The 144,179-nt window shown below is 38.0% G+C and overlaps 2 protein-coding genes and 1 pseudogene across 4 annotated transcripts in view; all 3 read left to right on the top strand.

Moving 5' to 3' along the window:
* Window positions 1-43,910, top strand: part of ABCA5 (ATP binding cassette subfamily A member 5) — a 66,535-nt gene extending 22,625 nt beyond the window's left edge. For 2 of the 3 annotated variants that reach the window (XM_039229791.1, XM_039229788.1), the window contains 31 exons: window positions 211-358; window positions 2,515-2,683; window positions 4,043-4,101; window positions 8,936-9,046; window positions 10,517-10,692; window positions 11,197-11,316; window positions 12,761-12,899; window positions 14,335-14,425; window positions 14,618-14,757; window positions 15,669-15,788; window positions 20,030-20,231; window positions 21,219-21,388; window positions 23,615-23,742; window positions 24,347-24,484; window positions 27,544-27,657; window positions 30,527-30,697; window positions 31,891-32,004; window positions 32,620-32,754; window positions 33,665-33,739; window positions 34,170-34,261; window positions 36,568-36,694; window positions 36,997-37,114; window positions 37,208-37,299; window positions 38,064-38,239; window positions 39,022-39,097; window positions 39,221-39,315; window positions 39,928-40,047; window positions 41,371-41,520; window positions 41,910-41,989; window positions 43,063-43,118; window positions 43,609-43,910. In XM_039229791.1, coding sequence (XP_039085722.1) covers window positions 211-358; window positions 2,515-2,683; window positions 4,043-4,101; window positions 8,936-9,046; window positions 10,517-10,692; window positions 11,197-11,316; window positions 12,761-12,899; window positions 14,335-14,425; window positions 14,618-14,757; window positions 15,669-15,788; window positions 20,030-20,231; window positions 21,219-21,388; window positions 23,615-23,742; window positions 24,347-24,484; window positions 27,544-27,657; window positions 30,527-30,697; window positions 31,891-32,004; window positions 32,620-32,754; window positions 33,665-33,739; window positions 34,170-34,261; window positions 36,568-36,694; window positions 36,997-37,114; window positions 37,208-37,299; window positions 38,064-38,239; window positions 39,022-39,097; window positions 39,221-39,315; window positions 39,928-40,047; window positions 41,371-41,520; window positions 41,910-41,989; window positions 43,063-43,118; window positions 43,609-43,716 — 3,810 coding nt within the window. In that variant the 3' untranslated portion in view covers window positions 43,717-43,910. The remainder of the gene's footprint in view (window positions 1-210; window positions 359-2,514; window positions 2,684-4,042; window positions 4,102-8,935; window positions 9,047-10,516; window positions 10,693-11,196; window positions 11,317-12,760; window positions 12,900-14,334; window positions 14,426-14,617; window positions 14,758-15,668; window positions 15,789-20,029; window positions 20,232-21,218; window positions 21,389-23,614; window positions 23,743-24,346; window positions 24,485-27,543; window positions 27,658-30,526; window positions 30,698-31,890; window positions 32,005-32,619; window positions 32,755-33,664; window positions 33,740-34,169; window positions 34,262-36,567; window positions 36,695-36,996; window positions 37,115-37,207; window positions 37,300-38,063; window positions 38,240-39,021; window positions 39,098-39,220; window positions 39,316-39,927; window positions 40,048-41,370; window positions 41,521-41,909; window positions 41,990-43,062; window positions 43,119-43,608) is intronic. The other variant, XM_039229790.1, reaches the window with a different exon arrangement.
* A 22,160-nt stretch (window positions 43,911-66,070) lies between these two features.
* On the top strand, window positions 66,071-131,916 carry ABCA10 (ATP binding cassette subfamily A member 10). The gene is made up of 38 exons (XM_039229795.1): window positions 66,071-66,119; window positions 68,608-68,772; window positions 69,121-69,224; window positions 71,502-71,728; window positions 79,699-79,840; window positions 80,058-80,243; window positions 81,182-81,329; window positions 87,529-87,697; window positions 92,544-92,602; window positions 94,657-94,767; window positions 95,295-95,470; window positions 95,666-95,785; window positions 96,027-96,165; window positions 97,476-97,566; window positions 98,934-99,073; window positions 100,647-100,766; window positions 102,092-102,290; window positions 104,363-104,529; window positions 105,250-105,383; window positions 106,819-106,956; window positions 110,524-110,631; window positions 111,454-111,624; window positions 111,818-111,935; window positions 116,562-116,591; window positions 117,941-118,026; window positions 119,529-119,615; window positions 122,235-122,326; window positions 123,014-123,134; window positions 123,962-124,079; window positions 124,458-124,549; window positions 125,939-126,117; window positions 126,421-126,496; window positions 126,576-126,670; window positions 127,325-127,444; window positions 127,624-127,764; window positions 130,196-130,275; window positions 131,334-131,389; window positions 131,510-131,916. Exons 1-38 carry the CDS (start codon window positions 66,071-66,073, stop codon window positions 131,606-131,608), a joined length of 4,653 nt encoding a protein of 1,550 aa, XP_039085726.1. The 3' UTR covers window positions 131,609-131,916.
* A 3,619-nt stretch (window positions 131,917-135,535) lies between these two features.
* LOC120230236 lies at window positions 135,536-136,291 on the top strand (annotated as a pseudogene).
* The last annotated feature ends 7,888 nt before the right edge of the window (window positions 136,292-144,179 follow it).

The following is a 144,179-nucleotide window of genomic DNA, read 5'->3' as shown; positions in this document are numbered from 1 at the left end:
TTAAAAAGGATTGTGATAAACTTATTATTTTGGTAAAGTTTCTGTTATTTTCCTTATAAATTCTTATGACTAGTATGGTAGTTTGTTGAATCTGTTAAAAGGCCACTCTGGTCACCATCCCTCTGGATACAATGAATAACTCTAAGTAGTGTTAGCTTTTGCTTATTTGTGTCATTTTTATATAATAAAGTTGGTGTTTCTGTTTTCCAGGTCATGCACTTAGAAGATTTTAATGAAGGTGCTTTATTTTCTAATTTGACTGAAGGCCCATATCCTCTAATTATTACCCTTGTCATGCTGGCACTTCATAGTGTATTCTATGTCCTCTTGGCTGTCTACCTTGATCAAGTCATTCCAGGTATGCAGGTACCTATTGGATTTTACTTAAAAGATTTTAATTTTTTTGCTCACGTAGGGTCAACTTAGTCTAAATGTTTTCTTCTAGCCGCAGCACCCTAGTCCTATTTGTTGTTTAAACTCTTAATTTAATTTTAAATAAGTACATTTTATACCTGTGCCTTAATGACTCATGAATGAAGGGAGATTTCTGTTAAAAAGAGCAGTTTGCTGGGGCGCCTGGGTGACTCAGTTGGTTAAGCATACGACTTCGGCTTAGGTCATGATCTCACTCTTCATGGGTTTGAGCCCCGTGCTGACAGCTCAGCTCAGAGGCTGGAGCCTGTTTCAGATTCTGTGTCTCCCTCTCTTTCTGACCCTCCCCCTGCTCATGCTGTCTCTCTCTCAGAAATAAATAAAACATTTAAAAATTTAAAGAAAAAAAAAAGAGCAGTTTGCTTTGAAAACTTAAGTTTCTAACTGAATTTATCTCTGTCGTCCCTATGTTAGTCTTTGCTGGCTAAAGTATTTCACTGTTTTACCCTCTAAGGGACAGAACTATGAGGTAATCTTGTAACTCCCACCATTCTTCTTACCCATCATGCATCTATATAGCCAACTCCTGTAGATTGAAAATAATTATTAAAATAATGTAATACCTCCTTGACTTTCCCCTTTGAGTTCCTCATTACCTTTGTGCTCCAGACTGGCACTATATATGGTAACTACTAGACAATGTGGGTTTTAAAATTTGAATTAATTAAATAAATGAACAGTCCATTTCCTCGGTAGCACACGTCACCTTCCAACTGTTTAGGAAGCCACATATGGCTGTCAGTTACCATATGGTACAGTACACATGCAGGAAATTTCCGTCGCTGCAGAAGGCGTGTGGGGCACAACTCTTCAGGGCCATAGCAGTGCCTCTCGTCTCGTTGCCCGCCTCAAGCCTGTCTAAAACTTTGCCCTTCCCTTTAATCAGATTAATTGCCTGCTCAAAAATCATCTTGCTGGGCATATCCTAGTGAATTAAATTGAAACTCTTTATGTATGAATGTCTTTCCCAATACTTTTACATATTTAATCTCTCCTTTTCACTCTCTACCTCCTTACCGTGTTTTATATTCATCCAAATAGCCCTATTTACCTATTTAAACCCAGCTTCAGTGAGTCCGTTAGATTGTTTTTAGTTATTCTAAATAGAAAATTGTTTTCATTGGCTTATACAAGAAGGAAACAGATTGTTGTACTTAAAAGGAAGTTCAGAGATAGGATGGGCTCTGAATTGGTTGATTTGTTCAACTGTGTCACCAGGGACCCACATTCTCTAAGCCTTTTGCCCCCTGTGTCGTGAGGCTGGTGGATCTGCTCTTCCTGGCTGCTGTGCTCTGCTTCTTTGTTCCTGTCCAACGGAGGAGGGAGGGCCAATCTTCCCCCACCTGAACCCTTTGCTTCTGATTGGTTACGTGCTGACAGCCGGAGCAATAACAGTCCCCAGAGAATGCCACATGCTGATCAGATCAGTGAGGATCCTCTCCGCAGTCGGGATCAGATCTAGATGTGGCTGTCTAGAAGAGGATGGATATTTTTTTAAAAAATGGGAAGTGTTGGCTTTTGGGGGGAAAGAGGAGAAAATGTGTGAGCAGCCATCACCGTCTACTGTGTCTCTTCTAAGTCTCCTTTGCCTGTCCTGTTGCTGTGTTACTCTCCTGATTTTAAAAAGTTCTTCTCCATGGGTTGTATCCACTTTTCTAAGTGCTAAGTGCTAGCTGTTTTCAAAGACACGATACGGTGATACTGATTCAGGTCTTCAGGACATGTTCCCTGTTCATTCCCTGTTCCTCTTTTGAACTCTTATTAGCGCCATGCACGACATGCTTCATGTCTGCAGTGTGATCTAGGCGTTTGCTGCATATGGGCGCCCATAACGATGGGAGTTCCTTTGAGACAGAAAATGCGCTTTATTCACCTTCACATTCTCAAGTACTCTGAGCATCTCATACTGTTTATAGACTAGAATTATTTGTCAGTAAAAACATTTTTCACACAATGCTGATTTTTAATACTTTTTATGTGAACTTTAGCTCTAGGTCATGTGTTTCACATATTGCCATTATGATTTAAAATCCAATTTTTAGAAATAATTTGTGAGGGTAATTCATTTTTTTTATTTTTCAGGGGAATTTGGCTTACGGAGATCATGTTTATATTTTCTAAAGCCATCCTATTGGTCAAAGAGCAAAAGAAATTATAAGGAGTTATCAGAGGGCAATGTTAATGGAAATATTAGTTTTAGTGAAATTGTTGAGCCTGTTTCTTCAGAATTTGTGGGAAAAGAAGCCATAAGGTATGATATATTCTTTGGCAACTTAGGTATAAGAAGTATATAAATACTGCTACATTTAAATCCTATTTAAAAAAAAATGTATGTAAGTATTGTATCTTAAGAGAGGTAGCACACATCTCATGACTTTTAAAACACAGAATTAATACGGACTGTTTCTCTTTTAAGTTCTTATTTTCTTTGCAACCATTTAGAGTAAGGTTATGTTAGGTTTGAAATTTTATGTTTCAGTGGAAATTTTTAAAAGTAATGAAACCTAGTATTTATATAATTAAGCTATTTTCACATTTCCATTATGTAGATTGAAACAATACAAATTAACTTTATAATTTCACCCAGGCTGCGTTGTCTAAGTTATATAACATACTGTCCTCTCTTAATTTCATGGACGTTTAGGTATTATGACTCAGAGTATCAGTTTAATTTCAATGAACCCAAGAAATTTACTACTATGCCTTTCTAGATCAGTGAAAACCAAATATAAAAAATAACAGGAAGAAGAAAGAGAAAAGAAATAAAAGAAAAAAATGAAAGAAAAAGTGAAGTATAATATAATAAGTGTTTTTCAAATTAAGAAAAATGAATAAAAGCCAGGGAGAGGTCATATGCTTAGGATGTAATAAGTGGGTTAATGGTCTGCCTTTTCAAGGGCAAAATTGAAAGTGGTTAACAAAACCATTCATTCTTTAAGAAGTTATTTGAGACATTTAAAGTGAGTGGAATGAGAGAACCACTTCACATTTATGGATGGTTTGAAATGTGTGCTGATGTGAAATATAGCATTTGGTTTTTAATCTCCCTTAACTGTTTGACAAGTATTTGATAAATTACAAATAGAAAAGTATTAAAGATGAAAAGACATCTATAAATTGCTTGAGCCAAATGCTTTATTTTCAGAAGTTGAATATGAATGAATGACACTTAAGGTGGAGAATAGTACTGAATGCTTTTGTGGTTTCTTTAAACCTTTTATGATTATTGTCACCTCTTTTAAGTTCATTGTTTTAGGGGCGCCTGGGTGGCTTAGTTGGTTAAGCATCCGACTTTCACTTGGGTCATGATCTCGCGGTTCGTGGGTTCGGGCCCCGCGTCAGGCTCTGTGCTGACTGCCAGCTCAGAGCCTGGAGCCTGTTTCAGTCTGTGACTCCCTCTCTCTCTGACCCTCCCCTGCTCATGCTGTCTCTCTCTCCTAGAAATAAAAAGAAAAAGAAAAAGAAAAAAAAAAAGTTCATTGTTTTAGTAGGAAGGTACTTTATTATTATTCCTATTAAATATGACAGCTTTGATAAAAATACTACATATGGAAACACACAGCCTTACAATTTGTTTTAAATACTTATAGTAGAAAATGGTGTTTTTCAGAATCAGTGGTATTCAGAAGACATACAGAAAGAAAGGTGAAAATGTGGAAGCTTTGAGAAGTAAGTAGCTTTCCTCGTATCCGGTCCATGATTATAAAGTACAGATTGGAGAACAATTTCATAGTTTACGCTAAATTGAAACTTCTTTACCACAGTTTTCTCTCTTTTAGGGATACTTTCATTTATTTGCATGATTAATATTCATAATAAAATTAACATTAAAATAGTAAAAGTAAAAAGTAGTATCTATTAAAGATGAAAAATATTCAATTATTTGAACAAGTGTCTGTCCTTTTTCATTCTTGTATTTTGCATGTGTCTACATGTTAGTCACCCTTTTTTTCCTTTTCACCTAGCACAGGGTTTCTCGACCTTGGCACTACTGACATTTTGACTCTGATTATTCCTTGCTGTGGGAACTATTCTGAGAATTGTAGAATGTTTGACAATGTGTAAAGATTCTTCAAAGTGAATAGAGTATTTATATATATATATATATATATATATGCACGCACACACACGTACACATTAATAGAGAATAGGGTGAGCTGGAGGGGTGGGAGAAGGAGGGAATAAGGAGATAATTTTTAAGAAATTGGTCCACATGATTATGGGGCCTGGCAAGTCTGAAATGTGTAGGGCAGTATGGCAGCCGGGAAACTCAGGTACGAATTGCAGTTGTAGGCTTCGTCCAAAATGCACAGGGCAGGCTGTCAGGCTGGGAACTCAGGACCTCTGTGCTACGGTCTTGGGGCAGAGTCCCTCCTTCTCAGGGAGAACTGTTTTTGCTCAGCAGGCCTTCAGCTGGATCCCCAGTCTTGTTGAGGGCATCCAGATTGGAAAGGAAGCAGTGAAGCTATTTGTTTGTAGTTGATAGGAGTATAAATTTAAAAAATCTGATTCGACCTACAAAAATGTTAGTGGAACTAAAAAGTGAATTTAGTAAGGGGACAGAAGATAAGATAAATATGGGAAAACCAGTTGTGTTTCTACATACTGCTAACAGATAATTAGAAATTAAAATTAATGGGGCACCTAAGTGGCTTAGTCAGTTAAGCACTGGACTCTTGATTTTGACTCAGATCATGATCTCACAGTTTGTGAGTTTGAGCCCTGTATAAAGTTACATGCTGACAGGGTGGGATTCTCTCTCTCTCTCCCTCCCCTGCTTGTGTACTCTCTCTCAAAAATAAACTTTTAAAAAGTCCATTTTATATTAAAAAAAGAAATTAAAATTAAAAATAGCCTGTAATTATCTAAAAATGTATTTATAGATAAATCTGACAAAAGAACTGCGGATTAAAAACCACAAGATAACACTACATAGTTACTGGAATGATTAAAATTATTATTTTCTGTACACTGTGCTGTGCTCACCACACGTGTAGCCACTGTCTGTCACCACGTGACACTGTAGAATGATGAAAACAGAAAAGGCTGATCATACCAGTGTTGGTGAAGGTGGAGACCTGGAGCTCACGCAGTGCCGGAGGGAATGTGAAATGGCACAGCTGCTTTGGAAAATAGCTTGATAATTTGTGAAACAGTGAAATATACACCTAATATGTGATTTAGCCATTTTACTTGTAGGTATTTGGCCAGGAGAGGTGAAAATAATTTTATACTAAGACTTATACATGAATATTCATTGTAAACTTACTTGTCACACAAAAACTGAAAACATTCTCAGGTGCCTGTTAATAGGTGAGTGCATAAACCGTCCACGATATATCCGTACACTAGAATGCTATTCAGCATAAAAAGGAGTGAATTCTTAATACATGCCACAACATGGATGAATCTCAAAATAATTATGTTAAGGAGCTAGCAATAAAACAGTACGTAGTGTAGGATTACATTTGTATAAAATCGAAGAGGATGAACTAATCTGTAGTGAAAAAGAGCAGATCACTGGTTACCTGGAGATGGGGGAAGGGGGTGGAATAGACCAGGGGAAGACATTTTAAAGCAGCATCATTTGTGGAGATGGATATGTTCATTATCTGGATAGTGATGATGCTTTTATGGTTGTATACACGTGTCAAACCTAGCAGATTGTTTAAATTGACAAATTATTACAGGTTATTCATAATAATCTCTTTTAAATGTCTGTAGAATCTGTAATGATGTTCCCTCTCTTCATTATATATTTAGTAATTTGTAATTATTGTTTTCATTTGTTTTGCAGTGGGTTTATCAATTTTATTGATCTTTTCAAGGAATCAACTTTGTTCATTTTCTTTATCATATATGTGTCTGCTTTGTAGTTAATTTGAGTTGTGTTATTCTGTTATTTCTGTATGGTGGCTTTCTTTGGGTTTAGTTAGTTTTTCTTTTCCTAGCTTCTCTTTTAAAAAAAAAATGTTTATTTTGAGAGAGACCGAGAGCATGAGCAGGAGAGGAGGAAGGGGGAGAGAGAATGAATGAATCCCAAGCAGTCTCCGTGCTGTCAGCACAGATCCTGACACAAGGCTCCATCTTAGGAGACGATCTGAGCCAAAATTAAAAGTCAGATATTTAAGTGACTGAGCCACCTAGGTGCCCCTTCCTAGTTTCTTGATATGGAATCAGTTATTATTTCTGCCCTAACCAGTAAGCTTTAGCCACTCTAATGCTCAGTGGCTTATGGCAGTTATTTAGCTATAGCTGAGGAATCTCTGGTTTGGCTCTTCAGTCAGTTTGTGGATTATCTGGGATTGGATGGTGGTCTGGTCACATGATTGACTAACAGTCTAGTGGACTGTAGGTGGGATAATTTACCTCTTTCATATGGCCTTGCAGCCTCCAGTAAGTTTGGACTGGAAGCAGTTGAGTATTTTTTATTATGCCATTTCCCATTTTCCCCCTGTTGGCTTAGTTACACATGCCTTTCTTAGATATCACTGTAGGTATTACAACATGCATCCTTGATTTATAAGTTAGTGGTTTTACTAGATTTATAGAATAGTAAAATAAGAAAAGGAAGTCCAGGAACTTACTTTCATCCCTAATTACCTCTTTATGCCTATTCCAAATTATATACTGTTGTTCTACATATATTTTAAACCAAAGTCAATGTTATTAACATTGTTTTTAAAAGACTGTTCCATTTAAATTTACTTGTGTATTTACCATATCATTTATCTTTGTTACTTCCTGCATTTCTGATTATCCATAGGATAATTTTCCTTGTGTGTGAAAAATAATTTTTGCTGTTTAGTTCAGGTCTGCTGATGTTACATTCTCTCAGTTTTCGTTTGCAAATATAATTTTTTCACCTTTAGTTTTAAAGGATATTTCTCTGAATATCCAATTTCAGTTTGATGGTAATTTATTTTTCAGCACTTTAAAATGTAACTTGTTGTCTCCCTTTTCCATTGTTTTGGTTGCAGAGGTAACTTTTGGGTTTATTATTTCTCTGTTGTTGATAAATACTGTTACCCTGCCTGTTTTTAAAGATCTGTTTTGAGGGGCACCTGGGTGGCTCACTGGTGGATTGAGTGTCCGACTTCAGCACAGGTCATGATCTCGCAATTGGCGGGTTTGAGCGCACATTGGGCTCACTGCTGTCAGTGCACAGCCCACTTAGGATCTTCAGTCCGCCTCTCTCTGCCCCTGCCTCACTTGTGCGCTCTCTTGCGCTCCTCGCTCGCTCTCTGTCAAAAAATAAACATCAAAAAAAAAAAATTAGAGGTCTCGTTTTGGTTTTCGGCAGTTTTACTGTCACATGCCTTGGTGTTGTTTGTTTTACATTTATTCCACTTTGGTTTTACAAGTGCTTCTTGAATCTGTGGCTTGATGTCTTTCTTCTGTTTCAAAAATTTTTCAGCCATGTCTTTTCTGGTATTTTCCAGTATTGCTTCTATCCTATTTTCTCATCCTTTAGGTTTATTATTATTATTACATGTTACAACTTTTCATCTCATCCCATTTATTTTTTATGCTCTTTCTGAAATTTTTATTGTTTTTTTCCTCTCTCTGTGCTTTAGTCTAGATATTTTCCTTTGACTTTTCTTGTCATTTACTAATTTTCTATAGTTGGGCCTAATTTGATTAAACTATCTTGCTGAAATATTTTTCACTTAACTTTTCCAGTTCTTGTCTTGCCACTTGGTTCTTTCATATGGTTTTTAGTTCTTTGCCAGTGTTCTCTTGAGAGCAGGATAGCATGGAGGTTTTAGAATTTTCTCTTATGGTGCCAGTATCCACATGTCCCCTAGGTCTGGTTCTGTCCCTGTCATTTCTGTTGGGTTTTTATCTTCTCTTGCTATTTCCTGCCTGGTTGTTTTTGACAAGAGTGCTGTGTGTTGCATATGAATATTGTAGAGATGATTCGATGCTCTGGATGATGTGATCTTCCTCCAGAGAGGGTTTATTTTTGCTTCTGGCCTGCAGATCACCTCCATCAGGTCAGGCTCTGCAGTGATTCAGTGTTAGGTTTTCAGATCCCTGTCTTTTGTCCTCCTTCAATCATTGACATATGCATCCAGTGATACTTCATTTCATTTTTCTTTTATTTAAATTGAATTTCTCAAGTATTTACTTAGCTATTTATGCTGTTGGCTAGTTTCTAAGTTTTTGTTAATATGCTTACCATGGGAGCTTTTTAATACCCTTGGGAACAAATTTTTCTTTGTCTCTATGTTTCAATTATCTTAGAAAGTCCCAAAAGTGGGTACACAGAAACCCTCCCCAATATTTTGTATATTCTCGAAATCTATTAATATAAGTTTATGTTTATTACTCTTTTGCTCATACCATTGACTGTAAATAAGAATTATGCTGTTAAATATGCTAATAACTTTAAATCTGCCATTAAACATTGATTTGTTTCAAGACTGCTCAAGTATTATGCATTATTTTGTATAGCTCAACAGAAATAAAAATCACAATTGCATCTTCTTTTCTTAACTAGATTTGTCATTTGACATATATGAAGGTCAGATTACTGCATTACTTGGTCACAGTGGAACAGGAAAGAGTACTTTGATGAATATTCTTTGTGGACTATGCCCGCCTTCTGATGGTGAGAGTTTTCTGACTTAAAAAAAGCAGTTCTCGGTTTATTAGTGTTATTAACTAAGGTATCACGATATAGTTATTTATCCTTGAAACATGTACTGATTGGTTTTTTTTTTTAAATGATTTGGAACCAAGCTCAGTGTCTATAAAGGTTTTTTGCTATTTTTCGATTACACATTTTTTTCAATAGAAAATGAAAACAATTCAGTTATGTTTAATAAAAATGATCTGATTTTGTACTTATTTTATCACATATTTTGTGTTTTTCATTTTCAAGGAAGAATAAATCATTAATTGAAATTAATTTTAGATTATAGATTTAGATATCTGTAGACATTTTAGATTATAGATATAGATTTCTAAATGTGCAACAGTAATTCAAAAGGAAAGAATTTTGATAAATGACAAAACCATCTCCCACAATACAATATAAAAGCAATTTAAGAGTAATAATACTTTAAATGTATCATTGTTATAAGGGATTGCCCTATAGGTGAGAGTTTAATATGGCTGCCCCGTATTCCCACAATAACCTAATCTAGTGGCAGTACAATAAATACTCTGCTTTAATAAAGGCTGACTTTCCATGTATGGAATCTGCATTTCTTAAACTGTAGTTTAACTTTTGAAATTGGATTAATTTTGTTGCTTATCCCTAATTGTATAATTTTTCTGATGATAGTAGTGATATCTTACATTTAATAAAAACTTGTGATTTTTCTTATAATTCTCCATGCATGATCACATTGATTTAATAGTTCTGAAATTAAGTGAGATATATTAATGTTTAATTTATAGAAGAGAAAAGCTGGAATTCAGATTGACTTTCTTTAAGACCACATACCTAGTTTGGGGAAAATTTTTAGTTTCTTGGTTCTCTCCCCTATTGATTAATGCCTGGAAATGAAGGAAAATTGCTGCTGGAATAGAAGTGTAAATAATGCACCAGTATATTTATGTTCAGCACTAAGCTCTGGTTCCTTGCTTTTATTTATTTATTTATTTATTTATTTATTTATTTATTTATTTATTTCTAGGAGAGAGAGAGAGACAGTGTGAGCAGGGGAGGGTCAGAGAGAGAGGGAGTCACAGACTGAAACAGGCTCCAGGCTCTGAGCTGGCAGTCAGCCCAGAGCCCGACGCGGGGCCCGAACCCACGAACCGTGAGATCATGACCCAAGTGAAAGTCGGACGCTTAACCAACTAAGCCACCCAGGCGCCCCTCTGGTTCCTTGCTTTTTTCACTATATAATATCAACTGAAAATGCAGGAAAATGAGGTTGGAATATAAGATGGAAGCAGATCACCAATAGTATGGAAACAAGAGTGTGTTATGCCTTTGCAGTTTATCTTAATTCATGCTTTACATATTTATTACATACAAGTAGCTAAGTTATTAGTATACATTAAAGCAGATAAACTTCTGAATACTTAATGTAGTTAATATAAATTTAAACATATATTTTGCTTTTAGGATTTGCATCTATATATGGACACAGAGTCTCAGAAATAGACGAAATGTTTGAAGCAAGAAAAATGATTGGCATTTGTCCACAGTTAGATATACACTTTGATGTGTTGACAGTAGAAGAAAACTTATCCATTTTGGCTTCAATCAAAGGAATCCCAGCCAATAATGTAATACAAGAAGTATGTCATTCATACAGAAATTTTTACTTTATTCCTTATAAATTAATAACCTTCTGTAATAACTGGTATAGAAATGCCTGAAAATTGAAATAAAAACCTGTTCTGAGCCCGTAAACAGAAATTCGTTATGAAGAATTAGATGGAATTTCAATTAAATGTTTTAGCACATATAAACTGTCCTTGTCTCAATTTGAGGATACGAGCCTCTTCTTATAGGTTTTTCTTTTCTTCCTTCCTTTTCTTTCACATCTGTCTTTCTTCTTCCACTACACACACGCACGCACGCACGCCTTCAAACTGATCTTTGCACCACTTCCAAGGTGATCACAAAAGTAAAACAGACCTTTCAGCCAGGGATCATTATATATGAATACAAGTCAAAATTAAATTCTGTACTAAAATAACAATATTAAAGTTGTTATTAAAATTAGGACGTTTAAAAATTAATATTGATAATTATATAAATGGTATAATTTTAAAAATAACATTGTCCTCACATTACAGGTACAGAAAGTTTTACTAGATTTAGACATGCAGGCTATCAAAGATAATCAAGCCAAAAAGTTAAGTGGTGGTCAGAAAAGAAAACTGTCTTTAGGAATTGCTGTTCTTGGGAATCCAAAGGTAAGTAAATATTAATGTATTAAACACAAATACAATATACTGTATGTTTATATATAATAACATACTATGTAAAGTGTCACCATACATGAAATATTATACATTTTTATAGATATAATTATAGTAATAAGGTTTCAAAACTAGAATCATAAAGATAAAATGTATTTACTATATTGGTTACTTCTAGGAAGGGGAATGGAAAGGATGGACTATATGCAATGTTTTACTTATTTATTTTTTTTTAAAGATCTATAGAGGGACACTTGGGTGGCTCAGTGGGTTAAAGCATCCAACTTCACCTCGGGTCATGATCTCAATGAGTCCATGGATTCGAGCCCCGCGGTGGGCTCTCATCCAACTTCACCTCGGGTCATGATCTCAGTGAGTCCATGGATTCAAGCCCCACGGTGGGCTCTGTGCTGACAGTTTGGAGCCTGGAGCCTGCTTTGGTTCTGTGTCTCCCTCTCTCTCTGCCCCTTCCCTGCTCACGCTCTATCTGTCTCTCTCAAAAATGAATAAACATTAAAAAAAAAAAAGGGAGGGAATCTGTAGAAAATATGGCCAAAAAAATGACATTGGTTAAATTTCACTGGTGGCTATCACAGTATTATTCTAATATTCTTTATAGTTTTCTATATGTTTATAATAGTTCCTAATAAAACTTTTTAAATAGAATAAAACCAAAGGAATTGTTCAGTTTTTCACTGTCCTGCTGATTTTATTTCTGTACGTGTTTGTTCTGTGCTGTTCTCTGTCCTGTAGAAACAGAACTTTCTGAAAGAGTGCTTTGCACAGTGGTGTTCTCAGCGAGCTGCAGCCAGGAGCCCCCCGTCCCCACTATCCTGCCGCTTTTCCCTTGGCTGCTGTAGAGCTCGGGGACACCTCTGGGCTCTGGTGTTAGGTTCCTTTATCTTTCTCCCAACCCCCACCAAGATTTTGTGTTTTTAGTTTATTTTCTTACTGTTATTACACTTATGTCTTGAATCTTGCTGATATTAGTCTTTTATATTGAAACAAGGAAAATGTTCACTTGCCAAACTGTGATAATTTAAAGATTTATGCTAACTTATATATGAATGAAAAACTCAGATCTAATATACTCCTGATTGGAAATAATAATTTGAAATGGGAAAGCTTCTCAATGTACACATAAATTTATGTATTTTACTTTTTCTGAGGATTCTCTGCCATTTCCTACTCTTTTTCTTTTTTTTTTTTTAATTTTTTTTTATAGTTTATTTTTGAGACAGAGAGAGACAGAGCATGAGCGGGGGAGGGGCAGAGAGAGAGGAAGACACAGAATCAGAAGCAGGCTCTAGGCTCCAAACTGTCAGCACAGAGCCTGATGCGGGGCTCGAACCCATGAACCATGAGATCTGACCTGAGCCGAAGTCAGACTCTTAACCGACTGAGCCACCCAGGTGCCCGCCTACTCTTTTTTACACAGATACTATTGCTAGATGAACCAACAGCTGGAATGGATCCCTGTTCTCGTCATATTGTTTGGAATCTTCTGAAATACAGAAAATCTAATCGAGTGACAGTGTTTAGTACTCATTTCATGGATGAAGCTGACATTCTTGCTGGTGAGATTTTCACTTTATTTTTGTAGCATAAGGTCATGGGGCCAAAATAGGAGATGGACACAGAGATACTAAATCCTGAGGAATAAGTAAAGAAGCTGTGTGTTCTTCATAGCTGTGTGTTTTAAAAAAATTTTTTTTAATGTTTTATTTATTTCTGAGAGAGAGAGAACGTGAGCAGGGGAGGGTCAGAGAGAGAGAGAGTCACAGACTCTGAAACAGGCTCCAGGCTCCGAGCTGGCAGTCAGCACAGAGCCCGACGCGGGGCTCGAACCCACAAACCACGAGATCATGACCTGAGCTGAAGCCGGACGCTCAATCGACTGAGCCCCTTAAACTTTTAGAAAATTACATATTTTTGTGTTGGGGAGTCCTGCAGACTCTCTGAGATTCAATAATTTGGTAGAAGAACTAACAGGACTCAGCATACAGTTATCCTTATGAGTTATTACCAGAAGACTTCAAGGACACAGAACAAAATCAGCAAAGTGAAATGGCACATTGGACAAGGAGGAAACCAGACACAAACTTCCAAAAATCTTTTCCCAGTGAAGTCACACAGAATATGCTTAATTTCTCTAGCAATAAGTTGTTAATGACGTGCATCAAGTATTGTCTACTAGGAAAGCTCATTAGAGACTCCGTGCTCAAGGTTTTTACTGGGTGCTGTTCATAGAGCCCCCCGTCAACTCCCATATTCCAAAATCCCCCTCTCCCAGAAGGAAGCAAAGTGTTCAGCACAATTTACACTGTAGATTTATGTTTTCAGTAGTATCTTTTGTTCTTTAAAAAGTGTTTCGGGGCGCCTGGGTGGCTTAGTCGGTTAAGCGTCCGACTTTCGCTTAGGTCATGATCTCGCGGTTCGTGGGTTCGGGCCCCGCGTCGGGCTCTGTGCTGACTGCCAGCTCAGAGCCTGGAGCCCGTTTCAGAGACTGTATCTCCCTCTCTCTCTGACCCTCCCCTGCTCACGGTGTCTCTCTGTCTCTCTCTCTCCCCTAGAAATAAATAAAAATATTTAAAAAAAAAAAGTGTTTAAAAACTCAACATAGTGACATTTTGTTTCTGTTGCTTTTTTGTTGTTTTTACATTTGATTGTAAAGGAAATTGTGAACACACTTGCCATAGTAAGGCTATTAGGAAGAGTCTGAGGTATTTGGAGCTGTAGTGGGAAAGTAGACTCCAGAGTCAGAACTGCCTGTGTACAGTTTCTGGCTTTGTTACTTACCGGCTCTGTGAAACAGAAGCAAACTATTTTCTCATTGCCTCAATGTTCTCATTTGAAAACCAGGTAATGATAATCCAGTACCTTTAGTAAGGTTGTGGTGATTGCTTAATGATACTAACTGATATTGGTGTCTCTTGGTAATTCATAAAATATAAATGTCAATTATTAATGCTGTTACTGACTTAAAATTGAAATGTAAATCTCTGTTTGCAGATAGGAAAGCTGTCATATCACAAGGAATGTTGAAATGTGTTGGTTCTTCAATTTTTCTCAAAAGTAAATGGGGGATTGGCTACCGTCTAAGGTATCATTTCTTCTTTATTGACTTTATTCTCTATAGTATTCTTTGTCTACTGTTAATTTATTTCAGGTTTGCCATAATATTAGTAGTTTGGCTATTTTTTATGGCACTAAATTTACTTAAACCATTCAGAATTTACTTTTGGTTGTTAATTGAGTAATTGTTTAAAAAATTATGATTTTTATTTTTTTCTAGCATGTACATAGACCGATACTGTGCTACAGAATCTCTTTCGTCTCTAGTTAAACAACATATACCTGGAGCTACGGTATTACAACAGAATGATCAACAACTTGTGTATAGCTTGCCTTTTAAGGACATGGACAAATTTGCAGGTATTACTTTCAGTTTCCTGGTTGTTGAATCAGGATCTTGCATTGGGAACCGATTTTCTTGATTTACTTAGTTGTATACTTCTCTGTGTAATAATATTTACATGTTCCCAGGTGTCTGAAGTTAATATTCCATTTCTGCTTTACTTTGCTTTTGAAAATGAGAAACTGCAAGCTAACGTGGGATGTTTTTTCATTTTTTTTGTTTTTTGGTTTCTTTTTTGAACAGACAGCATGCAAGAAACTGTAAGTAAATGTATTTGCTTTTTTGTCAAGAAATAGATCACCCTCTTTGCTTAGAGGCCTCCTGGGAATATGTAATTATACACAGACACACACGATTGTTTATATGTATTCTCAAGTTCTTTTCCAGTTTCATGATTCCATAATAAATTACATGATAATTTGGTAAACCCTTGAATATTTTGATTGTGGCATTACTTTTCCACTTTATAATGAGGGACTCAAACTCAGTTTCCTTAATCCGGTTAGGATCTCTTAATAATCAGAAGGATATTACTCATGCAGATTGTTGTGTAGAATTCCCATAACATTTACCTCATTTAGACAGAAATTTTCTATGTTAGTTTAAGTGATCCCCCCCGCCAGGGGAAAAATCATTAACTGAAATGAAGTACATATTGCCCCGTTAATGTACCCTACCTGTCATTCTGTCTATGAAATATTTCTTAGGTTTAATTTATAATATGATTAATACCTACTAGATATATCTCTATAAACATTCTTTTGAGTCCTTAGCAATTTTTAACCATGTTAAGGGAGTCCTGAGACGAGAAAGTTTAAGAACCTGTGCTAGTGAATTTAGTCATGTCTCGTTTTAAAGGATATTTTAGAATAATTCATAGTGACATGCCCAACTGCACAACCTTCTTTCATTTATTTTTTTCTTTTAGGTTTATTTTCTGCTCTAGATACTCACTCAAATTTGGGCGTTATTTCTTATGGTGTCTCCATGACAACTTTGGAAGATGTGTTCTTAAAGCTAGAAGTTGAGGCAGAAATTGATCAAGCAGGTAAAAACAAAATTGTAACAAAGGCTTTTTGGCAGTGAACCAGGCAGATTGTGAACAAGACAAATAATTATATACACATGTGAAATATGCATTTAGGGGAAGAAAGGGTAGAAGAATAAGGTAAATAAATAAGTGAGATATTTACTGATAGTAATAGGAGTTATGAAGGAAATAATTGGGTGGTCTTGGGAGGCAGATAAGTTAGTTCTTATCTTCAGGGAGGACTGTGTTGAGCTGATAACTTGGATGGTGAGAAAAACCCAAGAATTATTGCAGAGCTTTCCAGGTAGAGGGGACTTCTGCCACAACTGTTAATTAAGGAATGATTTAGATGATTTTGATGACAGCAAAAAGGCCATGTGGATGGAGTTTAGAGAGCCAAGCAGATTGTAGGGGAGGGCCAGATCACGTTTAGTCTTTGAATATCTGGAAAAGAAATTGGTTTGTTTCCTTATTACAGGGTGAAGCTATCGAGAGTTTAAAGCAAAGGAGTAACATCTGGTTTGCATGTTTAAAAAAGCATTTTAATTTTTAAATGAGTGGATTATAAAGCAAGTATGGAAGCAGGAGGACCAGTTTGGAAACTGTTGTCTCAGTTGAAGTAGGATGGTCATAAAAATAGGGAACCGTGAATAGACTTGGGCTGTATTTATGGTGTTGGTGATGCCTTGCTGATGGAGTAAGTGTCAGGGTTGGGGAAAGGGAGGAAGCAAGAATAATTCCTAAGCTTTTTGCTTGAGACCTGGGAATGGAATTGCCGTTTCCTGAGAGTGGGGGAGGAGCGACTTTGGGGGGGAGGAGGGATTTAGGCCTGGATTTTGGTTATATTGTTTGAGATGCTTATTAGACATCCAGGTGGTGGTGTATAGTGGGCAGTTGGATTAACACATTTGGAGCTGAGTGAAGGTGTGCTTGCTTCGGCAGCACATATACTAAAATTGGAGCTGAGTGAAGGTGTTAGGGCTGAAGATTTAAATTCTGCAGTTAGAAATTGATGGTGCCATAGATTTGGATGAAATCACTCTGGGAGAGAGTGCAGATAGAAAGTGGAGGGGGGTGGGCCCGAGGTTGGGCAGTGAAGGACCAGAGAGGGCTGACTAAGAAGGATCTGTCATTGCTCTTTCTCTCTTCACAAAAGTGATGTAAAAGCCCAGACAAAAATGGTGTTTTAGGAAGAGGAAGTGATCACTTATTTGCTGATTACTTTAAAGAATAAGATGAGAATAGAAACGATAGTTTTGGTAACAGAGAAGATAGTGAAGGATTTGATAGTAAGGAAGCCAGTGGTGACCTTGACTGTAGCCATTTCAGTGGGGGTAAAAGTCAAAGCCGGCTCTTTGCAGTTTAAGGTGAGGATGTGAGCTGAGGAAACTTTCTTAGAATTGAAAATGGTGGTGGTGGTGGGTCAGGAGGTTGAAGGAAACATGGAGAAAGGAGAAAAGGCACGTGTATGATGGGGACATGATATCAGATTGTAGTCAGAGAGAAAAAGTTCATGTAAAAGATTTAGATCTTACGTAGTTAGAGAAAGAACAAGGTCTCCAATTTGGGCATGTATCCAGTCTGGTGAAATTGAGTAGAGAGAAAGGTATTGTGGGAGTATAAGAAATACAAGAAGTTAGTGATCAGAATATAGAATGCATCGAGTGAGTATGTTTGTAATACCTTGGATGATATATGAGAATTAGATGGAGAAGATGCTTATACCTATGGTGCTAAATACTTTGAGGTACAGGAGGTGGTCTGTAGGAATGTTTGGGTCATGGGAATAAAGATGAGAAGGCTGTGCGCTATGTAGCTGTTATTGGCATTATTCTATAGCACCTTTAAGTCCACCATGCAGAAGAAATTTACTTCTAAAATTGACTTTCATTCAGTTTTGCCAGTTTTAATGGGTATATTTTTCAGAGGCTAAAAATGCCAAATTCTGGGGGTGCCTGGGTGGTTCATTCAGTTAAGTGTCCAACTATTGGTTTAGGTTCAGGTCATGATCTTGTGGTTTTGTGGGTTCGAGCTTCTATAACAGGCTCTGTGCTGGTAGTGTGGATCCTGCTTGGAATTCTCTCTTTCTCCCTCTCTCTGCCCCTCCCCAACTTGTACTAGGTCTCTCTCAAAACAAATAAACATTTATTTATTTACTTTCATTTTTAAAGTTTATTTACTAATTTTGAGAGATAGAGAGACAGAGAGAGTACAGGCAGGGGAGGAGGGCCAGCGAGAGAAGGAAAGAGAGAATTCCCAAGAAGGCTCCACACTGACAGCACTGTGGGGCCCACACTCACTAATCGTGAGATCATGTCCTGAGCGGAAACTAAGAGTCGGATGCTTAACTGGCAGAGCCACCCAGGGGCCCCTATTTTTGTTTTTAAATGTTTATTTATATTTGAGAGAAAGAGAGAGCACAAGCAGGGGAGTGGCAGAGAGAGAGGGAGACACAGAATGTAAAGCAGGCTCCAGGCTAAGCTGTCAGCACAGAGCCTGACACAGGGCTGGAAACCACGAACTGTGAGATAATGACCTGAGCCAAAGTCAGATGCTCAACCAACATAGCCACCCAGGTGCCCCAGAATAAATAAATAAACTTTTAAAGTATATGTATCAAATTCTAGGGGCACCTGGGGGGCTTAGTCACTTGGGCGTCCGACTTCAGCTCAGGTCATGATCTTGCAGTGCATGGGTTTGAGTCCCGCATCAGACTCTGCTGACATCTCAGAGCCTGGAGCCTGCTTCGGATCCTGAATCAATCTCTCTCTCTCTCCCCTTCCACCCCTCCCTCTCCCCCACCCCTGCTCTCCCTCTCTCTTCCTCCCCTGCTTGTGTGCTCTCTCTCAGAAAAGTAAATAAACATTAAAAAAAAATTATATATATCAAATTCTACAAAAGGTAAATTGGTGCTCACTGAATACCATAATTGTGATATATAGTATTTTAGTCCCCTTTTGTAGTTTGATTTAGTCCATTGTATCAGTGGAAGAGAGGGGTTAAACTGGTTTATCTTACTAAGTCTTTCATCTAAACTGGTGAGTTGCTAAGGTCCCAGGATAACCAGGCTTGCTCGGTTCAAAATTAGTTTGTGGATTATTCCCTTCTACTCTTAAGGTGGAATGTTTTTACTCATTTTTGTATTTAACATAAATCAAATAAGTCCTTCCTTGTGGTTCTCATAATACTGAAACCAATTTTCATGTCTTCCTTTTTTTCTGTTTTTTAAAAATTGCATCACTTATTTTATACATACCCTTTTTCCTATCCTCATTGATTATTTTTGTCTGTGTTTGGTCTATGGGATCAGTTATATAGTATGTCTCTTTTGTGTCTGACTTCTTTTACCTAAATTATGTTTGTGAAGTTTAAACTACTGTAGTCGTATAGTAGTTTATTCAGTTTCATAGTTTTTTTTAATTTATTAAAAAAATTTTTTTATGTCTTTATTTTATTTTGAGAGACAGAAACAGAGAGCGAGGGGGCGAGGGGCAGAGAGAGAGGGAGACACAGAATCTGAAGCAGGCTCCAGGCTCTCAGCTGTCAGCACAGAACCTGACGCAGGGCTCGAACCCACGGACTCTGAGACCATGACCTGAGCCGAAGTCAGATGCTTAACTGACTGAGCCACCCAGGTGCCCCAGTTTCATAGTTTTAGACTATGCTATTACATGAGTATTTCACAACTTATATATTCATTTTGCCATGATAGATGTTGGGTTTTTCCCAGTTTATGACTGACTGGATAGGTCACTAGCTAAGAATATTCTCTCTCTTTTTTTTTTTAAGTTTATTTATTTTGAGAGAGAGCGAGAGAGAGTCCATGTGCATACCACATACAGGAAGGGGAGGGGCAGAGAGAGAGAGAATCCCAGGCAGGCTTCACACTGTCAGCGTGGAGCCTGATGTGGGACTTGAACTCACAAACCATAAGATCATGGCCTGAGCCGAGATCAAGAGTTGGATGCTTAACTGACTGAGCCACCCAGGTGCCCTGCTAAGAATATTCTTGTACGTGTGTTTTGGTAGACCTGTGTACATATTTTTGTTGCATTTATACCTAGTAGAGAATTTTCTGGGTCATAATTTATGTGCATGTTCAGTTTTAATAATATTTCCAAAGTATATGAGAGTTCCATTTGTCCTGCATCACCACCAGATGTGTGCTTCTGTAAAATTTGCATACCTCAGAAAGATTTTTATCCTTTTAAGGAATATACCATAATTTTTTTGTCTTTCTGGTTTTGTTTGGTGAATAGATTATAGTGTATTTACTCAGCAGCCACCAGAGGAAGAAGTGGATTCAAAATCTTTTGATGAAATGGAGCAGAGCTTACTTATTCTTTCTGAAGCGAAGGCTTCTCTTGTGAGCACCAGGAGCCTTTGGAAACAGCAGGTGTACACAGTAGCAAAGTTTCATTTGCTTACTTTGAAACGCGAAAGCAAATCAGTGAGATCAGTGTAAGTGTGATCACTTTCCTGCCTGATGAATTGTTTTGTTTTTTGTTTTTAAATGTTTTTTATTTATTTTTGAGAGAGTGAGAGAGCGAGAGAGAATGTGAGCAGGGGAGGGTCAGAGAGAGAGGGAGACACAATCCAAAGACAAGCTCCAGGCTCTGAGCTGTCAACACAGAGCCTGATGTGACGCTCGAACCCACAAACTGCGAGATCATGACCTGAGCCAAAGTCAGAAGCTTAACCGACTGAGCTACCCAGGCGCCCCAAGTTTTTTTTTTAAGGATACAAATTCAATTTGTCACTTGCTGTGACACCTATCACGTATAATGTAGCAGCCTTTTGCAGGATAAGTCAGAGGATATCTGCCTTCCACATAGAAGGGCATTCTGGATAGGTGATAGAATTGTGTACTTGATCAATAGCAAATAATGATACTTATAACTGACTGGAGCATATCTTGTTTTGCCTGTAGAGGAACGGTGGAAGTTAATGTGGCATGGATAACATTTCAAAGATATCAGCCATTCAGAGTCTCACTGTATTTTTGTTTCCTTCCCTGTATCTAAAATAGTTTCACATCCTGTGTTTTCTAAAACATATGGAGGGTAAATAGTTAAGATGGAGGGCAGGAAATATGATAGTCTCTTCAGGACATTAGAGATGTAAATGTGGCACAATGTCTCATTCTTAAAAAGTTATAAGAACAAGTTTACATACCCTAGAAAAATTTCAAGATGGCTATGATCTTAGTTTTAAAAGTTTTAATTTTGTCATTGAATATTGGCTTTCCATCTAGTATGTCATGAGATCGTTTTGGAGAGGAGAAATTATCTCCCAAGGGCTATTTCTTTCAAGTGTTTTTAAATTTTCTTTTTCTTTTTCTTTTTTTTTTTAACATGAGTACTTTTAACTGTCATTTGAAAGAAGAGTTTTTAACAGTAGATTTATATATTAATGTGCCCTGTGCTTATTTTATTTTTTCCCTTTCAGGTTGCTTCTGCTTTTAATTTTTTTTGCAGTTCAGATTTTCATGTTTTTTGTGCATCGCTCTTTTAAAAATGCTGTGGTTCCCATCAGACTTACGCCAGACCTGTATTTCCTAAAACCTGGAGAAAAACCTCACAAATACAAAACAGCTCTGCTTCTTCAAAATTCTACTGGTGAGAGAGTGTGAAGGTCTGTGAATGTGTGTTGGTTGGGGCCTGGGGTGGTGGGATGTAAGTCAGAGACTGGGGTTTTAGAAATACATGTGAGGTAAAGGCATGGCCTGTCCTCAGAAATCCAATTAAAAAAAATTATTGATGCTGAGTAATATATTACAGAAGTAAAATTTTGGTTTAAGTGTAGATGACAGTTTTTTAAACTAACTTGTACTGTTTATGAGAATAAAATTTCCTTTTCTAATGGTAGCAGCGCATTCTCGAACCACGTGTTTCCTATCATTCTGAAGTTGAAATACTCTCTTTAGAAAGAGTTAATCTTTATGCAGTTATAGATCTAAATAGAAATGTTTAAACAATTTTTCAATTCGTACAGAATCTCCCGTCTGCACGGATTGTTCGTAGTCCCGAGGTCCTTGAAGAGTGAATCCGAGTTAGCGAGCCGTGGCAGATGGACAGTGGCACAGAAGGCAGCTTTGTTTGCTCATGTCCCTGAAATATGTTAGGAAGTTGTGTCTAATATAATCATTACTATAACTCACAAACTCTTTGGGGTTTAATATTTTCCAACGATTTACCTGTATTTCTGATTCACTGTTACCTGAAGAGCTTTGACCCATGTTAAGACAATAATCATAGTTAGGGATGATTATGAATTACTCTTACAATCATCACTTTTAAAATGTGGCTCTCTGTTTATTATGTAATCTTTTTTCTTTTGGAGGAAGAATGACAGAAAACTACTCTTGAATAGAAAATGTGATGTCACTTCTTTCATTAGAATTTTTGTTTTGATTTTAATATACATTTCATGTTGTTAAAGTATAACACTGTCAAGAGCCTTGTTCAGTGATACACATTTTTGATGTGTTTGGGAAATTGTGTAGGTATCTCAAATCTGTCTGCGTTGTGTTCATTCTCACTAATCTGTAGAAATTCTAGTATTTTCAAAGTTTTGTCCCTTTTGTTATTTTTTAGTATTTCTAGAGTTGCATACGTATGTACCCTATATTTTCCTAGGCTTTGTTGGTCTGAAATAAAGCCAAATGTTTCCTTTGGGAATCACTGGCCTTTGGGTGTCTGTATTGGCTTGTATCGGATCCTCCTTGCAAAGCTTTTTGTATCACAGGTGCTACAGTTCTTTCAGTTATAATGTAGCTCTCTTCTCAGGAGCACAGAGCCGTGGGTCAGACTGGAGAGGAGAGATCGTTTCAGGCACTAGGTAGAGAGTAAAGGTTGTATCTGAAAACGCACCAACGAAAGCACTAAGAGCACCATTTTCTCGGACACTTAAGTTTGGCGCTGAGTCTGATCCACCTGCCGTACTGTTTCAGTTACCGATAGTGTTTTCCTTTGTTTGGTTTTGATTTCTCTCAAAGCCACCTTTGTCCTTTCTGGTTTTTGTGCAGATGAAACCGTTTCCGTTCATCAGACGTGTCAGTAGAGATTTAACCCTCAGACAGGATTCACAGTCTTTCTCTCATCTCCAGGCAATTTAAAGAATATAGATGGAGACCTGATTATGTGTTTTAATATTTTTAGACAGTGAAGGCAATTGACACATATAAAATTTGTCTCTGCAAAACACACAGAAATCCTCAAAACAGTGATGTTCCCTGACTCCACGCCCTGCCTGAGCCTAGTCCGTTATCTCATTACTAGACAGGGGCTAGATAGGGGCGCCCGGGGGGCTCAGTCGGTTGAGCGTCCGACTTCGGCTCAGGTCATGATCTCACGGTTTGTAAGTTCAAGCCCCACGATCGGCTCTGTGCTGACAGCTAGCTCAGAGCCTGGAGCCTGCTTCAGATTCTGTGTCTCCCTCCCTCTCTGACCCTCCCCTCTCATGCTGTCTCTCTCTCTCTCTCAGAAATAAATAAAAACATTTAAAAAAAAATAAAATTGCCAGATAGATTTTTATTTTCACAATTTAATCAAGTTTCATGTATTATAGATAAACTTTCAATGTAATAGTAGCAGCTGCAGCAGCTAAAATTTGTGCAGTTGCTGTGTACCAGGATCTGTTTTTAAGGCTTGTGTCTATATTGACTTGGATTTGAGTCCAGGCTGACTGGCTCCAGAGCCATTGTTCTTAATCATGCTTTATCTAATGAAGATTTATATATATATAAATATATAATTTTTTTTTAAAAAAGCTCTTTTCAGTGTTATTAAAAGTCTACATCTGTTTCGCATTTAAACTGATTCTTTGTTATTTTCTAATACTAGACTCTGATATCAGCGATGTTATTAGCTTTTTCACAAACCAGAACATAATGGTGACCATGTTTAATGACAGTGACTATGTGTCTGCTGCTCCCCATAGTGCAGCTTTAAATGTGATGTATTCAGAAGAGGTAAGAATAACGTATGTGAATGAACACCTATTTGAAAGTTATAAAATATTAAAATGTTTTCTCTGAAACTAATAATTTGCTGGCTTGACCTCATTAGTTAGAAATTAGAATTTACTTTTGGAAATACCTAGTTGTTTTTATAATGTATCTTATGACTTGCTGGATGACCAGTTTATAAAACTACAAATAATTTAATTTGTTTAAAATGTCAAAATATTGGGACGCCTGGGTGGCTCAGTCAGTTGAGCATCCGACTTTGGCTCAGGTCATGATCTCACGGTCTGTGAGTTCAAGTCCCACATCGGCTGTGTGCTGACAGCTCAGAGCCTGGAACCTGCTTCAGATTCTGTGTCTCTTCTCTCCACCCCTACCTCACTGATGCTGTATCCCTGACTCTCTCATAAAAATAAATAAACGTTAAAAAAAATTATAAAATGTCAAAGTATTTATAGATTCCAAACCAGGTTATCTTTGTCTCTCTGTCTATAATTTGTTGAATCAACTTTTAGTTAGTGAGTATTAGTCTGTGAGAAAAGCTTAGTACATAGTAGCAATAGATTTCCTTATATAAAGTATATCATAACACTTTTTTTTTTAATTGTAGGACTATATTTTTACAGCTATTTTCAACAGCACTATGGTTTGCTCTTTACCTGTGTTGATGAATATTATTAGTAATTATTATCTTTATCATTTAAATGTGACTGAAATCATCCAGGCTTGGAATACCCCATTCTTTCAGGTAAACAAACTTAAAAAAAAGTGCGCGCGTGTGTGTGTAAGTGTAATAAAAGCCAAGTGCTAATACAAATGAACTCTGTATATATTCATCATATGACCATTTTTTAGTCTTATTAAAACTTGAGTTGGGGATGGTTTATATCTGGGTTTAAGAGTGCCCAGTATTGGGGTGCCTGGGTGGCTCAGTCGATTATGTGTCCGACTTCAGCTCAGGTCATGATCTCACGGTTTGTGGGTTCGGGCCCTGCATCGGGCTCTGTGCTGACAGCTTGCTTAGAGCCTGGAGGCTGCTTCAGCTTCTGGTCTTCCTCTCTTCTCTGACCCTCCTGCTTGCTCGTGTGTGTTCTCCCTCTCTCTCTCTCTCTCTCTCTCTCTCTCTCTCTCAGTGTCAAGAATAAATAAACATTAAAAAAAAAAAAAAAATGAGTGCCCAGTATTGGTTTGCTTCAGGGTCAAGGAAATTCTGTCTTGGCACTGATAATTTTATAAAGCATAAGTATTTTTTGTATTCATCGTAGAAGAAAAATTAAGATAATTTAAAAATGAATATTCACCTAAAATCTCTTGCTGGGGTACTGAAGGAGCCTTGAGAGGTTATTTTTCCTCTAGATAGGACTGTTGGGTTATAAAAGTGAAAATTAAGTTTTCAGAAAAATTGTCAACAGTGTTTTCTCACAATTATGTTTTATTTTTCACATATTGAGTAATAAATGGACAAATATCTTTCTGTAATGCTTTCTGTAATAGCACTTTTTTTAAACTTTTTATTGCTATGCTTTTTAAAATAGCTTTATTGAGATATACATCATATACTATTAATTAACTCATTTAAGTTTACAATTAAGTGGTTTTTATCATGCTCATAGAATTCTGTATGCATTGCCATGTCAGCTCTAGATTTAATCGTCCTCCCCCAGCCCTCCCAAGAAACCCTTCTTCCTGTTATTCTTTTCTTATCTCCCCACTCCGTCCCCATCCCCAGCCAGAAACCAGTCTGCCTTCTGTCTCTATGGCTATCTAATCTACACCTAAAACTTGTTTAATTTGCCATAATGGTGCCATCTTGAAATGGAGATCACATTGAAGATTAGTACTCTTCTTGTTATAGTTTTACTTAGATATGGGAAGAAAGTAACTTCAAATTTGCATTTTTAGAAGATCACTGGCACCAGGGTAGAGAGTGATTTCTCTGGGGGAAATTGTGGTGCAGAAGAGGAAGGAAACTTAGGTTTGATCAGAGATTGTTTTACTAAACAGTTCAGGTGAGAGGAGATGATGAGTGACTGAGTTAACGCAGCGGCAGTAACAGTATTGATAGAAGCAAAAAGATGTTAAAAAATATGTGTCATACTTCATCATTGTTAACGTTTTCGAGATGAGGAAAAGAACAGTCGTGTTTCTTATAGTTTTGGGTAATGTGTTGCATGGTGGCGCCATTCACCAGTTTTGAGAATACAGGCAGAAGAGAGTTTTGTGGGGTGGAGTGGAGACACTCATTTCAGTTTTGAGCGTACGCAGTTGTGAGTGATCCCTGTGGCATTTGCCTGATGGGACATGTGGGGACACTTGGATGTATGGACCTGGAGAGACTTCTGGACAGGAAATAAATACTGGGAATCACCAGTATATTGATGACATTGAAATCACAGGTTATGGATCATCCTTTGTGATTTTTTAATGTGAAATATTTCAGACCTACGGAGAATAAGGAGAATAAGCATGTATATACTACTCAAATGTTTCAAATGTTAATGCCTTGTTACGGTTTTTTTTTAATTTAGTAAAAATTTAAAGATACAATTGAAACTTCCAGTGTGTTCCTCCCAAATCTTGTTTCCTTCTCTCCTCCCTCAAGTAACCACGATTCAAAATTTATAATTCCCGTGTATGCTTTTATGATGTTACTACATTTGTATGTATCCATAACTATTAAAAAGGATCTTACAACTTAACATCTTTCATCAGACACGGAGATACAGCTGTACTGTTTTTTAAAACTAGAAGGAAAGAAATGAGACTTTTAAACCTCATTGTTCATAGATAAAAGTCTTATTGATGTTCCACATCTTTCCCTTCCTTTATGAGATTCCATGTGCTTGAATACAAGTATATTCTTCCTCATCCCTTCACTTACTGTACTACCTAGTTTACATATTTATTGGTTCTGTCCGGGTCTTCCACTGTAAATTACCATAGTTTGGGACAAATTGTACAGTGTCCTATGACATGAATTTATTGCTAAAAACTGAGAAGACAAGGGTTGATAAGATGTGTTCTGTTTCCACATCACCCTGTGGGGAGGTGTGTGGGGCTGGGGTGTCTGCTAGACATAGTGTGGGTTCTCCTAGTGCAGAGGACCTTTCCCGTTCCACGAGCATGTCTTGTACAGAACACAGTAAGAAGATGGCCTTGTGGAGGGTAGGGTAATACAGTATGCTTGGTTCTGGGTGATTTACATTTGGGGCCCCAGCTGTTGACTTAGGTTGTCTGGAGAAGTCTGCCTTCTGTGCTTGGGTCTTTGAGTCAACTAGGAACCATTGGGTCCTGTGGGAGTTAACAGTCCTCCCTGCTGGGGAGAAGAAACTCCTGTTTCTAGGAGCCTGAGCTTGCTTTTTCCAATGGAAGAGGGCCCGAGATCCCAAATGGCTCGTAGCCCTGGCAACCAGTGAATGCATCAAAAATCATTCTGTTGTGGTCCTGTTCTTTGCATAGGACCATTGGTGGGCATGTTAACTGCTTTTTCATGCACATTATAATTTTTAATTAAATGGTGAAGCTATATTTGAATGCTGTATTATTCCGTGTTGTAGATAAGAAAATGGAAGTATGATGGGTTAGGGTTAGGGTCAGGCTCAGGATTCTATAGCTGCTTACTGAGGGGCACAGTTGGTCCCATAGCTGTCTGCTTGCTACTAACTGCCACCTCTTCTTGCACACAGGCTATGCCCAGGGTACATATGCTAGTGCGTTTCTTCAGAGGTTTTGGTAGTCTTCTAGAAAGTACTAAGATGATATAAAGTAATTCTCTCTGTAATTTCTTATTCTGCGGTTGTCTTTCAGGAAATCACAGACATCGTTTTTAAAATTGAGCTGTATTTCCAGGCAGCTTTACTTGGAATCATCGTTACTGCAATGCCACCTTACTTTGCCATGGAAAATGCCGAGAATCATAAGGTAATGATTGAGTTACAATTACAGGTGTAGTTTTTGCATGAGTGCAAGAGGTCATATTTCAGGAGTTAGTAAATGGAGTGTAAACATATTTACTATAGTAATAGTAGTAACTATCATTTATTACTTGAGTCCTTGTCACATGCTTTACAAGTTACATCCTTTAATCCTTAAAACACTGTGATGTAAGTTTTATGTGACTGACTATTTATAACTCAGGAAGTGAGGCTGGGAGTGTTCATATTGTGTGCCCGTGTTGCATCATCTCATTCAAGTAGTGAGTTTTATGTTCTTGTTAGTTCCCTAAACTGCATCTCCCCTTACCCTTTAATGGAATGTATAGAACGTACAAGGTACTTAAGTTCTGTTAAATGAACAAAATAGGTAGAGAGCGATTGCGATCACCAAGGCCAAGGGAAGGAAGCTTGCTGTGTATACAGAGGTGGTTTGCTATCCTTTCCTTTTCTGTCCTCAGGCACATGGTGCCCTGTACAGTCTCTGCCCTTCTACCTGCTGAGCCTGTCCCTCAGCCCAGTAATCAGAATTCTCGTTCTCTCCATGCCTGCTCTTAGTTCAGTGGAAACAGGTTTGTCTAAGTTAATTTACCCAGTATGACAAGTAATGAAGTTAAGCCTCACAGCTGACAATTACATCTTTTAGTAATTTTCTTTAGTGGAAAAGTAATACAAGAGTCTCAGGAGATATTTTAAAAATATGTTCACTTTTTCTGTTATATATATATTCACTGTGCTAATTTAGAAAATGTAGGAAAGTATAAGAACATTTAAAAAATCCATAACTCCACCACTCACATACAAAACTTCCTAGACAATTGCATTTTTCTCTTTTTTGTTTCAACTTAAATGTTTTTTTTAAATTCAAACTTTTATTCAGAGACAATTGTAGATTCATTTTAGGCGCAAGAAATAAGAAAACGAGATCCTAGGTACCCTGCTCTCGTCACCTCAGTGATAGCATTGTGTCAAACTGTCGTATAATAGTTGTCACAGTCCCTGGACGTTGACATTGATAGAGTCCTGGTACAGAGCAGTGCCTCGGCCACAAAGACCCCCCTCCCCTTTCCAGGCCCCCACACCCACCCGTCCCCTGACCTCTGGCAACCACCAGTCTGTTCTCCCTTTCTGTAATGTTGATATTTCAAGAATGTATGTATAGAATCACAACGTATGTTGGGGAGGGACTGGCTTTTTTCACTGAGCCTAATTCCCTGGAGATTCATTCAGTTTGTATGTACCAGTAGTTCATTCTTTTTTATTTTTTGGTCATATTCCATGGTGGGGATCTGGATTGTTTCCAGTTTTTGACTATTGTGAGTAAAGCTGCTGTGAACATTTACTTACAGGTTTTTGTGTGAATGTGAGTTGTCACTTCTCTGGGATAAATGGCCTGGAGTACAATTGCAGTGTTACACGCTGATTCCATGTTTAGTTTTATAAGAAATTGTCAAGGCTGTTTTCCAGAGTGGATGTACTGTTCTACGTTCCCACCAGCATTGTCTGAATGACAAAGCATGGGTTATCCAAATAACTCTTGACTTGTTTATGTTTTCATACTTATGTTGGAGTTTATATTTTTCTTCTTTTAATTCATTGAACACAAAAGTTATCCTTTTTTAACCTTTCCTCCTCTTCTTTTTTTTTTTTATGTTTATTTTGAGAGGGAGAGAGAGAGCACGAGTGGGGGAGGGGTGGAGAGACGGAGAGAGAGAGAGAGTCAGAGAGTCTGAAGCATGCTCCACGTTCATACTCACAAATCATGAGATCATGACCTGAGCCTAAGTCAAGAGTTGGATGTTTAGCCAACTGGGCCACCCAGGCACCCCAAATCTTCCTCTTCGTCTTAACTAAATTTTATGTTCTGTGCTTTTGTTATCTCTAAGGCCAGCTCTTTCATACAGTACTTTTAATTATTAGGAGTATATGTTTTTACAGATGTCAAAAATCAACTGAATAAATTTCCTAGGCATTTTGATTTATAAAAGATTTTTAAAATTTCAGATTAAATAATGAGAGGATAAAGAGTTATGGAAGCTCAGGTCATTTAAGTTTACTGTTTGTGTATGTGAAAATGCTAATTACTTGTAGTAATAACACCTTAGTTTTTGTACTACACAGGAGTTTATAAAAGGCTTGAATGCATTATCAGTACAAAGTTCCCATTAAACCTGAAAGCCTTTTGTAAATCCAGAAGACACTTGGCAGTTTATTAGTGTTTTTATGAAAGTTAATTTTAAGAAATGACAATCTGGGGCACTGGGTGTCTCAGTCAGTTAAGGGTCTGACTTTAGCTCTGGTCATGATCTCATAGTTTGTGGGTTCGAGCCCCACGTCTGGCTCTGTGCTGTCATCATGGAGCCTGCTTTGGATCCTCTGTCCCCCTCTTTCTCTGCCCTTCCCCTGCTTATGCTCTCTTTCTGTCTCAAACAAATAAACTTAAAAAAATTTTTAAAAATATATAATGAGAGTCAATTTTCTGTTTAAACGTATCTTTCCATCTATTTCCACAGATTTTTAAAAGCACCAGTGTTTTGGCTCCTTACTGTTTGTGCAGCTGTAACTCCCATGACACTTTGTACTTTATTTGTTTTGTGTTTCTGAGCTCTCCTGTATTCTGATTCTGAAAAATGTTGTCAAAATTGTTACATCTGAGAAATAATGAGCCAATTTAAAGACTATAAAGGAATTTGTATTTAGTTGTAGGAGGGCTTTTATTACCTAGAGACCTGGAAAATGACCTGTTTTGTTTTGTTGATATAAAATTAAGAGTTCTACAGTAATTTGCTAGAGTTTTTTGTTTGTAAAATGTTTATATTTATAATCATTCCCCCCTCTCCTCTCTTTTTTTTTTGTAGATCAAAGCTTATACTCAACTTAAACTTTCAGGGCTTTTGCCATCTGCATACTGGATTGGACAAGCTATTGTTGATATCCCCTTATTTTTTCTTGTTCTTATTTTGATGCTAGGAAGTTTATTTGCATTTCATTATGGATTATATTTTTATGCTATAAAGTTCCTTTCTGTGGTAAGTTAACATCAGTCATACTCATGCTGTCTATAAATGAAATGTTATTTTTAAAAACTTGTCTTTATAAACATGACAACTGGTTGGTTGAGAAATTTAGATACTAATTTTTTTATAGAAAATAGTATCTTTTAATTATTGTACATGATACTGATGATGCAACTTATATTACTGTTAAGTGATTTTTGAAAGCCACAACTTACTATCATTATAAAATAATTCCATGAAACCAAGGTGGTCTTTTCTGTAGACTCCCTACTGATGGGTAATCAGGGATAATTAAATGGTCCCCCTTTCAAATGTCCTCCTTGTGTCTGTGCCTGAGAATAATTTCACAAAGACGTTCTTTTATTCCACAGTTTAAAATATAGCTTAGGGGCGCCAGGGTGGCTCAGTCGGTTGAGCATCTGACTTCAGCTCAGGTCCTGATCTCGTGGTTCATGGATTCCTGCCCCGCATTGGGCTCCGTGCTGACAGCTCAGAGCCTGGAGCCTGCTTGAGATTCTGTGTCTCCCTCTCTCTCTGCCCCTCCCCGATTCGTTCTCTCTCTCTCTCTAAAAAAAAAGAAAAAAGATTTTAAAAATTTTAGATATGGCCTAAAATACTAAGGAAGACTATAGCTTGCATTCATTTTCTCATGTTCATGACTGATGCTAGACCCTTTTGTATGAGTGACTTATATTAGGAAATGGGAAAATAGAAGAAGGTTGGGGTTGCTGAAAGTAAATTTATCACTTTTGCCAGTGGCTTTAGTGACTTACATACTATTTTGTGTGTTATAAATTCATGTTTTTTTTTAAATATTCACAAAATGCATTGAATGTTGTATATTGAAATGGTAGCTCATAGTGGTTTGGGAAGGATAAAGTAGTAACCAGCTATTATACTTGTTTTTATAATAAAATGATTAGAGATAGCATTTTGTTTGGCATAAAAAAGAACTACAAATAGTGTTCAGTGTAAAGTATTCAGGATTGTGTTACAGTTAGTTAAAAGTATGAGTTTTACGGATTTAGGAGAAATGTGCATGGCAATTCCTCAGGTGTAACCACAGTTTCAGATTTTGGAGTGATTTTTTGAGAATAAAATTTGAAGAATAATCATTCCTTAATATTTGATTCAACTGGTGTTTGACATCCTATGTACTGGTAGCTGTTCATGTTTACATAAAAATATATGTTTCTGTTTTACAGGTTTTTTGCCTTATTGGTTATGTTCCATCAGTCATTCTGTTTACCTATGTTACTTCTTTCACTTTCAAAAGAATTTTGAATACCAAAGAGTTTTGGTCATTTATCTATTCTGTGGTAAGTCATGTTTTATATTATTTCACTTATTCATATTATCACATTTATCTGAAAGTTGTGAACTATTTCAAGATTATGCTCACAATGTTACTGTGTCAGAATTTTCTGAGTACAGACTCAGATTGCTGGCATTATCTTTTTTTTTTTTTAATATTTTTAAATTTATTTCTAGGAGAGAGAGAGAGAGACAGCATGAGCAGGGGAGGGTCAGAGAGAGGGGGAGACACAGACTCTGAAACAGGCTCCAGGCTCTGAGCTGGCAGTCAGCACAGAGCCCGACGTGGGGCTCGAACCCACGAACCGCGAGATCATGACCCAAGCGAAAGTCAGACGCTTAGCCGACTAAGCCACCCGGGCGCCCCATGCTGGCATTATCTTTTTGTGTTCATCTTTGTCTTGTGTGCCGTCCGTTGCACAATGGGATGGCCCTGAACGCAGTTAACTGGGTGGCGAGCGTCCCAGTGGCACGGAGCTGGGCCCTCTGTCCTGCTGCCTCCTGGCCCGGAACCCTCTCAGGATCTGTGTCTCAGTAGAGGATCGAAGACGCACACTCGAGCGAGGTTGTACAGAATCGCCAAACGCTTTTTCACTTGTGTTCTCGTGGTCTCACTTTAGGCGGCGCTGGCTTGTATCGCAGTCACCGAAATCACTTTCTTTATGGGATACACAGTTACGGCTGTTCTCCATTATGCCTTTTGCGTGGCCGTTCCAATCTATCCACTTCTAGGTTGTCTGATTTGTTTCATAAAGGTAAGTATGTTAGTTGTTTTAATTATTGAAAAGCAGAGATACTGCCTAATCTTTGAGATCTTAGTTCTTGTGCTCAATATAGTTAAAAAAAAAATCTGTTTAGCTGCTGTTTTCTTGATTTGAATATTATTATTAAGCAGCAGTTTAAGATTACTTTGAAATCTTTTCAAAAGCATGTCTTTAAACCACAAAGTCTTGAAGCAGTTCTAACCGCCTGGAGGTCTGCGTTCAGGGTTAAGGACTCAGTCCCACAAGCTTGCCCCCACTTTTCGGAGGTCAGATCTGAGTAGTGGGTCCGCAGGGTCCGATGTGGCTGCAAATCCAGGGTTTCTGTGACCCCTTCACAGGTTCAGCAGTTTGCTTTCGTGGTTTATAGAATTCAGGGAAACACTTTCTGTACTAATACCCGTTTATTATAGTGAGTACACAAATGAATAAGATCTGGGGGGCATAGTCCAGAAGGGTCCCAAGCACTGGAGTGTTTGTCCCCATGGAGTTTGGAGCTTGCTGACCTCCAAGGGTATGGATGCATTCACCAGTCTGGAAGCTCTCCAAACTCTTGTTTATGGAGACATTTGTGGCAGCTTCATTACTGAGGCACAGTGAGTTGATCAGTCTTCAAGCTCCTCTCCCCTTTTGATAGGTGGAGGAGTCTGAAAGGTCCCACCTTGTAATCGCTTGGCTGTTTTCCCTGGCAACCAGCACCATCCGCCAGGTCTCCTGAATAGCAAAGACTTAGCTTTGGTTGAAAGGGACTTATTTTAAATAACAAAAGATGCTCCCTTCACCTTTGTAGGCCAGGAAATTCCCTGGGTGTTAAAAGCTCTGTTCTGGAACAATGTCAAAGACCAAAAACCATTATATCATCTTATCACAGCAGCATAAAAATTTTCAAAACGTTTTGTCTTAGATTTCTTGGAAGAATATTCGAAAAAATGAGGACACGTATAATCCATGGGATAGACTTTTGGTGGCTGCTATATCGGTAAGAAATAACAAGAATGTTGGTGTTAGCATGAGGTAATAGATTTACTGAATATATCTGTTTTAATTTTTTTTAATGTTTATTTATTTTTGAGAGAGAGACACTCTGAAAGTGTCCGTTTTAATATACGTGGCTCTTTCGTGTTATTAATTTTGGCTTCAGAAACGAAACCAACTTCTTTTCCTTTGATTATATTTTATGAAGCTGACAACCAGTGAACTTTACAGAGTCAGAAAAATATGTGAAGGATTATTTTACTAAAATCTACCTTAAAATCTTAAAATTTATTTTTAACTCCTATGACATGTGAAGAACATAGTGATTAATTATTGTGGTGACGGTAAGGAACTTGATATGTGAGATCATTGTTCTGTTGATCTAGGGAAGCAAAAAAGATTCAGTCCTGAGCTGGTATGTGCTCTCCTTTCAGCCTTACGTGCAGTGTGTACTGTGGATTTTCCTGTTACAGTACTATGAGAAAAAATACGGAGGCAGGTCGATAAGAAAGGATCCCTTTTTCAGGTCAGTATTTTTTTTTTTAAGTTTTAATGTTTTTTAGTATATTTACATAGCATATAATCTAGTTTGGGGTAGTTTCCTTCACTCCCCCAAAACCCCCGTAGTCCTTATTGGCCGCTTTCCCACCTGCTGCCCAGCCACGTATAACCACTAATCCACTAATCTAGTTGCTGTACATCTGCCAGCTCTGAATGCTCCTCCTGTAAATGGAATTATATGGTATAGTCTTTTTATCTGGGTTTTTTTTTTAATCCTACCACAGTGTTTTGAAGGTTCATCCAAGTTATAGGGGCAGCAGTACTTCCTCACATTGTTTTCTTTTCTTAGTAATGTTACATTGTATGGAAATAGCGCATTTTACTTGTCTTTTCATCAGCTGATGGGCATTTGAGTTATTTCCACAATGCGGAATGCTGCTGTGAACTACTTCTTAACCACTGGGTGCCCCCCACAGCCACTGAGGATTTAGCATCTGGCTCTTCTTTCTCCTTGTTCTTACTCCTGCTGACGTCTTGGGGGAGAATCCGTATCGGCGGGGATAACCTTCCTAACATCCTGTTTCTAATTTTCTCCACACTCTTGACTTGGGTGTCCTTTCCATGTCCCACGTTGGTTTGGGTCAGAGCCCTGCCATCAGTGTTCTTCACCTGCCTTGTGTCCCGTCTTCCAGTAACACTTCATCTTCTCAGCTCTTTTGTTTATTAGTCTTACTTCTGCTGTGGTTTCTGCCCCTGAGTTTTTTCTGTTCCTCATGTTTCCACTAATCACCATGTTCACCTTTTCTCTGTTCAGCTTCACTCACGTGATTCATCACCCTCACCCTCTTTCAGCACCTTGTCTTCCACTTCTGTATCTCTTTCGCCTGTACACGAAAAACTGTAATTTTTGGTAAGTGTAATTGTAGACTGGAGAAAATTGACATAAAAGTGCAGCTTGCTAATACCACATGTTTATCCCATATAAACTCCACTTTAACACAAGTTATCCTATTTTCTTCCTATCTCTTTTCCATCGTTATCCCAACCTGCTTTGTAGCCCTCAAATTCTCCAGTTCTTCTCACTTCATTTTCTACTTCTCAGTATATGATCTTGCCATTTCTGAATACCGAAGCAGTTAATTATAAATTTTTACATACTTATATCATTTTTTGCCTTTTCCTAGTCCCAGAGAGAGAGAGGTACCTCTCCTGTTGAATATTCACATCTTTGTTATCGTGCCTACTTAAGGATGTTGCCCTGTCCATCTATTTTCTCTTTCTGTGTCTTTCCCTTTTGGATCTAAATAGGGTATTTTTTGGGGGGAAGGAGGTCACTCAACCTTTCTCCTGTAAAACAAAGTAATAGATTTCAGAACTCATAAATCTCATTTAAATCCTGGATTTAAATGAATCTCTCTAGCTCTTGTCCCTTTTAACCTTCCTAGTCAAGAAACTTCCACCTCCAGTTCCTCACCTGTGCACTCCTTAACTCCCTGTAATCTGGTTCTGTTCTTGCTTCTCTGCTGATTCTGTTTTTGGTAGGGTAACTGTTGACTTCCTGTGTGTATCATCAAGTAGGCTCTCCTTTAATGAATCTGCTGCTTTAGTATGAATGACTTCTTCCTCCTTATGCTTTTTTCTTGTTCCTCTGTTTTCCATAATGTCAACTCCTGTTTACCTGCGTACCTCTTATACTCTTCAAAATTTCCTTGGAAGAATTTTTTTTCCCTGCCTACCTTTATAATATTTCTGTAAGTTCTGAATCCAGCCCTCCACATCTGCTTTGCCTGGGTAATGTCATTTACACCCAGGCTGTAAAATCTTTGAGGGATGGGTACATACTCTTTTAGTTTCTTTATCTTTGTGTGAAATAGTACCTGACACATACTGATCATAAATACTATTGTTGAAGAAATGAACAAATTTAGATGACATCATCCAAATGGTATCAATGAGTGAAAATACTCCTGGGGCTCCTGGGTGGCTCAGTCGGTTGAGGTCCGACTTCGGCTCAGGTCATGATCTCACAGCTCGTGGGTTCAAGCCCCGCATCGGGCTCTCTGCTGACAGCTAGCTCAGAGCCTGGAGCCTGCTTCCGATTCTGTATCTCCTTCTCTCTCTGACCTTCCCCTGCTCACGTTGTCTCTCTCTCTCTCTTAGAAATAAATAAAACATTTTAAAAAAAATTAAAAAAAAAATACTCCTGTAATTCCACCTTTCAGAGATAACCACAGAGCTCATGTTGGTGTATTTTTTCAGCCTTTTCTCCATGTAGTGCTTGAATTTCTTACTATTTTAATTATTTGAAAATCTGCTGTCTTATATATTTAGGACCCTTTCAAAAAAGTCCAAAAATAGGAAGTATCCAGAACCACCAAACAATGAGGATGAAGATGAAGATGTCAAAGCCGAAAGACTAAAGGTCAAAGAGCTAGTGAGTTGCCAGTGTTGTGAGGAGGTAATTTAGTCTTTATCACTAAGTCTTATTAAATGTGCAGTGTTTCCTCATGTATAGGAATTAACCTGAAACATGTTTTTCATATGAATCAATATGGAAAAAAGCCTTTGCTTTGAAAAAATATTTTTGTCTACTTACTTTTGAATAAGTTTGTATTTTAGTCATAAATAGATATTTATATAACGCCCTTTATTAGCAACTGTAGTTCTTATAATACATGGATATGAATTGTGAACAGCTTATCATTTCGTGATAGGTATCTGATTCATTATTCTTTTTTTAAATCCTATTTCCCTTATTAGAAACCAGCCATTATGGTCAGCAATTTGCATAAAGAATATGATGACAAGAAAGATTTTCTTCTTCCAAGAAAAGTAAAGAAAGTAGCAACTAAATATGTCTCTTTCTGTGTGAAAAAAGGCTGGTATTTGTTTTTTCTTACATAAATTTTCCAGAAGAGTAATTTCGATTTTTAGCTTGATTTACGTATGGTTTTTCTTTCAATGTCTTCAGGAGAGATCATGGGGCTGCTGGGTCCAAACGGTGCAGGCAAGAGCACAGTTATCAATATTCTGGTTGGTGATATTGAACCAACTTCAGGCCAGGTACAGTATGTGAGAGGTGGGGGATGCTGTGATTTACATTCCTAATTAAAGTAAGTTTCTTAATGACAGATTTGCATATAATGTTTTTAGTAATAATTTTTTCGTATAGCTTGATCAAATTATGATATTTTTGGTTATCTTTGAAAATAATGTGCATGGTAAAATTTTCACACATGCAGATGCACACATAGACATTATTGCTGCTTTTAGAATTATTACGTGCATGGGGCATTTGCCCACTAATTTAGTGGAAGACCATTTTACTAACTTCAGGAGATATAGGAGCTAATATTGACCCTGCCATCAATTAGCCTTTGATTGTAGCCTGTCACCACTTTGTGGAAACCACAACGCTGCTGGGATCCCGTGTTCTGCTCCTCTGGCCCATTGATTTCCTGGAAAATGCCAGGCATACTCTTTTCTTTGGGTTTTTCCTTATATTGGGTGTTCCTGACGCAGTAGAAATCCAGACAGTTAAATTTGCTTACCTCCGTGACTCAAATATCACCTTCCAGTCAGGTCCCTTGATCACCCTACTTAAAATTGGAGTTTGCCTTTTCAGTCAACCTGCATTCCTAATTGCTGCATTGAGCCGTCACTGAACTCCAACTTAGCTATGTATGTCCTTTGTTCATCAAAAGGAATAAAAATTTGACTTACTGTTACCCTGGTTATAGGAAGAAGTTTGAATGAATTCCCTTACCAGTTCCTTCACAATGTAAATTAAGCAAAAAGTTATTTAGAATTGGTTTGTTTTTCTGTAGATATTTCTAGGAGATTATTCTTCAGACCCAACTGAAGATGATGATTCCATGAAGTATATGGGATACTGTCCTCAGATAAACCCACTATGGCCAGACATTACATTGCAGGAACATTTTGAAATTTATGGAGCCGTAAAAGGAATGAGTGCGAGTGATGTGAAAGAAGTCATAAATCGGTAAAATTTGAACCTTTTTATTACCCAGAGAAAAGTGTACAGTTCACAATTTAAAAGTTTAATTTTTAAAGGCATTTTTGTGGATCATACTTTTCATAGAAAATGGTCATTACTTTTTCATATATTCTTTACAGAATTATGATAGTTATGAAAATAAAAAGATTCTGTTTCTCATTATAGAATGAATGTGCCTATAAGTGTCATGAAACTTATTTCAGTTAAAATTTTTTTAATGTTTATTTTGCGAGAAAGCATATGGGTGTGCAAATCAGGGAGGGCAGAGAAAGGGGAACAGAGGCTCCAAAGCGGGTTCTGTGCTGACAGCAGAGAGAGATGTGGGGCTTGAATTCATGAACTGTGAGATCGTGACCTGAGCCGAAGTTAGATGTTTAACCAACTGAGCCACGCAGATGCCCCAAAACTTATTTTAAAGTGAACCTTTTTATCAAGATAGTGATTTGTTTAAAATGACGTAAATTGTAGGTCTAATTATATAGTAAGCTTCAACTGAGTGTTCTTTATTTATGTTTAACTGTTTTTGAGAGAGAATATGTGTGTATGTTCATGCATGTGAGTAGGGGAGGAGCAGAGAGAGAGGGAGAGAAAGAATCCCAAGCAGACCTGGATGTAGGGCTTGAATCCCACAAATTGAGATCATCACCTGAACCAGAATCCAGAGCCACACGCTTAACCGACTGAGACACTCAGGTGCCCCTTTAACTGAGTGTTCTAGAAAAAAGACTGAGCGATAGTACACTCATTTTGTATTACCTATTTTGCAGGATAACAAATGCACTTGACTTAAAAGAACATCTTCAGAAAACTATAAAGAAACTACCTGCAGGAATCAAGCGAAAGGTACTTTTATTGAACAACAGCTATGTGTATGTTTTATTGATCAGTTTAGAGCATAATACTACCTTGATTAAATTTCTTACGTGAAGCCATATTAGTCCCCCTCCCCCTTTCCTTTCTATCTAGTTGTGTTTTGCCCTGAGTATGCTGGGGAACCCTCCCGTTACTCTGCTAGATGAGCCATCTACGGGGATGGACCCTAAAGCCAAACAGCACATGTGGTGAGTATGACAGGAAAGACACTCAGGGCATGTTATACTGGATCATCCTTTAGAGTAAAAGAACACTTCATTAGAACCAATGGTTTTGTATTAGTTATATATACATACTGATTTAAAATCCTATACAGATGACAAAATGATAATTAAAAATGGAATATTTTGATTTCTAGAGAATCCCATGAACTTTTAAACTTCATCATTCTTCATACTTTTATGAAATATTAGTAATATTTATTCCAGAACAAAAATGAGTATATGGGTAATTAGTTGGCCGATTTTTTGAGCCTAGATTTCCATGTTTGTAAAATGTGAGGTTTGGTGTAGATTCACATTAAGTTTTTCCCTACGATTCTATAGCAATTTTTGTTAAACATGAGAAAACATCAAATTTTATAATTTATTTTTTAATGTAGAGAAATATCTGAAGTCATGGAATTTCTGTTTATTTGATAAACTTTAAAAAAGATAGGAAAATAAATGAGAAGAATCATAGTTGGGCAGTATATATTAACTACAGTATTTGATAAATTTTAATTAACCTAATTAATCAGAGAGTTGGATTTTCATTATATTCAGATGCTTTCCTCTCCTTACTTTACTTGTGTTTTATAGGCGAGCAATTCGAACTGCATTTAAAAACAAAAAGCGGGCTGCTATTCTGACCACTCACTACATGGAAGAAGCAGAGGCTGTGTGTGACCGAGTGGCCATCATGGTGTCTGGGCAGTTACGGTAAATGTCTGAAGGGCGTGCCATTTGCGTGGGGGATAGATTTTGAATAATCATCTCAAAAACTTATAATAGTAAATGTAAATGCTAAAAAAAAATGTCCTTATTTGAGTTTTTGAATCAGTTAGCTTTTTGTAGAATTACTTGAAAATATGTTAGTTTCCAGAAAATGGCTGTTTTGCATTTGTAATTGGCTTAATTCAGCAACTTGAAATGTTATTTTTCATGCTTGATACTTGTTATTTTAAAAAATTGCTTGGCATTGTATTCAGTTGTAACCCAAAGTATAAAATAAATACGCTTATAATTCACGTTGATATTCCTATAAATAAATGGTTGAATAAATAAATTAATGTGGGAGGAGAGCAGATTTTCCTTACAGGAAGGTTCTGAACAGTCTATGGAGCTCCTCCCCCCTCCAGGAAGCATAGTCTTCCCCCTCTCAGGAGCAGCATGGTTTGACCAGGCTCTTCTACTGTGTGGAAAGGGGACAGTGGTAACCACAGAGTAAAGCAGTGTCGCGTGGGTATCACATATCCCTGATGTGATGTAATAGGAAAGGTACTTCTGCTCTGTGGCATTTTCTCCAAAACCCCATAACCCCTGTCTAATTCTTTTTATTATTATTTTATTTTTATTTAAAAAAATTTTTTTTAATGTTTTATTTATTTCTAAGAGAGAGATAGAGGCAGTGTGAGCAGGGGAGGGGCAGAGAGAGAGGGAGATACAGAATGTGAAGCAGGCTCCAGGCTATGAGCTGTCAGCACAGAGCTCAATGCGGGGCTTGAGCCCACGAACCCTGAGATCATGACCTGAGCCGAAGTGGAACGCTTAACCGACTGAGCCTCCCAGGCGCCCCCTGTCTAATTGTGAGAAAAATACCAGACTGTTCCCAATTGACCACGTTTCAAAACTGTCAAAGGTGAAAGAGAAGGAAAGATTAAGAAATGGTCACAAACCAGCGGGGACCGAGGAGACCTGATAACTAAGTTCAGTGTAGCCTGGATACATGCTAGAACAGAGAAAGGACATTAGTGGAAAAACTGGTGAAATCCAAATAAAATCAAATATAAATTTAATAGTAGTATTAACCAATATTGGTTTCTTAATTTTGACAACTGTGCCATGGTAAGGTAAGATCATAATATTAGGGAAATTGAAACTGGATGCGGGGTGTATGGAGACTATATTATATTTGCAACTTCTCTGTAAATCTAAAAGTATTCCATTATAAACGTCTAACTTAAATCACTCTTTAAGTGAGAAATCATTGTTTGAAACTGTCAAGTCACTTTATGTCTGAGTTTCTTTTAAAAATCACTGTAGGTGTATTGGGACCGTTCAGCATCTGAAGAGTAAATTTGGGAAAGGCTACTTTTTGGAAATTAAGTTAAAAGACTGGATAGAAAACCTAGAAGTGGACCGCCTTCAAAGAGAAATTCAGTATATTTTCCCAAATGCAAGCCGTCAGGAGAGGTGAAGATTTTAAAAATCTATTTATTTATTTACTTATTGTAGAATAATAAAAAAATCATAAAATGCGGCTATTGTATTAAGGATTAGGAAAAAAAAGTCTGTTATTATCAGTAGTAGTGAATTAGTACAGTCTGATGACTTCAGTTTTATATCTAACTTATTATTAGATCTTGCAATTTTCAATAATACTCAAACTTTTCAAAGTTCTCATATTAGTAATAAAAGTTGTTCTGCATGGAAATACTTTAAGATTTAAAACAGTTTTTATCTAAATATGCATCAAAATAAGTCATTGAAGTTTGATTTTGAACTTCAAAGAGCTTGAACTTTAACTTTAGAACATATTAGTATTCATTAAAAAAATTTTTTTTTGTATTTTATGTTTTCAGCTTTTCTTCTATTTTGGCTTATAAAATTCCTAAGGAAGATGTTCCATCTCTTGCACAATCTTTTTCTAAGCTGGAAGAAGGTAAGAGTTGAAAAACATTGCAAGGTAGCTTTCAAATTATAAAAGAATTTTACTTAATAAAAGTTTGGAAATTGGAACTGCTTATTGTAGAAGCCATTGTAAATAAAAAGATAACCTTTTATTACTTTAAGATCTAGGTAAATACTAACATTGTAGAAGTTTGGTACATCAGCAATTATTGTAGTGTAAATCTTTTACTATTTTAGTAGATATCACTATGGTTTTTCACATTGCATCTGTGAGAAAATTTAGCTTAATTAGTACACAATGGTTCATTCTAGAAGTGGGAGCTTGCAGTTTACTGAATCCTCACTTTGTATTAGGCCTTAGAAGTAGCAATGGTAGCAAGACTTCACTGGCAGCAGAAGAGAGGAGAGGAAAATGCCTAGGGTAGGAATGTGGAGATTCCTAAAAGCTTTAAAGAAGCTTGTTGATACTTGGCATTTTTGAAAATAAATGGTTGGTAGGAAAAAGCTCTCCTGGTAACATGTGGAGAGAGGTAAGCTCCTGGATGGGGCGGGCATTCGTGTGCAGGTTGCTTTAGGGGATTTATAAACTATGAAACAACCTATATATTGTTTGGGGAGAATTCCACTACAGGAATGAATAGAAAACCAAGAACTTTGGTATTAGATTAGATTGCAAGAGGATCCGAACTAAATATTAAAAAGTATATGGACATAGGAACAATGACCAGAATCTAGTTCAGGAAGTTCAGAGCAGGCTGTAATGGAAGTTGGGGAAGGGAAGATAAGAGAGCAGGGAGGCCATAAAAGGCAGGAAAAAGGCGTAGTAAGGAAGAAGACAGGAGGGAGAACAGGAGATGCTTGGAAAAGACGAGGTGACAGGTGACGTCACAGGTGTGGTGCTCTGGGCCGCAGACGCACTGTGGGCCTGAGAGAGACCAGGAACCGAGAGAGAAGAGGAACATATTTTGGCAGCTTCAAATTTAAATGAGTTGATTACAAGAATAAAAAATTTTTTTGAACAGGTTGTTAGCCACTCAGTAGTAACTGTCATTTTTATTCTTTAAAAATGTTAATAAGTAAAATATTGTTTTCATATTTTAATAGCTAAACATACTTTTGCCATTGAAGAATATAGCTTTTCTCAAGCAACACTGGAACAGGTACTATAAAGTTAAATTTTTAAAAATTCTTTTATAGAAGAAAGTGTCTCATATCTAATTGTTTAGATTTATATTGGAGAGGGGGAGACAAAATTATTATACAATAGATATAAACTGTATAATTGTAAAAAAAAATCAGGCTCTTCATCTGCTTGTTTTGAATAGCTCAATATCTTTTCTTTAGTAAAGAAAATGAGTGTTGGTGGTGGTATTTCAGGTATCTGAAGTTACATTGCTTAAATATTTACAAATTATTTTTCATGACAGTGCTATTTCCGTAAGTGAATCAAAAATTCTGTTAGTTCTCATAGCATTCATCTTTGTAGGTGGTTAATGAAGGTTATTCTGTCTAAATAATACACCAAGATATCTCTTGAGCATGAATGGTTAATGTATTTGGATATAGTCTTATACTGTGTATGATTTAAGTAAAAATCTTTGAGATAATTGTGATACAGAATACCATATTCATTTATTTACTTTCATTTAGGTTTTTGTAGAACTCACTAAAGAACAAGAGGAAGAAGATAATAGTTGTGGAACTTTAAACAGCACACTTTGGTGGGAAAGAACACAGGAAGACAGAGTAGTATTTTGAATATGTATTGTTCAGTCTCTTACTGAATTTATTTCTTTTTTACCTTATTTTTAACTTTGGCTTAAGGGTGTATTATTTGAATGCTAACTGAAGACCATGAGAGCATTTGAGATTTTCCAGAGTTCCTTAACTGAAATGCTGTGGTTGTGTGCTTTGCTTTTCTTCAAATAAAACTTGTGTATAAATTATTGGAACTGCATGTTTGTACATGAAGTCTATTGAACTGCAGTCTGTATGTGAGGTTGAATATTTACTTTTTTACCTTTCAAAAAACAGTGCTTCTAAATTTTTGATTTAAAGAAAGAGTGATAGAATAATTTTATTTTTAATAGTTATCTTTATTTTTAAATTTATACTCTCTTGCTCTGTAAGTATATAATATTTAAGTTTAAATAAAAAACAAATACATAAATAATATATAAAAAAGAGATGGAAAGCAAAAGTTTCTTGCTACTCCTTTTTAATTTCCGAAGAAACTTTGAGTGGAAGCTGGCATCCCAGGAAACTAAACATTAGGCAGTGTCACGCAGATACAAGTTTGCAAGAAGTGCGGTCCGCTAGGTGGCGCTCATCCATCATGTGACCGAAAAGAGACCTCGTTCTATTAGGTGATGTTAGACATGGGAATTTAGGTGTTTGAATGCTTACAATAAAATTCACAGAGGTTTTCATTACGATGAAAAGAAGACTGTGTCTAGAATCTTACTATGTAATAGACTGATTGCAGTTAGAATGACATCATCTACAGAGTTGGTAGAATCAGCCATACCTTTTCTGTACCCCTCATGGTATATGTAAATTTTTTGGTCAGCTTTCTCCCAGAGGGAACATTTTATTTTATTGAAGAATAAAATAATTTGTTGGGCAATTATTTTTGTTGGTAAACTTTATTATTTGAATCCTTTATAGAGTTTAACATGTATCTGTGTAGATTTATTTACTAACTCCCCTCAGATTCTCCCACTTTGGTGGGAGGTAAATAAACTCTTGGGGATTAAGTTAAGGATTAGAAGCAAGCTGTGCATAATTTACTTTAATGAGAAACCAGAATTTCACTCTCTCAGAGTTGAGGTAAGGTTATGGTTGATGTAATCTTGGAAGTACTTCCTTGTAGAACTCGTGTGGATACTAGGTATAATACAGTATAATTAATACTAGTTGATACTCTTTCAATCAGATGAATGAAAATATTAACCAAAAAAATGTCTTGGGAGTCTGATTATTGCATTACAGAGTCTTAAAAATCATCAGCCACTATAGGAATTTGGTACTGAGTTACTTTAAATAGCCAGATCTTTTAATGAAATAATAGTAATTATTTGCTTAGGTAAACTTAATGAACTTGTAACATTACTGTGTAATAAGACATCTGTGGTTTTAGGCTCTAGCAGCGGATTTAAAACAGTATCCTTTCTCAGCACAAGGTACATGACTGGTCCTTCCCCCACTGCCTTGACTGTACACATTCCTGAAGATGCCTGCTCTGCCAGCTGTCTCTAAGGTCTGGTCACTGAGCCACATGAGCTGTCTTACGGTCTCTGCTTGGGTTTTACAACCCACAGCTAAGTTATTTCTCTGTGTAAGGTTTAGTTGGCACTGGCTTTTAATGTTCTATTGGCAACTGACAGCCACTTGCCTCCTAATTCCAAGCTTTTGAATTCTTCACCTGAGGATCTCACGTTTACATCTTTAGTAAAAGTTGTGACTTTCACTAGACATTAGTCCTGCATGATGAATATAACTCAAGACACATTTGAAAGAAAATCTATTTTTGTGGATAATAAATAGCACATTGCATTTTCTAGGCAGGTTGTTGCTAAGTGGTGCCATCAGTTTAAGGAGATAACCTTTCATTATCTAGTACTCATGTAAATACCCGGGGTCTTCTTGTTTTGGGGTATGTTTTTGTAGCCATGTGTTGCCCAGAGCACTTAAAGTCCATGTAAAAATCAGAACAATCGACAGTTTGCTAGAACAGTCACCGAAAAGTAGTTTCTTAGAAGCTGACCCTATGAGGAAAGTGTGTGATTTTGAGGAGCATGGCCAGCAGAGAGCATTAGCTCCTTCCGCACGCTGATTCGTCCTGTTTGTTTCGCATCTGCGAGTGTGCAGCTGATCAAGAGGAAAATGAAAGCTGAGGTTGCTCTGAGTAGATGTTATCAAGTTCTTACCTGTTATGTTTGTTCAGTTACTTTATGCGCTCTTATAAGCATTTTCTCGAAGACACGAATTAATTTTTTTACTTTTTACATAGAGTGCATATATTTTGGTCATGAGTTAAATTATTTGTTGGAGTATTTTCCCTTTTTCACAGTAGTAAAATCTTCCCTATCCAGAAGTATAATTTTTTAAAGTTTTCATTAAACTTTAAAATTAAGGTTTATGAACTTTATCATGAACTTAAATCATAAAAGTTTAAATTTGAAGTTTTAAATTCCAGAAGTAGAGTTTAATATTTGGGAAAGTGAGGGCAAGTGGGGTAAAGAAAAGGATACAGAAAGTTAAATGGGAAGTTTATTTTCATTTATAGTGTACAGTTCGAGTTTTTGAACATTTTGTTTCAAAATGTCTTAAATTACTGATCTAATTTTTTTTCCTATACCATTGACACGTAAACATAAATACATACATTAGCCAGAATTTGGATAGAGCAGCATCACCTACTTTATACTTTCCTCCTACTATAAAATGTTAAAGTAAATCCTGGACTTCACTGAGGGACTCTGCTTCCTGACTAATAAAGCAAACCTCTGCCTGCAGCTGTTAGGAACCAAGCAGATGCTAACAGTGAAAACATTACAGTGAGTGTCCTTTCCATTTCACTTTGATTTTTTTTCCCAGTTTTTAGCAGAGAACAATTAAAAGCTGTAGGTTTTCTTTAAAAACAGTTTTCTTTTAAATTGGCACAAACCACCTTAACTCCGTATTTTAATTTTAATCGTTAAGATATTTTTAGAGCAATTTAATTCAGCAGACATTTTAGTGACTGTCTTTGAAGCCACAGGGTTCTTTGGATAGAAAGATGACCATCCATTTTGGCCCCGTGAGGTCTTCCAGTCCAGTAGAGGAAGATCAATGCTTATGTAATATAATAGTACAAATGCTTGGCTAGTGGTTCGAACACTTTTACTGGAGCACCTGAGTCTACGTAGGGTCAGTGTTGTCCTTGTTTTTATTGTTGTTCTATTGGTCATACATTTTATTCTAATTGCACTATGAATTTGATGAAGTACCATACTGTATTTTCATGTAATACATAAATAGGCTTTAATTTTTGAAAAATAGGAATGCTTATCCTTAATGCATTTTAAATGTTGCTAACATCAATTTTTAATTTTCTTTCCTGAAAGAAGGTATTACATACATAAAAGAATTTATTCTCAGGCGAATAATTTTTATACCAGCTATTCTTATAAGGTAAATGTTTACTTCTTTTTTATTCATAATGTGATATATGTAATTCTCAGTGCTACTCTTTAAGAAAAATAAATATTACATTATCAGTAGTAAGCTTTAATAACTGAGAATTTAAGGTAGCCTTTCATTTTGTATACTAATGGATTTTTTGTCATTTAGTGTTGATAAATGAAAAATGGGTAACTCATTAAAAATGAAGAAAAAACTGGCACTAAAATTGTTAGTAATTATTATTATTATTTTTTTTTAATGTTTTATTTATTTCTAGGAGAGAGAGAGACAGTGTGAGCAGGGGAGGGTCAGAGAGAGAGGGAGTCACAGACTGAAATAGGCTCCAGGCTCTGAGCTGGCAGTCAGCACAGAGCCTGACGCGGGGCCCGAACCCGCGAACCGTGAGATCATGACCTAAGCGANTCACAGACTGAAATAGGCTCCAGGCTCTGAGCTGGCAGTCAGCACAGAGCCCGACGCGGGGCTCGAACCCACGAACCGCGAGATCATGACCTAAGCGAAAGTCGGACGCTTAACCGACTAAGCCACCCAGGCGCCCCTAGTAATTATTTTTTTAGTATCTGTCGGGAGTTTTCAAGTACAGAAGGGACATGACAGTTCCTTGTGTTTTAATTCACATTAATATTTTTTTAATATGAGAGAGAGAGTGTGTGTGTGTGTGTGTGAGAGAGAGAGAGAGCGAGCGAGAGAGAGCGAGCGAGAGAGCGCGAGAGAGCAAGTGAGCTGGGGGAGGGGAGCAGAGAGAGAGAGAGAAGGAGAGAGAATCCCAAGCAATCTCTGTACTGTTAGTGCAGAGTCTGACATGAGGCTCGAACTCACGAAACCATGAGATCATGACCTGAGCCAAGAATTAAGAGTTAGACACTTAACCGACTGAGCCATCTAGGTGCTTCAGTTCACATTCAGATTTTTAAGTGTAAACTAGGTATTCTTGTAGATCTTTTTATCTGCAATCTGTTTTGTAAAAACATAAGGTAATTACTTTCACTTACGTTTTATTACATTTAACAGACTGAGTTATTCCCAGATAGTTGACACTACTTACATATTTATCAGCTTCCTTAGAATGTTTGAATAACTTTGTCTCTCCCAAACACTTAGACAAGATTTTAAATTTAATGGACAAATTCTTCCCAAGAACCTAAGCCTGCAAATCAAATTAATCACCTTTTTTTTTTAAATTAAGCAAATAAACTTTAATCTCAAGCATCTTAAAAATGGACAATATACATAAAACTACATGATTAGAAGGCTTGCTCCCGCACATGCATAAATGCAGGATTCCAAAAAGTGTCAATACAATAACCTGAAGTAATTTTTTTCACCATCTCTACACATGTATCTGCCCAGGGTTACACATTTACCAATAAAAGGGCTGTCTCAGGGCACCAGAGTTCACCTCTGTAATTTAAATTAAGATGTGGAGGCTGGTTAGGTTGCTCATTTAATGATTGGAACAGATCATGGACTATCCATGAAGTCAACTAAATGCTAGTGTGAACATAAAACCTGGTCTACCTTCAAAGAGTAAGCTGGCAACTGCCCAGGGGGCCCTTCTTTTATGTTGAGGCTTTGACCTTGACCTTTCAGCTGCGCCCTAAGTTTCAGGTTTTTGTAACCCAGTATTGTTGTCGAAGACAAGATATCCCTTAAGTTTTATTGTTAGTTTTCGTTGAAATTCACGGTAATAGGGTTTTTCAAGTTCCTTGTGACTACTGTGCCCTTCTCAGAGACTGGCTAAGTGAATCCCTCACTTGGGTCACCGCTTTGTTTTCCTTTTTGTTTTGTAGTTCTTCTGTGTGTCATTAACGATGATACTGAGGTCATTTTACTAACAGAATGACATCATTGTTTTGGATCAGTTTGTCCAGTTCTTATCTATTAATATGAAGTCTTTGACATAGTTGTAGGAGAAGGTACTGAATGCTGATTCTCTTGTTCATGTACTGGCCAGTAATTTTTTTCACCAAATTATTCTTACTATGTAATTATCATGTAGCTGATATTTGTTGTTTTGTTGACTACATCCTGCAAAGACTAAGTCATAAAATTACTTGGCCAGAGTTGTGCTGGGCTTGCTGAGGGGAGAAAGGGACAGCCGTTTCCTCGTACGCAGGCGCTAGGAGAGTGCGCCTAGGATTGGGCTCTGAGGGTACTTGATGAATGGTGTCGGACATAAAGTTAGATGAGAACGACATTTACTCAGCACTGTTTGGGCATGCATGGTTTGTGACTCCTTGGCGAGAACCCCAGGAGGTGTGAACGTGCTGCTAAGATGTGGCCCATACTCTGCACAGGCAAATGTTAAGCGGCCATGGTACATGATGGAAAAGGAGGGAAAAGATTCGGAAAACTGGGCATGCTTGAGTAGGTTTACAGTGAGACTGAGAACGTGGTAGAGGGTCAGATTGAAAGCAGCAGGGAATGTGTTGGTGAGGGGCACACCATCCTTGCTCCAAAGTTGGCGGAGGCTGTCTTGGGATTTGAGGGTCGGCCAGCAGTCGTGACACTACTGGGCACACAGATGCCAATATCATGGCAAGTGTACGGGCTATCTGTCCCCTACATCTCCAAAGGGGAGATGGCCAAGGGATCTCTGGCCATTAACCCAGCCAACTACACTGGAAAAGGGGGAATGCGCAAATATCTTAAGGTGTGTTGGTCACAGGATACAGAGACCCAAAGTGTCATCATAGCCCCTGTGGCACCTTGAAGGGCATTGAAGGGCCAGGTAATCAATCAAACCCTGGCCTAGATCCAGTTCATAATCTGCAGAGCCATGTGGTGCCGATGTCTCTGGTCTCTGAATGTATAATCAGAATAGGCAGAAGGGCTGGCATAACTCTCACATCTCCGTGACTTGGGTGGCTATGGGTAAAAGCCAACATAGTAGGTAGTTATTTGTTTCCTTAGGCTACTAGGACAAAGTACCGTGCATTGCAGTGCTTAAAACAACGGAAATTTATTCTCAACAGTTCTGGAGGCCAGAAGTCCACATTCATGGTGTTGGCAGGGCTGATTCTCACTCCCACCCCCCCTCTCTGCCCCTTGCTCGCTCGTGCTGTCTCTCGAAAATAAATAAAATAAGTAATAAAATAAGCATTCCAAGTTTGATACATTATCTGCAAACTTATTCTGAAGGTGTTTGTGCATATATGAAGTTTTCTCTGCATGCTGTTTTAAGTTAACCTTTGATTTTGATTATGTTGTGATTTTTCTTATGTGCTAAGGTGTTTATTTATCTGCTATTCTTAGCCCCCTTCTTAATGAGGTTCCCAGTTTAGGACTGTTTATTTTGGGGGGCCATCCCTATTTTTCAAGCCTACATTATGAATATTAGGAATGGATACCAGAGGGGAGCATAGATACCTATGAAGACAGAACGGCAGATCCACACGTCAGGATAGCTTTGCTGACATTTTTAAGTACAAGGTAAGAACCTCTGAAGAAATTACACAGACACTATTCGACTTAATGGCCTTTCAGATCATGTATATTGTTACATGTTGTACGCACAAGATGCAAACCCAGGGTCTGGCCTTGGCCCTCATGCAGTTGAAGATAAAAAGCCTATCCAGCAGACCACTGAGGACAAAAAGATGAGAACTGAATTGTATAAAAAGCCACTAGAAGTTTCTTGGCCATTTTAGTCTAACTGGAAGTGAATTCAGAGTAATAGTTTACAGTTTAAATGCAGAGCCCTGTGCTTGCTGGGGAAGAATGAATTTCACGTTGGCAATGCTGAGGTTTTTTTCATTCAAAATCATTTTATCTCACACATTCAGGCCCTGTACCTCCCCTCCCCCCCCCCCCCCCAGGCCGTGAGACCATTTCTAATCCTGCCAGGTGTGCCTGCTGAGAGCAGCTGAGTGGGCAAAATGTGAACCCCTCTGACCGCCAGATGGCAGCAGAGGGCTGTGTTGAAAGGGCGCTTTCCTACTCCCAGAAAAGGCTGGGGTGGGGGGGTGGGGGGTGGTGAGCAGTGGCCAAAGGAGAGTCCCAAGTTGGAGTCAGCAAGGCATTCTGGAAAGTCTGAGGCTGAACTCAGTACTGAGTGCAATGGTCATCCCTGTGCTGGTTCATTTGGGAAATAGACAACAGGTTTCAAGATGCCTGAACCAAGAATGAGAAGTGAAGGGTGAGCTAGAGAACAGACAGTCCCAGCTGTTCAGCAGATGGAAGAAGGCAGAACAGCCAAAGGTTAGAAAGGACAGGAACCGTGTGGTAGACAGAGACTGAGGCTGGATTTTAAAATCCCTCCTTTTGTTCCTTTTAAGGAGCCTCAAAATACAAAATTTTTGAGATACTCTCCAAAAGGTGGGCAAGGAATCCTGTGTTTTATCTTGGAAGTAAATGTTATTGATAACTGGGATAACTGGGAGGGAGAATGGCAGAGATGGTAAAAAGAAACTGCCAGAAAAGATGTTTTGGGTACCATTGTTAATAAAGATAACCGGTCTCTAATGTGATTTTCACTTCTTGTTTTCTTTCAAGTAGTAAAATTAATGATACCTATTTGAAAAAATTGAGGGTTTTTTTTCTTATATAAACAACTAAGAATTTCAATGATAATTCTCAGGTGGAAGAAAGTATCAACATGAGTCAAAACTAAGTGTCACCTTATAGAAGTATTTTAAAAGTAAAACAACTCTTGGGGCACCTGGATGGCTCATTTGGTTAAATGTCCGACTCTTGATTGCGTCTCCAGTCGTGAATTCACGGTTCATGGGTTCCAGCCCCATGTCAGGCTCTGCACTGGTGGCAGATCCTGCTTGGGATTCTCTCCCTCCCTCTCTCTCTACCCCTCCCCCACTCACATTCTCTCTTTCTCTCTCTCCCTCCCTCAGGATAAGTAATCTTAAGAAAAGTAAAACAAGTCCCACTGTTAGACTTGATAGGTTAAGAACTAAGTTTTGGAAATAGTAATTGCTAAGATTTATTGCGGGCTTCCTCTGTGCAGGGCACTGTTAGGCATTCTATGCATTTTTTATAGACCAGTGGTTCTCTGATGAGCCATGTCAGAATCTCCTGGGGATTGTTAGGAGTGTAAGTTCTCAGGTTATCCCGGATCTACGGAATCAGAGATTCCAGCAGTGGGGTCCAGCCATCTGTGCAATTATAGCAAACTCTCTGGGTGATCCTGCTACTTGTTAAAGTTTGAGTGCATATTCACTGGTGTTGAATATTGTATTCAATCCTTACAACAACCCTAAGAAATAAAGATCTTTATTTTTACCCTCCACTTTATAGCTGGAGAGTCTGAGGCCAGAGATGTTAAATGATTTTCCCACTGACACTGAGTTTCTAAGTAACACATACGGGATTCGAATCCAGGCAGTGTGACTTCAGAGCTTATATTCTTGATGTCATCCTTTTAGAAAGAATGGCACTAAGCTTTTTGTAGGATCCAGCTTCTGTCCTAAGGCACTTAGAACATATTGAATTCACTAGTTAAAAACAATGTGTGTTGAGGGGCACCTGGGTGGCTCAGTTGGTTGAGTGTCCGACACTTGATTTCGGCTCAGGTCATGATCTCATGGTCGTGAGATCGAGCCCCTCTAGCTCAGCACTGGGTGTGGAGCCTGCTTGGGATTCTCTCTCTTCCTCTCTCTCTCTGCCTGTCCACTGGTCGCCTGTTCCCCCTCCCCCTTTCAAAATAAACAAAAATAAATAAAAGCAATGTGTGTAATAGGTAGATCTCTCTGAATGTGCACACACCTCCACACACACATGAGGGTGTGTGTTGCCAAAGATGGCCATTAGTGACTGAAATGTTATTATTTGTCTTGTCTTCCTGCCCAGTTGAGGATAATCAGTCACAAGTGGTCAGCTGTGGAAAAAAGCATAGAGAAAAGAAATTTTACATTAGTTAAACTATGGTTTTCAAACCTAAATGGGCATCTGAATCGCCTCATTTGAGAAGATCCTGAATACACTGAAGCCTGAGGAGTCTGCACACAAGTTGTGAATGGTCTAAGGAAGGAGACCGTTCAGGAACAGACTTTGGAGGGTTTAGCCCCTTTTCCTGAGGGGGTTGTGAAAATTAACCCTACTTGATTTTCAATCTAAAGCTATTTAGTCATTTCCATTAGAAAAGACAGATTGGTGAAGAGTGCATCATTAGGAGATTGACTTCTTGTGACAAAGGCATTTTGCATTCTGAGATGTGTAAGTGTTTTGTTGGAGAAGGGGCCTTGTGCCTAGCAGAATGCCCCCAAACTGCACCGAGTTTCAGCCACACACTTTGTGACTGGTGATTAAATTCAGCATCTTCATTTGTTTTTAAATTCCTGCATTGACCCCACTACCAGGTTAGGAGCTGTGGATCCAAGGTAAACAATACAGTCTTGACCTAAAAGGGCTTCTAGTGTACTAGAAGATTACAGAGAAATAGACGCGTTGTTTTAGTTACTATTGCTGTGTAACAAACGGCCCCACAAGTTGGCATCTTAAAACGCCATACATTATTAATCGGCTCACAGTGTCCTTAGGCCAGGAATCTGAGTGTAGCTTAGCTGTGTGCTTTTAAAATTAATGACCAAACAAACAGGACAAAACGCAATTTGGAGGAAGGGGGGACTGTAGAAGGAAATGTGAACTACAAAGGACTTAATGCAGCGCCAGAAAAAGAAGCAGGATGCTATAAGAAAAGAACAGTCTGAGGATTAGCTTATATTATGAACAAGTGGGTTTTATGCCAGGAATTCAACTTCAGAGAGTTGTAAGGATTGTTAGAAAAATGGTATTATAAAACTCATTAGTAGCAGATAAATGTTTAGGAAATTTTTTAAATGTATAACTAGAATAAATAATAGTTCAGCGAAGTTCAAGTTAACATACAAAATTTATAGTGCTTCTATACACAAGCAACAATTAAGTAGAAAATATATTTAAAAATAGACCCTATTGTTTTCATCGTATAGATCTCTTGTATTCTTGGTTAGGTTTATTCCTAGGTATTTTATGGTTTTTTGTGGTTTTTTGTGCAATTGTGAATGGGATCAGTTTCTGGATTTCTCTTTCTGTTGCTTCATTGTTGGTGTATAAAAATGCAACCGATTTCTGTACATTGATTTTGTACCCTGCAACTTGGCTGAATTCTTGGATCAGTTCTAGTAGGCTTCTGGTGGAGTCTGTCGGGTTTTCGATGTAGAGTATCATGTCGTCTGCGAAGAGTGAAGTTTGACTTCCTCTTTGCCAATTCTGATGCCTTTGATTTCTTTTGTTGTCTGATGGCTGATGCTAGGGCTTCCAGCACTATGTTAAACAGCAGTTGGTGAGAGTGGACATCCCTGTTGTGTTCCTGATCTCAGGGGGAAAGCTCTCAGTTTTTCCCCGTTGAGGATGATGTTAGCTGAAGGCTTCTCATAGATGGCTTTGATGATGTTTAAGTAGGTTCCTTCTATCTTGACTTTCTCTAGAGTCTTTATTAAGAAGGGATGCTGTATTTTGTCAAATGCTTTTTCTGCATCTATTGACAGGATCATATGGTTTTTATCTTTTCTTTTATTGATGTGATGTATCACATTGATTGATTTGCGAATGTTGAACCAGCCCTGTAACCCAGGAATGAATCCCACTTGATCTTGGTGGATGATTCTTTTTATGTGCTGCTAGATTCGATTTGCAAGGATCTTGTTGAGGATTTTTGCATCCGTATTCATCAAGGATATTAGCCTGTAGTTCTCTTTTTTTTGCTGGATCTCTGTCTGGCTTGGGAATCAGAGTGATGCTGGCTTCATAAAATGAGTCTGGGAGTTTTCCTTCGATTTCTATTTTTTGGAATAGCTTGAGAAGAAGACACAAAGAAATGGAAAAACATTCCATGCTCATGGATAGGAAAAATAAATATAGTTAAGGTGTCATTACTACCCAAAGCACTCTACACATTCAATGCAATTCCAATCAAAATTGCACCAGCATACTTCTCAAAACTAGAACAAACTATCCTAAAATTTGTATGGAACCACAAAAGACCCCGAATAGCCAAAGTAATACTGAAAAAATAAAACCAAAACAGGAGATATCACCATCCCAGACTTTAGCCTCTGCTACAAAGCTGTCATCATCAAGACGGTATGGTATTGGCAAAAAACAGACACATAGACCAATGGAACAGAATTGAGAACTCAGGTGGACCCAAAAGTATACAGCCAACTAATGTTTGACAAAGCAGGAAAGAATATCCAATGGAAAAAAGCCTTTTTAACAGATGGTGTTGGGAGAATTGGACAGCAACATGCAGAAGAATGAAACTAGATCATTTTCTCACACCATGCACAAAAATAAACTCAAAATGGATAAAGGACCTGAACGTGAGACTGGAAACTATCAACACCCTAGAGGAGAAAGCAGGAAACAACCTCCTTGACCTCCACCGCAGCAACTTCTTACTTGACACATCCCCAAAAGCAAGGGAATCAAGAGCAAAAATAAATGATTGGGACCTCATCAAGATTAAACGCTTCTGCACAGCCAAGGAAACAACCCAGAAAATTAATAGGCAACCAACGGAATGGGAAAAGATAGTTGCAAATGACATATCAGATAAAGGGTTGATATCCAGAATCTATAAGGAACTCACCAAACTACACGCCCGAAAAACAACCAACCCAGTGAAGAAATGCGCAGAAGATATGAACAGACGCTTCTCCAAAGAGGACATCCAGATGGCCAACAGACACATGAAACGATGCTCAGCATCCCTCCTCATCAGGGAAATACAAGTCAAAACCACACTGAGATACCACCTCACACCAGTCAGAGTGGCTAAAATGAGCAAATCAGAGAACTCTAGATGCTGGCGAGGATGTGGAGAAACGGGCACCCTCCTGCACTGTTGGTGGGAATGTAAACTGGTGCAGCCCCTCTAGAAAACAGTGTGGAGGTTCCTCAGGAAACTAACAATAGAACTCTCCTATGACCCAGCACTAGCACTGCTAGGAATTTACCCAAGGGATACAGAAATGCTGAGGCATAGGAGCACATGTACCCCAATGTTCATAGCAGCACTCTCCACAATAGCTAAAACATGGAAAGAGCCTAAGTGTCCATCAATGGACAAATGGATCAAGAAGATGTGGTTTATCTATACGATGGAATACTACATGGCAACGAGAAAGAATGAAATCTGGCCATGTGTAGCAACATGGATGGACCTTGAGGGTGTTATGCTGAGCGAAATAAGTCAGGCAGAGAAGGACAAATATCATATGTTTGCACGTATAGGAGGATTAGGAGGAACTTAACTGAGGAACAAGGGGGAGAAGAAGGGGGGTAATGGTGGGGGAAAGGGAGAGAGACAAACCATGAGAGACTCTTGAATTCTGACAAAAATTGAGGACTGATGGATGTGGGGGGGAGGGGTTATGGGCATAGAGGAGGACACTTGTGGGGATGAGCACTGGGTGTTATGTGGAAACTAATTTGACAATAAACTATTTGTAAAAAAATAAATAAAAAATAAAACTATAAAAAATAAAATAAAAATAGACCCTATGAAGTTAGTAATGGAAATTCCATGCTATGGCAAAAAAAAAAAAAAAAAAAAAAAATCTTAGAAAAGACATGCAAGACTTTTAAGGTAAAACATACACATTTTATTGAAGGATGTAGAAGTGACCCAGATAAACAGTTTCATCATGTTGGGGAGGGGGGATTCAACATGATGAAGAAGTTATTTCTCTTAAAATTCAACTACAAATGCAGAAATCAGATATTCTTGGCAGACGAGGTCATTGGAAGGATGTGACTACCAGTTGACCCACTGGCTGGCCTCAGGCAGTCAGAGGCTCCTCACACCCTTTCCTGTCCTTTGTATGTTCCTCCTCATACTTTGTATGTTCCTCCCCATACTTTGTATGTTCCATCTGCTGCCCCCACTCCCTGAGCGGTCTTCAAGGATGCAGCCTTGAGAATGCTATGTGTTTCGACCCTCGGGAGGGGGTACATGTCAGAACCTCATTAGAGCCTCCATGTAAACATTTAAGGTTCTGGCAGCAGGTTCAGAGATCTACTGGTCTTGAGGCACCCAGAACAAGCCTCGTAAGTACGCATTCTTGCTTCTTAAACCGGCCTCCTGCCCGTCTGGAGTGGCCTGCCTCTGTCTTCTGCCTCTGCTTGCCTGCCTTCCGTTCACCACACCTGTTCCATGTTTCACCTGGGAAGCTCCCACGTTTGCAAACCAACAATTACTTCACATACCGTTTTTCAAAATTTAATAATTCACCTTAGTGGAGGGTGTTTGCAAGGAGTTAGGGAAATGGGAATTGGCACATGGTGTCTGCTAAAAGGTGTATTTAAAAACTTTTGGACAGCAGGTTGACATTAATAAAGCTGTACATACCTCATGACCAAGAAGTCCCACCTCCAGAGCGGTACTTCTACATCTTAGAATTTTACTTCTTCTCCTTCTCCTTCTTTTTTTTAAAATAGTTTCCATGCCCATTGTGGGGCTTGAACTCACGACTCTTGGATCAAGAGTCAGATGCTCTACCAACTGAACCAGTCAGGTGTCCCCAGGACTTTATACTCTATTAGTAAAATGATTTTGATCATGCACTCTTAATGTATGTGTGTAAATTTAATTTTTAAAGCCTTAAAATTTTTTAAATTTATTTTTAAGAGAGAGTGTGTGTGTGAGTAGGACAGGGGCAGAGACAGAGAAGGCAAAGAGGATCTGAAGCGGGTTGTGTGCGCTGACAGCAGAGAGCCTAATTTTAGACTTGAACTCACAAACTGTGAGATCATGACCTGAGCTGAAGACAGACACTTAACCGACTGAGCCACTCAGGTGCCCTATAAATTTAATTTTTTAAACTATCTACATTATGTACATGTTTCATTATTGTTAATATAAAGTGTTCACAACAAACCAAAAACTTGATAGGATAAAATAAAGATGAAAGCGCCCTTATCAATTATGAATATGTGGTCCTCCTTTTACCTTGTAGTAAGGCGTATAAAAACCTCATACATGAAGTGCAATTTTCCCATTTTTCACCTGTATGTGCATTATGAAAATAATCTGCAATACATGTTTTGTGGTGTTTTGTTTTTGCAGAAACCCTTTTAAGTCCTATTGGGGCTAAATTGAGATAGTATAATGTGTAAATCTACATAAGCACCCAACCTTATGTGATTAAATGCTGAGAAACGGATAGATAAATGTATCACCGTGAATGCCTCAGCACTGTATGGCTCCCACTCATATTTCAGATATTTTGTGTAGGCTCCACGAGACATTTTCGATTCCTGATTTCCGATATAGGTGTACTGGTTAAAAGCACCATTTTCAATCCATATATCAAATATTAATGTCAATATTTTTGGTGAAAAATAAATGCAGACAAGTTCTAATATTTTCTCACTTCATGTGACTGCCCTCTCTGGGGGTGCTCTCTGCCTTCTGTTGACCCCACAGGAGGAGGCAAGCATCAGGATGTCACAACAGCCTGTTAGTAAGAATGAAAAACTACACAACCTCAATGACCAACAATATGTAAGTTTTATTTTTTTATTTAAAAAAATGTCAATGTTTATTTATTTTTGAGAGAGTGAGAGAGTAAGAAAGAGAGAACACGTAAGCACGAGTGGGAGAGGACCAGAGAGAGAGAGAGAGACAGAGAATCCTAAGCAGGCTCTGTGCTGTCAGTGCAGAGCCTGACGCGGGGTATTATCTCACAGGTGCTTAACCAACTGAGCCACCCAGGCACCCCAATAGGTAGGTTTTAAATTATTATATTTTAGGGGCATCTGGGTGGTTCAGTCGGTTAAGCGTCTGACTTCAGCTCAGGTCATGATCTCAGGGTTTGTGAGTTCGAGCCCCGCGTCAGGCTCTGTGCTGACAGCTAGCTCAGAGCCCAGAGCCTGTTTCAGATTCTGTGTCTCCCTCTCTCTCTGAACCTCCCCTGTTCATGCTGTCTCTGTCTCTGTCTCTCTCTCTCAGAAATAAATAAAACATAAAAAAATAAAAAAATAATTATATTTTATTCATTAAAAAATTAAAACAAATTAATTAGACCAACACGTATCAACATGAATGTGTAAAATATAAGTAAAATCAAGTAAAAAGGCACATTGCAGAATGACATAAATAGCATTATATTATTTTTGTAATTTAAAAAGCCATAAAATAATGGCATATTCTGTTTAGGAATTCATAGATAACTTGTAAAGCAAAAATGAGTGAGCAGAGATGCACTGGGTTGAAGGGACAGGTGTAAGATTAGGGGGTTTACAAAGGACACTTTTTTTTTTTTTTACAAAGAAAGCTTGAAATTATGTATGTGTAAGTTTTTTTTCCTCAAAGTAACTAAAGCAGTTTTATTTTTTATTTTGTTTTAAAAAATAAAAAACAGGAGCACCTGGATGGCTCAGTCAGTTAAGTGTCTGACTCTTGATTTTGGCTCAGGTCATGATCTCACGGTTCGTGGGATCGGCCCCTTGTTGGGCTCTGTGCTGACAGTGAGGAGCCTACTTGGGATTCCCTCTCTCTCTCCCTCTCTTTCTGCTCCTCCCCTCCCCTCAAAAATAAATAAATAAACTTTAAAAATAATAAATAAATAGATAAATAAAAACAAATGTGACAAAAATATTTTCTTTTTAAGTTTGAGGAACATTTATATGGGATTTTGTTACATTCCACCTTGTTTTCCTATATGTTTGAAATATTTCATAATAAAAGTAGAGGAGATAATAACGAAAGTAAAAATCATTGAGTGAAAGTAAAAAATAATAGTTTCAGTCATTAAAGCTGTTCTTTTTGGAAAGATCAAACAAAAACAAATCATATAATCCATATTAGGAAACAAGAGAGAAAGGAAGTGAATTTGTAAAAATACAGTTACTTTTCTAAAGAAATCTGAATGATTCTTTTCTCATGCAAGAAATAACCCTGGGATGCACAAAGGAAATTAAAGACCTAAAAATGGATCAACCTGCAACAGAAGACAATTCAAGAAGCTAACCTTTGGTGTAACCATAAAAGATGAATCTGAGAACACAAACAGTTCCTCCATCCAGCTCTACAGTTGAGGGAAAGAAATAAATCCAAAACAAAAATAATGCCCTTCCTAGAGATGTACATAAGCCCCTAAGTGCTAGTAGGGCTTGGTAATTAAATTGGTACTGATTGTGAAGGAGAGAGAGATACAGCAACAAATGTTAAAATTCTGAACTGGGTGTCTAGTGAGAGAAAGAAGATTGAGTGAGCCAAGTGTATTAGGAAGATAAATTATAAACTTGAGTTTTGATGTGTTGAGTTGGAATAGATAGCTCTAGTACAAGGAGGTCATGGGTAGAAACATAGATCTTAGATAAAGCTGAAAGGGTGGATATGTTTATTAAACGAGAGGTCGAAACTTGGAGTAAAAAGTGCCAAGGGACATAAATAAATTGTGGATTGTTAGAAAAAGAGCAGTCAGGGAAGAAAGCATTAAATTGTATCAGAGTTCCTAGCAGAGTCTCAACAGTGTTAAATGCTGCAGAAAGTTAAAAACAAAAAACAAAACAAGAACAATGAGAGAATGTTATTGAATATAATGATGTCATGATGTCAGAAGCCATTGGCAAGCTTTGAGTACTTAGTTTCATTGGAATGGATAGATGGGTAAGGAACTCCGTAGAATGGCCATTAGATGTAAACACTGAGGAGTTGACTATGTACTGCATATATGGTTGTTAGGGGTTAAATTGTATGCATCCAAAAGATGTGTTGACTTCCCAACCCCTGTGAATGTGATTGTATTTGGAAAATAGGGTCTTTGAGGATGTAATTAATATCGTCATTGAGTAGGGTGGGCACTTAATCCAATATGACCAGTCTCCTTATGTAAGAAACGGGGACCAAACAGACCCAGGGAGCACCACATGATGATGGAGGCAGAGGAGGTGTCATATAGCAAAGCCAAGGGATGCAAAACATTGGCAACCACCAGGAGCTAGGAAGATGACACCTGATTTCAGACGTCCAACCTCTGGAACTGTGAAAGAATAAATTTCTGTTGTTTTAACACACCCAGTTTGTGCTACTTTGTTAACAGCATCCCGAGAAACTAATAGTGGAGATTTGCACCCTGAATCTAAGATGAGCTAGTTTATGAAGTTTACATGATTAGATAGCTTAAGAAAGGAGGCCACAGTCAGTGGAAAATAATTCTCCATATTTAATTGTTCGGTGTGTCTGGGAAAAGGAGGGAGGAGAGGAGATATTATGTTAGGAGTCCTAAAATAAAGAGAGGGCCAGATTTTGGACTTTGGGTAGGCTGAGGGGTTGTGCAGTGGGATTGAGTTTAGCAAAGACTGGCTCAGTTTCCTCGGTGAAGTTCACAGGCAGTAGAGATAGTGAGAGGGAAGCCACTACCCAGTGGTCTCTGAGTTTTCAACAAAATGGCAAGTTTATGTGCTGAAAGCTAAAGTGCAGAAGTAGGGCTGAGGACCCCAGGGAAGTAGGAAGACAAGTAGATGAAAAGATCTATGAAGTGTGCCAAGGAAGACGGGGTTGATGTGGTGTGGGTGCCCACAAATCCAAGTTTGGAGGAATTCAGCATTGGGAGCCGGAAGCAGTACTACCCAAGCAAGTATCAAGTGTGGAGAGTTGGAACAGAAAAGGCCCAGCCCCCATAATATACGTGGAACAGAGGTTCAGGGAATTCATGTCAGCTGTCCAAGCCGATGAGTAATAGATTTGGAGTGTAGGTCACAGACTCCTAACCTTGGAGACCATATTGGAAATGAAAATCCCTAAATCTATGGAAATAGATAAATGATCTTTTAAATGTAGTTACTGAGAAGGTATATGATAGTCCTAGGGAGCTTCACTGTTTTCTCTGTCCCTCTCTCTCATGAATGGTTAACTCATGTATACATCCCAGGAAATGTATTGACAGTAAAAATCATGGAATGAGATTTTCAGGATTGATAAGCAAGGATTATTTACAATCTGAGAATGTCCAATTTACTTGCCGCTGGACAAAAAAAAGTAACACAGTCATTCAAGGTCCACCATGAAAAGGGGTATTTGATATCATTTCGATTAGCATCATTTTCATAGTGGTAGTTGAGAGTGAGGGGCTTGGGGTCCAAACTGCTCTAGACTCACATGTTAGCTCTGCCTTTATTTGAACATCTGCAAATAAGTTCCACCCCTAAGCCCCACTTTTCAAATCTGTAAAGTGGTTGTAAATATAATACTTCATACTTGATAGGATTACTTTCACTGTTAAATAAGGAAATTTATTATAAGCCCTTCATATACTTTCTAGCACATAGGAAACCAGTCAGTACAAGGAGTCATTTAGCTGAAGTGCAGTTAAGTTGTAAGTGAAGACTCGTCATGTGAATTATTCCAATTTCTGGGATGATTGTACCTTGTTTTTCCTTGCGCTGCCCAACTTTTCTTTTTAATCTGCTCTTGTTTTTGACTTGGGTGTCTAATTTTCAATCCTTAAAAGCTCGTAGAGACTTGCTCAACACTGTGGGTTTTTTTCTTCCTTTTAGAATCTGATCATTTTTTTGTGTGTGTGAATGCCAGAAAGAACAATAAACAAATACCACGTGCCATGCTTAGCCAACCATCCACAACTACATACTCCCCACAGAGTATGTAGAAACAAAACCCAAAAACCAACTTATCAAGTAAAGAACATTTGGCAGGCTTTTTACACACAGGCTGTGGCCCATTTTCAGAGGCCAAATGGAACAAAAACAGTTTTGAAAGAGGCAAACATTTGCAGAAGAGCTTTTGAAGGATTCTTAGCTGTTCTTCTAGACAAAAAGAAAACAGTGAATCAGAGGGGCTTCATTGGCCTGACGGTAAGTCAAATTCCATTCTGCTTTGCATAAGGTAAGTAAGGCATAAAGTGTCCATATGGCCAATGCCAAATATTTTGATTGACATTATTGAAATTATTTTATTGTTCTGATATTCCTAAATTATTGTATGTTTTACATTGTAGACCTGATGAGTGATTTAATTTTTTAAACTCAGTTATATAGTATTTTAGTGTGATAATAAAATGGAAGAGAGACTCAGAGGTGTGCATGAATATAATTAATCTTTGCGGGGTCAGCTTTATACTTCTCTGGTTAGCCTTTTAAGAATTTGCCAACTTTGACTTCTTGAGAATATGTGGGCATTAGGACAGGTTACTTTTCCCCGTGGCTTCTTAGTGAGCTATTCAAACTGACCTCTGTAGCTATAAGGTGAAGATGAATGTTTTGACTTAGAAACTTTCTCAAGTTAGAATTTATAGATTATTTTGATATTTGGTAGCTTTACCTTTTCTTTCATCAAAAAACAGAAACAGAACAAGTTCTCTGAGCACTGTAATTATATCTAATGTCAACATTTATTCAAATTAATTTAATTGACAAGAGTTCTGATACTGGCCAAATTCCAATCTCTGGAATTTCACATTGAAAATACAGAAGGTTGGAGTGGGGGAGAGGGGAAGGGGGTTGATAGGCATGAAGGAGGGCACTTGTGGGGATGAGCACTGGGTGTTATATGGAAACCAACTTGACAACAAACTATAAAAGGAAAAGAAAGAAATTTTATTTCTTCTTTATTTATAAAGAAATAAAACATTAAAAAACAAAAAAATACAGAAGGATCCCTATTATACATCATGGTGATCTACAAATCAATTACTTTAGTAATATCCACTCACATGTTTTTGGTTTTCTTTTGTATCTGTCTTACATTCTTAATACATAAAAAAGGACTCATGAATTTAAGAGGAGAAATTAGCTCTCTTTGGGTTCTAAGAATGATTATCATTGCTATTAGATTTTGCTTTACTCAGTGGTTCCCTAGATATTAAATAAGCATGCAAAAGTATACCATTTGAAGTGCAGACTGCTTGTGGGCAGTTCTCTGACCAAAAAAAAACAAAAACAAAAACCCCAAAACAAAGAACAAAAGAACAAAACAAAACTGTTTATGGCTTTATTCCTGTTAAACTTTTATTTCTTTAAGTAAATAGCAGTGTTTTTTGAATTCTAAACATCGCTAACATCCTATTCTCTGATATACTATAGATTGTTGTAATGTTGAAATTTGGCAGAAAAAAGTTACTTTTGAGACAAGAGAGAAAAGACCTCCTATACTACCACCCTCATCACCCAGAGCCATGAGAACCTGGAGAGAAATACTTCACCAGCTGATAAGATAATTTACGTTTGTTAATACTTCATACTCAAAAACAAAACAAAACAAAAAACAACAACAACAAACCCTACTGAATGTGTTTCTGCTGAGTCAAATAAAGCATCAAGTTAGTGCAATGGAAGCTACTTTTTCAAAGTGTTCAGAAGCTTTCCTGTATCTGGGCTTATTTTGGTCTTTGGTCTTTTTTTTTTTTTCTTCTAGTTACTAGTCACCCTCCCTCTCCACGAACAGGAGAAAATGATTAAAAAAAAGATAAGCGTGTATCAACAAACTCAGGCCCTTTTATGCAAGAATTTTCTTAAAAAATGGAGAATGAAGAAAGAGAGCATATCGGTATGGGTCACAATGTCTATTTTTCCTTATTTAGTCAATGAAAACCATCACTTAGTATTATGCTATGTGTATTGCTTTTTTATGTTCACATTCCACAGGCTAGTTGGTTTGGAATTCTAAATATAATATTTTGCAAATATTGCAGAATAAGCTATTAGATATATTGCAGAAAAGGATCATATTTATGGTAAATCCATGAGATTTAGCTAAAGGACTCAAACAAAGCAATGTTTCATTGACTAGAACTAGCCATTCTCCAAATAATTAATCCATTTAGATTTTGAGGCGTTGTTCTGATTTAATTCAGTCAACTTCAGTTTTAAGGGAGGAAAATGAAACAAGTTAGGCAAAATGAAATAGATTTTAAAATGAGTAAACCATTGTACTCTACTGGGGACGTTTTGATTAAGATTCTATTAATCGGGGCGGGGGTGGGGACCAGCGGGAAAAATCTATGAGGAAAAATTAGGAAATTTTTTTGGGATCTCTTCAAGACTGTGCTTTTTCTAAACACAGAGTGGCTTCAGGGAGTAGCCAGATCTCTGATTGTCAGTATCTAGCATTCTGTTGAGTTCCTAGGAACCAATGAGACCATCTCGTATCATGTTGAATATTCATGTTCTGTATCTATCTGATTCCTACTTCATGCAGTCATTTAATTCATTTCTTTGCCTTTTACATTTCTTTAAGCAGAAAATAGTTTGAAGGACAGGATTAGCTTCTAGTTGAACATTTTTGGCAGGAATATCTCATATGTGATGCTCTGCACTTAAATTATATCACATATGGGGACGTATAATCAGTAGTGGTTCACTATTAGGGATGCTGTATTAGTGGGTTAAGATCAATGGGCATATTCTTTTATTTTTTTAAATGTTTATTTATACTTTTGAGAGAGAGAGAGAGAGAGGGACAGAGCATGAGTGGGGGAGGGGCAGAGAGAGAGGGAGACAGAATCTGAAGCAGGATCCAGGCTGAGATGTCAGCAGAGAGCCCAAAGTGGGGCTTGAACTCACCAACCGTGAAATGACCCGAGCCAAAGGTGGACACTCAACTGACTGAGCCACATAGGCGCCCCCTGGGCATATTTGATATGATCTCAAAGTGGTATATTTTTGAAATTAGTATTTGGGGAAGGCAAAAATTGGAGAGAGAAATGAAGCTCAATGCTCAACAATAATACTTTGTGTCTTAAAATGTGTTTGCATGTTTCTTGATATCCAGACCACGTTATAACTTGGTTCATTTTTCTTTCATGTACTGGAGGAATGGACAGTAGCTTTGCTTCTGGGGCTGCATTTGTGCTTATTTTCGGAATCCTTCAGAGCTACCCATCTTCCTGAACAGCCTCCTCGTGTCCTGGGACGTGTGGATGACTTTAATGACTCTGACCTGGTGGTGGCATATACCCCAGTCACTAACATGACCCAGAGGATAATGGAGAAGATGTCTTTGGCTTCCTTCATGAAAGGTGTGTTGCCCAATGACCAATGTTTCATTATTATGCAACCTGCACATGTTTAACTCGAGGTTTGTTGTGCAAATTGAATTTATTTGCTCAGCCTATGTATGGGTCAGTAGTTCTCAACTGGGGCAAGGACCTTTATTCCACATGCCATGTAGGGGTTGGTGTGGGGTTACAGGTGAGGGTAAATGGGTGAGAAGTGAAATAGACTTAACTGGGGGTTTTTCAAATCACATACACTCCCTTCACCCCTCTCATCCTTGAAATCTGTGCTGTCATGAGTCATCATTAGTGGATGATGTAAACTCCAAAAAGCAAGGTGGGAATAGGAAAACAAATTTGAACCGTATCCTAGATGATTTCAGGTTTTATCCCTGACTACTTTCTTCTGTTTTGTGATTCTTCATGGCAGCTTCTGGATCTCTGACTTCTGCTTGTCACCCTTACCCACACTGGCCATGTGCTCTGACTGACCAGGCTACATTCTACCCTGATCTGGTTTTCCACACCTCCCCTATTTGGTTGTTTACCACATCTCTTTTTTAACTTGGGAAGCATTTACAAAAGCTACAGGGACTAGTCTCCCCGCCTACACAGTGTGGGCTCTTCGCTGCCTTTTTTTTTTTTTTTTAAATGCTTATTTACTTATTTTGAGAGAGAGTTTGTGAGTTGGGGAGGGGCAAAGAGAGAGGGAGAGAGAGAATCCCAAGTAGGCTCCACGCTGTCACAGGGCTCCATCTCACAAACTGCAAGATCATGACCTGACCCAGCATTCAGCGTCAGGCGCTTCACCGACTGAGCCACCCAGGCGCCCCAGCTCTCTGCTGCTTCTGGTCCTTGGAGTCTCTTGGCTCACTGACATCCTTCTGTCCTTTTCTAATCGAAGCCCCCACCTTGGCCGCCAAGCCAGCCTATTCCAGTCCCAGCTCCTCATGCCACCTCATTCTATGTTTGTCTGACTCATGCTGTTCAGCCCAAAGGCTCACTTTTGCACCTTCACAGTATTTGTATACCTCTAGAGAAAATCAGTGAACTTAGCATTGTCCTCATAAAAAATCCACAGCCTTGGGGCACCTGGGTGGTTGAGTCTTTTAAGCGTCCAACATCAGCTCAGGTCATGATCTCATGGCTCCTGAGTTCAAACCTCATGTCGGGCTCTGTGCTGACAGTTCAGAGCCTGGAGTCTGCTTCTGATTCTGTGTCTCCCTCTCTCTCTGCCCCTCCCCTGCTCACATGCTGCCTCTCTCTCTCTCTCAAAGATAAATAAACGTTAAAAAATATTTTTAAAAATTAAAAAAAATTTTACAGCCTTACTCCATGTTTGGAAAGATGAGTAGTTTTGAAAGATATAGGTACACTATAAAAATGAATATATTTTCCTCTTTCATGCAGACATGATCCTGAGTGATCTTTAAGTACTGTGTTAAGACTAATAAAAATTTTAGAACATAATACATGACAGTATAAAAAAGTATTTAAAAAGGAGGCCATAAATTGGACTTCAGAGAATTGCAAACATCCACTAGTAACAGATTAATTAACCACTTATTAGATGGATTACTTCTGCAGATTATAAACTCATCCCTTACGAACGTTACGAGCTTAATTCTTAAAGAGTGTTTTTAACTCCAAAGAGCCTGTAGGCAGACTATAACTTTACTGGTGATTTTTGCACTCTGATTATTTGCATGTAGTCTATTTCTACTGGCACAGTATTTTCACATGATAGAAATTAGCATTCTTGGCAGGAAAAAAAAAGCCATCAAATTCTCAAGAAGTTCTATTGATTATTTTAAATATTTTTTCATTTAATTTTTTAATTATTTTATCTACCAAGGTAATAGCCACCCCCCCAAAAAAAAAAAAAAAAGAAAGTGAGAGTTTCTGCTCGTACCTTAGCCACAACTTCCTCTCCTGTCGTACCTCCCATTTAAATTTGTGTGTATCTTTTTAGGCTAATATGTACGCAGACATACACCTAATTACATATATAGACATATACAGAGATATATATGTATAAGTACACAGATTCAGTTTCTTTACTAAAATGAGACCACACTAAAAAAATGCTGCAATGTTTTTAAAAAAAAATATTTCTTTATTTTTGAGACAGACAGAGTGCAAGCAGAGGAGGGGCAGAGAGAGAGAAGGAGACACAAAATCTAAAGCAGGCTCCAGGCTCCAAGCTGTCAGCACAGAGCCTGATGCGGGGCTCGAATCCATGAATCACGAGATCATGACCTGAGCCGAAGTCAGATGCTCAAGTGACTGAGCCACCAAGGCACCCCTGCAAATGGTTTTTAAAAGATGATATGTCATTTACATCTTTTCACATATTTACACTGAGCCTAAAACGGTAGAAAAGACTTTCAGTAGCTACTTTAGAGGCACCTACTTAGGGATAGCATGTAACCCCAGTAAACAATTACAACTTGGTTTTGCATTCTCTAGTAATGAGTCAATATGATTATTTATATTTTTTCATGTGTGGCAGGAAGAAAAACCCTTGAGGTTGCTGATAAAGAAATGATGGATACATTACTTTTAGAAAGCCATCATGAAATGGTGGGAGTTGTGTTTCATGATATTTTTTCATACCAGCTGAAGTTTAATTGGAGATATGGAATCCCAACTAGAAAAGAACACTCTGAATACTCAGGTAACTATAGAAGAATTGATGCGATCTTTTTTGCTGTCTTTATCAAATCCCCAGTTGGGAACGACTGATAGAAACATTGATCAAATCAAGAAAAGAGGTAATATACTTTTTATTCAACTTAGTGATCAGTGTTTCCTGTAGGATGAGCCCAGTGATTTTGGCCACCATGCAATAATATGCTTCTTTCTGCCAGTTTTGCAGAATGCTTTAAAAATTGCTCTGGAATCTGTAACCATGGGCTCTGAGCAGGCACGTAGCTATTTCACTCTAGAGCCAAAGTGAAAGGTTGTAATCCCATTGATTGATTGTATTGCAAAATGACGGGCATGTTTTTGTCTTTCCTTCAAGAACACTGTTGGAATATGTATGATGAAATTTTTTGTTCCATGACAAGATACTGGCAAAAAGGGTTTGTGGCTTTTCAGACTGCAATTAATGCTGCAATTATAGAGGTAAGTGCCCAAACTTAAGTGATCTGTTTTATATCTTCATTATTTTCTCCCTATCTTCCACTGCCTTGCCCCTACACTCCTGAGAGATTATACTCTGCTTCTTATTCTCACAGAAAAAGAAGCCAACAGATGGGAATATCCTGAACTTCCCAACACAAACCCTGCTAACTACAGACCCACCACCACGACGCCCATCCTTTCCCTTCTACCTCATCTCAGATGTCTTTTCCTCAACTCACAGGCTGAATCCTGTTCCTTCCAACATCATCAGGAAGGTTGCACATGGGTTTTCCTGTCTGTCTCCTCTTACTTCAGCTTCCCCCTTTCCTCTAGATCCTTCTTTTTGTGAACTGACATTACTAATTTCTTAACATATTATCAGGATCTTTCCTTATTTCCTCGTCAGACAAGTACTCTCTAGCTCTCGCCTCTTAACAGCTAAGTTTCTTGAAAGAGTTGCCTTCATGTAGGCCCCACTCAACTCAGAATGATTTCTGTCCCACACCAGGCCACCCAAATGGCATTTTCTTAGGTCAGTAACAACTCCCATGTCGATTAATGACCGACATTTTTTCACCCCTTATCTTACTTGATCTTTTAACCAAATAAGAAAGCCTTGATCTGGTCTTCCTGTTCTTCCCTCACCTGTCCTTCTCTGTCTTCTCACCAGTGTATCCAACTGCACACTCACACTTCTTTATATCTGTAGTCCCTAGGTTCTAACCTAGGCATCTTTCTCCAACCTCTGTCCTTTCTCTAAACAATATTACTCATTTTCCGTAACTTTAATTACAGCTTACATGCCTGGTAACTCTAAGAACCCTACTTCAATTTGCAGACCAGCAAAATTATTCTAATTTTTTTTAATGTTTATTTATTTTTAAGAGAGAGAGAAAGAGTAAGAGACAGAGAGAGAGAGAGAGAGAGAGAAGCATGAGCAGAGCAGAAGCAGAGACACAGGGAGACACAGATCTGAAGCAGGCTCTGACAGCACAGAGCCTGACATAGGGCTTGAACCCATGAACCATGAAATCATGACCTGAGCTGAAGTCAGATGCTTAACCAACAGAGCTATGCAGATGCCCCATAAACTTGTTCTGTAAGGGGCCAGATCATAAATATTGTAGGCTCTGGGGGCCAAACATTACTGAACTCAGCTGTCGTAATGTGAAAGCAGCCATAGACAATACATAAAGAAATGAACATGGCTTGATTCCAATAAAACTTTATTTACGGAAACAAGTGGTGGACCAGATTTCGTCCAGGGACCATAGTTTGCTAATCTCTGCTCTCATTCCATGTATCTGACTGTTTACCGAATACCTTTCCTTTGATGCTTCCTAAGCAATTCAGACTAGTATGTTCTAAATGGAATATGAGTATTTTTCTCTTAATGTGACTGAGACTTCTAAAAATTTTCCCATGTCAGTGAATGCCAAAGCTATCCACCAAAGGTGACCAGAGAATTCCCCATGACATGCAATCTCTCATCCAGCCCTGTTCATTCTAAGCTGAAACTCATGTACTTAACTCTACCCCCGGCACTAGTCCAAGCCATTATCACCTTTTGCCTGAACTCTGGGAGAAGTTTATTTCTTTAGCCCCATCTCCTTTCTCTCTCCCTCTTTTTCTCACACCTTGCCTCCCTCTCTCTCTCCATCAGTTTTGCTTCAAGGACCTCTCTCCTATGCCTCCCAACATTCTACACCCCTTCTTTCCTTTGCATATGCGGTTTCCTCTGCCCAGATTTTTCTTCTCTATCCTCAGCTCTCCCCCACCCAAGCTTTATTTAGGTAAGATCATTATAAAAATGAATGTCGTTTCTTCAGGGTAGTCTTGCCTGCGTTTCATCTCAGAGCACACTCTACTTCTCTGTTAAGGCGGTTGCTCAATTATTATCAAACAATTGATGGTGCAGTGAGTTGTCTGATATTTCCCCTCCCTCCTCTGTTCCACCATGAAACGTAAAGCTTCATGAGAGTGGGGAGTGTTCCTGTGCATCTCCGCTGTCACTCCATCCCCTGTCATAGTATATCGGGCATGATAGACATCCAGCAACTTCTAAAACAACTCTTATAAATAATATCAACTAATAACAAAAGTCATCAAGACTGTTCTGATGATATTCATAGTTCACCATGTTTTAAAATGATGGAAATATGTAAATACTGAAGATGAAAAGAAGCAAAATGTGTATGGTTTTCTAATATATTTTTCATTTTTGCTAACATATTTTTCTATAGCTAATGTAATGCGTTTGTTTAACACTCACTTTAGCTCTCAACAAATCATTCTATGATGGAGAAGCTGACATCAGTTATTGGAATAAATATGAGGACGCCATCTTTCATTTCTAAGGGAGAAACTATAAACACATGGTTTATTTTTATTTGTATAGTTTATTTCTCCCCTTTTGTATACTTTATATCATTAAATGTCACGAAGGAAAGAAAGAAGTGTAAGAAGCTAATGGCAGTGATGGGTCTTCGAGAGTCTGCATTCTGGTGAGTTACCTTGCTGCTTTGCCTGCGTATCACACCTTCAAAAACAGAAACCCATTAGGTTATAAAAGCAAGTTAGTCACACTCAGCAGTTTTTCTTGCGTGCATTCAATTGAGTAATTTGCTTACCCCTGTTACATTTTAAGATGCTAACAGTAGAAAATAAGGACTGTGCTTATGTTTCCTGGAGTTGAAGAATAGGAAATATGTGCTTGTATCAGTTAGCTAGAGCCAGAAAAATGCTACATAAAAAAACACCCTACAGGGTGCTTGGGTGGCTCAGTCATGTAAGTGTCCAGCTTCGGCTTTGGTCGTGATCTTGGGTTTTGTTGTTTCAAGCCCCACCTCAGACTCCATAAGTGCAGAGTCTGCCCGGGATTCTCTCTCCCTCTCTGTCTGCCCTTCCCTGCCTATGCATGCATACTCTTCCACTCTCTCTCAAAGTAAATAAATAAACTGAAAACCAGGGGCGCCTAGGTGGTTCAACTGGTTAAGCAGCGACTTCAATCAGGTCATGATCTCTCAGTTTATGCATTCGAGCCCCACATCGGGCTCTTTGCTGACAGTTCAGAGCCTGGAGCCTGCTTCAGATTCTGTGTCTTCCTCTCTCTCTGCCCTCCCCCTGGTGATACTCTCTCTCTCTGTCTTTCTCAAAAATAAATAAATGTTAAAAAAATTTTCTTTAAATTAAACACCCCAAAACCCAGGAAGCTCAAATGACAATCATTCCTTCCTTCGCATTTGGCTGTGGCATGGCTGGAGGCTGGCAGATCTAGTCTGGGCGTGGCTGGGCCTGGACCCCAGTTTAGGTCGCATCCACATCTGCCCACGTGTCTCTCAACCTCTGTGGGTCAGCAGCGTGGTGACATATCGTTCTCCTCGAGTCACGGAAGTGCAAGAGAGCAAGTCTCACTGCACAGCACATTTCAAGCCCCTGCTCGTGTCATATTTGATAAGATCCCATCTGTCAAAGCAGGTCATGTGGACAAATCCAAAGTCAAGAGGCAAAGAAGTGTGTTCTGCCCACCACAAAGCCAAAACAGGCCAAATAGCCAAGTCCAAGACCAGTGATATGGGTAATTATGTCCCTTCATGGAAGTGAAACAGGGACGGAGGAAGAGAAAAATTTGGACAGTAATCTCATTTACCACAATGTTATTAAAACCAATTCATATGGGCGGTCAGTAAAGATACTCCTTGGGTGGGACTAAGGATTAGATGAGACAATATATTTAAACTACTTAGCATAGGAACACCTGGGTGGCTCAGTCAGTTAAGTGTCTGTCTTTGGCTCAGGTCATGATCTTACAGCTTGTGGGTTCAAGCCCTGTACGGGCTCTGTGCTGACAGCTCAGAGCCTGGAGCTGCTTCATATTCTTTGTCTTCCTCTCTCTCTATCCCTCCCCAACTTGTGCTCTGTCTCTCTCTCTCTCTCTCTCTCCTCAAGATAAATAAACATTTAAAAAAATTGTAAAAGGGGCACCTGGGTGGCTCAGTTGGTTGAGTTGGTTGAGTGTCCAACTTTGGCTCAGGCCGTGATTTCCCAGTTAGGGAGTTTGAGCCCTGTGTCAAGATCTGTGCAGTCAGCACCGAACCTGCTTCGGATCCTCTGTCCCACTCTCTCTCTCTGGCCCTCCCCTGCCTGTATGCTCTTTCTCAAAAAAATGAATACACATTAAAAAAATAATTAAGTACCTAGCACAGACAGTGTTGGTGCTTGTAAGGCACAAGGCGCATAGTAATATGAATCTCTCTCTCTCCCCATTTATCTATTGACCCTTTTCCCATACACTTTGCGACAGCATACAATGCTAACAGTAATAGCAGCAAACATTGAACTTAATGTATTCCAAGGACACTCACAGTTCATAGTGCTATGATCCTTGTTCACAAATATGAAAACCAAGGCACAGAAAAGGTAAGATTTGTACCTAAGAAGACCCTCTTCTTTTAGCCATTGTGCTACATAAGTCACGTCAAGGTGATATTTTTCCCTTGATAGAAAAAGCTGTTAGTGAAATGTGCCAACAGAAATGCATACCATATTGTCTTTAGTGTTTTTGAAAGAAACATTACATGTGGATCCAGCTTTCCGAGTGCCTCAAATTGAGAAAAAACACAGCATAAAGTTTTCCTGATATAGAACTGTCCAGGTTACAAGGGTTTACTTTGGCTAGAAATTTTTAAAAATTGGCTAATATTGCATGCTATTGGGGAGAATGTTTGTAAATATGCTCTACACTGTCTTTTTTATCAAAGACAAGGAAAAGAGATTTTTAAAATGCAATATTATGCATAAAAAAGTATGGCTTTGACAATCTAACTTCCAAGAGGATACCATTACCAGATACAAGCATCCCAGTTATTGAAGTAAAACTGATACATTTCTTATAAAGTCGTGACCCTCTTGTATATTTTACCCTCTTCCACTTTCTCCCTGATTATACACAAATGTTGCTATAATCTACCTAAGCCAAATAAGGTTCAAGAATGTAGAATTTTCAAACACCATATGCAGAATTTTCTTTTTTTTTCCTTAAATAGTTTATCATCAAGTTGGTTTACATATAACACCCAGTGCTCATCCCAACAAGTGCTCTGCTCCATGCTGAATTTTCAAAGGATCCCGAGAGTAATTTCTTTTCTAAAACATTGTGAATAGATCAGAAGAATTATTTATATTACTCTCTTTATAACCATCCATATCTGTTATGTGAAATTTTAGTAATTTCAGTTCTACAAACCATAGTTATTTCAACAATTAAGAGAATTTGGTTTAAATACACATAAATTATGATTAGCTCCACTGGGGTTAATTTTTTTAAGAGGGTGGAACAGGAAAGTAAAGAGATAAAGCAAACGATTGAAAACAGAATTTTCTGCTTGAGTTTTTCCTTTATTAGATAATAATTATCTGTTTCCCTAACATTTTTCAAAGATGACTGATTTTTTTTCAATACCATTAAAAACTCATAGATCTAAACATGTCTTATTGGGTTCAAGCCACTGTAATTATAGTCTTATTGAAACCCAGATTGTCCCATCTTTGACCAAAGGGAGTCAAAGGTTAGTTTTGGATCCTTTTGGCAAGATTCCAAGTGGGTTTTTTTTTTTTTAAATAAATTCCTTGCTATTTTATGTGGCAAATTTATTTTAGTTGGAAAAAGTATTTCAAGAACATTGCATACTAGAAATTTTTGGGGGGGTATTTATTGGATTGGTCATTGTTTCTAGCCTTTTTCAACAGAAGAGTTGGAATAATGGTATATATTGTACATTTTATATATAGAATGATGCACACACCATGAAGGATAAATGTCTTATGAATTCATACTGATACTTACAATTCAGATATAGTGCTGGAGAACATTTAACCTCTCCCGTATTACTGCTGTGGCTCCTTTCCTATGCGTGCAGACATACAGAGAAGGTGAGAATTAGAATATCCATAATTATTCATTTGTTTTATCCAGAAATATACATATAATGGGTTAACAATACTAATAGTACTACTTCAGTATAATAACTGACAACAAAGTACTGTTTTCCCACATGCTCTCCCAATGCCCCCAATTGTTTATAATTCATGTGTCTATACTGACAGAGTACAAACCACACTTTCTCCTTTTAAAACATCGTGTAGTCTTAGTTCTACCAGTAACTACAATGTTTCTAGTTAAACATTTTCATTTTGGGTGGATTCATACTCAGTTTTTAAAAGTTTTATTGGAGAGAGAGAGCAGGGGAGAGGGGCAGAGAGAGAAAGAATCCTAAGCAGTCTCCACATTCAGCTCGGAGTCCCACAGGAGACTCAATCCCACAACCCTGGGATAATGACCTGAGCAGAAATCAAGAGTCAGACGTTCAACTGACTGTCCCGATTCATATTGAGTTTTAAAAAACTGTGTGTTCATTATTTTTCAGAGAGACACACACAGTACTAGTTGGGGAGGGGAAGAGAGAGAGGGAGACACAGAATCTGAAGCAGGCTCCAGGCTCTGAGCTGTCAGCACAGAGCCTTACGTGGAGCTTGAACGCAAAAACTGTGAGATCACAACCTGAAATGGAGTCAGACGCTTAACCAACTGAGCCACCCAGGTGCCCCGCTACTGAATTTGAAGAAACAGAATGCATGTACCCTTTACCTAGTTTCCCCCAATGATAGCATCTTGTAAAACTATCATATCACAATTTCATTATGGACATTGATATAGATAAGATACAGAACAGCTCAATTGTTCCATTGTTATAGCCACATTCAACTCTCTTCCTTATCCCCATCCCTAACCCCTGCTAACCACTAATCTGTTTACCATTTCTATAATTTTGACATTTCAAGAATGCTACGTAAGTGGAATCATGGTTCATCACCTTTAGGGGCTTCTTCCCCCCACTAAGTACAGTTTCCTGGCACTTCATCCAAGTTTGTATTTGTCAATGGTTTGCTCCTTTTTATTGCTGAGGACTATTCCATAGTAGCAATATCTCTGTTTAGCTGTTCAAACTTTGAAAGAGAGAAGAGTTGTTTCCGGTTTGGGAGTATTACAAATAAAGCTGCTCTGAACATTGATGTCCAAGTATTTATATGAACATAAGTTTTCATTTTCCTCAGGTAAATGCCCAGTGGTATGATTTCTGGGTTTCATGCGGTTCAGGTTTTTAAAAAAAAATTTTTTTAATAGTTTATTTATTTTTGAGACAGAGAGAGACAGAGCATGAGTGGGGGAGGGGCAGAGAGAGAGAGGAAGACACAGAATCTGAAACAGGCTCCAGGCTCTGAGCTGTCAGCACAGAGCCTGATGTGGGGCTCGAACCCATGAACCATGAGATCTGACCTGAGCTGAAGTCGGATGCTTAACCAACTGAGCCACCCAGGGAACCCTCATGTGGTTTAGTTTCATAAGAAACTGCCAAAGTGGTTTCCAGAGTGGATATACCGTTTTGTATTCCAAGTAATGATTTATTAATGACAAAAGCATGTATTATAGAAAATAAGTGTATTTGAGTTGGTTCATGTTTTTATACATATATTGGAATTTACATACATCTAATACGCTTATTAATTCATTGAACATAAGGGGCGCCTGGGTGACTTAGTCGGTTAAGCGTCCGACTTTCACTTAGATCATGATCTCGCGGTTCGTGGGTTCGAGCCCCGCATCGGGCTCTGAGCTGACTGCCAGCTCGGAGCCTGGAGCCTATTTCAGTCTGTATCTCCCTCTCTCTCTGACCCTCCCCTGCTCACGCTGTCTCTCTCTCTCTCTCCCCTAGAAATAAATAAAAATATTTAATATAGTCCATTGTTTCTCATTTCTTCTTAACTAATCTTCATGTTTCATATTCTCTTCACCTCAGTCTATGACCAGCGCTTTCAAGAAAAATACTCTTAATTATTAGGAGTGGATGTTTTCCTGTAGGAAGGTTTACCCGATCTTCAAAAATTAATTGAATAAGATTGTTAGGTATTTAGTTTGTAAAAGATTTTTAAACTTTCATAGTAAGTAATGAGAGCATGAGAGAGGAAAACTATGATACTGTTTATTGAGATATAATTGATCTATAATATATTAGTTTTCCCGTGCAAAACATAATGATTCAGTATTTGTATATATTGTGAAACGATCATCATGGTATGTCTAGTTAGCCTCTATCAACCACACAGATTTACACTTTTTCTCCAGATGAGAACTTTAAGGATCCACTCTCTTAGCAACTTTCAAATAGATCAGACCATGTTATTAACTATAGTTAATAATAATATAGTCACTATGCTGCATATTACATTCCCACGACTTACTTTAGTAAAAGGCAAAAGATTTATTCGATCTAAAGAGAAACCAGAGTATTCCCATGACTTACTTTATAACTTGTCCATCCTTTTTGGTCACCTTCACCCATTTTGCCTGCTCCCTCCCCCACCTCTGGCAACCACCAATCTGTTCTCTGTATCTATGAGTTTGTTTTTTGTTATGGATATGTGTATTTTTCTTTTAGATTCTACATATAAGTGAAATTATGTGGTATTTGTCTTTCTCTGTCTGACTTATTTTACTTAGCATAATGCCCTCAAGATCCATCTATGCTGTCACAAATGACGAGGTTTCCTTCTTTTCTGTCACGGAATAATATTCTGTTGTGTGTATATCTGTATGTCTGTATAGATATCTATCATCACATTGTTTTGTCCTTTCATCCATTGATGGACACTTAGGTTGCTTCCAAATCTTGGCTATTGTAATTAATGCTGCAGTAAACATGGGGGTGCAGATCTCTTTTTGAGTTCGGGTTTTAATTTCCTTCAGATAATACCCAGGACTAGAATAGGTAGATCATTTGGTAGTTCTATTTGTAGTTTTTTGAGGAACTTCCTTACCACGAAAGCTATAATCATTTTTTTCCTCAGATTTTATTTAATATTAAGTCATGTTCCTTATATGTTTTGGATATTTTTTAAATATAAGTTATTGTCAAGTTAGCTAACTTTCAGTGTATACCATGTGCTCTTGGTGTTGGGGGTAGATTCCCATGATTCATTGCTTATACACAACACCCAGTGCTCATCCTAACAGATGTCTTCCTCAGTGCCCGTCACCTATTTTCCCCTCTCCCCCTCATCTCCCATCAACCCTGAGTTTGGTTCTCTGCATTTAAGAGTCTCTTATGGTTTGCCTCCCTCTGTTTGAAACTATTTTCCCCCTTTCCTTCCCCCATGGTCTTCTGTTAAGTTTTTCAAGTTCCACATATGAGTGAAAACGTATATCTGTCTTCCTCTGACTGACTTATTTCACTCAGTATAAAAACCCTCCAGTTCCATCCATGTGGTTGCAAATGGCAGGATTTCATTCTTTCTCTTGGCCAAGTAGTATTCCAGTGTATATATAAACCACATCTTCTTTATCCATTCATGTGTTGTTGGACATTTGGACTCTTTCCATAATTTGGCTATTGTTGAAAGTGCTGCTGTAAACATTGGGGTCCATGTGCCCCTATGGATCAGAACTCCTGTATCCTTTGGATAAAAAGCTATAATCATTTAAGCTTGCCTTTTGTATGCATGGAAATGCTATTCACCTGTGCTAGTAATAACAATTTAGCTTATGTACTACACAAGATTATATAAAAGGATTTAAAATGTATTATTTGTACAAAGTGCCACACTTGCGCTGAAAGCCCTATGTAAATATAGAAGGTATTTGGCAGTTTATTAGTATTTTCATGAAAGGTCAGTTTTTAAAAGCGAGAGCCATTTTCATGTTTAAACATATCTTTCCATCTGTTTCCACAAATTTTCACAAACAACCATGCTTTGGCCATTGTGATATAGCATCACCACTATATGACACTAATGCCCACGTGACCTCTTGCTTTATTTTAGTTTTGTGCTTCCTAGGTGCACTGCAGTATTCTCATTGATAAAAACAACACGCATACTGGTTAATATCAAAAGTCATAAGAGGATAAAAAATGAATAAAAAATGAGCTTTACTTAAATCTGAGAGATTTCAATTAAACATCAAGAAAATTTTATACCAAAAGGAGGTTAGTATCAGGAAGTTTAAACAGGAGATTAATGTATTTCCATTTCATATTTCTTTAGTCACTTGGCTGCAAGAATCAGATTATATGTTGTTGTATTACGTTTAAATTCGTTCAACAGTTGGGAAGTAATTATAATAACAGCAAAACTAAAGGGTTCGTGCACAGTTATGAACCCTCTAACAAACTTATTTAACCCTCAAACCAACCATATGAGACAGTGACTGTTCATTCCATTTCATAGATGAGGGTGAGAAAGGAAAAGTCACTCGCCCACAATCACATGACTAGAAAGTGCACAACTCCAGTTTTAGAGTAAATTTGACCTTGGTGTGTTTGCTCTCCGAACTTGTCCTCACAACCGTTGTGCATATTATATTGCCTCTTCTGACATTTACATGTTTGTGATATTCTAAATTAACTTGTTTCTACCGTAGGCTCTCCTGGGGATTCATGTATGCTGGCTTCGTATTTATCCTGTCCATTTCTATAGCTCTGATCATAATATTGACCAAAGCCGTAGTGATCGTTGGCTTCATGGTGATATTCACGCTTTTTGTCCTATATGGCCTGTCTTTGGTGAGTTGACAAAACATATCTCTGCTCCACATCTCAGATATATGAACAAATGATGTTTCTTCAGGATATTGGTATGGCATAGTCACTAATTTGATGTCGTATTTTCTATATATTTTGAGAAAAGTTTGTGACAATGAGAGAAATTGATTAATACTGCTCAAAGTGATTCTCAAAGGAAAAAATATATACCAATTGGAACTCTTCTTTCTTCCTTCAGATAGCATTGGCTTTCCTCCTGAGTGTGCTGATAAAGAAACCTGTTCTTACTGGTTTGGTTGGATTTTTCTTCACTATATTTTGGGGATGTCTGGGATTCACTATATTATACAGACAACTTCCTTCATCTTTGGGATGGATCTTAGGTCTTTTTAGCCCCTTTGCCTTCACTACTGGAATGGCTCAGGTAAAGAACACAATGATTTTATGCTTTTATTTATTAGATTTTCAAAATTGTTGAAGAGTTTGGTGCTTCATGAAACTTAGTGATCAATCACCCTCTATTTTAAGAAGTTCTGCTGTGTTCTGTTGTGAATTCTCATCAAAGTAATAAACAAAGCACATGGATCATTTGTAAAATCCCAGAAAATTTAAAGTAGAAAAATAATAGCCCACTGTCCAAGCACTCAGTTTTACTGATTTGTGTTCCCATTTTAAAGAGGCAGTAAAATTGTGAAGGTTATGAGTAATAAATGGGGGCAGACCGCATGAATCCATCTCAGCTCTGCCCACATACCAGCTGGGTAACCTTGATGACCGTAGCCTTCCTTTCTTCATCTGCAGAATGGGGATGTCAGTAGAAGTCACCTCATTGGGGGTAAATGTGAGGGCTGATTGTGTTATTGTACATGCATAATGCTAGAACAGTCCCTGACACCTGCTGTGGGACTGTGAGCTATTGTTTTTATTATCTTTAAAATTAGCCACCTGGAGTCTTCGATACTTATTTGATCCTTTCATGTTCCTACAGTATCTTATCCTTAGCATTTTTATATTTCCTTTAAATGTCTTCTAATTTCACTGCCCGCTCTGAGTTTTTCTTCCTAGAATATGTTATTTTTGGTTCCTTGTCCACTTCTCTAAATCTTCTTTAAAACTTCAGTGATAATCAATTAGTCCGTTAAATTTCTATTCTTTAGTTGTTTTATTTCTTCTACAGCATTGCCGACTCTTGGGACAATTTTATTTGTAAAAAGAAACTCTGCAGACAATGTCACTGTGCATTTTTGAAAAAAGGGCTATTAAGATATGAATTATATTTGTCTAGGCAGCACCAGTTAATTAGAAAAAAACTTTAGCTTTTATAGGCTCATCTACCTGTTATTTTATTCTTTTTAATGTCAGATTACACACATGGATTATTACCTGATTGATGTTACTTTTCCTGATCCATCTGGAGAGTCACACATAATGATGGTTACTTTCCTCATTTTAGCACTCGACACTCTTCTCTATCTGATATTAATGTTATATTTTGAGCGAGTTTTGCCTGGTAAGTAATATTGTGGTTCAAGTTGAATTTAAAGCAGTTATACTTCTTGTAAGGCAATGTCTTAATGTTTGTCTACTTGTAATTTAAGAAACGTTTCTGATGGCAGAGGAAAGGAAAAAGTTTCAGAATAATAGAATCTCCTCATTTTTATCCCACTACTTAACAGGCTGACTAGAATTTCTTGGTTAAAACATTTTGGTTAAAAATAACTTGTATTTTGTTTGAGTTTTATTTTTTATAAAGGTAGGGTGTGTGTGTGTGTAAGTGGGAGAGAAAAGAAAATAACTATAACAGCTATTGAATATGATGATGCTTATTAGTGGTTGAATCGAACTCATGGACGTTAAGATAGTTCATTAAATAGCTCTTGCTAATATTTGGCTCTACTAAACTTGTTCTTGTGCATCTCAAGAATATGAAGGAAAAACACAGTTAACTAAAGTTAATGGATGACCTCTTTTCTTTCATCTTATGATATTTTTAACATTTCTTTATTTTTGAGAGAGAGAGAGGAGGAGCAAGGGAAGGACAGAGAGACAGGGAAACACAGAATCCGAAGCAGGCTGCAGGCTCTTAGCTGTCAGCACAAAGCCAGAAGCGGGGCTTGAACTCTGACTGCGAGATCATGACCTGAACTGAAGTCAGACACTTAACCAACTCAACCACCCGAGTGCCCCTCTTTTTCTCATCTTTTATGATCAGCATAACAAGAATGCTTTTTAATAGTGTTATAAAAGTTAGTAAAATAAACTCTACAAATGACTTTTTTTTTAAATTTTTTTTAATGTTTTATTTATTTCTAGGAGAGAGAGAGAGAGAGAGAGACAGCGTGAGCAGGGGAGGGTGAGAGAGAGAGGGAGTCACAGACTGAAACAGGCTCCAGGCTCTGAGCTGGCAGTCAGCACAGAGCCCGACGCGGGGCTCGAACCCACGAACCGCGAGATCGTGACCTAAGCAAAAGTCGGACGCTTAACCGACTAAGCCACCCAGGCGCCCCTCTACAAATGACTTTTAAATTAATACTAAATTCCTACATAGCATAAATATATAATCCCAGGAACTAATATTCCCTTCTGCCCACCTGAAATCCACGAACTGTACTCATACATAATTCCTTCTCATGTGTCAGCATATGGATAGTTCTGTCCTTTTTAAACCCTATTATTTTGATGTCTTTCTTTACCTGGTTTCTAGTCCAGGTATTCTATTTTTAAGACACTTATAGTTTCCTTCTAGACTTTTATTTGTTTCATATTCTCTCTCTCTATTACACTATTATTTTAGGATTTTATGCCCTATGTCTTTCATTTGTGCCATTAATATAATTTCATTTTAAAATTTCATCATCTATCATTTTGAAATACTGTGCTTCTTACGCATTCAGCAAATTGCCTTTGAAATTATTTGGCAAAATGTTTCTTGTGAATAAACAAGTTCTTAAAATTAAATGAGATTTCTTCTTTGAACAAAAAGTAGCATATAAAGAGTAATTGGAAAAATTTGCTGTCCTCTCAAACCTGCACAATGGACCTTTGCCCCCCCAGATCTGCTCTTCTGGTATGTGCGGTCTCTGTCGTTCACATGCATGGCAGTGGACTTAACAATTCCTTTTTGCTGAACTTCTTCACAGTGTCTCCAGCTAAACTCTTCTCCATTTTCTCATCATCTCTTTTTCCTTTTGGAATTCCTTATTTTCTCTTTTACCCATTGTTTATCAAGTCAATTCGTTTTTAGCCTGCCAAGCCCAGGAGCCTAGTAGATAAAATTGAACCCTGCCTTGTGAATATAGGGAGACGTAGTTGCTAATGCTCTGAAGTTGATTAGCCCCTGTCACAGCTCTGTGCCATGTTACTTATTTGCCCTCAATTTTTGTGTTTTTTTTCCTACATTTAAAATACTTTGGGGGGCCTGGGTGGCTCATCTGGTTAAGCGTCTGACTCTTGGTTTCGGTTCAGGTCAGGATCTTATGGTTCGTGGGTTCAAGCCCTGCCTAGGGCTCTGTGCTGTCAGTGGCGCCCGCTTGAGATTCTCCCTCTCTCTCTCTGTAAAAACTTTAAAAAATACTGTTTTCTCTAATATTTCCATAGAATTTAATTTGTATTTTAATAGGTAAATATCTACTTTTTTGTTATTCAGTTCTCTACACATTCATAATTAGCTTACTTTTGTTTTCAGGAGCTTCCCTAGCCCTCCATCCTCCACCATGGGAAGGCACAATAAGTAATATTTATGTCCAGGAAAATAGAATTAACTTTTCCCCTTCCTGTGTATTAATATAACCATAAAATTTTAGCAGTCGGTATTTAGTCCAGCATTTGGTGGAGGCCTCACATCTTAGAGATGCCGAAACAGTGGTCTGGAGAGGTTATATGACTGGCCCAAAATCAGAGTTAGCAGAATTCGGATTAAAACTTTGAAATTGAATAAACACTCCCCTTTGGGTTTTTGTTTTGTTTTGTTTTGTTGTTTTTTGTGCGTTTTTTTTTACAAAGATTTTAATACTCATTATATTTATTGTTTATTTCCTGTCTTTTGTCTCTAGAATGTACATCCCCCTGAGGAAAAGATGCTTGCTTATTATTACACTGATAGCTCCAAGCATCTAGAGTAGTTTTTATCACATATTAGGTACTCAATAAGTTTCTGGTGAAATAAATCAATGCATATGTCTGTCTTCCTATTTTAACTATTTTAACTTTCTTCAGGATAAACAATGTGTTTTTTCACCTAGAGGCCACCTGATGCCTAAGAAGTCTTCAATAAATATAAGCTGAAGGAATACAAGAATGTCTTCCTTTTTTCACTCAGCTTCAAATAAAAAATCTATTTCCTCTTTTTCTTCTTCTGCTTCTCCCTTCCCCCTCCTTCTGCTTCTCCTCAGCCTCTTCCTCTATCTTACCTTCTCTTCCCCCTTTTTTTCTCCCATAAATTTGATTCAGTCTCACTTCCCTTTATTTGGGTACTCTATGTATTCTTTAATCCAAAGTTTTACAAACATCTCTCAAATCCACATTTTGAGAGTAGGTTATATTTAAATGTTTTTACATTTATAAGTCTTTTTCTAAGCCAAAGTTTCCCATGAAATTGAAACTAACTAGATAGCAGATTTCATCTGTATATCCGTTTAACATATAGCTTTGTATTAAAGTTTATGTGGGTCAGCAGTCTTCCATAGGTAGCACTGGAAACACTTCTATAAATTAGGAACTAAGTGTAACGTAGGAAGTGTGAAAGGAGATGATAGCACAAGGCTCTGTGAAAGGGAAAGTCCTAAGGTTGGCGGGTCAGGAAAAGATTGGAGGAAGCCACTTCAGTTGCATTTATAGGATAAGAAAGTTTACCTGGTGGACAAGAGTGCAAAAAATTTTTTTTGCAGCCTAAAGGAACAGCATATGTGCCCAGCAATGGGAGACAGCTGTAGTGTAGGGGAAATTAAAAATTGTTAGATAGAGCTAGTGCATAGTTTGGCTGTGAGATGTGGTTTTAGGGTAGGAATTAATAACCAGCTAACAAGAAATTAGAAGGGGAGATTCTTTTTTTCCAAATACACATGTCTGTGCATAGGCACACACAGCACAGTATCGTATGTAAAGATCCCAAAGATGCCGAGGTTACCCTCTGATGAAGTCCCTCTGCAGATGTCTGTTCAGGCTACCTCGATGGGTCCCACACAGAATTTGGGATTCAGTCCTCCCGAGCAGCTCTGGTATCGGTGGTCAGGCCCAACAAAGTTTCGTCTTGTTTTTGTTGAGATGAGAAAATATGTGAAACTTATTTTTAGCCCTTAATTCTTCATTTGGAAATCGTCTTCCATGTGAGATTATAGCCTTTAAATATCTATATTTTTACAGTGAAGATATTTTTTTTTTCTCTTTTGCCATGACGATCCTAGCAAGATAGGAGGTTTTCAACTGTTCTTAATGGATGCAATATGTTTATTTTAAAAAATATTATTTCGGGCGCCTGGGTGGCTTAGTCGGTTAAGCGTCCGACTTTCGCTTAGGTCATGATCTCACGGTCATGGGTTCGAGCCCCGCATTGGGCTCTGTGTTGACTGCCAGCTCAGAGCCTGGAGCCTGTTTCAGTCTGTGACTCCATCTCAATCTGACCCTCCCCTGCTCAAGCTGTCTCTCTCTCTCCTATAAATAAATAAAAATATTTAAAAAAATAAAAAATATTATTTGCCCAAGAAATCCAAGAGCCTTAGAACCTCTGGTGCAGGAAACAGAGAGAGATTGATCTAATTTCTGTAGGATCTTTCCCTGATGAGGGAAAGTTTTAGGAAGCTTGCTCTGGCGGCTGTGGGGGGGATGGGCTCAAAGCAGGTGGACATCTTAATAATCTGTGTTAGAGGGAGACGGGGACCAAACTGGAGAGCAGTGTAATTTACAGAGGAGGACAGACTCAAGAGATACTTAGGAGGGAGAAACAATCTGATGTGGTAGTTAATTCTATATGAGCTGGAGGAAGTGAGAAAGGGAGGAGACGAGGGTGACTATTGCCTCTGGTCTTGGCTCATGGGGCAGTGGACAAAATGCCACTTAATTAGGACAGCAAAACAGGAGTGAACAAAATTCACATGACTTCTGACATATTTTTTTAATGCCATAATTTCTACAAATAACATGAACGTCTTTCTCAGTTTTAGTCTCCCCCCCCTTTTGAAAACATTTTCTTTGCTTTCTCACAGTATAATTTCCATTTCTGGCTTGTTCTGCTCTAGATGTTTCTACATATTTTCACTCTTGAGCATTTCTGCTTTCCCACATTATCTCTCTAGAACCACAACACATGATTCTTTTCATTTCTCTTTTTGAAGATGTTCAGTTTCTAGAACTATCTTTCTCATATATTTTTCTGTATGTCTCCAACATTGTCTGTTTTCCTACTTCTAGAAGTCGTGTGTTGTATCTACTCTCCTTAACTTTTCTTTTGGGTGGTAGTTTATTCCCTTATATTAGCCTCCAGTAATAGCTTATCATGTGACATTATTCTCTGTTGTTTATCTTGTAGCGCCTGAAAAATCGATTCCACTTCCTCCTCCTGTCACTAATACATTCCCATTTTGTGGAGATGTCATTAAAGTGCCATCTCATTTTATTTACTTTGGGTCTTTAGATCCAGAATTGACGTTCCTATTATTACCCTATTCTCCTTTCTTACCATTAAACTGTAAGTTCATTTAAATGTCAAGCAATTTTTATTATATGTACAGCCCATTTTGCTGTGGAATGATATGAACTGCCTTGATGAAAATCCTTGTATAATTTAATGAGGCCATTAAAAACTTCAAGGATCTTCTATCTGGTTGAAAAAAATTTTTTACGTAAAATAAAATAAATGAAGACATGATAGAAACAGTTGGATTTGTATTTCTTTCATTTTTCTCATGGGTTTTTAATATTTCCCGTCTGTCCACTTCTTATCCCTAATTTTATTTTTCTTCCCTTTTACCCCTTTCCTATCTGCCAGCAATTATCCAGCCTTTTGTCTACCTCTCTGTTCTTACTAACCATTTTTTCTGTTTTGTTTTATTCTCCAGACTTTGGAAAGATTGACTTTTAATTTATAGTGACTGATACACTTATTATTTTCAATGTTCATTCTTCCATGTCACCAGAGTAATATTTCTTCATATACTATATCAGGAATCAGTTTACACAACTGCTCTTTTTAAGCAGCCAAATGTCTGGAGATCCCGAGAATGAGAAAGTCCTTGATGTTTCATATGATTTCCAACAGCTACCACTTTGTCTTCTTGGACAAGCATTTTTATTTTTACGAACCTGAGCTGAGAATTCATCAAAGGCCAAAACACCATCTTAACTTTAAAATCCTTGTAATACTTTAGGGGCGCCTGGGTCGCTCAGTTAGTTAAGCATCCAACTTCGACTCAGGTCATGATCTCACAGATCATGGGTTTGAGGCCTGCATCAAGCTCTATGCTGACAGGGTGAAACCTGGAGCCTGCCTGAGATTGTGGGTCACCTTCTCTCTCTACCCCTCCTCTTCTTGGCTCTCTGCCTCTCTCTGTCTCTCAAAAATGAATAAATGTTAGAAAATTTTTTTAAAAATCTGGAAAAGCTAAATCATTAGTGTATAGAAAAAATTGGCATCAAGTTTCACTAGGACAGATGTCATTCTTTACTGATATAGAGAATTGATTCAGTATATAATAATATTCACCTTGATTGATCAGATGAAGGTGGCTGCCCGCATTCACCATTGTTTTTCCTAAAGTCTTCATTTTGGTCCCACCGTCAAAACACTCATCACGAAGTCTTTGAGGATGAAATCAATCCCGAGCATCACCCTGATGACTCTTTTGAACCAGTGCCTCCGGAATTCCATGGAAAAGAAGCCATAAGGTAACTAACAAATTATATACACTGAGATAAGATTTTAGTAAACTAGGGTACAGCAAGACCAACCACGGGTCAAATGTTAAAGGTGATGTGCTTTTGAAAGTTCCATTCTTTCAGGTATTTTTGCCATCATTCTAAACTTCTTTCATTCATCATTTTAAAAGTAAATATTAGGGCTCCTGGGTGGCTCAGTTGGTTGAGCATCTGACTCTTGATTTTAGCTCCGGTCATGATCTCACTGTGGTAAGATCAATCCCCGCATTGGGTTCTCCCTCCCTCTCTCTCTGCCCCTCTCCTGCTCTCTCTCTTTCTCTAAATATATAAATTAATATGAAATTTTGCTGTTGATATTTTCAGCACCACAATTCAGTAGCTCTATTTATTTTCTTGTTCTTTATCTTTTACTTTCTATCCCTACTATTTATAATCTCCTCTCCACATTGTCTTCTAATAGACGCACATTTTGATAAGTAGGTATGCGCATGTATAACGCACGTAATACACATTTCCAATTTAGATTATCTGCCTTTAGAGAATGTATGGATGATGGCTTCGAAGTCAAAGATTACTTCATAATTTAGTAGCTTTGTAACTTTTTGCTAACCTGCGTGAAATCTCTTAACCTCATTTTCTTCATTTCTAAGAAATACATAATGTAATTCAACAGTATAATGGCTTCTTGAGGAATTTAAAGAATCAGTGAGATAATTAAATATGAGTCTTACATAATAGGAGTTGGATATATACTAGTTTTATATCTCTATCCAAATTGGTGTGGTTGATTGAAAGGGCATAGAAATAAATAATGCAAAGGGAAGCATTAGTAAAAGTTTTCAGGGAAACCCAGGAAGATGTATAGACAATGACTTCCTGATTCTTAATTTCATCATAATTTAATGCTTGCTTTTCTAGGTGTTTGCTTCTTTATTAAAAGAGATCATTGAGAAATACTCCTAAATTACATTCCATTTATGTGAAGTTTTCTGAGGAGAAAATGGAGCACAGTGATTACAATGTGGTCTATGGATTTAAACCACCCAGTTTGAATCCTGGCTTTGCTGCTTATTGACTGTGTGGTCCCAGCTAAATTACTTGTCTATACCTCCGTTTCTGTATCTTAAAAATGAGCATAACACTGGTAGGAAGTTTGTTATGAAGAGTAAATGAGCTACCATGTGTAAAGCTTTGAGAATAGTGCCTGGCCCAAAATAGGCATTCAATGACTGCTATTAGGAATATCCAAAAGAAATTCAATCAGATATTCTTACATCAGTTCACTTATTTTGAAACACTTAGGTCAACGGTGATTGGCAAAGGTATCTGGGAGGAGGGGACATGAGGAGGGAGATGACAGAGAAAGGATAAAACTAAACCTGACACGGCAAAATCAAAAAGAAAACCCTCTATTTCCTGGAGTTGGAACTTCTCAAATTCTGCCATTGCTAGTAGTCTTTTAAGCCCTCGCACCTGTGTGAAAACTTATATAGTTGGGGCGCCTGGGTGGCCCAGTCAGTTAAGCATCCAACTTCGGCTCAGGTCATGATGTCACGGTTCATGGGTTCAAGCCCCACATCAGGCTCTGTGCTGACAGCTAGCTCAGAGCCTGGAGCCTGTTTCAGTCTGTGTCTTCCTCTCTCTCTGACCCTCCCCTGCTCACACTGTCTCTCTCTCTCAGAAATAAATAAATGAAAAAAAAACCTTATATAGCTATTTCAGTTTATCTTGTTCCTTGTGATGAACTTACAGTAACTGTGTTGACCCCAGAAAATTTACTTAAATTAACAAGGTACATTAGGACTAAATTACATTAGTCAGGACAAAAACTCATCTTTCAGGAACACAGTTCAGTAAATACTCAGAACCCTAACCCTGACCCACATTAATCCAGGGGGCAGTGAAGATGGGTATGGTTGTGTGGTCATTCAGTGCTCTTAAGTGGATGCCACCAGCAATCCTGTTCCATGGTCTTAGATCCACATTGACAGGAACTGAGTGTGCTCCGGGAAACCTAAGAGAGCTCTAGCCTGTCTAAACCCCGCACACTCTGTCGTCTATCTTCACAGCTCCTCCTTCTATACTTGATAGTCCAACATGCTTCAAGCCAGCTCCTCTGATCATTCTGGGCCGGACTATTTCTGCTGACAAGTTAGTTACGCCATTCGTTTATTCCTCATCCATTAAACCCTCTGCCAGATCTAGGATTCAAAGATTAATGACGGTTGTTCACATTGGGACAGGCAGAGCCCCGGGGGAAGCAGGCGCTTGTATAGATAATTAGTAAAAAGGGTGGTAGAGATGAATGCAGAGAATAACAAAGCGTAGAGAAGGATCATTCAGCTCAGCCTAAGGGTGGTGGAAAAGGTCAGAAGGAGATAACTGTTGAGGTGAGCCTTATGGAAGGAAAAGGTCTTGGTCACATAAATTGTGGCGAGGCATGTGCAGGTCCTTCCAAACAGGAAGTATGGTGTGAGCAACATAGCACAGCAAGAAACAATGTGTGTGTGTATAAAGAATGATAAGAAAATGACATTGCTGAGCTCAAAGCACAGGCTAGAAGAGGGAGAAGCAAATCTTGAGAGGTATGGGCCAAATCAGATCGCATAGGGTTTTGTTTGCCAAATTAAGAAGGACAAGCTGTCCTGTACAGTGTGAGAAATCACCAAGTAATTTTATGGTGGCAAATTATACAACTAGACCTTTGTTCGACAGCTTTATGGATTGGATTCAAAGGCAACACAGCTGGAGAGATGGAAACATGTCAGAGGTTGTCAGTCTGGGTTTGGTCAGGAAAAGTGAGTTGCTGGAAATACCACGTAAAGGGATTTGGCATGGGAATGAGGAATTCATAAAAAAGTAGTTAGGTTAGAAGAGGAAGGGTCAAGAAAGTTGTAGCCAGAAAGTCAGAGGAACAGCCGCTGAGGACCTTATCCTGATGTATAGAAATGGTGGGTCTCAATAAGTTTGCTGGTAAACCACTGCGAATGTTGAGATTCTCTGGACAAATTCCCACCAGTTTTATTAATCTGTGGCAGCAAAGTGGGGTTTGTCAAGAAGTCTCAGAAGCTGCTACAGATCTGGAATTTGCCCATGTTTCTGCCCTCATGACCTTCAGAGAACAAATGGCCTGCCTTCACTTCTGCTTTCCAAATCTTGCCCAAGTTTTCCGAAGTCTAATACAGAAAAGTATTTCTGAGAAATGTAGTCTGTGGTGTGTCCTCTGCTTTGGAGAAAAAGGGCAAGGCTGATGTAGATGGATAACTGACCATCAAATTCAGAGGTTGAGTTGAGAGATGGTAAAAATCTGCACTGGAAGTTCATAGAAAAGTGATAAAGGGGCAAATTCAAATAATTTCACAAAGTTAAATTCATAAAGCCATATGGTTAAATGATAATAATTTTGTGGACCACAGGTTGAGGTGAGAAAGAGGTAAGGAAAGAATCATGGACGTTTCTTAGGCATCTAGTTGGCGTTCCTGGGTGGATGCTGAAAACACCAACTGAAATAGAAAACTGAAGTGGGGTTGGTTTAGAGGGAAAAATAATATACCTGTGTGGTTTTGAGATGAAGAGATACAGCAAAAAGCTGAATATGTACCTTTGAGACTTTGAAGAAAGGCATAAAAGACACAAATCTGGGAATCATTAGAATCTAAGTAAGAGTTGAAGCAATGAGAATGGGTAGTATTGTATAGCAGAGATTTGAGAATAAGAAAAATAGTTGGTCAAGTGTGGAATCCAGTGTAAGGAATCCATAAAGTATGCGGAGCGGAAAAGTAAGAGACTGATATGGAAATCAAGAGGGTAGAAGGTAAGGAAATAAAGCCTTGGAAGAAGAAAAGAGCAAGCAAAAACTTAATATAGTATCTATTTTTTATTGTTTATCTTATTTTTGAGAGAGAGAGATCGAGAGAGCGAGCATGTTAGAGCACAATAGGGGTAGCAAGAGGGAGACAGAGGATCCGAAGCAGGCTCCACGCTGTCAGCACAGAGCCCCACGTGGGACCTGAACTAATGAACCATGAGATCGTGACCTGAGCTGAAGTCAGATGCTTAATCAACTGAGTCATGCAGGCACCCCATTAATGCAGCATCTGTTAAACGGTGACTAGGAAGTGTCCATTGAATTCAGTAGAATGTTACTGATGTCTTCACTGAGGATAGTTTATTTTTTGTAATGTTTATTTTTGAGACAGAGAGAGACAGAGCCTGAGCTAGGGAGGGGCAGAGCGAGAGGGAGACACAGAATCCAAAGCAGGCTCCAGGCTCCGAGCTGTCAGCACAGAGCCCGACATGGGGCTCAAACTCCCTGACCATGAGATCATGACCTGAGCTGAAGTCAGATGCTTAACTGACTGAGCTACCCGGCCCCCCCTGAGGATAGTTTCAGTGGAGTTGTAAGGTCAGAAGCTACGTCGCTTTAGGTTGGGAGTAAATGTGAGATAAAGAAATGGAAACAGAGAGTAGAGACTATATTTTGATACATTTGCCCGTGGAGGAGAAGAACAATTAAGTAATAGCTGGAGAAGGGTGCAGGACTGAGGGAAAGGCTCTCCTCACTCCTCCCTTCCTCTCCTGCTCCTGTTTGTCTTTCCTTCCTTTCTAACAAATGGTGGCTTTGTCTTCATTTGCAAACTGAGAACAAACTGGAATACATGAAATGCCGGAGTTTGATAAGCGTGTGAGCAGGTCTGGGTGGGATGAGCTTTCACCACTGCCCTCCTCGGACCCCCTGACAGAGGTAACATCCTTCCCTGTGAGGTTCAGGCGCAGTTGCAGACTTCAGTATTGGCAGTTAACATCATCTCTGTCATTAGAATACTCACCTCAAAGTTGCTTACTCTTCTTTCAGAATCAGAAATGTTAAAAAAGAATACGATGGAAAGCCTCAAAAAGTAGAAGCGTTGCAAGGTAAAGAGAAGAACTTCATTGTTTTGATGATTTTTTTAAATTAAAACAAATTTTTTTTGTTTCCTGAAAATACGAACAGTCATAGTGCAAAATCAGGGAATGGATATAGATAAGAAGAAAAAAAACCCACCACATTTCTACTATGAGGGCAAGTCCTTGATAATATATTTATATATATAATATCTTAAAAAAATAGGATTGTGCTGATAATGCTCGTTTTTTTCTTTTTTGTTTTTCATTTTATTTAGGTCCAAGTTAGTTAACATATAGTGTAGTAATGAGGTCAGGAGTAGAAATTAGTGATTCATCACTTACATATAACACCCAGTGCTCATCCCAACAAGTGCTTTCCTTAATGCCCATCACTTCCCTCCAGCAACCCTCAGTTTGTTCTCTGTATTTAACAGTCCCTTATGGTTTGCCTCCTTCTGTTTTAACATTATTTTTGCTTCTCTTCCCCATGTTCATCTGTTTTGTTTCTTAAATTCCACATATGAATGAAATCATATATTTATCTTTCTCTGATGGACTTATTTTGCTTAGCATAATACACTCTAGTTCTGTCCACGTTGTTGCAAATGGCAAGATTTCATTCTTTTTGATCACCGAGTAATACTCCATTGTGTATGTGTATATATATACATACTCACACACCACATCTTCTTTTTTTTTATTTCTTAAATTTAAAAAAAATTTTTTTCCTTTGGCTCTTGAACTTATTTATTTATTTTTTTACAAATAGTTTATTGTCAAATTAGTTTCCACATAACACCCAGTGCTCATCCCCACAAGTGCCCTCCTCCATGCCCATCCTCCCCGCCCCCCAACATCCATCAGTCCTCAGTTTTTGTCAGCATTCAAGAGTCTCTCATGGTTTGCCTCTCTCCCTTTCCCCCACCATCTTCCCCCTTCTTCTCCCTCTTGTTTCTCAGTTAAGTTCCTCCTAATCCTCCTATACGTGCAAACATATGATATTTGTCCTTCTTTATCCATTTGTCAGTCAATGGACATTTGGGCTCTTTCCATAATTTGGCTATTGTTGATAATGCTGCTATAAACATTGGGGATGCATGTGCCCCTTTGAATCAGCATTTTTGTATCCTTTGGATAAATACCTAGTAGTGCAATTGCTGGGTCGTAGGGTAGTTCTATTTTTAATTTTTTGAAGAACCTCCACACTGTTTTCAAGTATCTGCACCAATTTGCATTCCCAGTACTTATGCTAGTTTATAATCTGTGACTTGGATTTGTCAAACCGAGCTTGAAGTATCACGACACTTGTTTTTACTTTCAGAGAACTTTTCATCACTGTTTTGGGCAGTGGTTTGCCTTGTTTTTATGTCCTCTGACAATATAATTTCATCCGTTGTCAATCTTCAGAGAATCTCTGAAAAGTTCTAGTGTGCTAATGGAACTCTATGGTTTTTTCATGGAGTTAGATAATTTTTCAAATATTAAAGAAAAAAAAGTATCAAGTCCTAAGCTCTCATATAAAAAATGTCTGTGACATGTCCTGGGTCCCAGCAAGCCCCTCTGGAGGCTTTTGTGATACAAAACAGAACAGGGACCAGTGGCCAGGGAAACATAATGATCCTCTCCTCAATTCATCCTCCCTCTCTCCAAATATCAAATAAATACCCCTTTCCTCCATATTTGGCCCGTCTGTCTCAGCTCTCCGGAGCCTCTGTGAGAATGTCCTCCATCACACTGCTTTCCTTCACCTAGGAAGCAAATACTGTGTTTACTGTGCTTTATTCCTGGTAGCCTTTGCTCTATTAATCTTTAACATCAAATTGATATATTCGTTGACATTCAAAAGATTTGGGTAGTGGGAAAGGTAGAGATTTATTTCTCAGTCTTGATCCAGTTTCTCCAGAGAAATTAAGGATTTGTCTTCACAAATAGACACAACTAAATATATCCTTTTATAGGGGACATATCAGAATACCAGTGAAATGAAGTGCTAAGAGATCTTTGACGTTTATGACTTTTGTAAGGTCCATTCCATCTGAATACAGTCCAAAGGCTAATTTTCACCATTTATTCTAAAACAGGCATATTTCTCGACATATACGAAGGGCAAGTCACCGCAGTACTCGGACATAATGGAGCTGGCAAATCGACACTGTTGAACATTCTTAGTGGGCTGTCTGTTTCCACGGAAGGTAAGGAAATAATTTTATAAGCGACTGATCAAGCAGGCTTTTTACACGGTTGAGTTATTTAGGATAGGAAATGTTTATTTCATATTTATATAAATTCTCAAAAAAACTTGTGTCTCCACTCTGCTGTTGTTTGTCATTCCATGTATACGTGGCATTGCCATAGACCCCGATATTTATGTTAAGAATAAGCTGAATTTTTCAATGTATTAATTATAAAATGTGAGGTTTCTTCAACTAGTATCCCATATTATCACTCTTCGCAGAGTTAATATCCTGGTGTTGAATACTTTAAAATTTCTGGGGGCACCTGGGTGGCTCAGTCAGTTTGAAGCATTTGACTTCGGCTCAAGTCATGATCTCACAGTTCATGAGTTCGAGACCCGTATCGGGCTCTGTGCTCACAGCTCAGAACCTGGAGCCTGCTTCGGATTCTGTGTCTCTTTTCCCTGTCTGCCTCTCCCCCTTTCTCACTCTGTCTCTCTCTCAAAATAAACATTAAAAACATAAAATAAAATTTCTATTTATAGGATCAGCCACTATTTATAATACTCGACTCTCTGAAATAACTAACATGGAAGAAATTAGAATGAACATGGGATTTTGTCCACAATTCAATATTCAATTTGACTTTCTTACTGTGAGAGAAAACCTTAGGCTATTTGCTAAAATAAAAGGGATTCACTCCCAGGAGGTAGAACAAGAGGTAGGTGAACATATTTGAACTGATGGCTTTGAAAATAATTTACTTTGCTCCTGACTATATATTTTTAACCATTACTTTATTTTCATAAATAAAGCTTGGTTGATGAAGTTCTTAGAATAGACTTCTCCTAATTATTAGGAAAACTGATTAAAGTAAAATATTTTGTATTACGTAGAGGTGTTTTTTTTTTGATAGGTAAAAAGAATTATAATGGAATTGGACATACAAAACATTCAAGACGTTATTGCTAAAAAATTAAGTGGTGGACAAAAGAGAAAACTAACACTTGGGATTGCCCTTTTAGGGGATCCTCAGGTAAGAGAGGAAAAAAATGTTTTGAAATTAATTTGTGTTGAAGGATATCAAGCTATCATGAAAGTCTAGATTCTGATTACCAAGTATGAGAGGAAATTTGTAATTGGGGACCATACAAGCTTCTGAGGAATCGCGTGGAAAGGCTGTATTTGAATCTAGGAATCATATGGGTTTCCATGCAACTTTCCGAAGGTCCTCGCTTGGATCTGGAAGGCACTTTCATACTCTTTCTCATCTGTAGGTTTTGCTACTGGATGAACCAACTGCTGGACTAGATCCTTTTTCAAAGCACCGAGTTTGGAATCTCCTGAAGGAGCGGAAAACAAACCGTGTGATCCTTTTCAGCACCCAGGTTATGGATGAGGCTGACATCTTGGCCGGTGATTCTTGGTTTCTTTCTTCTAACTGGTTATTTAAGGACTTAACGTGAGAGATATTGTCCATAGTCTTTTTTTTTTTTTTAAAGAGAATCTTGCTTAGAGTCCATTAGCATGACGACATTCTAAAGCTGCACTTTGCTTCAAAGGAATGCTGATCTTCCCATGAGTTCTCAGACCCGTGCTTGATGCATCTTCTTGTCTGTAACTTCCTTCCCTGTCTACATTAATCACAAGTACATTTTAAAAGTTTTGAAACCCCAGTATTAACTTTCATATAGTTTTTGGTGATTGGGTAGAAAAAACTTGTAGCTGGGAAAAATTCTTTTTAAATTTACAAGCCTTTGTGGCCTTCTTGGGAAGATCCTTGGATCGCTAACCAAGGTGTGGAGTGTGAAGATGTAGGATTGGAGAATGTTCTGCCTAGGACATAGTGGCAGTGGAGGACTGGTTTCAGTAAGCCAGGAAGGGGTATGGAAGATGAATCTGAAAAAAATTAAGTCAGAAATGGACTCAGTGAAAAGAAGAGAAATTTTTGCTGTCTGATGTGCAGTATGATCCTCTTCTAAGTTTCCTTAAAATATACTTTACCTCCATGTCTGTTACTTCCTGCCTCAATAAAGCTATAAAACAAGCCATTCCCAAACGTAGTATCTTATGCCAATAAGCATTTATTTAGTGCATAAGTTGGAGAGTTGGCAATTTAGAGTGGGCTCACTTAGTGAGATTTTCCCATCTTTGACTGGGTTCACTTACTTATGTCTGGTAGCTGAATGGCCATTAGCAAGGCCAGTTAGTTGACCTAAGGTGACTTAGGTGACAGCTCCACTTTAGGTGTATTTCATCTTCCTGCAGAATACCCCAGGCATACTCATGGTAGGGACTAAGGTTCTAGAGACCAAGTCCCAAAGCATAAGCCCATATCAAGCCTCTACTTGCCAAAGTATGCTAACATGCCATTGGCCAAATAAGTCACATGGTGGAGGCAGGTATCAAGGAGTGGAGCAGGTGTCCTTGCTCATGGTGAGAGAACACTGCACAGCTACATGGTAAAGTATGTGGATGAAGGGAGAGTTGAAGAATTGGGCTTCTTTGTAATGATTTATGTCATTGGATAACCTGTGAGGGATGCAGTGAATTTCTGATTCCTACTTCAAAGTAAGAATGGGGATGAGAAGTGGTGCTATAGCCAAGAGCTCAGTTGTATTGAGACTGCATTCATACTGATAAATCCATTCAGTGTCTTGGTCTCCAGAGCAGAGACCATACCCATAAAAGGAATTCACATAATTCTTTCTTTTTTTCCTACTCAGATAGGAAAGTGTTTCTGTCTAATGGGAAGTTGAAATGTGCCGGGTCATCTTTGTTTCTGAAGCAAAAATGGGGTATTGGATATTGTTTAAGGTAATGTATTCTGGGAGCAACTTTTAAAAAAATGTTTTTAAATGTTTATTTATGTTTTAGTGAGAGAGACAGAGTGCAAGCAAGGGAGGGACAGAGAGAGAGGGAGACACAGAATCCAAAACAGGCTTCAGGCTCTGAGCTGTCAACACGAAGCCCGACATAGGGCTCCAACTCATGAACCGTGAGATCGTGATCTGAGTTGAAGTCAGACACTTAACCGACTGAGCCACCCAGGCGCCAATGGAAGTAGCTTTTTCATAGGACTATGGATATAAGGGGTGGCATTTCATGTAATCCTCTAGAGATATAAGAAAGCCAACCTAATATTTGGTGGAAATTGATTTACAGTAAATAGTACAATATATCTTCCTCATTAACATTGGTTGGTTGTCTTTTGGTTTTAAACATGTAAATTTCTAAATTCGTATATATCTTTCAATAGAATATTTTTTGGCTAACATATAAAAATTTATAATCATGTTTTCAAAAAACAAATTAATTTAAAACATTTTAAATTAATTTATTTTTTCGAAAGAGAAAGATAGTGTGGGAGGGACAGAGAGAGAGAGAGAAAGGGAAGGAGAGAGAGAGAGAAAGAGAGAATCCCATACAGGCTCTGCACTTTCAGCACAGAGCCCAACACAGGGCTCAAACTCACAAACCACGAGATCATGACCTGAGCTGAAATCAACAGTCAGACTTAGCTTAACCGACTGAGCCACCCAGGCGGCCCCCAAAAAAGCAAGAAATTTTTAATGAAACAGTTGGCCCTGAAGGTCTGAAATTGTATTCCAAATCTACTTTATATGTCAGAATCAACTTCAGTGTCAGAATATCGCATGGGATAATTTAGAAAGCACAGCATATGAACAAGCAATTTATTGGCATGAATAGAGGCCATTTGCTGCAAGTAAGCAATTGTTTATTAAAAACCTTATTAATTTTTTAATGATCCAGAAGTCATGTTTTATGTACTTTACATCCTATCATGATTTTATATATGCATATCTCAATATATATAATCCATCTATCTATCTATATATATGTTTATATGCCAGCTTGCTGTCTATCAATCTATCCATATTGTATGTACACTGAAATTTCAACTTACTTTAGTTACATTTTAGGAAGTTGGCTGGGTGTTTGGGATTGACATGTAATACCCTGTATTTTCCCCACTTAAAACAATTCAAACAAGGCTACCATTTAGCACTTGGAAGTAGAATATCTGATTTCTGTGAACTGAGTCGTGAAAGTATCAGGAGATGCCTGTAATTTATTCAAATTATTTAATGGAAAACTGTGTTGTAATGAGCTGTGGTGTTGGAGAAGAAATCAAAAGACTTCTGCTTCTTTTGTAACCATAGTTTACACAGGAATGAAATGTGTAATCCAGAGAGAATCACATCCCTTGTTAGGCGGCACATCCCTGAGGCCAAGTTAAAAGCAGAAAGTGAAGAAAAGCTTGTGTATCTTTTGCCCTTGGAAAGAACAAGCAAATTTCCAGGTAACTTACTGTATGGTCGCACAGAGTGCAGCTAAGTTTCTGTGACAGTGCCGACTGCATTCTTTGCCTTCTGTCAGTTGGGTTTTAAAGCTTATACCCATGAAAATATTTATTCCTAAGAGCTCCGCCTCCTGTTTTCAATATAATAAAATGTGTTATCAGACACATGGTTTTCATGTGAGAGCAACAAAAATTTCCATTACTGTATTTCACTGAAAAACCCAGATTTGCTTGCTTTATCAGCATTAAATGAAGCTTTGAAATCTATTTTTAGAAAAAGTAAAAACTTTTAATTTCTGTTAGAGACACGGGTTAAATAAGACCTTATTTTTTTTTATTTAAAAAATTTTTTAACATTTATTTATTTTTTGAGAGACAGAGAGACACAGAGCACAAGTGGGGGAGGGGCAGAGAGAGAGGGAGACTCAGAATTTGAATCAGGCTCCAGGCTCTAAGCTGTCAGCACAGAGCCTGATGCAGGGCTCGGACTCACTGACCACTAGATCATGACCTGAGCTGAAGTCAGATGCTTAACTGACTGAGCCACCGAGGTGCCCCATAAGGACTTATTCTTAAAAAACAGTTGGAAGTAAAGTCTTTGTAAAGTGTCATTTTAATTATAAGTATAATATACTTGATAGAGAGGCACCTGGGTGGTTCAGTCAGTTAGTCGTCTACCTTTGGCTCAGATCATGATCTCATAGTTCATGGTTTCTAACCCCAAGTCAGGCTCTGTGCTGACAGCTCAGAGCCTGGAGCCTGTTTCAGATTCTGTATCTCCCTCTCTCTCTGCCCCTTCCCCACTTGCACTATGTCTCTCTTTCTCTCAAAAATAAATAAGGGGTTCCTGGGTGGCTCAGTCAGTTAAGTGTCCGACTTCGGCTCAGGTCTGTGCCAGCTCAGAGCCTGGAGCCTGTTTCAGATTCTGTATCTCCCTCTCTCTCTGACCCTCCCCTGCTCATGCTGTCTCTTTCTCAGAAATAAATAAAAACATTAAAATAAATAAATAAATAAAACACATTAAAACATTTTTAAAAGTTAGAAAATACAGAGAAGGAAATATAACTTACCCATGCTTGATGAATTAAAGAAATTTTTTTTAATATTTATTTATTTTTGAGAGAGACACACAGTGTGAGCAGGGAAGAGGCAGAGAAAGAGGGAGACACAGAATCTGAAGTAGGCTCCAGGCTCTGAGCTGTGAGCACAGAGCCCGACTTGGGGATCAAACTCACAAATCACGAGATCATGACCTGAGCTGAAGTCAGATGCCTAACCGACTGAGCCACCCAGGCACCCCTTGATGAATTTTTAAGTAGGCGTACGTACTTACACAAACACACACATGGCCATGGTGATACAAGAAATTTTAAAGTTTATGAAACAAAAAAGAGATGTGAAATAATAAAATTGATTTGAAGGAAAGAAGAACATGGGCATATTTTTATTGGATTATTTTGACAGCTTTAATTTGAAAGTGCTTTTAGATTTATCTATTCTGAGGAATCTTTAGGATTTCAATGTATTTATCAGCAATTTTAATTGCATTAATTTCTTACTGTCTTCTTTTTAGATCTTTACAGTGACCTTGAAAAGTGTGCTAATCAGGGCATAATGAATTATGATGTTTCCATGACAACTCTGAATGAAGTCTTCTTGAATCTAGAAGGCAAATCAACAATTGATGAGCCAGGTATAATAATGCGTATCTAGCAGAAAATTAAGAAAGAAAAAAACAGAAAGTGTCCATGTCTTGCCATATTTGTAGATTTTTATGTGGAATTCTGCCTAGAATGTCTATTAGGTATAAAATAGGGTTGCCTACTCTTCAAAATATAATTATTTCATTTTTATTTAAATTATTTGTAGTTTTATTTATTTTTTACAGAGAGAGTGAGTGTGCCTTTGTGCACGTGTGCGTGCGCGCGCACACACACATACACACACACACGAGCAAGTCAGGGAGGGGCAGAGAGAGAGAAGAGGACAGAGGATCCAAGGCAGGCTCTACACTGACAGCAGAGAGCCTGATGCAGGGCTTAAACTCAGGAACCATGTGATCATGACCTGAGCTGAAGCCAGACGCTTAACTGACTGAGCCACCCAGGTGCCCCTAAATGTATTATAATTACTCAGTATCTAACATAATCAGACTTGGTGCTAGGTAATTACTTTTTAACATTCATCTCCCTCTCGTGGCAGTAATAATCACACCCCTTTGCAGTGCCCACTTGTCCTTATCATCAATAGCTCCCTGCTAATGTTGAGTCCTAGCTTCGTCTCTCACCTGCCATTCTCTATGCAAATGTACTCTTGCTTAGCTAATAAGTGAACTCTAATTTATGTATTAATAACAGATAACTCAATAAGATGCTATGTTCCCTTAGTTTAGTTTGTAATAAGAATCATTAGAAGAATTTCGGAGCCAACTATTTGCCAGCCACTGTGCTCAGCTGTTGGATTGCATTGTTCCTAATTCCCTCATAACTTGGTTATGCAGGGAGAAAACTGAGATTTGGAGAAGTTGAGCAATCAGCCAAAACATAACAGCTGCTGTGTGGCATATGTGGGATTTGAACTGGAGATCTTTCATGGACTTTCTATTCCTTAAAGCCAGTGTCTTGAAATAGTCACTGGGCTGTCAATCATCAGCAGTTCTGTGGAGGAGCTCCAGATGACAGAGGAGACCTTTTAGAAACTCAGTTACTTACATTTATCCCTGTGTTTTTGCATAAAACTCCCTCTGCAAAAATCCCTTGGTAATAAGCAGCTGTTGATATGAAAGAATAAATGCTTCTCAAGACGCCTAAACCAATTCTCAAGTTAATTTACTCACTCATTGGAATTGGATCCATTATATTTGTCTGCAGGACACATGTTCCACGTAAGAGTTATGGATATCAGTAGCTTAACTTCTTAGAAGCCCTGTTTCAAAACATTCTAGTGTAGCTTTCAAAGTTTCTAAAGAGAAAGTGCAAATAACATAGCCCGTTATAATGGTTTACTACATGGCTACAGAGTTTGGCATTCGGAAACAGGAGAGAGTCAGTGAGACAAGGGATGCAGGAACTGAGTCTCAAATGCAACAGGCTCCTTGTTCTCTTCCTGGACGGAGAAAGGCCGTCAGCACCGGAACTCTCTGGAGGCGACAGGTGTATGCAGTGGCCAAGCTTCGCTTCTTAAAGTTAAAGCATGAGAGAAAACTTCTTTTGTCCTTGTAAGTATCAGACTGCTTTATTTTTATTTTTATTTTTTTAAATTTTTAATGTTTTATTTATTTCTGAGAGAGAGATAGAGACAGCGTGAGCAGGGGAGGGTCAGAGAGAGAAGGAGACACAGAATCGGAAGCAGGCTCCAGGCTCTGAGCTGGCTGTCAGCACAGAGCCCGATGCGGGGCTCGAACCCATGAGCTGTGAGATCATGACCTGAGCCGCAGTCGGACACTCAACCGACTGAGCCACCCAGGCACCCCTATTTTTTTTTTAAAGTATATTTTAATTACTGATTTTGAGAGAGAGAGAATGAGAGAGCAAGCAGGGAAAGAACAGAGACCAAGGCAGAGAGAGAATCCCAAGCAGGCTCCACACTTTCAGCACAGAGCCTGATGCAGGGCTCGAACTCACAAACCATGAGATCATGACCTGAGCCAAAAATCAAGAGGCAGACACTTAACTGACTGAGCCACCCAGGCACCCCAGTATCAAACTACTTTAAAACTCTCTAGTCAGTATATGCAGAAAAGTTCGAATGTCAAGGAAATAAGTCTATTAATTTCTTCATTCTTTAAACAAATGTTTTTCCAGTGCCTGTAGTACTGTCCTACAGAAGTGAGTACAACTACAAAGGCCTTTAGACTTAAATCTTGTGGGGGAGAAAAATACTAATTAAGTAATTACCCAGTAAATATGTTAATCGTTCATTGTATCACAAATCTTTATTGAAGCTTGTTATGTGCTAGGTATGGTTTTAGGTGCTATGGTGTTTACCTTCTGACTGGGAGGAAAAGATAACAACAAATACAGAAATGAAAATAAATTATATAGTAGGTTATACAAAATAGAGTAAGGGGGTGGCACTGGTGGGAGTTAGGGGATCATTCTAATTCTAAACAAGGTGGTCAGCGTTGGCCCATTGAAATGGTCACATTTGAGCCAGTACTGGATGACATGAAGGGATTAGTAGATAAAAGAGAGAGAATCCCAGTTTAGAGCAGAAAGCATCAATCATACTTGGCAAAAAGGGAAATTGTGAAAGGTTTTAAGAAGAGAAGATCTGAAAGTAGACAACTCTTTCAAGGTGCTTGGACATGGAGGGAGGTAGAAAGATCAATAGTAGTTGAAGGGAGATTGAACTTTGAAGGAATTTTCTTTTTTCTTCATTATTGCTTTTTTTTTTTACCCCCTTAATGAATGGAAGACATTAGAACATGCTTCAGTCATGGTAGGAATATGCCAGTAGGATGAAAATAATTAAAGATGAGCTAACTAAGCAACGTGTCAGGGAGGGTGGCAAGGGTCTGGGTCCAGAGCAGTACTGAGAAGAACTGAGCTTTGGTAGTGAGCAGAGACAGCATCTATTACAACAGAAGGACAGACTGAGGGGGTGGATATGTTTTCCTTTCTTGGAGGTGAGGTGATAAGATCAGCAAGAGTTTCTGTCTGATGGACTTCATTTTTTTCCCTATGAAATAGGAGGCTGAGAGTGAGGGAGAAGACCGTAGAGCCTGAGGTCCGATGCGAAAGTAGTCATTGCAAAGAGTGGACTCAGAAACTTATTAGAGAAACAAGAAGATGACTTGAGAAACTTCCACTGGTAGTTTGAGCTGGAAGAATGAATTCTAGGACCTGAAAAATAGTGCATTAAATATGGCATCTAGTTTCATGAAAATTAAAGTAGACACAAAACAGCAGCTGATGCAAGTTAAAATTGTACTTGAAATTGTATACATTGCAAGTTCGAGGACAGTGTGAAATAAGGCTTCTTTCCCTTTAAAACGACGTATTCTGTCCAGTGTTTTCCCTGTGGTTCTGGTCAACCAGCACACCCACCAGAGGATCCCAGTTGGATTTCACATTTTCTTTTGATGCTCTATTATCCTTGAACATCTCACAGTGTGATATGATTTATGAAAATTTTTGAGTCTACTTTCAGATTAACCTCATTTTCATTTTATGTAACTGAACACTATATTTGTATGTTGAATTTCCATAGGTTGGCATTACTTAGCATGTTTGTGACTTCAGTAGTCAGAGGGAAAATAGACTTCCATTTTATTTTTTTTTTACTTAGGTTATTGACACTTGGTATTCCTTTAATCCCTACCATCTTTGAGAAGATATTGGTTGTGTTATCTTACTCTACTCACTGTTGGGAGCTCTCATCCAGTATGTACTTCCTTTCTCTGGAACAACCCTCACAGACTCCTCTTACCAGTCTATTGGTCATCAACAACACCGGTGAGAAATAGGGATTAGATCTCCTCTTGACTTTTATCACCAAAGATCTTTTGAAACACAAACCTGAGCAGCAAAAAAGACCTATATTAAAAACACCTTGAGAGACAACGGGGAGAAGTGGTGTGTGTATCTACAGTTTGCTTTGTTTTCAAATTAAGGGAATTGATGGCATGTTTTCAAATCGAGAAAAATAATGGACAGAATGGATAATATCAAATTACCTTACTGTCATGAAGATGTCTTGAATGGGTCATCGTGCAGTAAATATCACTGCAGGGTTCACCAGATACAACAGGTTAGGTAATGAGTAGGACTGATTTGTATCATTAGTAGAACAAGCCTGGGTTAGGAGGTATAGATTTTGTATATAGTATTTGTAGTTACAGACATCACAGGGATCGGGCAGAGTTTATAAAAATCACTAATAAGAAGTTTTCTTTCTGTGTGAATTGCAAATCTAGCTCTCAGGAATCACCCCCTTTACCTTTATAAGAATTACAAAATACATGAACATATTTCTGAAAAGAGTCTTTCCACTCAACATGGTAACCACATTTCATTGTCCCAGCACCGTAATTAATCTCAGCATATTCTCAGAGAGTGAAGGTCTTTACCATGATATTCTGGGTATTCCTTAACATGAGAAGAAATCATTGCTGTTTTAAAGGGGAGATGTTGGTTTTCTCGCTGTTATCCTGCCTCCTTTGTTGATTACATTAGGATCAAACATCGAAGACCTTGTGCAGGCACTGAGACGTCAGGATATACTTTTGGAAGTAGATGATTTTAGAAATAGAAATGGCTCAGATGATCCTTCCTACAATGGAGCCATCATAGTGTCTGGTGACCAGAAGGTATGTTTGCGTCCGTGTGCTGTTTAATCATGAATGGGGTCTTGCTGCCTTCTAATACTTTAGATCTATAGAAAAGCAACTCAACTATTCTACATCAGTATAACTTGAGCCCTTGTCGAATTAAAGTAGGAAATTTTAATCCTTTAAAGAGCACATGTTTCTATCTCTTAAAGGCATCATCTTTTACTAGTGATTTTTAAAAAGTTTATTTTGAGAGGGGGGAAGGGGCAGAGAGAGGGAGAGTGACAGAATCCCAAGCAGGTTCCACACTGTCAGCACAGAGCCCTGTGCGGGGCTCGAACTCACAAACCACGGGATCATGACCTGAACCAAAACCAAGAGTCGGAAACTTAACCAGCTGAGCAACCCAGGTGCCCTTATTAGTAATTTTATTTGTTATAAAAGCAACACATGTTTTGCAACAACATGGATAGATCTTGAGGGCATAATGCTAAGTGAAATAAATCAGAGAAAGGCAGATACTACATGGTATCGCTTAGAAGTAGGGAAAAAAAAAAGTCAAACTCCTAGAAGCAGAGAGTAGAAAAGTGGTTGCCAGAGGCTAAGGGGTGGGGAAAATCGGGATAGGTTAGTAAAAGGGTATAAGCCTTCAGTTATAAGATAAATAAGGTTTGAAGACCCAATGTGTAATGTGGAAACTATAGTTGGTAACACTGTATGGTATAATTGTAATTTGCTGAGTGGAACTTAAATGTTCACATATATAATATATAATATATATATTGTTCATATATATATTATATATATAATATATATAATATAAATGTTCATGTATAGGATATATATGCACACAGATATACGTGGTGATGGATATGTTAACTAGATGGGAGGAATCTTTTCACAATGTATATGTCAAACCATTATGATCTACATTTTAAGTATCTTAAAATTTTGTCAATTACATCTCCATAAAGCAGGAAAAAAAAAGCAATGTATTTTTAATAGGGACATTAGAACATTACTAGGATATGTAATATAGAAGGGAAAATTCTTTAAATAATTTCATTTCTTTATTTTTCCATATTTCTAACTGAATCATTTGGTAAATGTCATCTACATACTTTTCCTTTATATAAACACAAACCCATTATTTATAGGACAATTTCATATTCTAAAATATATTTCCTAAATTATAGAGACCCTACAACTTTCTCTGTCACATAAAATTCAAATCTTTGACATCTTTCCACGTTAGTGAAATGTTCATCTACTTCATTTACAGAGTAAGTCCTTTGGATTACCAAAATAATGCATTCTTCTAACTTCAAAAAGGCTGAAGTGTCAAAGAAAAATTAATAGTCTCCTTCTCACCCAAATTCCACCCTGGTAATTTATAAATTATACAGAAAGTATGAAAGTATATTTGCTTTAAGAATTTAGAACTCGTATTTGTGTGTGTGTTTGTGTTTTTTAGGATTACAGATTTTCAATTGCATGTAATACCAAGAGAATGACTTGTTTTCCTGTTCTTATGGGAATTGTTAGCAATGCCCTTCTTGGAATTTTTAACTTTACAGAACTTATTAAAACGGAGAGAAGCACATTGCCTTTTGTAAGTATAGTATTGACTTATATAAGAGACAATTTAGCAAGGGAGAAAGGTCAAGAACTCTATAGCTTATCACCTGAGTCCGAGTCCTGTTTCTGCTCTTTATTAGCAAGTTTCTTAGCCATTCCTTGCTTTACTGTTTTCATCTGTAAAATGGGGGATTTAATTGTACCCACTATATATGATTATTGTGAGGATTAAATCAGTTTCCTCAGTGCCCAAAACAGAGCCTGATATATTTCATTCATTCTACAAATATTTCTTGAGTGTCTACCTGATACTTCCAGGTGCTGGGAATACAGCATGAACAGAACAGACAAAAGTTTTAATCTATGGAGCTTACATTCCTGTAATGGGGACTGTTAGCATTCAATCCGTGTTTGCTGTTAGTTGTTCTAAAAAGTTAAGAATTTTTCAAGCAGTTTTATGTTTAATCTCAAATTTTTAATGGGAAAAAATTTTTAAATAATAAAATTTCTTACTTTAGTAATTTAAATATAGCCTGCTATTTTCTATCCTTTATGCTGATCTTTGTTTCTATGATATTTATTGCCACCTGATACAACAATATAGAGTTGTTTTATCACTGGCCTCATCCTTCCAGTTTAAAATGTTGTCTAATCAGGGGCACCTGGATGGCTCTGGTGTTTGAGCATCCAACTCTTGATTTCCACTCAGGTCACGATCTCATGATTCATTTGGTCGAGCCTGCGTCGTGCTGTCAGCATGGAGCCTGCTTGAGATTCTCTGTCTCCCTCTGTCTCTGCCACTCCCCTGCTCACATGAGCACGGTCTCTCTCAAACTAAATCAACAAATTTTAAAAATAAAACAAAATCCTGTCTAGTCAAAGATTATACACAGCTCCCCAAGACATAGAACATTAAAAAAGCCAAGATCTAAAAGGGCACTGAAAACTTTTTAAAATAAAAGAGAAAAATAATAGGCCTGATAAAGAATCATACTTTGGGCTTGGTTTGGTTTGCTGTCTTGAATAACTCTTCACACTTAGCCAGGTACCTAATACCTAGTTGCTGAAATCAGTGAATGAACAGACTTGCTCAGAAACCCAGAACACCTAGAAAGGCTCAAATGCACATCCTTAATCTTACATCACTTCTCCCTGGGGGAATTATAGAGTATGTGATATACATTGATTAAAGTAAGTATAGAAGAGTATATACCACATCCACCCTCAGTCCCCAATCCTGTGGTATCTCGTTTGGGCCCAGGCTTCCTCCACCAGGCATGTCTCCTCCTGGGTCCTCCCCCTGCCCCCGACAGTACTGCCTCCTAGAGACCTTCCACCTGGGATACCCCCAGCCATGCCCCCACCACCTGTTCCTCCTGGGGCTGGAAGAAATGGCTCACCATCAGCAGGAATCCTGGGAACTGGACATCCTGGACACGAGCACTCACATCCTCATCCATTCCCACCAGGTGGGAGGCCCCATCCAGGGATGTCTCAGATGCAGCTGGCCCACCATGGTCTTCATGGCTGAGGACACCTCCATGCTAGGCCCACAGGCTCTGGGGGCAGAGGGCAGCCACCGTCCCCATCGCCACCTGGAATGCCTTATCCCGGACCTGTTCCAAAGGGCATGCCCCCACCCCCACCCCGAGGGCCTCGGTTTGGATCTCCCATGGGTCACCCGGGTCCTGTGCCTCCACATGGGATGCATGGACCTTCTCCACTGATACCTCCTCATGGATCCACTGAGCCCTATGGCTACCAGCGGGGTCCCTCCTCCATCCATACCCACCCCCCAGCCTCCAGTTCCCCCTAGAGGCCCCCTTCAAGGCCCTCTTCCTCAGCAATTTCTCATTGTTTTGCATCCTGTTCTATTTCCCCAATAATTCCTTGGATCAGTCAGAGTTGCTGTAGCTCCCTAGAGCTAAGGCACTAATCCCCCTTAGGCCTTTTATTTTTTTAATGTAATTTTTTTCACAGGAGGTTTTATTATTTTTTTAAGTTTATTTATTTTGAGGGAGGGGAGAGAGAGAACAAGTGGGGAAGGGGCAGAGAGACTCACAAGCAGCCTCCTCGCTGCCAGCACAGAACCCAGTGTGGGGCCTGAACTCACCAAGCGTTGGTCCTGTGTTTTGTAAATGCACAGAGAAAATAAAACTAAACTCCTTATTTAAGAAAAAAAAGTGTGGAGAGTAGATGGATAGATAGATAAATAGATAGATCACACTGAAATTTATGAGAATATACACCCCACCTCTAAAATTATGATTATTTAACAGTTCTGTGGTGTTTTCTCTGTCATTTTAATTTATTTATTTTTTAAGTTTACTTATTTATTTTGGGAGGGTAGGAGGGCACAAGCACAGCCCGTGATTCTGGGCTTGAACCCATGAACTGTGAGATCATGACCTGAACCAAGATCAAGAGCTGGATGCTTAACCGACTGAGCCACCTAGGTGCCCCAGTTTTTCTCTATCATTTTAAATTCTAAAGTGTCCTTTTGGGTCTTGACTCTTTTATGTTTTGTAGCTTATGAGATACATTGCAGTTTTTGATCGTGTATGATTTTAGTAACTGTCCTCAGCCTTCAAGTAATTCCTAACAGGTGTGTTTAATTATGGTATATAAAAAAGGAAAAAATGGTAGAAATTGGGGGAATGTCTGCAAGTATATACATAGTGGTTGTAAAGAATGAAATTTTTACAGTAAGAAATTAATATAATGGCATCTCTGGGTGGGGTTTTTTTTTGCATATGAAATAAGGCCATTTCTGTACTCTTTTTTTTTTTTTCCAGTCTATTGTTATAACACTGATAAATTACCCTGTCTGGAAAACAACTTAGATTTATACTAAAACCCCTCTATGCCTTAAAGATTAATTTAAACATTTCTAGAAGTCCAAAAGTTTTTATGCAGGAAAGATTTGCTCTCCTGTAATTATACTTTGGAGGTAGGGACAAGAACAGCTTCAAGACAATTACTATGAGAGTTTTAGAGGCTATAACCTATAATTCATCTACTTGGAAGTAGGGAACGGGAATAAATGGCAACTTATTTTCCTGCTTCAGAGACTATCAGTCCAGCTCCATAGAATATATGTCTTTGCTTAACAAATACTAGATGAAAATATGAAAGAACACCTGCTCACCATCTCAATCCATGCCTATGAAATTAAGATTTTGAATTTCTGTTGATACCATGCCATTCCTGGGAATGGAGCTTGCTATTTAGGGTAGCGAAGCAATATTCACTTCTGTCTGTGTTTGCTTTTTTTTTTTTTTTTTTTTTTAATGTGAGAGAGAGCATGAGTGGGGAAGGGGCAGAGAGAGAGGAGGACCAAGGATTAGAAGAAGCGAGCTCTGCGCTGATAGCGGAGAGCCCCGACAGCAGGGCTCGAACTCACAAACTGTGAGATCATGACCTGAGCTGAAGTCAGACACTTAATTGACTGAGCCACTCAGGAGCCCCTGTCCGTGTCTGCTTCTGAAGTTAGGTATATGCTTCCTTTCTGAAGTTTTCACCATCTCCTATCTTATAACTATGTCTAACTGCGTGATACATAACAGTTTCAGTAGCTCACAGGTGTGTTTTCAACTTGCAGAACGGCGTCCTAATGGAATTTGGTTCTGTGAATGGGCCTTTAATTTTGTTGATCCTTGTAAACTGCCTTTCTCCTTACATTGGCATGAGCAGCATCAACGATTGCAAAGTAAGAGGGGTGGGCGAGGGAAGAAGCAAAAAGATGATTTTACCTGACTTCAAAAATTAGGATTTCACTGCTTTATACACAGAGGATAGTTCTTCACGAAAAACATGTTAACACATAAATTATGTCGTTGTTCTAGTCTCATTATAGATTCTATCAAATGGTTAATCATGATGTCAAAGGAGTCAGGAAATCTACTATTCAACACAATGAAATTGCCTCACCTTTAAGGGAATCCTACTAAATTAACTCTAGAGGTGAAAATGTGGTGCTTTTTGACCGTGTGTTGTTATTTCTCAATTCCAAAGGGAATGTGTGTGTGTGCATGTGTGTGTGTGTGTGTGTGTGTGTGTGTGTGTTTAAATAGAGAATCAAATATGAGATATACCATGTTTCCGAACTTTTAACAACACTTTTGTAAATCAAGCTTTAAACATTTATGTTATCGTTATTTTTATTTATCTACATCAAAGGGTAAATCAACTTTACAGATAAGCCAGACTTTTCCTGTTGAGTCAAAGGCTATGTATTCCCATGGTGGACGTCAGATTCTTAGAGACATGCTCTCTTCCAGTCACAATGGCATGGTATTTCTTTGGGACAATATTAGTGTCTCATTGTCCTGAGGCCTGCTTACCTAGATCTGGCTTAGAAAGTTACTGAAGCTCAGATTCACTATATAAAATAATCCAGACAAAAAAAATTACCTAGCACCACAACATACTACTTCTAGAATGTATTAAAATTTTGTATTTTCACATAAACAAAATACCTTTTCAACCTAACATTTCAAACCTTTCTGTATCCCTTCTGTTTCTTTATCAGCAAAAAACTCAGTCTCAGTTATGGATTTCAGGCCTGTGTCCTTCAGCATACTGGATTGGACAGGCTCTGGTGGACACCCCACTATACTGCTCGATTCTTCTTTCAGTGTATTTAATTAACTGCATCACGGTTTTGGAACTCAAATTTCCACCGGGACTCATGTTTGTTCTTGTAAGTGATCATTTTTTTCACCAGGCCAAATATGATAGAAACAGACATTCACTTTCATTGGCGTTGGATCATTAATGGAAGGCATATGTGAGAAAACAGCCCTACACAGCCTTATGATCTCATTATCTCCCTGTTCTCTGGCCCATACATGACCCGCCATCTCTAATCTTGCTACTAAACATATTGTTTGCAGGTGGTTCACATAGTTGGTTCTTCAGCTTCTCTTATATTCTTCACGTACGTGATTTCATTCATCTTTCGCAAGAGGAGAAAAAATAATGGCCTTTGGTGTCTTGGCTTTTTTATTGTAAGTATCTATGTATACCTATGCACATTTATATTAAATTTTCTTAAGGCTTATTTTTAAAAATGCAAAGTTAAGTATAAATAGTTAAAGATTTTTTAAATGATTATTTATTTTTGAGAAAGAGAGAGACAGAGTACGAGTGGGGGAGGGGCAGACAGAGAGGGAGACACAGAATCTGAAGCAGGAGCCTGATGTGGGGCTCAAACTCACGAACTGTGAGATCATGAAATCATGAACTGAGCCAAAGTCAGATGCCGAACCGACTGAGCCACCCAGGGGCCCCTAAATACTTTACATAGAAGAGAATGGAATTACTTCTTTTGTGCCTCCATTATTGTTGGGTTGTCTTCATGATTTCAGTATTTCTTGTTCATTTTCTCTCTCCTATTTCCATCTGTTCTTTGAGGTTTCTCTTTTATACCTCTATTTCTTTGGAGGGAAGCAAAATATCTGTAGAAATCCTGGCGTGGCTCACCTGAAACCCTAGATCACTTGGGACAGTCCCCTCATTTCACAGAGTGGGAAAAACTTAAAAGAATCACACTTGAACCAAGACTCTCAACTCAGTGTTGTTTTTCCCCTGAATAATTCTACTTATATATAAAAAAAAAAGAAGTGTGATAGATGGCCATATTGGCTAGTAATGCAATCAAACAAAAAAACATGGAAAAGTTTGATTAATAAGTAAAAACATGTATTACATTAGGAGCTCTCAGCTGTATTCTCTTCCCTACGCCTTGTTGACATGTTGAGCAGCTACCATAACTTTCTGACCATTTCAGATAGTAAAATAGTTCATTAAGATTCACTTTAAGAACTGAAAAGGACAACCAAGTCCACATCACAGCTTTAATCTCACAAGCAGTGTGAAGCTCCATCTGCAACCCCATTTCAGGCATGCCCTTAGTTTGGGGACCAGTGGCAAGGTCTTCCCTTTTCTTTTTCTATTTGCTTCTGAATTTCCCTTGCTCCTATACGTGGGGCAGGGCGGAGGGTTTAGGGTAGAGAGCCAACATCTTACTTCTTTGGGGCTGCTATAGTCCCAGTAGTTGGTCTCTGTGGGTAATATCCAAAGGCTTGGATTTAGTGTGGCACACATAACAGCCAGTTGGAGAATTCAATATGCCAGCAGAAATCGTAAAGGCTATTAAATTGCTTCTTAGTCTCTAAGTATCCTCCCTGCAACACCCAATCGTATCATCCCTTGGGGCGATTTTGTAAGTGTTTGGGCTATAGTAGACAAATGTCTAACAACGCAATGCCTCCTTAACTAAGAATTAGTCCTTGATCTATTTGGTTTTTTTCCCCCTTATGCATCTCAATATAAAGATAGATTTGTCTGATCCATCCTCTCATTTAATCAATTTTTGCTTTAGATATTTTGAGACCACAACTGACCCTTGAACAACATGTGGGTTCGGGGAACCAAACCTCTGCATGGTCATAATTATGCATATAACTTTTGATTCCCCCCAGCTGTATACTGTTGACTGGATGCCTTACCAATAACATAAGCAGTCGATTAGCACATATTTTGTATGTTAACTGTATTCCATACTATATTCTCACAACAAAGAAACCTAGAGGAAAAGATGTTATTAAGAAAATCATAAGGAAGAGAAAATACATTTCCAGGACTGTATTTATTAGAAAAAAAGTCCATGCATACATGGGCCTGCACAGCTTAAACCCATGTTGTTCAAAGGTCCATTGTATTTTTATTTGGTGCATTCAAGTCTGGAATCATTAGGTAGTGACCCTATTTATTCTCATACTGGTTTTTGGTCGTAAAGTCAATATGTCAGATATAATATAGGTATACCAGGTTTCTTTTATTTAGCTTTTGCCTGGGAAATTGCTTTGCCACATGTTTACTTTCAACTTTTTGGTGTCATGCTTTCATGTATGTTTATTGCCAACTGAATATAGTTGGATCTTTTTGTTGTCTTTTTTAAATTTGATCTGGCAATCTGTGGGTTTAATTTAATGAATTGCTTGTGATTGTTTATACACTTCAATTTGTTGATATTTTACTTCATGGCTTTATATTTGTGATGTGCATTACGTGGTTTCTTGTCTTTCCTGCTTTTGTTTTTTTATTCAGTCAAACTTGTTCTTTTACTCCCCATTTTACCCTCTTCTGGTTTGGAAATCATCAACCATATTTATTACCTTGGAGCATTATTTTGCTGCAAATGCTATAATAACGTACCACAAATTGGGTGGCTTAAGCAACAGAAACTTATTTTTTTTTTTTTAATAATTCTGGAAGTGGAAGTCCAAGATCTACAGGTGTCTGCAGAATTGCTTTTTCCAAGGCCCCTCTCCTTGGCTTATAGATGGTCATCATCTCTCAGAGACTTTGTGTGGTCTTGTGTGTGTGTATAAATTTCCTCTTCCTATTAGGACAACAGTTATTTTGGATTAGGGCCCGCCTCCATGACCTCTTTAATCTTAATGACCCCTTTAAAGACCCCGTATCCAAATACAATCATGTTCTACTGGGCTTAGAACTTCAACATATGAATTTGAGGGGACAAAATTCAACCCATAACTTTGATTTTCTTTTCCCCATGACAAACTTAATGAAGCTTAAAGTTGATATGTTAATTCTTTCCAACCCTATAGTTTGGAACTTTGTGATCAATAATTGCTCACCCTACTTACATGATATTCTCTAGTGTTTGGTTCTTGCTGACATTTTTGCTATTGAGATGTCTGCTGTCAGTCTGCCATTCCTTTGTAGAGTATCCGTCTTTGACTGCTTTTAAGGTCTTCAACTTTCCAATCTTTAATTTCATTACATTGTTTCTAGGTGTGGCTTTCTTTGTATTTATCATTTTTTCAAATGAATTTTGCCACCTGAATCTGAATTCATTTATCAGTTCCAGAAATTTCTCTGCCAACACCTTTTAAAATATTACTTCTCTTATGAAAGTACGAATAAAATATTTATTCTTTGCTCCCTGAACTCTGCTGAGATAGTGTTAGTGTTATTCTCAGTCTGTTCTCCACATCTCTTAGCATTTTGTTCAAACTTTCCATGTCCTTGCCCTTGCTGCATTCTGGGAAATGCTTGAGACCCTGCTTCCAATCCACTTATTTTTTATTCAGCTATTTCTAAGTTATGTTTAATCTTTGATTGACTTTTTAAAATTTCAACTTTGTTTTCTAAAGCCATTTGGCTCTATTTCAAATATGTCCAGTTGTTCCTCATGATCTCTTGTTCCTTGCTTTTGTGTTCTTTATTCCACATTTGATTTCCTTATACATTTAATTAAAATAATATTTGTACTTGTTATTTGACAATTCTAACAGTCTTCAAATAGTTATAATCTTTTGTTGGTTTGTTTGATTTTCTCCCTCCTGATTCACACTGTGGCTGCTGACCTTTAAGTACAAAACTCTCAAGATCTTATACTGGGGATGTTTTCATCCTAGAAGAATTTTCAGTTACTTTTGCAAGAAGTGCAATGTACAGCCCACGTAGGGCATAAACCATCTTAGAAGTCATGACCTAGAATGTCATACGGGATTTGCAAAGAATAACCATAAAGAGGGTTACTTTTTATTCTGTTGAAGGTATTTGGAGGAATGGACCTCTCAGTCGCTGAACGGGAATGGACATTTGTTCCCTGTTGCTCAGATTTACTGTTTACTTAATAGTCCATTAGGTTTCAGACTTTGTGTTTGCTGTCAATGAATTCTCTTACTTTTTTCCCAAGATTAGCAGTGTATTTAAAGGACATGTGTTTTAAATAGTGTGGGTAAGGTCTTTCAGGGTATCTATTCTTCTATATTTCTACATATAGAAGTCCACAGCTAACTTTTAATACTTTGGTTTTTTAAAGTAATAATGTAGAATTCAGTTTATAGCAGATGGAAGAGTAAATATAGAATAGGGAAGCAGATATAGGAAGTGTTTTACAACTCCTTTAAATGTCATGTTGGTATTGTTTGCTAGAGGAAAGATCTAATGGAAGGATTCTTTTTATTTTTCTGATGTTTGGGACAAGATAGATGAGGTAATTAGTACATTAAGATAATGAAAAGAAAGGGAATAAGAGAAGGGAGGCAGCATGGTCAAAGATAAGTGATTTTTATTGCATTTTTAGAATTAGAAAGTTTAACTTCAGTTTTTTGTAACTGAAGATATATTGCTACATACTTTGTTACAGCAAAACCTTTAATAATTATAGATGGTATGAATAGTAAATCTTCAAGGAGATTCTGATACTTGGTTATAAAATAAACTGATGAACCTATTTCTGGTTATATTGCTTTTTCCTTCAGAAAATATTTCTTGTGCTTGTGGAAGAAGCATTATTTATATGCTTTTTTGTCCTATTATCTGTTTCATAGGTATCTTGCCACACAACATCATGTACATTGACGTGATATATGGATGGTTGACTCATACAATATGTTCTTATAAAAGTATGGTGGTTAAGAGTTTGAGGTCTAGAGCCGGACAGCCCCTAGTTTGAATCCTTGACCTAGCACTGAACAGCTATAAGACACTGGGCAAGTTACTTCAATTATCTGAACCTCAGAAAATATATATAATAACCATAATATGTTAAAGGGTTAGGATTGAGTTTTTCAAAGCACATTGACTTTCACGTGCTAGTAAACTGCCCATCAAAGTACTTGGTAAATAGTAAATGCTCAGTAAGAGCTTCTAGCCTCTTCTCTCTCACCCCTTTTTATTCCTAAAACTGTAGTAACTACAGTACCACTTAACAAAGGGTTTTGCATAAAATGGACCCTTAATATATCTTTTTTGGGGCACCTGGGTGGCTCAGTCAGTTGAGTGTCCAACTTTGGCTCAGGTCATGATCTCGCGGTCCATGAGTTTGAGCCCCATGTCAGGCTCTGTGCCGACAGCTCATAGCTTGGAGCCTGCTTTAGATTCTGTGTCTCCCTCTCTCTCTGTCCCTCCCCAATTCACACCCTGTCTCTCAAAAATAAACATTAAAATAAAAAAAATGGATCTTTTTTGATTATTTATAAATAAAAACATAAAAATAGAAATCCTCCTGCCTTTCCAATATTCATTCATTTATTCATTCTTTCATTCATTCATTGATATTTATTACATTTCTCTGTTACATGCCACTTTGCTTGAACAAAACAATCTTTGCAATCAGAGGACTTATATGGAATATGTAGAAGAAAGTGATTCTTATTCAAACCAAACCAAACCCTTCTTCAGAGTGTCCCATGGATCTGTAACAGAAGGAGAACTGGGGCCAGGGTGACCATGGAGAAAGCCACCGAAGTAGTCTGAGTTAGGAATGTGGGCCGCCATGTACGGTGCTGTCCGTATTATTTTTCTCTGAGGATTTATTTGTGATTATAGTTGACGCAAAATGTTAACATTGGTTTCAGGTGTACAACATAGTGACCACTGTCTTTGCTCACCACAAGTGTAGCTACCCTCTGTCACTATACAATGCCATTACAGTACTGTTGACTATATTTCTTCTACTATACCTTTTGTCCCCTTGACTTACTCATGCCTCTGAGGATGTTTTAAATCTTTCAGTATTCCTACGTTTGTATCAAAATGGATAATTCTCATATTTCTCCTACTGCTTAAATATGGCAATAAATATCCCAAGTCATATCATTAGTTAATTCTAAATTATATCCTGGTGCTAAAAGCATATGAGGATTTTTGGTGATAAACAGAGTAAATAATGTTATATCTCCTCCTTTTATTGTTGCTCTCAATCCCTATCAGTGCAGAATCTTTTGGTATTTAAAAGCTCTTTATCTTTTAGATACTATCATCTTGTGTTTCAGTTGTAATGATAGTTTCTTGCTTCCTAAAGAAGAAAACCGAGCAATATTGCTATATATAAAGTGAAAATGAGAATCTCTCCTAGGAAAGCAGATTATTTGTAAAAAATAGCTTAAAATATTATATATGACTGAGAAAATTAAAATACCTATGGATATTTTTCTTCTAGATTTCAATATTTTTACTCATCTTCCAATTATCAGCTGAATCTGAAGACCCTCGTTTAATTTTATGCATGATTTCAGTACCTTTCTACACTTTAATTAGATTTTTCATATTTTTTATCGAGGTAAGCAATATCACCTACTGTGTGACTATCCTTAACCATGTAGCCCATTAATAAAATCTTTGCCCAGTGTTGGAACAAGTATAAACTTTAGAAGTTATTCAATGCTGCTGAGTTCTGAAATGAAGATTGCAAAACTGAATAAAGTTGATGACTGTGCTTAAGTCCCTTTTCTTAAATATAAGACCATGTGGAAGACGTGACATATTGTGCTCTTTGATTGCATGCCACTTAGTGTCAATAAATTGCTTTGGAGATGTGATTGGTAAGGGAAGGAAAGCATGTTGCTCCAAAGCACTTCTGGGAGAAACCAAGCACTACTGAGAATTTGAGGCAACTGTTGATAAATTTCATCTACATCATGGTTCTTTTTATCACAGTTTTTTTTTATGTTTATTTATTCTGAGAGAGAGAGCGCACACACATGAATGGGGGAGGGGCAGAGAGAGAGGGATAGAATCCCAAGCAGTCTCCATACACAAGCTCAATCCCACCAACCATAAGATCATGACCTGAGCTGAAATCAAGAGTCAAATACCTAACCGCCTGAGACACCCAGGTGCCCTGTGCAACTGCAATTCTAATGAGCACTGACTGATGTATGGAACTCTTGAATCACTGTATTGTACTCCTGAAACTAATATAACACTGTATGTTCACTAACTCAAATTAAAATAAAAATTTAGGGGCGCCTGGGTGGCTCAGTCAGCTAAGCATCTTACTCTTGATTTCAGCTCACGTCGTGATCTCATGCTTCGTGAGATGGAGCCCCACGTTGAGCTCTGTACAAACAGCGTGAATCCTGCTTGGGATTCTCTCTCTCTCTCTACCCCTCCACCATGAGAAATGTGTGGTCTCTCTTTCTCTCTCAAAATAAGTAAATAAACATTTAATAACATACAATAAAATAAAAACTTAAAAAATTTAAAAAGCATTAATGCTATATAGTACTTTTAATAGAAGGTAGCTAAAAAATATTCATCTGAAAAATGAATCAGAATACTTGCAAAACTTATCTTATTCTAAGACTTAACACATCTATTTCTAGTTATTTTACAATTGTGAAAAAATAGCTGCCTCCTGCTATTCGGGTTTTAACATTCTGATCAGCATCAGTTGCTTTTTTGGAAGGAGGTGAGGATAATGACATCAGAACAGTGACCAGAAAGAACACTGCAAGGCCTCTAGGTACTGAGAATTTTCATAGATGCTAGGATACATCCAAACAAAATATGTAATATTTATGTGTTCAAAATAAAATCAATCTAGATGAAAAAAGAGAAGAAGAAACTGCAAATCCCAAATTGTACTACATACAATTAGAAGACAGAAAGTGTTGGAGATTACAACCAAGGAAGAATGTCAGCTCATCAATAGTCTTTAGTAATAGAGAACAAATTCTGGTGTCCCTGGAACATCAAGTTCAATGTATGCATATTTAGCGTACAAATTTTATATGCATCAAGCAGAGGGACCTCCATTTAACTCTTGTGTTTCTTCAACAGGTACTTTATGTGTATATGAGAAGCTTGGAAAATGTGAATGATGAAATAAAGGAAGGCAATCAGACCATTCTCTTAACAGTCTTAATAGTAAGAAAAGTTTTCTACCCGAATGTATGTATATTGCCTAGGATTTGTAACTGTGTAACACACTTAATCTTATTCAAATAACAGCAAATTTAAGGATCCAAAAAATACTTGCTCTTACTATATTCCACTGTATTCTATATTCAAATACAATCACTGTAAAATGTGAGGGTGGTTTTCTATATGAAGTCAATGACAGTAAAATATACACCAGAAATATAAAGGTTTGATTGCTGTTCTTATACATTATTGACATGATATGTGTCCAAAGACAATCTGGATTGCCTTTGGTGATTTAAAAAGAAATACCACAAATGCTACATGTAAATCATTTTAATATGGATTAAAAATTAACTAATTTGGATAATGGAAAAAAAGGTGAAAAATTAAGCATAGCTTTATACTGGGAAAAGGTGCTAAAACAAATATAAATGTTATTTCTATGCATTATGGTAACTGAGGCAGAAAAGGGAAATTAAATGGATTACAAACCTCTTTTTCTCTTAATGGCAGCAGAGTAGTTTCTTGAGGGAGAAAGTTTCCCAAGTTTTTATAAATTTATAAAATTATATCCATTTCCACATGAGTCATTGCATATTGAATGTTTATCATCATATTTTCTAAATACATGCAGACATATTACATATCCAATGATTTTTTTTAATTGACCACTAACAAATCCTAAAGTTATACAGTTGTTTGGTTGGAACATATATTCATTAAAATGTGAACTCCAGGTAACACAGCAAAGAAAGCCTGAGACCTAATGGTCTTGCTGGCAGACATCCTTAAATTGTTCATGATTTTACTCTGAATCATCTTAGTACTTAACCATTAAGCATTCTATTGACTGTTTAAAATATCACTCAATTCCTAGTTTACTGGAGGTCTTAGTCTTTATTTATCAAGAATGAATCTTGAATTTTTTCAAAGGTTGTGTGCATCAAGAATAATCAAATAGTTTTACTGAATCCGTCAAGATAATTAATGAATTTTATTAAATTAAAATTATATTTCATAATATTTAAGAAATCTGTCCCTCTCTGGGGTCGTGAAAATATTCTTTGATATTGTCCTCTAGAAGATTTATATTTTCTTACACATTTATGTCTTCGATCACCTGCACTTAATTTTTTTTCTGTGTTGGGAGAGAAGGGTCCTATTTCATTTCTGTCTTTAAAGATACTCAATTGTCCAGAACTACTTATTGAAAAGCCTGTGCTTTTCCATTTGATATTCAGAGACACTTCCGTTCATACATAAAATGCCCATATATGCAGAGTCTTTTCTGGAATATCTATTCCAATTTGTATGCTTCTGACAAATTCTTTGGAGATCTACTAGTTTGGTAGTGCTTTTGATTAAATTCCAGGCTTAGGGGCCTGGGTGGCTCAGTCAATTGAACATCTGATTCTTGATTTGGGCCCAGGTCATGATCCCAGGGTCGTGGGATCGAGCCCTATGTTGAGCCCTGCATCAGGCTCCGTGCTGAGCATGGAGCCTGCTTAAGATTGTCTCTCTCCCTTTGCTCCTCTCCCCGACTCATGCTCTTGCTCTCTAAAATAAATAAAAATAAAAAATAATTAATTAATTAGTTAATTCCAGGCTTGAGATTTTTTGGATCATTCAGATGATTTGAATTTGGGCTACAAATCTGTGCATAAGCTGGCTTCTCATTCTGCTTCACTCCCCATGGTTGGCACTCAAGACCTTACAGACCTCCTGGGGGTTCTTTATGTCCTTCACTAAAAGTAAAACCCTTTGAGACCTATGCTTTATTAGTGAAAAGACCACCTATTTGACTCTTCGCTGGGAAGAAAACTCTAGAGTTGTATCGTTAGTTTCTCCTGTCCTCTTCTCCTGGACACATCATGAAATCTGAAGTTTGAAGATTAACTCCAGGATGAGAGGTGCTTTGGTGTCAAGACTACCCCCTACATCCACTTAGATCAGGCTTAAAAAGTCCTTCCTATCTTTTTTTAAAAAATAATTTATTTTTTAGAGAGGCAGTGAGTCGGGGCTGGATGGAGAGAGAAGGAATCCCAAGAAGGCATTGCAGGGTCAAAGCAGAGTCTGACATGGGGCTTAAACTCATGAAACTATGAGATCATGGCCTGAGCCAAAACCAAGAGTCTGATGCTTAAAACACTGAGCCACCCAGGCAACCAAAAAGTTCTTACTATCTTAAAAAAGAGTCCCTACCATATTGTCAGCTTTTCTATGCTTTAAGAGTTTTTGTTTGTTTATTTGTTTTGTTTTGTTTTTTCCCCCGTGGAATGAGGGTTGGTTTGGATAAACTTCTCATGTCAGAAGTATTTTGTAAGATTTTTGTCAATTTTTTTTAATAGTTTATTGTCAAGTTGGTTTCCATATAACACCCAGTGCTTATCCCCACAGGTGCCCTCCTCCATGCCCATCACCCTCCTTCCCTTCCCCCCATACCCATCAGTCCTCAGTTTGTTCCCAACATTCAAGAGTCTCTCATGGTTTGCCTCCCTCTCCCAGATTTTTGTCAAACTTATAAGAAAATGATCAAATCTCCCCTGAGGAAAGGCAGATATTGCCCACTGAATTTGAATCCCTTGATCATACTAATTCTAATTATCTTTCTTTGCTTTTTAGCCATACCTTCAGAGTATCATTTTCCTTTTTGTTATAAGATGTCTGGAAATGAAGTGTGGAAAAGAAACAATGAGGAAAGATCCAGTCTTCAGGTCAGGACAACATTTATTAACATCTGAGTATAATTTAAGTATTTAATGTTTGTGGCAGTACATTGAACATCAAGTTATTAATGATAGATCTACTATTGAGTTCTTAGCTAGGCACATTGGACATCCTTATTCTGGGGGAGAAAAACAACCCAAAACAGCATTAGATTGAGTGCAGGAAAGCATAGTTTCTAAGTCATGGGTCTTACAGGTTTCAGGCAAGTTGAGTTTTTGTTCTGTGTCTCTCTCTTAGCAGTGGGTAAGCACCAAAGTTTGTTTTTCTCCTGCTTAGAGCAAGTATCAGTCCCTAAGGAGAAGACATGAGAATGAGCTGGTGTGTTCAGTATGTGGGTGGACTTTCTGAAAAGGGAAGAGAAGTCAGTTCTGCTGATCATTGATGATGTAATGTGAGCATCATGTGGATGGGGCAGACGGGAAACACTGATGAGTGTGTATCGGAGAGAATTTAGAGAACCCATTGACAGATGGAATAAAAGGTCTTAAAGACAATAGACAAAGAAAATGTTTCAAGGGACTTGGCTACCTACAAAAGGAATCTTGTCGGTAGTAAATTAATTTTCTTTCTCTTAAAGCAAAGGATAATAATTTAAGTATAGGGGCTTATTTACATTCTCTTAATAAGGTTTTACAGCTAGAATTGAATTGCATGTGATTTTATTTTCTCTATAGAATCTCCTCAGGAAGTAGGGAAAATCATCCAAATCCAGAAGAACCAGAAGAAGAAGATGAGGATGTCCAAGCTGAAAGAGTGAAAACAGCAAATGCACTCAGTACTCTGAACCCAGATGAGGTGAAAACAAGTGACTTTGACCCTTCATGAAACACTGAGCTCAGTAACTTGTCCTGTAGAGCTGAACTCCCGGTTTTTATGTTCAAAACTTGTTTCTGTGACACTTGCATGTGTATGTCATATTTAAATCGTATCTATTGCAGTATGTATCTTATCACGACTCCATTAGTTTTCCCTTCTTCAGTGGGTCTTTACCTCCATGTCTTCATTTGTCAGTGCAACTCAACGTATTCTCCAATATTTTTATCAACCTTAACAAAAGTTCACGTCTTTTGCAAGACTTGCAGTTTCATTTTGTATCACCTCGAATTGTGACATTAATAACTGTAGTCAGCAGGTGAATTTACACCTAGTTCATTTCAGAACTAGGGGGTGAAATGAACTAGAGGGCGCCTGGGTGGCTCAGTCCATTAAGCATCCGACTTTGGCTCAGGTCACTATCTCACAGTTTTTGAGTTCGAGCCCTGTGTCGGGCTCTGTGCTGACAGCTCAGAACATGGAGCCTGCTTCAGATTCTGTGTCTCCCTCTCTCTCTCTGCCCCTCCCCTGCTCATGCTCTGTCTTTCTCTGTATCAAAAATAAATAAACAAAAAAAATTTTTTTGAAGACATCAACTAGAAATTAGTGCCAAGGGGTTTTCCCAGTAGTTGATAAAGTAAACTTCATTCGTGAACATACATTTAGGTATTTCATTTGAAAGAAAGAGGCTGAATTACCAATGGCAGAAAATCTGGTTAGATTCATAGCCTAGGACGTGAAAGATAAAACACAAGTGCACAAAATATCTGAAATTTAGTACAAAAATTATGCTTTGTCGTGTTTTCCAGAAACCAGTCATAATGGCAAGCTGTTTACATAAGGAATATAAAGAGAAAAAGGAACGTTGCTTTTCAACAAGAAAGAAGAAAATAGCCATTAGAAACCTCTCATTCTGTGTTAACAAAGGTTTGGATAGCGTTCCCTGTATTAAAATGTTCCTTATTATTTAGGTTTGGGACTACAAAAAGAGGGAAAATTTCCATTCTTTGAGACTATTCACCTATCAAGTATTCAATTATAAAACTATTTGACATGTTGGCAGAGAAACATTTTCTGTTTCAAAATCATGTCCCCTTTCAAATGATAAGAAATCCCATCTTGGATCTGGAAGATGAAATCATTCTACTGTAAATCTAAAGTCTTTCCATTCACACTGAAATATAGAAAATTACAAAGGGGTTGTTGGAAAATGTTTTTGTTTCAAAACGTTACTAAACTAAGTGATTTTAGGCTGGTCAAACTTTAAAGTACAAATCATATCCTCAATGATGACTCTGCCTTCAGGTGAAGTTTTGGGGTTGCTGGGACACAACGGAGCCGGTAAAAGTACTTCTATTAAAATGGTAACAGGAGACACAAAGCCAACTGCAGGAATGGTACGTGACAACCTCATCACCAGGGGAAATTTCATTTTCAAGGTCAATAGCATTGTCCTATTGTTCTATCAGCAAGTCAAATGAGTTTTTAGAAAATGAATAAATAGGGGCGCCTGGGTGGCTCAGTCAGTTAAGCGTCCGACTTTAGCTCAGGTCATGATCGCACGGTTCGTGGGTTTGAGCCCCACATCGGGCCTCTGTGCTGACAGCTCAGAGCCTGCAGCCTGCTTCAAGTTCTGTGACTCCCTTTCTCTCCGTCCCTCCCCTGCTCACAGTCTGTCTCTCAAAAATAAATAAACGTTAACAATTTTTTTAAAAAAAGAAAATGAATAAATAGATGAAAGATTTTACAAAATATCTCTGCAGGTTCAAAAAATAGTGACGCTTAATGGCCCCTCTTTCTTTATTCAAGTATAATTAACAGACAGTGTTACATTAGTTTCAGGTGTAGAATATAATGATTCAGGAGTTCTATACATCACCCAATGCTTATCACGACAAGGGTCCTCTTAATCCCCTTCACTATTTCTTCGGTCCGCACCTCCCTTCTGGCAGTCACCAGTTTGTTTTCTGTATGTGAGAGTGGTTTTTTTGTTGGTCTTTCTTTTTCTTTGTTTTGTTTCTTAAATTCTACATATGAGGGGTGCCTGGGTGGCTCAGTCAGTTAAGCCTCCGACTTTGACTCAGGTCATGATCTCACGGTTTGTGGGTTTAAGCCTCGCGTCAGGCTCTGTGCTGACAGCTCAGAGCCTGGAGCCTGCTTCAGATTCTGTCTCTCCCTGTCTCTCTGACCCTCCCCTGCTCATGCTGTCTCTTTCTCAGAAATAGATAAAACATTAAAAAAAAAATTCCACATAAGAGTAAAATCATATGGTGCTTGTCTTTCTCTGACTGACTTATTTCACTTAGCATGATACTCTCTGGGTCCATTCACATTGCCACGGGGGGCAAGCTCTCATTCTTTTCTGTGGCTGAAAAATCTTCCATTGTGTGTGTGTGTGTGTGTGTGTGTGTGTGTGTGTGTGTGTGTGTATGTATTATCTCCACCATTCATCTGTCCATTCTTTTTATCCATTCATCTGTCAGTGGATACTTGGATTGCTTCTGTATCTTGGCTATTGTAACTAATGCTGCAGTAAACATGGCGGGAGATGTATATCCTTTCAAGTTAGTATTTTTGTTTTCTTTGGTTTAAATTCCCAGTAGTGGAATTACTGGATCGTATGGTAATTTTATTTTTAATTTTTTGAGGAACCTCAACACTGTTTCCCACAGTGGCTGCCCCAGTGCATTCCCACCCACAGTGCATGAGGCAGACTTATCTCCTTTGGTAGAGGGAGGATTGGAGCAAAAGCTGGATGTGGATCTGACTTTCCTTGTTTGATGCAGGTGGTTTTAAAAGGCTGCGGAACATCACCGAGGCAACCGGAAGATAACACCCTCAAGTTTTTGGGGTACTGTCCTCAGGAGAACTCACTGTGGCCCGACCTCACAGTGAAAGACCACCTGGAGCTGTACGCAGCAGTGAAAGGAATGGGCAAACAGGAGGCTGCTCTCAGGACTTCACGGTATGGAGGGAAGCTCACATGCTTTGTGGAGGGAAGAAGGGAGGAATGTGTCGTTTTCTGATTTAACATGGAAAGGAGATCATAAACAAGGTTTTTCAATTTTCGTGCAAATTTAAATGACTGAAAATGTGAATAAGAACCAAATCCTAAGCTTATGTGTTTGTGATGATGTTAATGGTCTTTCAATCTACTGGTTTCAGGTCGATGGTACTAAGGTTTTCCATATCGTTGGTTTAGGTAGGAACATGTGCCTTGTGTATAATCACAGTGGTTTTGGTTTTGGTTTTTGTTTTTTTTGGTCAGATTGGTGGAGGCTCTCAAGCTCCAGGAACAACTTAAAGTGCCCGTGAAGGCCTTATCCCAAGAAGTAAAGAGGAAGGTAGGAGTGGGGCTCGGTGTTACTCTGCGCACCCCACAGGTCGGTGCCAGACACACTGTTCCTCTCCTTCTCGTTCCAGCTGTGCTTTGCACTGAGCATCCTGGGAGACCCATCGGTGGTGCTTCTGGATGAGCCGTCCACAGGGGTGGACCCCAAGGGGCAGCAGCACATGTGGTGAGGGGCATCATACTAAGTAGTATGAGTCTAGAGTTAATATTCTTTCTACATTTGCTCCATTTATCTTTGATGCTCACATCGTCTTTTACTTAATTCAGTGAAACTTAATGCAGTATTCAGAATTCCCCAAGGATGGAAAAATAGACATTTTAAGAATCTCACAAAATCTTGAATGTATTTGCCTGGATTTTCTCTTTCTTACCCCTCTTCCTCTGCCTCTTTTTTCTTTTATTTCTCAGTTGTTGAAAATCCTACAGTTTCTCTGTACCCCAGCTTTTGTAAACAAACATTATTTTACTCACTACTTGGCAGTCTTCAACTTTTCATTCTATGAAGCCAGTTAATGTTGTAATATAATTTCATAATGCAGTACGATTTTTATTCTTTCTCTCTGGAGCAAAGATTTTTTTTTTCTTGTGACTAAATACAGAATTTTCTATTTAGTCTTCATATTTCTTTCTGTTCATCTATTTTCTCAAATTACTTTTTCTGCTTTTAAAATTTATTTATTTATTTATTTATTTTAATTTAAATTCAAGTTAGTTAATATCAAGCATAGTAGTCTTGGCTTCAAGAGTAGAGCCCGGTGATTCATCTCTGACATATCCAAATGACTTTCTAAATGTGAACAATCCCTTACTTTATCTTTAGGCAGACAATTCAGACCATGGTTAAAAGCACAGAGAAGGCTGTTCTCCTGACCACCCACTCCATGGCGGAGGCGGAGGCTGTGTGTGACCGCGTGGCCATCATGGTGTCTGGAAAACTGAGGTGGGTGCCCATCCTTGGCCACACTCGGCCCTAAGTTCTTCTGGGAGAATTTCAGTTCACTGTGAGAGCTTGATCTATGATCTGTGATCAAATATCTTCCTCTGCATTTGCAGTTGAGGAAGAAATTAAAAGACAAGTGTTTTTTTCCTTCAACTCTTTTTTTCTCATCCCTGGATTAGGTGTATTGGTTCCATTCAACACCTGAAAAGCAAGTTTGGTAAGGATTATATTCTAGAAGTAAAAATAAAGGACACCACTCAAGTGGAGCCTGTCCACACAGAGATTCTGAAGCTTTTTCCACAGGCTGCTCGGCAGGAAAGGTAAAGAACGTTTTTGGCTTGGGTGACAAGTATATGGGTTTTCCAGCACACATAATTTAGTCTTGGATGAGTCTGGAGAGGAAGAGAAAGACTGAGCTGACTTATTTAGTACCAAACAAGTCATTTGGGGGTCACTTGGATATATACAAAAAAGGGCAATTGGAAAGTTATTTTCAGTGAATGTTTTGTATCTCAGAAAAGGTGGATGGGGTTTGTGTGTGTGTGTGCATGTGCAGGTATGTGTAAATGATGGAGTGGTTTAAAAATTAGGTACAGAGTATGAACTAAATCATGAATTTAAAGTTTTTTAATAAACAATGAAAATTGTGTATCAACCTGTAGCATGTTACCAAATGTAAAATTGCATCAAGAGCTCCCATAACACACACATTCATATGCTTGAGAAAGATCGACTCAATCCTAAATTAACTGATTATAGGTCATTTAATTCTCCCTATGGTTCTTTTAAATTTGTGTGTGGTCAGCTCTGAGTTACAAGTAAGGATTACCAAGCCCATGTGAATAGCAGAATGAAGGTGAGTTGAACAGAAAGATGGACAGGGTTGGGGCACCTGCGTGGCTCCATCGATTGAGCATCTGACCCTTGATTTCAGCTCAGGTCATGATCTCCTGGTTCGAGGGATTGAGCCTTGCATTTGGCTCTGCGCTGACAGCCAGAGGCCTGCTTGAGATTCTATCTCTCCCTCTATCTCTGTCCCTCCCCTGCTCGTGCTCTTTTCCTGTCTCTCAAAATAAATAAGTAAACATAAAAAAAAGATTAACAGGGTTTTTTTTATATATTACTGCTATTCATTTTTTAAAAATAATACTCATTGAATACCTACTATATGCTAGAGACCATGTTTGGAGTAGTCAGTAAATAGAGAAGATTCTTATGGTGCTTATAATCACTGGGGGACAAGGATATTAAGCAAATGAAGATACAAAGAAATAAGGAAATGACATTAAGGTAGGACTTTAAAACTGAGACGAGTTTGGCTGCTGAAGAATGGGGATAAGAGAACACAGAATGTGTAAAGAACCTAAGTCAAGAATTAACTTTGTACCTGCAGAGTGAGGGGATAAAGCTCATATAGTTGATGTGTAAAGAGTGGTGTCTCCAAGTGGAGGTGTCAAAAGACTGAGATGTAGGCCTGTGGCCTTTTCGGAAGAAAAGTGAAAGGTCATTGAGAGTTTTGGTCTAGCAATAATCAGTGATGGACATTTTTACTATATAGAAGACCACTAAGTTAGGAGAATGGGTGAAGTCAGCAAGTGACATAGAAAAGGGAGAAGGTCTAGGATGAAACGCCAGGATCTCTGTATTGAGATTATATTGAGGAAAAAAGCTGGTACGGAAACTACTACCACCACCACCACCACAGCAACCATTATGACAAATATTAAAGAGTCTAAAACAGCACTATCCTACCAAATGTCTGCAGTGATGGAAATGTTCCATATCTGTGCTGTCCAAAATGGCATCCAATACCCACATGTGTCTATGGTGCATTTCACACATGGCTAGAGTGACCAAGGGATTGAATTTTACACTTTATTTATTTTAGTTAATTTAAATTTAAAAAGTTTTTAATGTTTACTTATTTTTGAGAAAGAGAGACCGAGCAGGGGAGGGACAGAGAGGGAGACACAGATCTGAAGTACGCTTCAGCCTCCAAGCTGTCAGCACATTGTCCAGCATGGAGCTCAGACTTAAGAACTGTGAGATCGTGACCTGAACTGAAGTCAGAAACTCAACCAACTGACCCACCCAAGGTGCCTTAATTTAAAAGTAAATGCTAGATGTGGCTAGTAGCTAAAATATTAAATAGAACAAGTCTAGAAAATTACAAGGAAAGACATAAATTTTGTTTGTTTCAGAAGCTGAGAGTGTGTGTTAGTTTTAAGGAGGTTGTTTATGACTTTATTTAATGCTTTTGAGAAGTCTAAAAAATAAGAATTAAAGAATGTTCACTGGATTGTACAACATGGAGGTCATGGACGGACTTATTTGGGAAAGGGGTGCTGGAGGTCAAGAAAGATTTTTATTTTAATAGGCGAGAGTTCAACGGGTTTTAATATTATAAGAGAGATTGGAAATTAAATGCAGAGGGGAAAATTTGATGCAAAGGTTCTAGGGAGCATGTTCAAGTACTGGCATTAATACAATAAGAAAGCTGGCACAGGCTTCTGTGAAAGTTTCTTTATCAAAGATATTTTTCACAATTTATCTTGAGCATTAAATTTAGAGCAATCAGATTTTTGTTGTTATCAGATTTTTATGACTAAAGTTATTCAGCTCAGATTTGTGCTCTATCAAATTAAACTATTTAGATTTTTACTCTAAGAAAACTTTAAAAATGTATTTTGACTATCAGTTTCTCCCCAGTGTTGTAACACTGTGATAAATGAGACTGTTTCCTTCTCCTAGATACTCCTCCATGATGGCATATAATCTACCTGTGGGAGATGTTCACCCTCTGTCTCAGGCCTTTTTCAAACTAGAGGCAGGTAAGTTTAGACATGCTTCTAAACTTATTGTGCATATTTTCATACGGAATATATACTCTATGAGCTCAAGTAGAAAAGTTGTATGATCAGTCAAAACTTAGCAAATCTCCACTGGCTTCGTCTTACACACCCTGAAGGAAATGTAGTGGTGGCTCTAGACTCAGGTTTACTCCCCTGATTTTTCCTCTGCTGACAAGGTAACTCAGCTGTTCCCTCCTGGTTCCATCTCATGGTATTGGAGGATAGTTATCTACAAGTCCCAAACAACACCGAGGGGAACTTCTTGCGTCTCCATATTTATCATAGTCAGAGGGGTGAGGAGCAAGAATGTGGAGACAATGATTAGAGGCTCAAATGAAGGTCAGAGAAGGAAAGTACACAGGGCTGAGATGTGACAAGTTAGGATCGGTGAACTAGTTCTAGAGACGCTGACTAGAGGTCACACTGGGTATTGATGAGGCCTTGACGCATAGAAATCTAGGATTCATTAAAATGGTACCTACGTGCAGGGTACTCCTCCGTAGATTATTATAAATATAGAAACCCAACAATACCCAACAGTTGATTTGGAGTCTAATAATACATATATAGGAATCAAAAGACAAAATACTGAGAGATCACAAGAAGCTCTTGTAAGAGAAAGTCTGTGGCCATGCATGCGTTCATGCATTGCTCTCCTTTGTTTGGCCATATTAACATTTTTCTTTAATTTATCCTTCAGAAAATTTAATGACTCTTTAAAAAAAATTTTTTTAAATGTTTATTTATTTTTGAAAGGGGGGAGGGGCAGAGAGAGAGGGAGACACAGAATCTGAAGCAGGCTCCAGGCTCTGAGCTGTCAGCACAAAGCCCGATGCAGGGTCCAAACTCATGAACTGTGAGATCATGACCTGAGCTGAAGTTGGATGCTTAACTGACCGAGCCACCCAGGTGCCTCTGATTTGGCCTATATCTTGAAGTGTCTCATAGATCTGAAGTTAATGCTTATATTGTATACTTTGAAAGCACTTTGGGTAAAAAACATGTAAGCCACTAATGTCAGTCCCTTTGAAATGCAGTGAAACAGACCTTCGGCCTGGAAGACTACAGCCTCTCTCAGGCTACCTTGGAACAGGTGAGCTTTCTTTAAACCAGTGAGCATCATCTGGGGAGCCTTTGTGTGAGAATCTGTGTGCATCCATCGTTCAGAAACACCCTGACATTTTTGTTTCCTTATTTATTTTCTCCTACTTAGGTATTCTTAGAACTCTCTAAAGAACAAGAGCTGGGAAATCTTGATGATGAAGTTGATACAACAGTAAGATGGAAACTCCTCCCACAAGAAGAGCCTTAAAACTCCGAGTCTCCTAACATTGGATTTTAGGTCCTACTACATTATTAGTTTCCAGAATTCTAAAACAATATTCCATATTACCACAGGTAACAAATAAACAAAAACATTCAGTAGTTTAAACATCAATAATGATTAAGAATTTAAATGGCTTTTAAAATTCTAGAATGGAAGGGAAAGGCAAAGATAGGGAAAGGTAGTGAGCATTTACATAATCAGACATTATACTAAACACTAGTAAGACCTATTTTATGTTTAATACTAATTCAAGAATCATATAATGTTAGTCCGGGTTTTTATTATTTTCAATAAGGCTGGATGCTGAACACATTTTACGAATAAAACATTGTGTTTTTTAACCTGAACTTTAAATATATCAATTCTTTTTAAAGCTTTATTTACTCAAATACCAATTTAATATAATATTGACCATAAGATGGTCTAATAAGTTGATGGGTGAAATTACACACTATAACCTTTAAATATAATTATATTTTCCAATTCTAAGATAAATATATGCTCATTTAAGGATATATAGAAATTAGTTTGACGAAGATAATGGTAATCTATAGTAAAACACCAGCATAAATATTTTAGCTGGCTATCATCAATGCTCTTTTTATAAGTACTTTCTGAAAGTTGATATCAGTGGCATGGTAATTTCCTGTATTTTCCCACTTCATGGTTCATGAGCATTTCACGTATAATTTTAATAATGCCTTTGGGGTGTGGAATAGCTGCATTGGATTCCTTTGATGTACTGTCATGGTTTTTACTTTACCTTTTTACTATTATCAGACATTTTTGGTTATATGCTAGTTTATCTCTTATAAATAAAGCTGTGATGAACTTCTCTTCAGTCTTCTTTTATTATAGTCTTGGGTAAGTAGTTCCAATATCAACCAATAGCTGTCTGCTCAGTGAAATCTAGGTAACTTTGTTCTCTGACCAGCAGAAAAATTCCGTACCTATCCTAAGCTTCTGAAACCTCTACAGGACCTTTTAATGTCATGCTCATCCCCGACTCTGACTTCCTTCATCTGCTGAACTCCTGTTAACTGGTCTGTGGGTTGTGTCAGTTCTTTTACCTTCACCTTGGCATTGACTTAAAGGTAGAATTTGGCCCCTTACCTTGATTCTTACAAACAGCTATTCCACGGGTAGTTTATAAACGAGGCACATCCTCCTAACTTGTAGGTATCATTAAAATTAAATTAAAATGCATAAAAATATGACATTTTACCTGTAATGTTCTGGTTCTCTAGAAGGCAATAGTTGAGGGCTTGCTTCATATTAGGGATGGATTGTCACAATTGGTCCAAAAGAGAAGGTTGGTAAAAAATAACACCTTCCATTTTCTACCCATGTCCTTACTCTTGTCAAACAGTGATTTGCTTTGACTGAAAAGCTACAGCAAGGCTCTGTGACATCTTCTGATGTAGCTGTTTGGCAGTGGGTACTGCCAGCTATTGGATGAAAGTACTTCCTCTAACAACTTTATTTAGCTGCTTTGAATGGACAGGCATTCTGGACCTTCACTTTGTAAATTTCCTGCTTCTGTACATGAAAATCATCCAACTGTGGTATGTTTCATTCCTTACGCCCTTAAAATTTTGCTTTGCAGTCATTGCTCATAAGCTCATCTTCTTGGGCCACATACTTTTTGGAATGGGTAGAACCTCTCAGTGCTTTCCAGCCATAATGTCTTAACTTATTACGAAAGGTCCACATTCTTGGTGACTTTCTTGGTGATCTCACAAATCCTTGTTCCTGGTAGTGATTTCTGTATTCCTTGGGTTTCCCAGCTTGTAAGAAATGGAATCACATCCATTAACCCAGGTAATGAGGGTCTATTGTAATTCCAGGCCTATCCAGGAAGAAGGAGAGTTCTGAAAGAGACAGCTTGAAGGTTACTGTGGATTCAAGACAGCCACAGGACTCTTTATGAGTGGAGATTGTGATAGAGACTCTACCCATGGAGATAGAGTGATAGAGACTCCTCTACTTGTGCTGCTGTGCCTATCCTGAAATATGGTCTTCTGCCAGTTAACTGGCTATAGCACCTACTGCTTTGTACATCTTTTCTCAGCCTCCTTCTTCTGCATACTTAAAGCTTTTGCTTACCTCTTTCTTTACCTTATCCCATGGCCTCCATTGTCCCTCCTGCCTCACTGACTTTTCTCTGTGCATCTGTTTAACTTCGTCTGTATTGCCTGGCTCCATTTCTGGATAACGGAAACTTATGATTGGCTTTGTCTCTATTTGAGCTGAGTTTTTATAACCAGCAATGCATAGGCTGAATGTGCTGTGGTCTTACACTCATGGTACAAATTATGGTCAGCTTTACATTAAGAACAGCCTGGGCACTCATCCCTTAGGAAGACATCTTCCAAGAAGCAGCAAGAAGCTGGTAAGTACCATGCTTGTCACATTCAATAAAACCGATATGTAGAGTTTAACCCACACACAGAATTAATGTCTGTTAATACCGATCCTCCTCACATTGAAAATGCCTTGGAAGATCTAGCAGGATTACTCTGGATTAAGTTAAAAATACCAGTAGTTACTGGGCACCTGGGTGGCTCAGTTGGTTAAGCATCTGACTTCAGCTCATGTTCGTGATCTCATGGTTCATGGGCTCGAGCCCCACGTTGGGCTCTGTGCTCACAGCTCAGAGCCTGGAGCCTGCCTCAGATTCTGTGTCCCCCTCTCTCTCTGCTCCTCTCCTGCTCACACTCTGTGTCTGTGTTAGAAATAAAGAGTTAAAAATTATTAAAAATAAAAAAGAAAGATATATAGTTTCTAAATTTCCCTGTTGTGAAAAATGGTGCCACTAAGAATGGGACATGTAGATCTTTAATGATTATCTACCTAATCTGTGGAATACACTCTGAGAACTCCCAGCTCAAAGGCTCTCCATGTGCCTAAACTTCCAACCGAAGTTTCACTCAGGAGTTCTGTACATTCCAGCCAGTTCTCTGACGTCTTCCCCTGGCAGCAACTCTGAAGCAGAAATTTCCTTTAAAAAGGAAGGAATTAAAGACTACTAGCAATAATGACAAAGTGAAGTACCATTTCTGTAATGCCCTCACTCTTACATACTAAAATAAAAACAAAAAGCAAAAAATAAAAACAAACAAGATGGTATATGTGGAATTAAGAGAGGTCCCAGACTCCTATAACCCCCAAGTAACTGTGTTAGCATACCAAACAATTCTTTACCAAACCACAGGAAGATGGCAGGAGGCAGCATACCTCTCTCCAGTCTGTGAGCAGAGTGGACCAGTTAGAAGTGAAGCAGAATCTGAAAGCCCCCCTGTTCCATTCTCCCTGTTCAGCTGGGGAAGTCCTGAGAAAGCACGATCAAGCGAAAGGAAAGCCTGTTGTACCACTGAACAGATGGGAGAGGTTAGTCTGAGGAAGAAAGCGTTCAGCTAAATGCTCATTGTACCAGGTACCATATTGTGTTCACCAAACCTCCCCCTCCACCATCCAGAGCCAACTTAAGGATCCTGTGGGGGGTGGGGGGGAAGGAGAAGGAGAAGAAGGAGGAGAAGGAGAAGGAGAAGGAGGAAGGAAGAAGGAAAGAAGAAAGAAGGAAGAAGAAGAAGAAGAGGAGGAGGAGGAGGAGGAGAAAGAAAAAATTAAAAGATTTTTTTTTTAAAGTAACACTGAGGGACACCTGGGTGGCTCAGTGGGTAAGCATCCAACTTCGGCTCAGGTTGTGATCTCATGACTCATGAGTTTGAGCCCCACATTAGGCTCTGGGCTGACAGCTCAGAGCCTGGAGCCTGCTTCAGATTCTGTGTCTCCCTCTTTCTCTGTCCCTCCCCCATTCGTGCTCTGTCTCTGTCTCTCAAAAAATAAACATTAAAAAAAAAAACCCTAACTTTGGACTTTGCTACTGGACTGGTGCAAGAGGCATACAGGATGGCCTCCTCAGATTGAGAATAATCTCACTGGCATACTAATGAAAAGATTAAGAATAAACTCCATCATTAGGAAACTGTGGCCAAGAACCTACCTTGAAGATGATATTAAATGAAATAAGAGATGAGATCATTGTAACAAATGAGCTATTAAATAATTTGGAATTGGAAATTCAGTGTCAAGAACAAACTGACACTTAAGGGGCTCTGTGAATCTTCTGAAGATTATAAAGACATGGAACATCTCAAAAAAAAAAATAGGCCTCCCCATTTGCCTCAAGTAACATAATCTAGAGCTTTATTAGGAGATCATATCTCGACCCTGAAGAAACAAAGTTGAGAAACTTATAGCCACAAAGAAGCCCCCAGATGAGCAAAGGAATGAACAAAGGAATATTAAAGAAAGGCTATTAATAATTCCTGATGAGTTCAGTGGTACTCCTGAGTATATGGAATCTCACTTAACCTATTGTTAAATTAATAATGTTATTAAAGAAATCAACAAGGCAGCTATTAGTAAACACAAGATGCTATATCAACCAAAAAAATCTGAGTTCTGTGGCCATAAATCTACAGATTTATTGATGAAGAAACAAAAGATACCAAAGATCATTATTGTATAATGGAAGCTGACATAAAGGAGTCCATAGCTTTGAAAATTGATTCAAGGTTTTATGTGATACTGAATATGTTACAACATTGCCAGAGGCTATCAGAGATCTGAGAAGGAGGCTTTACCCATTATGTTATGACCTAAGGCCCTTGTGAACTTTGGAATGAGCCAACAGTAGGGTGTGTTGAGAGGCTATTCCTATAAATTATTTTTTAAAGTTTATTTATTTATTTTTGAGAGAGAGAGAGAGAGAGAGAGAGAGAGAGAGAGAGGGGGAGGATCAGACAGAGAGGAAGAGGGAGAATCCCAAACAATCCCAATCTGCTGTTCTGGTAGCACAGAGCCCTCTGTGTGTGTGTGGCGGGGGGGTGGGGTGGTGTCTCTGTAATTTCTTTATAAGAATACTCTCTTGAGCTCTTTAATTTTCTTTTTTCTTATTTCTTCTCAAAATAAAACACTTTATGGTGAAATGTATATATTTAAACGTTTGCTTCATTTCAGCAAATATTTAACCACGTACCATATGAGTCTTTGTGGTAAATGCAGAATGCAACAATAAAAATATTCATGTGTAGGTTTTGTGTTTAGTGGCAATGATGCAGACCCCATAACATAGGTACAGATGTAGTAATGGAAGGAAAAGGTCAAGAAAATAAGGTCAAGGATACCAAGACCCTCTGGAATTAAAGGTCACTAGTGTCTAAATTCTATCAACAGCATTTCAGTCTACAGGCATACTTCCTAGAAATTTGAATTGGGGGCAGTTTATTCACCTAATTATTGTACTTTCCCATTTGTCATTCATTAAGGTAGAACTTGAATGAAATGCATTCAGGGTAAGCCAATTTGTAAACTTTAATATATAATGAAATTATACTGAAAGTGCCCTGAGATGGAAAAAGGTAACATGTGTGAGCAGGTTGATATTGGGCATGGAAAATGAATGCTTGGATTATAAGAATTTAGCCACATTTCTCCTCTGCCTATGGGGACACTGGTCTACCTATGTCTGCACCATCTACCGGGCAGGTTTATCTCAAGAGCAGAGAGAAAATTAAAAGTGCCTCAGCAGGCCCTGTGGCCTGGTTAACACCTGTTATTGTGATGGTCATACAGTACATTAGAGGCACCACACACACAAAGGTGACATTGACCTAATCAGTCCTCAAGAAAGTCTGCCAAAAGCCAACCACTGTGCTGCACAATCTGGATCCCTACAATATTCACCATTAATGGAAAACATCATCAGCTAGATGGGAAGAATTGGACTTCAGAACAGACTGAACCTTAGTAGAATAATCAGCAAAGTTTTCTAAAGAAAGAAACACACCAGCTTCAGAAACAGGGAAGACCTTAAAATATTATCTAGAATTTTTCTTTTAGTTACATTTGGGAGTGCTTGCTGAGCTTATGACTTTGCTTTCCGTAAGGACAGCTTTATCTCTTTTTGGCAGCTCATGGGGAACTGGGGGTGTCTCCAGCAGCTGCAGCTACATCATGGGATTCCAAACTAGTGATTACAACAGACAAGCCAGAGCAATACCAAATCCAGCCAGGGATCACTTGAGTTCCGTCCCAGAGGTCTGAGCAAGAACAGACGTGGCTGGTGCCTGGCGTACCTCTATAGATAGGTCCACAAACTCTTGGTGCAGAGATTTTGTTCTAAAGTGATGCTGGTCTAATCCCCATAGTGGATTCTGGTCACTCTGGCCACAAAATGGGTATTTGTACATGTGTTGGGTACACGTACACAATGGTTGTTTCTTCATAAAGCAGATGACCAACACATAGAAACTAATAAGAGGAAAACACCTAAAAGAAGAGAAAGAAAAAGTTGAAATTACTGGGGTGCCCGGGTAGCTCAGTCAGTTAAACATCTGACTCTTGATCTCAGTTCAGGTCATGATCTCATGCTTCATGAGTTTGAGCTCTGCATTGGGCTCTGTGCTTGATACTGCAGAGCCTGTGTGGGACTCTCGGTCTCTCCCTCTCTCTGCCTTTCCCTCTAGTTCTCTCTCTCTATTTCTCTCTCAAAAATAAATAAACAAAAAAGAAGAAGAAGAAGAAGAAAGCTAACATTACTGCTGTAGCTAAAATTCTAGAAACCTTAGTTCCAATATGCTGCCAAACTCCTAAGTTTTAGTTTACATGAAAGTTCCTTTTTTACTTAGAAAATGAATCCTGAACCATATATGTTGTTCTACCTCAATAAAGCTTTGTTATCATCTTTGATCACCACCCCTCCTCAAGTTCACAACCTTTCAGGACATGCTGAGTCAGCTATCTCATGTACTTAAAAGTATAATCTGGGAGCTAATGGACCAAATAAAGTTGGCAAGAAAGAAGAGGCATCTACCATCTTCATTTAGGAGTCCACAGCCTTTCAAGAGAAAGGCTTACCTTGGCCAGTAGCCACTCGCATATATACACCATCAAGACCTAACCCTCTCACCTTTCATCATAATTGCCTAGAAAACCCCCAATCTTGGTTAAACCTGTATAAGGCGAATGAACATTGGTGGAAAACACACATGAACAAAAATAACTAGTCTCACTTTAAATGAATGGCCACTACCTCTCTTCAAGTGGAACCTTAGTTCTACATATGCAACTGCCGTGGATCTCCCTATTCTATTCACTCTTTAACTGGGTTGGATGACTAATAAATTACTTATCATGTCTTCTTGCTTCTCAGACTCTAACATCTCTCTCTCCCTTCTCACTCTCAGCAGAGTGTTGAGAGTTGCTTCCCACTTGACTATTAAGATGTAAGCATTTAGAAGAATGTTTTTATAAGCTTTCACAATCTCAGTAACCAACCACGTTTCAATGTACCCATATACTCTTTCTTCTTATTAGTGCGAATGGACAACATTCCTACATAAGGCTAATATTCACACCTGTCTACATGATCCCATTGTCATCCCCCTCCTCTGTTCATGAACAGTCTGTCAAATGCCTGCCTCTTGCTTGCATTATCTGTAAGATTATGGCCCATAAGGACTGCTTTTCAAATGAAATGGGAGGATTTCTAGTGACCAAGAGTTGAGAAGGACAGTAACCCTGGTAACTTTGGGCTCCCACAGCAAACTCTGAGGAAAACAATGGCATAACACCCATGTGAAAATCACTAGCATTCTCTGCTCCCATGCCAATTTGTCTCTGTTTTTAACTTGGAATTAAAACTCTGCAACATCATAGACACTTCTAAGATTCCATTAACAGAGACTGAAGAAATGTATAGATTGGTGGGAGGTTCTGCCTCCTCTCCCACAAAATACTGTTTACAGTCAATAAATAGTTAGTACTGGCAACTTATTTATCAAACACTTCTGAGAATCAACTCTTGGTGTTTTTTTAAAAATTATCCTTTTTTAAATGTTTGTTTATTTATTTTTAAGAGGTATATGGAGAGCAAGTGGGAGAGGGACACAGAGAGAGAGAGGCAGAGAGAGAGCAAGAATCCCAAGCAGGCTCTGTGCTGACACCAATGCAGGGCTTGATCTCAAGACCGTGAGATCGTGACCTGAGATGATGAAATCAAAAGTTGGGCGCTTAAAACAACAGAACCACCCAGATGCCCCAATATTAACTTATTTTTAACTAAAGCACACCTTTTAGTATTCTTTCAGCCACTTTGTGTTGAAGGAAAATTCTCTCTGAGAGCTTTATTTCATGCACGTTTAGCTGGGTATAGAATTTGAAGTTGACCGTTCATTTTCTCTCAGCACTTGGACAACATTATTCCATTGTTTTATAACATCATTTGGCTAACTGTTGATCCTTAGTTGACAACTTGTCTTTTCTATTTTATTGTTTTTGAGTATTTCTTTCTCTCCATTTTCTTTTATGTTTTGAAAGCTCACCACAAAATAGTTGTTAGATTGTTTTTATAACTCTTCATAGGACACATTACTTTTTTTAATCTCAGGGCTCATATATTCAATTCTGGAAAATGTTCATCCAATTTATCTTCTATTTATTCTCTTTCTTTTCCTTATTATAAAATGCCTATTAGACATATCTTTCATGTCTTTTAATTTGTCTTCAGTATCTTTCTCATTCTTTCATTTTTTAAAATTTGTCTTCAATGTTTTTCCATCTTGTTCTGTCTTTGCACTAAATTTTCTGTAATTTCTTCATATATATTTCTGGTTTATGAATTTTCTCACCTGTGCCTAATCTGCTATAAGATTTCTCCATTAAGTTTTTAATCTTAACTTTTATTAAGCCTTTTAAATATAAAGTTCTAATGGGCTGTTCTCCTATTAGTCTTCCTTGTCATTGCTTCCTATTTTAACTTACATTTCTTCTTTAATACTTTAGATATGTATTTTATAGACTCTCATAATTTTTATTATCTTTAGTTCTTAAGGTTGCTAATAGTCCCTTCTCCCCTCACCCCCCCCTTTTTTTTTTTTTGGCCTGCTAATTCTCTTTCATGGTGGACTTTTGATTATGAGCTTAGCTGCTAGGAGAAATCTTTATTTAACTCTGTTGGTTTGTGCTCTGAATCCTGGACATATCTCTGTAGAATTGCTTGCATCTTCTCTGTGGGGATTCAGATTCATACTAATAATAAGAGGAGGAGGAGAAGAAGGGGAAGAAGAAGGAAGAAGAGGAGGATAATCAGCAACATGTAATATTTTTTGAGTTTTAGTATTTTTCAGGTATTGTTTTATGAACTTTACTTTTATTAATGAATTTAATCTCCATAGTAACTATGCATACATACATACATTGCTATTATCTCCATTTTAAGGGGGCAGAGAAGGTTAAATACATTGTGCAAAGTCACACAGCTAATACGTGGCAGAGCTAGAATTCAAACCCACGTTTGGCTCTAAAATGCGAGTAACTGCTCTGACATTTGCTATGTTTCTAGGCGTGTTACTATACAGGAAGAATAAATTAAGATCCCTCTCCTATGTCCTGTATCTGGCATGTCCTACATGTCGGGGCTTTTTATTTTCTATGGAGAATATATATTGTTTAACCTAGAGATCGGGCAAAGCATACACATCCTTGCTCTTCCTTGGGGTAGTAGGTGATTTTGCTAATTTCTATTTCTTTCTAGCATTGAGCAGTCCTGTGAAGTGTCTGGATTCATGCAGAGATAGGAAACCCAGCTTTATAAACCATCAAGTCTAGGTCGCAAGGTTATTGAAACCCTCTTTGGACAGTTAATTGCTGGCATACCATTTGTAGTTCTGGTTTTAATTTCTTTTTTAATTTTTAATACCTGGGGAAGTACCTTGCTTTCTTTCTGTTTCTTCCATTGCTTCTTGGTTTCTTTCCTTTACCTTTTTCTTATTTCTTTTTAAAGCTTGGTTATCTTTCTGACTTTTTGGGGTTATATTTTATATACTTTACCCACCATTTCAATATACTTCTAGCCAGAGTTTGGGTACTTCATTATATTAGGTTACCATTTATGGGAAATCTTCAGGCTTAAATAAGAAAAATGAATTCCTAAGTAAAAATAAATCAGAGTAAATAGGTCAAGAAAGAGGAAACCAAAGCATATATAAGAAACAATGGTAAAAAGTAAAACTAACAAAATATATTTAATCAACATAATGATATTGTAGTTGTGAATTTTAAGACTCTTACAATTTCATTGTAAGAAAAGTGAAAATTCCTAAAATAGATTCCTAAAGTAGAATACATAGGTCTAAAACAACAACAACAAAACTCATAAAAACTTGAACTATATTCCAAGTAATTTAAAAGAAACAGAATTTTTGTTTGGATCATTGGCCTATTATTGATACAAAATTTTAAAGTGTTTTTGACCTTCTACCCTCCCCTCCATGAGACCTTTAAAACATCTTTATTGCCTTTATTTTTGCTAATTTTTAATGTAAAAGACATACAATATCTCACTGTTGACTTTTTTAAAAAACAGAACTAATTACCAAGGATAGAAATATACATATATAATTCTGTGGCTTAAATATTTTTTAAATTATTCTCTTTTCCAGAACAACTCTCAGCTTTATGATTATTAACATCTGTGGATTGGGAGCCATGTCAAATATTTGAGATTTCCCAATTCATGGACTTTGGCTTCCTGTTTTGCCGTTTACTTTGGCAGGTCAAGAAAAGTTTGCAACTCTTTACAGAGAGAGATAGACTATGTAATGGGAATTGAATAAATTTTTTTTCCCATTCTTCATACATAAAAATTGACCTGAATCTTTTTATAGGTTTTTTAGTCCTTGGCAATCTGCTTAGTTTTATTTTGTTTATAAGCCTTCTGAAATCCTGCATCCTCTTTGAGCAGAGCAGAAGAAAGGAATTTGTTCATAATTCTTCATTTGTCTAAATTAGGTGTTTCTCTGTGGCAGACTATGGGATGCTTAGCTTTATTAGGAAAAAACCTTCCATTCCAGCACATTCTGGACTAATTTAGTGTAAATTAGTCAAATATATCATTGGCAATAGGGTTTAGGCATTAGTAGTGAAAAAAATAGCTAAAGATTTCTCATACACATTTAACTACTTTGGTTAGTGGTTGTTTTTACTTGCTTATTGCTCTTTCCCCATCTTGGTCTCATCATGTCCGACGGGCTAGTTCTGTTTTCTTTGTTTACCATTTTACCCCCTTATCCCTGAAGTTGAAAGGCCAAGTGCACAAACACAGGGTTTGTTTTCTTCCCAACCAACCAATGAACCATCATTTGCCTGCAAATAATTGGCTTAGGGAAGGAAGGGCAGAAAACAAAACAAGTTCATTATGTGCAGCTTGGTCTGACTACACCCCCCTTCAGAAAACAGCCTGAGGAAGGCACCCATTTAAGGAATAAATGAAGAAGTAGCAATAAGGAAATTTTAATTGTTGCTGTACACAAAAAGAGAACTGTGCTTTGACAGTGTTTCCAGAGTAATTTTCCTGACGGTAAGTAAAGCTCTGTTTGGGTGTGCTATGCCAAGTGTGTGGGTGGACACCGCTAAAATCAGTGTATTTTTCAGATGTTTCCAAATACTCATATGTATTATATTGAAGACCTAAGGATAAAATTTTCCAGTTTATTTCCAACCAACTTTTATTGTGCAGGTACAACAGGAGGATATAGGAAAATAGTAAAATTTGCTTCTGTACTAGGTGAGGGAGAATTGTCTGAATATTTTGTTATGTGAATCTACAAACATTTAATTTTGAGATTATGAAAACTGAAGAAAAATTGTTTCTGTTGGCTTATTTGCAAACATTTGGGTAAAGTTACTTTCTATGTGATTTCTTTCTTTTCTTTTCTTTTCTTTTCTTTTCTTCCTAGTTGTTAGTTTGTTTCCTCAGTTATTCGAGGACTTATGAATTCAGAAAATTGAGATAAGTTCTTCCATTCTTCTTGTGTCTCACAATCAAGTTTCAGGTAGTGTGAATCTGAATTGCAATCTCACAGCCTAGCTTTTTTTGATAAAAGCTGTTCAGTTTCATCTGAAAGAGAAATACTACAGCAAAAGAGTTCATTGAGGTTTTGTCTAATGGACATAATTAATTATTCAGATGAATTGAAATAATCAGAATTTTGGTTAATTTGATCAGCTCTGGTATTTCTATTTAAATGCAAAGAACAAAAATTATTAATCAGCTGAGATATAATTCAATTACTCTATTCAGATAGTGGAATTTCTGGTATAAAAAAGTTAAAAAAAAATGTGAAGTAGCTTACAGGTCCTGAAAACTAATGACATCTTTTCCATTGTTATACTCTGTATTTTTCTGTAAAATTGTGATACTGAGCACTATCTCCCTACCATTATCCACTCTCCCAAATAGCTTACAATGAGTATATTTGATGTAAAATTCTGCAACCATGTGTTATTAAAATGATATTTTTTTTAAATATTTTTATTTATTTCTAGGAGAGAGAGAGAGACAGCATGAGCAGGGGACGGTCAGAGAGAGAGAGAGACACAGACTCCGAAATAGGCTCCAGGCTCTGAGCTGGCAGTCAGCACAGAGCCCGACGCGGGGCTCGAACCCACGAACCGCGAGATCATGACCCAAGCGAAAGTCGGACGCTTA

The sequence above is a fragment of the Hyaena hyaena genome, unplaced genomic scaffold, assembly GCF_003009895.1.
Source record: "Hyaena hyaena isolate Hyena2069 unplaced genomic scaffold, ASM300989v1 scaffold_39, whole genome shotgun sequence".
NCBI lineage: Eukaryota > Metazoa > Chordata > Mammalia > Carnivora > Hyaenidae > Hyaena > Hyaena hyaena.
Note: the sequence above shows the minus strand (reverse complement) of the source record. Positions and strands in the feature narration are given on the sequence as shown.

Excerpts from the sequence above, each read along its gene's own strand:
- ABCA10 (XM_039229795.1), top strand. The coding sequence starts at position 66,071 with ATGACCCAGAGGATAATGGAGAAGATGTCTTTGGCTTCCTTCATGAAA. Across the intron at positions 95,471-95,665 it reads CCCAGGAGGTAGAACAAGAG|GTAAAAAGAATTATAATGGA; the intron begins GTAGGTGAACAT and ends TTTTTTTGATAG. Across the intron at positions 127,765-130,195 it reads CAGGCTGCTCGGCAGGAAAG|ATACTCCTCCATGATGGCAT; the intron begins GTAAAGAACGTT and ends TCCTTCTCCTAG.